At 40.6% G+C, this 144,179-nt stretch overlaps 4 protein-coding genes, 1 long non-coding RNA gene and 1 pseudogene across 8 annotated transcripts; 2 read left to right on the top strand and 4 right to left on the bottom strand.

Moving 5' to 3' along the window:
- Positions 1-5,405: 5,405 nt before the first annotated feature.
- On the bottom strand, positions 5,406-12,949 carry LOC124128977 (annotated as a pseudogene).
- An 11,730-nt stretch (positions 12,950-24,679) lies between these two features.
- Positions 24,680-39,083, top strand: LOC124145918 (protein shisa-4-like). The gene is made up of 3 exons (XM_046515890.2): positions 24,680-24,814; positions 32,465-32,728; positions 35,273-39,083. The coding sequence occupies exons 1-3, from the start codon at positions 24,769-24,771 to the stop codon at positions 35,494-35,496; spliced, it is 534 nt and encodes a 177-aa protein (XP_046371846.1). The 5' UTR covers positions 24,680-24,768; the 3' UTR covers positions 35,497-39,083.
- Positions 39,084-56,820: 17,737 nt separating this feature from the next.
- Positions 56,821-85,475, bottom strand: LOC124145919 (PX domain-containing protein kinase-like protein). 3 transcript variants are annotated; one of them, XM_048383180.1, is made up of 15 exons: positions 85,267-85,475; positions 82,714-82,902; positions 81,774-81,870; positions 81,039-81,116; positions 79,385-79,458; positions 78,365-78,439; positions 76,208-76,451; positions 74,446-74,570; positions 73,375-73,492; positions 72,738-72,816; positions 72,026-72,152; positions 69,817-69,900; positions 64,986-65,118; positions 62,423-62,469; positions 59,537-59,583 (listed from the first exon to the last, which is right to left on the bottom strand). In XM_048383180.1, exons 1-14 carry the CDS (start codon positions 85,369-85,371, stop codon positions 62,459-62,461), a joined length of 1,539 nt encoding a protein of 512 aa, XP_048239137.1. In that variant the 5' UTR covers positions 85,372-85,475; the 3' UTR covers positions 59,537-59,583; positions 62,423-62,458. The 3 variants fall into 3 exon arrangements, with proteins under 3 accessions (XP_046371847.2, XP_048239136.1, XP_048239137.1); XM_046515891.2 differs by lacking the exon at positions 62,423-62,469 and having other exon boundaries at positions 56,821-59,583; XM_048383179.1 differs by lacking the exons at positions 62,423-62,469; positions 85,267-85,475 and adding an exon at positions 85,073-85,248 and having other exon boundaries at positions 56,821-59,583.
- A 2,372-nt stretch (positions 85,476-87,847) lies between these two features.
- Positions 87,848-91,238, top strand: LOC124145855. The gene is made up of 3 exons (XR_006862611.2): positions 87,848-88,046; positions 89,411-89,566; positions 90,986-91,238. It is a non-coding gene; the product is annotated as an uncharacterized LOC124145855 (long non-coding RNA).
- A 2,910-nt stretch (positions 91,239-94,148) lies between these two features.
- On the bottom strand, positions 94,149-103,742 carry LOC124145920 (beta-1,3-galactosyltransferase 1-like). 2 transcript variants are annotated; one of them, XM_046515893.2, is made up of 2 exons: positions 103,471-103,571; positions 94,149-96,478 (listed from the first exon to the last, which is right to left on the bottom strand). In XM_046515893.2, exon 2 carries the CDS (start codon positions 96,475-96,477, stop codon positions 95,566-95,568), a length of 912 nt encoding a protein of 303 aa, XP_046371849.2. In that variant the 5' UTR covers position 96,478; positions 103,471-103,571; the 3' UTR covers positions 94,149-95,565. The 2 variants fall into 2 exon arrangements, with proteins under 2 accessions (XP_046371849.2, XP_046371848.2); XM_046515892.2 differs by lacking the exon at positions 103,471-103,571 and adding an exon at positions 103,624-103,742 and having other exon boundaries at positions 94,150-96,478.
- Positions 103,743-106,927: 3,185 nt separating this feature from the next.
- Positions 106,928-143,753, bottom strand: LOC124145921 (titin homolog). The gene is made up of 9 exons (XM_048383131.1): positions 143,314-143,753; positions 139,217-139,336; positions 129,365-129,465; positions 126,292-127,331; positions 123,902-123,939; positions 118,980-120,307; positions 116,891-117,912; positions 114,632-114,684; positions 106,928-111,166 (listed from the first exon to the last, which is right to left on the bottom strand). Exons 1-9 carry the CDS (start codon positions 143,445-143,447, stop codon positions 111,022-111,024), a joined length of 3,981 nt encoding a protein of 1,326 aa, XP_048239088.1. The 5' UTR covers positions 143,448-143,753; the 3' UTR covers positions 106,928-111,021.
- Positions 143,754-144,179: the final 426 nt, after the last annotated feature.

Genomic DNA, 144,179 nt, shown 5'->3' with positions numbered 1-144,179 from the left:
TTTCAAGTAAAATTGGATGCTGACACGACATTTTTCATTGCTTGAATACAGGACAACGAGTCTTAAAAAATAATAAATTCCTTATGTTTAGACTGGTTATTTATATAGTTTAGAGCAGTTAATATGGCTTTTGATTCTGCTGTAAAAATTGAAGAGTCATCTGGTAATCTAGTTGATATAGTTCTGGATCCAATGATGGTGGCGCTGGCAACAGCACTCCCATCCTTGGATCGTGAAGAAAACAATGGAATCGTAAAAAAACAATAGATCAAAGGGGATTTTGGAAAGGTGATACCTCGTGATAACGTCACAAAATGGCGGTCATTACCAACGTTGTGTGTTTTAGGGATTGTACCTACAGCTGTATGGTGATCGCCATTTTTCGTAGGTGGTCGTGTGACGTCATAGTATCGCGGATGTACATCGCGTGACCATTCCCTACGGATTTGTGTGACGTCATACAACACATTCTACTCGTGACGTCACCACGCGATGGTCATAACCGTGGTTTCGTCAACACTGGTGGCAGCGATGTTACCGAGAGTGTAACGAAGGTGACACGCGCTGGGAAAGAGCTTGGGGTTACGGGTGTAACATCGCGTGACCATTCCCGATGTGTGTGACGTAGTACAACGCATTCTACTCGTGACGTCACAACATGGCGATCATAACCGTGGGTGCGTTGCAAAGCGCCAATCGCTTGCAAGCGATGTACAGCGATTCGCCTTACAACAGTGCGTTAACTTTACGCCGCTTGCAAGCGAAACAATCGCTGACTGAGGTCGCTTCGTCGTCAAACCAAAATGGCGGCTGACTTTGACAGCGGAAGAAGAAATTCTTGACTGGATCAACGAGGAAATGAGCAAAGGCAGCTGACACCCTATCGTCCTCGGTCGGATCCACATCTTCAAAGTAGTCATAAATTTGATCAGCTCGTCATCGAGCCTCTTCTATTACGTTCTTCATTACGTCAAGGCAACCAAGCGGTGGTTGCGCCGCCATTTTGGAAGAGTGCGTAAGCGCTTCGAACTGTTGCAGACCCCGGGTGAGCGAGTAAGTTGCTTTCTCTAAGCGATTGGTGGCTTGCAACGCGCCCCGTGGTTTCATGTGTTTGCGACAAGCGCTTACGGTCAATTAAGAATTGACATTCCCTTAGTGTGAAGCTCCGACGTTCAAACAGTTTGGCCCTCACTAATGAAGGTTCATACTCCAATGAACTGACACAAAGTGAAAGTCAATTCTTATAATTTATTATCACAATTTCTTACCTCAAAGGGTGTAAGCCAAGATCTGTACACAATTTTATTTAGTACGTGTGACTTCATGTTTAAACAGACAGCCATACAACAACCAGCTATATCGCGGAATAAAATAGTTCCTCAAAAAGAGAGGTGACATGAGCGTATGGATGCACAATTTGCTCTTCAGAAACATCTTACGCAACACATGTATTCAAATAATATCACCATTAGATGAGAAAGGTCTGTTAGGAACTACCCCAGTAAGTCAGTCACAATGACAGCGCGTCGTAATACATTTACATCAAGTAAAAAAAAAGTTACGTCAAAATTGCCCACACGATAAACATAACGGGAGAGATTTCGGGAGTTGCTAATGAACCCATGGCGGTTACATGTTTTCGTCATCATTGATCAATTGGCCGATCATTGAAAGGGTGATTAAAGATGTGTCAAATAGACACTAAGGTAAACTCATAGATTGCTGTAGACAGTCACGGCCAGCCTAGACGAAGATCAGTCGATACTACCATAGTTGGGATGTGCATTTCTTCGTTTTGTTCACTAGGATGGGTCGTAGCGAGGATATTCATGAACGATCGTGCAGTCAAACTCTGACGCATATCAATGTATGCTAAAATGCTGAGTTCAGGATTAAAGGGTCTAAATGTTCAGAAAGAACGCTTCTGTACGTATTCGTGCTAGGGAATTCACAGGGGTTCCCCCAGGAATGTGGAAGTATTCCGTCAGTGTTTATGTCATTTCAAGAACACGGTCTCGTGAAAAACGTATGAACGTCAAATTTTGACGTTTATTTAAGAATTGAACCTCAATTTGGATGGTTTAATTGAAGTGTGAACGATTTAAAAGCGCTGGTTAAACTGTGTGAACCTCCGAGCACACGAAAGGGTTAGTGCTTTTAAATCGTTCACACTTCAATGATCCCATACAAACTGACGTTCAATTCTTATAATTTCATACTTTGTCGTTAACTGGTCTCGCCGAATAATATCGTGACAATGTTTGCTTAAATTTGAAGTCATCTGGTTTCGCCGAAGAACATTGCAACAAAGTTATTTTGTCGGTATTTGCCGGCTCTCGGTCACATACGTTTCCCCACACATACTCAGTTACGCAAAGAAAAAATAGTTCTTTGAATATATACAATATAATCTAGAAATGTGTCAACATAATTTCATTCTCTGAACACATTTACAAACAATATTTGGGATTAATCAAATCTTTAAAATAGGTTACAGGAAAGTGAACAAAAATATAAACAGGACCTCGATGCAACGATGCAACCTTCAAGCACGGATTTATATATGACGTCACATAAGTTTGTAAAGAGGTGCATTTCGAGTCGAACGGGAGCATGAGGATGAAATTTATACTTACTGCTGTTGAAAATGAAGTTTATGGAGCAGTTATAGGAAACCCTCTCATGGCACTAGCAAATGGGGAATATCACAGATTAATGAATGTGTTGCTTGTGTTTGGATAATCGCAAACCAATTCGGAAGATGTGGAATGGACTGGTGGGGATTGAACAGAGTGCTCTGTCACTTGTGTGTTTTTTGTAAATTTTCAACGTCAGGGTGTATTATATTTGGAGTTTGGGATTTGTCGTGTGTGCTGTAATACTTTGCTCAGCTGATGTTTCTTGTTACCTGAGATCATCTTCCCGAGGCAAGAGAGTTAACTGACTTTAAAAGTCCAGTTTCCACCCTTGCCGAACTAGGCTGGAATTCCTGGGCCCGATCGTAGCGCCACCAGTGGCTATTACGAATTATGTCCCTTCTTAGCCTCTCCTATGGACTAATCAGATTCCATCACTTGCATTTGTTTCAAACAAAATGGCGGCGCCCAGTCAAGGCGATCTGATCGATAATCAAGATCTAAATTGTGATAAAATTGGTCTTACATCGCGAAGTGCATCAAATCACGCGAGCACCTTGATTAAAAACTTGAAAAGGTTTGAAAATGTCTGTTGACAACGAGTTGGCGTTGCACATGCTTTGCAAATCCTGCAATCGACTGAAATCTGCACAACTGTTTACGAACCTGATTTCGATTTCGTTGCGCGATTTTGATTGGACTATGCATAGACTCGTTAGTCCAGACAAAATCTAACTCCATAATGCCAGCCTAGTTCGGCAAGGGCGGAAACTGGACTTTTATAGTCAGTTAGCTCACTTGCCTCGGGAAGATGTGCAGGTCTTAGGCGTTCACCACTTTGATGAAACTTACGAGCACTGGTTTTGTGCTGACGACAAAATCGGAGCGAACCGTAAATGTCGTACTGTCTATGTAAAGCTCTCTACAATACAAGACCGTAAGACAAGTGTATTCAGGTACTCAAAAAGAAAGAAAGAAATCACATGTCTTTCTGTCTATGTAAAGCTCTCTACAATTAAAGACTGAAAGACAGTGATATTCTACCAAACAATATCTTAAAAAAACCAAAAAAATCGCGTCGTGCTGCCTATGCAAAGCTCTCTACAATACTCCACTGAGCGAAGGCGATGTTCTAGAGTGGAGAGCTGTAGATGACATTGACTTTGAACACAAAAGGTTTACGCCCTCGTGCACTTTCCTGAAAATTACTTGCCCTAGTAGATTCGACGATGATGTTGACACGAGGACGGTAAGAATGTGCGCTACTGTGTGACAAATAGTACCTCAGGGTTTTTTGGTTGCTATAGTGTTGCGTACTCTTAGTATAGGGACTGTATTAATGTTCAATAATGTATTGTTTATTCACGTTTTATATGCAAGAGCACGATGTGATGCCCAATGTTTCGAAAGTGTTGCCGTTGTTTACCTCGTGGGGTATGTTTGGGGTGGTTCAGCCATTATTTCTAGAATATCGCCTTCGTGCAGTCTGATACTGATACTCACCAGGTACATAACAACATTAGAATTGCCCCAACTCACTGCCAGTGTTTACATTCGTGACCGCTTCCGGTGTACAGAGTTATGTCCTTTTGACCGTAAGCGCTTGTCGCAAACACACGAAACCAAGGTTATGATCGCCATGTTGTGACGTCACGAGTAGAAGGAGAGAAAGGGGAGAACGGGGAGGAGAGAAGAGGGGAGTACAAGAAGAGAGAGGCGAGAGAGAGAGAGAGAGTAAGGGGAGGAGTGAGGGGCGAGTACGAGGAGGAGGAGGAGGAGAGGGAGAGGCGAGTAGGGGGAGAGGAGGGTGGCGAATACAGGGAGAAAAGAAGCGAGGAGAGAGAGAGGCGAAAACGGGAAAGAGAGAAACGTGAATACGGGGAAGAGACAGGAGAGTACGGGGAGAGAGAGAGAGAGAGGCGAATGTGGGGAGGAGAGAGAGGAGAGCACTGGGAGGAAAGAGAGGCGAGTACGGGAAGGAAAGAGGGGCGGGCACAGGAAAGAGAGAGAGGCGAGTATGTAGAGAAGAGAGACGACTACAGGGAGGAGAGAGAGGCGAGTACGGGGAGGAGAGAGAGGCGAGTACGGGGAGGAGAAAGAGCGGCGAGTACGACGAGGTGCGAGAGGCGGGTATGTGAAGGAAAGAAGGGGTAGTATGGGGAGAAGAGAGAGTCGAGTGCAATGAGAAGAGAGAGGCGAGAGCGGGGAAGAGAGAGAGGCGAGTAGAGGGAGTGGGAGGCGAGTACAGGGTGGAGAGGGAGAGGCGAGTACGGGGAGGAGAGAAGCGAGTACGGGGAAGAGAGAGAGGCGAAAACGGGAAAGAGAGAGAGAGGCGAGTACGGGTAGGAGAGAGAGGCGAAAACGGGAAAGAGAGAGAGAGGCGAGTACGGGGAGGAGAGAGAGCGGCGAGTACGGGGAAGAGAGAGAGGCGAGTATTTGAAGTAGAGAAGGGGAGTGTGGAGAGGAGAGAGAGGCGAGTGCGATGAGTAGAGAGTGGCGAGTACGGGGAGGAGAGAGGCGAGTACAGGTAGAGAGACAGGCAGGTACGGGGAGGAGAGAGGCGAGTACGGGGAGGAGAGAGTAACGGGATCAGGGAGGAGAAAGGCGAGTACGGGGAGGAGAGAGAGCGGTGAGTACGGGGAGGAGAGGGAGACGGGAACAGGAGGAGGGGTATCCCAGCAGCTGAGAGTCTGGCCACTACTCTTTCAATTAAAACACAACAATAATACCTTCACATTCTGTTTATATGGTCACAAACGTCGGTGAAAAGAATACAAAGTCCAAAGGGTGGGAGAACACATCACCAACACCGCCATTATTTTCTTTTTTTATAATTAGAAAACGAATCAAGAACAAACTTTACTACATTTTTGCTTACTTTTACTAATAGCTATGTATGTCTTTGTTGAAAATCTATTACAAACCTCCTATTAACATCCACATACAAGATAGAAAGAGGACACGATGGATATTACCTTCTTAGAATGTTGTACAACTCTTGCCTTATAAACCCAGAGTTTGTTCAATGGTAACATGTGAATGTTCCACACATTAAGCAAGACATCATCGCCCATGTACAAGTATCCGTCAACCCGGAACTGCATTTTCATGGCTTCTATCAAACAGAGCTGACCAAGCCAACCATTGGCATGATCGACCTCGATGAAGGTCAAGGGCTTGAGAAGGAGCTTAGCGTGAGTGTCAAATTTATCTTTGTTGGCTCCACAATAGATGATGTGAGGGAAGTGCAAGCCGTACATTGTCTCCAGAAACTGGAGGTTCTCAAAGTGGGGAAAGTTGAATACTATAATTAACAAAATATTTGGATATGTAATGATATCTGTAAGTTTCGATGTTATACACGATTCGTTGCTACAATAGGAAGCTTTTTCAGCAGCATGCAACACAGCCGCAGGTGACTGCGTAGCTTGGGAATATATCTGGGGTGGGGTTTGTTCAGCTGCCCAGAATTTGACATTGACCTGTTGATCCGTCATACGAGTTTGTGTTGGCAATTTCTCCTCTGTTATGTATCGAGCACCGTCCTTTAGAGAACCAAACTGAATTCTTTTTGGTTCCTTGTAGCCAAGTGCCACAAGGTCTTTGATCCAAAGGGAAGTCAGCTTTGCATCTCTCTCCTTCCAAAAGTTCTCATGTACCATGTCAGTCGATAATTTAGTCATACAACCAAAAAATGTTCTACTTGCTTCACATCTCCTTTTGGTCAGGAAATCAACAAGGCGTTCTGTCTGGAAATAGAGATCCTTCTCTTCTTTTGCATCACTGAGATAGGAATGGGAGTTCCTCTTCTGGACAGCATTAGGCGGGAAGAACCCTACATTTCCTCCCATCTCCCACAAGAGTCTCTGAGCCCAGTAGCCTCTCCAAATATCACACACTCGGAATGTCGTGGTTGTTGGAATGAGGAGTGCCCATAATGCATCATACAAGAAAAAGGTATTCTGGGAATTAAAGGGAGCAAAAACGCCAGCTGGAACAATTGCTGGTGGAGTTCTTCCATCAAAGGTCACATTCAGTCGAGAATGGGTTTGTTTCTGGGTCAGTCTGAAAATGGCATCCATATCTGGATCTCCGTTGACCAAACCCTGCTGAATGGATGGTGTTTTCCAGTGATTTAGTAGATATTCTGTTGTTGGTCTTTCTCCTACAGAACCAAGCGGATAGCCTCTTGGCCACAATGTTGGCTGTCAAAAATGGCGGTAGGGATTAAAGAGTCTTTCCCCACTGTACAAGATTCCCCACATTGTTGGATCAAGTTTGAAAGTTTTCAGTAGATCAAGAGGACGATTGTCATCATCAGTTTCATAAATTACCTTTGCGCCATGGGCTATTGCAAACAGATATCCCATCGTCTTTCTTGCATAGCTCTCCTCAGGCAGAAGTGACTCTGTGTCAAAACCCAGCCCACGCTGATCTTCTGATAAAAACACAGTTTTTGTTCCTGAAACAATAAAAAGTGTTAACTGATCATTTAATGTTTAGACTCGGGGGCACGGGTGGCCCAGTCATCTTAGGCGTAGCGATTCGCTGTACAGAGCTGCGTCCCTTCTGCACGCCAGAAACCTATGATTGTGGGTTCGAATCCCGGTTTGCCCCGATTATGTTTCTAGGTTTGTCAGCACCATACCCGCGCTCGTGGGTTTCACCGAAATGGTAAACGTTTGAGACCTGCATCACTTCGGGCTTTCCTCCTACATTAAGCTGACACGCAGTGATAAAACTGGAATAATGTTAAAAGCAGCATTAAACATAACTCGCTCACTCTAAAGAAATCGTTAATCGTTTATGCATCATTGAGTGTTGCAACGAATATATATATAGTATACTTGTGATGCTATCCACCTTGAAAAAGTTGGGCACCCCCTTCATATATTTCAGTGACTAATGAAGCAAGTGCTGGAATGACTAATGACAAATGAGCTCGGATAAACGAAATTGAGGTGAGGTGACGTAAAATAAGGTTGAACTGTCGCGTCCAAGATTATATGTGTGTGGCTGCTTGTACTAGTGTGGACTAATGCCGATTTTTAGTGCTAGCCCACTGAGATACCATGCCGCAGTTTAACATGAATACCCCACTCAGACACAGTATACTGACTCCGTGCCGACCAGTCCTTGTTTTAGCCCCTTAATCCTGAACGCCAGACAGGGTAACAAGAAGTTAACATCTTTTAACGTCTTTGGTATGACGCGGCCGGGGATCGAACCCGGACCTTCTGCTCTCCGGGCGGACATGCTACCACTTGACCAACGAATGCGATCTGACATCTTCCCGAGGCAAGAGAGTAAACTGACTATAAAAGTCCAGTTTCCACCCTTGCCGAACTGGGCTGGTATTATAGAGTTACATTTTGTCTGGACTAACGAGTCTATGTATAGTCCAATCAAAATCGCGCAACGAAATCAAAATCCGGTACGTAAACTGTCGTGCAGATTTCGGTCGATTGCAGGATTTGCAAAGCATGTGCATCGCCAACTTGTTGTCAGCAGATATTTTCCAAATCTTTTCACGTTTTTAATCAAGGTGCTCACGTGATTTGATGCATTTCGCGATGTAAGACCCGTTTATCACAATATAGATCTTGTTTATCGATCAGATCGCTTGTGTGAAGCAAACGCAAGTGATACGAGAGGTGGAATCTGATTGGTCCATAGGAGAGGCTTAGAAGGGACATAATTGGTAATAGCCACTGGTGGCGCAACGATCGAGCCCAGTCATTCCAGCCTAGTTCGGCAAGGGTGGAAACTGGACTTTTAAAGTCAGTTAACTCCCTTGCCTCGGGAAGATGGCGATCTGAAAGAAAAATCCTCTGACAACAAGAAATAACCACCATTGTCCGTCAGCTGAGGTTATATTTAAAATATTGTAACACAACCAGAGATGTTTTCACACCTTAACAATATCCCCATGTTGCTGCAGGGTTTATAAGTCATTTTCAGGTGTCCTAAATGACACCTGAAGGTTAAAGGTTCAGTTGCTAGTAAAACATCCATGGGCCAAGACACCATGGGCAGCATCCCTGTTAGACCTCGGATCTGCTGAAGGGGAACCTGCTGGCACTCCCAATGCAAAGCTGCTTCCAATCCACACAGATTCTGTACGTGATGCCCAAGGATCCAGAGGATCCAGATCTAGTCTCATGGTATGACAAGGCAGAACCATCATAGCCTTGTTCTGGACGGAGGCTGTCACTGCCGGGATGTGGTCTGACGTCATCATTCATGTGTGTTTGTTCTTTGATGTTTAACGCCTCACTCAGCAATATTCCAGCTATACGACAGAGTTCTGAAAATAACAGTCATAATTGACATCATGAGCATCGATCCGCGCATGGGATACGATGAAATGCATCAACCAAGTCAGCAATCTTCACCACCCAATCCCGTTAGTCGCCTCTTACGACGAGCACAGTTGCTTTTTAAAGCAAGCATGGATTGCTGAAGACCTATTCTACCCCGCATCTTCAAGGGTCTCATCATTTATGTACTGAGATTTTGTGGCAAGTAAGTGGTTGTCGAGACGGGGGTTTAAGTAGTTAAAACTCGTTTGATGATATTTTAGATGTAAAATCATGTCGACCTTGAAACCACGTGAGATACACCCCTAAATTACCAAACAAACCCAAACAGTTGGCCTGATGTTCCTGGGTGTATTCGCCATATTCCTGTGCCCCCAATCCCTCAGTTGTTCATCTGTGATAAGGATCAGGAACCCGACTTCATCTGATTAATGAATTTTGCGTGTCATGTTGTACGGTGACATCCTCGGAGTGGAGCGTCATTCCTGTCATAATCAGCATTGCTATTACATGTGAAATCAATGGTGACATGTTATAATTCATGTTCTCAGGGTGAAGTAACATTTTCCCAGGTGTATATCACTGAAACACAGATAGACACTGATGTTACCTCCAGTCTGCTGGCGTCTTGGTGTCTCCGACGACAACAACCTTCCACCCGGGTATGTTTGCCAGGAACTTGATGTCTGGAGAAGGGTAGGAGATAGTTGTCACAACTATCCATCGATCTGTCTGAACTGTGCTGAACTTGTCTATTTGCCTTAAAATAGATTGTTGTAATATACATAAAATATAAAATGATGGTAATTTATTCAGAAACAAACTACGAACACTCTTATTGTTAGCAAATACTTTACCGCAAAAGAAAGATTTTCAGGACTATGTAACATGAGTTGTTCGTGTCAGGAGCGGAATGAGACCACCATCGGACGTTAGTGGGTGAACATAGGTTAGTTGTGAAGCGCAACCAAGTGACGTCGCTTCTAACATGATGCTGTGATATCTGTTCAAACTGACCTGAATGGGTTTTACAAGATGGTAACTGTCCAATCAAATAGCTACATTCTTATCCAATAACCATACTACATCAAGCATCAGCTCCACTACAGTGCCATTAGTGATGCAGGAGCTTACTCAACGACATTGCGTGAGGAGATGATAGATCACTGAGAGGAGCTCATGCACACCCTTTGTCGACAGATATTTTATAATAATAAACTTGTTCTCATCGCGATATGGCTGCAATATTGCCGATGCGATGTAAAACTCACTCACTCACTTTAATATAGGGTGGGTTCACTTATGGAGTATAAAAAATAAACTGTTAAATATTTCCTTGCCAAACATTGCATGTCTATTTATAAAGCACATACTGAACTGGTGCCATTTGATATTAAGGAGTTTTAGAAATGTTTATTTTAGAATTTCCATTGCAGCTATTTTGACATAGGCTAAGAGAAATGTTGGGTCAATTACCTGGTTTGGGACCATAACGTGTTAAAATGAGCGGGGCATATAGATGACTTCGTCGACTATACGCTTGTTTGCTTTTTGAGAGGAGTTTGTCGAGTTATCTATCATAGGTTGTTTTTGTTTTTTTTGTGTGGCGTTTGATTCCCCTAATGGCGTGAATTTTGCGCCAGACCGGTCTGACGTCTGTATGGTGGTTTATTTCCTCGCAGAATCTTTTCCAGTTTTTAGTTTTGGCTATTTTGACTATGTTTTGTACCTGGTGGTTTAGTTTGTGCGCTATGTTTAGATGATTGTAGTCACGTTTGGCTTTATTAAATGCGTTTTTTAATTTATTCAATTTCTTCGTTCCACCATGGTACCGAAGGTTTCCCTATTTTTGTTTTTGCAGTAAATTTCGGGGTCGTTATGTTCATGGTCAGCTAGGTTAGCTTGATTACAGATTTCCTGAAAATTATCCCAGTCGGCCTTGCCATAGTGAAATTTTGGCTCCTGGTTTGGGTTGGATTTAGGATGTTTATGTCTCCTATTGTTATGTTTAAGGGGAAGCGGTCACTGCCTAGAGGTTCCTCATGTACTTCCCATTGTATGCTTTGGCCTAGGTCGGGGGTGCAGATGGTTAGGTCGATAGCCGACATTTTATAGTGTACCTTGTGCATGTTCAATTTTGTAAATAGCTTTCACAGAGACTGGCCACAGCATGGAGAGTTTCTGGACAAATGGGTTTCCAGAATTAAAATGGGACGTGTTAATTATTAAATTACACTTTCATAGATACATATATCATGCATGCATATGCAATGGTAGAATCACAGCGTCCCAAACAGCCGTACATCATCACAACTCATAGCGATGCACACTTTCACATTTCACGTCTGACCGGATGCTTTTTCCCACATACCATCCAGTCGCAGTTACCACCCCTGTCAAAACCAAGCCATTCTACCACGTACGCTAATTAAACAAAAGTGACTTTCTGTCATCTACACTGACTGTTAAAGGGCTCCAACGATGTGTCTCCCCTCACCAACACGCTCCCACCACCAAATGCAGAAGACTGAAGACAAGCATTGCACGAAGTTCCATCTGTTCCATCAATGACGGTCATCAATCACTACTCTCAAGATGAAACCTGGACTCATCTCTGCTGATGACTGACCTCAACCACAAATGTTATGGTCGGATGTTATGCTTTAATCGGATATAAGTCGGGTATGCTGCATTGTGTCAAAATGACAGTTTGAAACCGATTTCGCAGTAAACTGTCAAATATTATAATCTTGTCGACATGATATCAGTGACGATAGATCAAGTTATCAGTCACTAGTGACTGATATAAAAAAGGTGCCGGAACTACTTTCTCCTGAATCAAAACATTAAAGAGTTATCCATTTAAACAGGAATGTTTAATTATGACAAACAAAAATGTCCACGGAACTTAATACTCGATATGAAATAATTAATAATATATTTCGCATAACATATATTAACAGGGCTAGTTTTATTCACGAACTATATTCTTTACGCAAACCCCCTTTATACGGCGGTGGTAAAGGGGCGACAGGGAGAACTTAGTAATTTATCAGACACTGTTTTCGAAAAAATATATAAATTGCAAGTAATAAAAATAAAACATGTATATAATAAATAGAAAATACATTGTGTTTTCTCAAATACCACTTTTATCTCGTCTCGTGAATTGGGGAGAGTCTAATATTTTCACTCGTGACTGCGTCACTCGTGAAAATATAAGACCAAGACGTTGTCAATGTGTTGGTACCGACCCCATAGAGACTATATGCTGCTTAGAGGAACTCAAAAAGCTTGAACTTAATATCTCTTGTGAAACAGTTTTCAGTTTGCCCGAGGCATTCACATCAATTTCAAATTGAAGCAAGTGTTATTCTATTGATAACAACAGATGTAACTTTATGATGAATTAAAAAAAACCATTCAGTACCAATTGAGCAATAGGGAAATGTTACGTCTGCTGACCAGGCCACGGAGGAAGTCGGTGATGTAAAAAGTAAAAAAGTTTTCCTCAAGTTAAGGTAAACAACAATATAACATTTCCTTGGCAAATTGAAGGCCGTTGTGTTCGTGTTGTCGAAATATAAACGAATGGATGTAACTCTGTAGGTCCCTGCGAGATATCGAGGTCTACAATATACCGATCAAATGCCTGGATGGAAACAAGAGTGAAATGTTCACATGTGTAAATGTCATTACTTACCTACTTTGGAGATTTAACGAGCGCTTTCCGACTGATGCGTATTTCGCACACGGTGTGTGTGTAAATGTCAGCGATATGTGCAGCTTTATATTTCAGCTCTAGGATAAAAGTTAGGATTCACTGGTTTACCTTGAGCTCCAGATCCTGTTAACGACGCTAACCCTTTGCAATCCTCTAAACCAGGCAATGTAAGCAAACAACAGACAAGCACAAGCGGCGCACAGCATCCAGAACAATGAAACATTCCGGTTCACAACTCGCATGTTGTTTGTTGATAGTTCACTTATCCACTCAGGACCTTTTCCAAACTAAACAGATTACATGGTCATCACTTACGGTTAAAGGGGCATTAGCGGTAGGAACGCCCGCAATCTGAGTGGGCGGAGCTGATGCGAGTGTTCTGACAGGGGACTCCACAGCCTCAATTGATTTTCTGTACAAGTAAACTTCAACACATATACAAACTGCAACTGTTTACTCAGCAACAAGAAGTATCATTATATAGAAAATGTTAATTTCCATATCATTCCAAGATAGATACAGCTCACATAAAGCTGTAGTTGTTATGTCACTGGACAAATTTACTTACAGACAGACAGTTTATTACAGTGTCACGAGTTAAACACACATAACTGAAACATTTCATACGACAATAAATATGTTTATCATCCAGCCATATCTTGACCTAAGTAAGTGAGTATGGTTTTACGCCGCTTTTAGCAGTTTTCCAGCAATATCACGGCGGGGGACAACAGAAATGGGCTTCACACATTGTGACCATGTCTGGAATAGAACCGGGGTCTTCGGCGTGACGAGCGAACGCTTTAACCACTAGGCCATCCGACCGCCCCCTTGACCTACGCGGCACTACTTATTTATTACATTATGTACGATAAAATACTATTCACAATGCTATTATCGTTATTCTTCCCCGCCCTGAAGGCGGGGAAGTATACGGGAAACGTTAATTTTGTAGCATGTATGTCGACATGTTGGTTTATTTGAAATTTCAAGCCACGCATTTGCGGAAACAAAACATACAAATCATGTGCGTGGAATGTTGATGCTTTTCTTTTCCAGCAATAGGAGATACTTCAAAATCGTCTTTATGTAGTTAATTGATGCATTTTACCGTTTCTGGTCATAAGCTGACATTATTAAACCATTCATGTGTAATCCGATGTCCTTTTTTCCTCAAGGACTAATTTTCTGATTTTCACGGTGTATACAAAAGAATAACTGTACTCCGGAGATCGTAAATAACAGCACACTATAAAATATGTTCTGAATATGCTTATTCATGAACAACGACGACACCTCAATTTAAATGTAATATGGCTGAATTCAACATTCTACATACCACACTTTTGATTGTTTGGATGCTCATGCAATCTCATTAAAATCTGATCCTAGTTTTCGCTACCGCTAAACAAAGATCTGGGGACATCCCGGGTCACGTCAGAACGACCTTTCGCGAATTTTGACCGACCAATGAAATGACTGACAAGAAATCGAGATTAGCCAATCAGACGGCAGCTTTCTCGAGCTTTACGACACTAGTTTCAAACTGGCGACTTCGCTTCGAAACATATTTTGACGTATTCTCGATTAAAAAAAAATGATAAGAAGAACGTTCTGGAATGGCTTATATATGGCCTAGATTGTATGGATATTATCATAAAACCCGTAACTGTCGTTCGGAATACCCCGTGTTAAATAGTTTGTGTTTGCATGATTAGAAAACACATTCCGACTGTCACTTTCATGATCTGGTAAGCGACGCTCTGATTGGTTGGATGAAAGGTCACTCTGACGTGACCCTTAATGGGATGTCCTCAGATCTTTGTTTACAATAGCGAGAACTAAGATCTGATTTTCATGAGATTGGATGCTCATGTTCACTGGAAATAGTTGGAATAGTTATATTTCGTATTTTGAATTAACCCAGTCCCCCGTGTTATTTTTAATCAGTGCACCGCACACAGCCACATGTGAAATGTTTGGTAGCAAATTCAAAGCAAAATCGGAGTAGTGTGTCGGCAAATGTTTGCATCAAGGCTGTAGTATTTTTTTCAACCGTTAAATGGAATTCAATGTACAGCCGTAGCTCTGGTCACTCATATATTTTGTGCCCCATGGCTCAAATCTAATTGCGTCTGTACCGTGTTCCACTGACCTCGATAATTTGTTGGATGAAGGCACATCTCTCTACAGTCACATAGTTAACACCGAAGGCTACGAGGGGTATCAAAGTCATACTCAGCTCCCAGCAGCCAATGCCTCAAGCGATATTGTCTACATAACATAAGTTTTATGGCTCCGTCACAGGTGCTCAAAATATTGAAGCAGGGAAAACAAATTTCATAGAATCATTTCAACAAGCAATATTGATTTCCCCGTCACTCTTGGTAACTTTTACTGATGTATCCATTGCGATTTTTACGGATTTTGATTCGTATGCAATATTTGACTCTCATCAGCGGAATGGTTTGGGTCAGATTGGTCCGAATGGACAAGCGGTTATACTTTTGTTTAGTAGTTTAATGAATTGTTATGTTACATCTTAACAGTATATCAGGCGACTATGCTTGTCGTAAGAGGCGACAAACGGGATCGGGTGGTCAGGCTTTGGTTGATGCATGGCATCGATCCCAATTGCGTGGATCGATGCTCAAGATATTATCACTGGATTGTCTGGTTCAGACTCAATTATTTACAGAACGCCGTCATATAGCTGGAATATTGCTGAGTGCGGCGTTAAACGACAAGCCAATCAATCATCATCATATGAACTCAAACCAGTCATTGTTACAAGTAAACCACACTCCACAACATTTACTGACACTGGATAAAAAACAGAACATAAAAAAAGACCAAGTAACTCAACTCATCATGATCACAATTACTATTCTTTGAAGGAAAGAAATACAAAAAAGAAACTGACCAAAAAACGTAAAACAAGAGACGAGGAATCTCCGTTATTGATTAGTCCCGGTATTGAAATTTTCTCCAACTACGTGATAATATTTTGAGTATCTGTGGTTGTGACAAAAAGACCTATCTAGTATGACTTTTTTTGCCATATGGAGCCCTTAGTATTTTCATTTACATTATCATAACCAAATGCCAAGTGTAAAAAGAATGTGATCTATTATTTTAGTGTGTGCATCTGCCAATGTTGTTAGCAGTTTTGATACTATTTCCACATGTTTACATTTGTGCCAGAAATTGCTTCCATTTCCTTCGATCTACTTTTTAAATAAAGACCCAGGTTAGAATAGGTCTTCAGCAACCCATGCTTGCCGTAAGAGGCGATGAACAGGATTGGGTAGTCAGGCTCGCCGATTTGGTCGATGCATAACATCATATTCCAATTGCGTAGTTCGATGCCCTTGGTGTCAATCACTGGATTATCTGGTCCAGACCGCCGTCATATGGCTGGAATACTGCCTGAGTGCGGCGTTAAACAAGAAACTATTTTTAAATAGGCCTACCCTATGCAAATGTATCAACTGTATTGCCCAATACTCAAAATAAATAATATTTTTTTTCCACAACAGCGTTGTTATTTGAGATAAATATAATTATGCTCCTTCACGCCTTTCAGTTACATCATAATTATGCGTTTGTGAGGCATCACATATGGCGGGGAACTTTGATGCTCTTACGACAAGCATAGTCGCTTTTTACGGGTTGCTGAAGACCTATTCTACCCCAGATCTTCACGGGTCTTACAGTAACGTCACATACATGTACATGTAGGAACATAAGGCAAACCAACCAACCAACCAACAACATAAGGCAAAGATTGATCGTTTAGTGTCTCTAAATAGCGGTGACAGCGAGAGCGGTGATGACTCTAATCGTGTCAAGGCAAACAAAAGCACGTTAATTAGCTGGATTATTTCCGAATGTTTGTTTGTTGTTTAACGCCGCACTCAGCAATATTCCAGCTATATGACGGTGGTCTGAAAATAATCGAGTCTGGACCAGACAATCCAGATATTGATATCATGAGCATCGATCCACGCAATTGGGATACTTTGACATGCATCAACCAAGTCAGCGAGCCTGACCACCCGATCCCGTTAGTCGCCTCTTACGACAAGCATAGTCGCCCTTTACGGCAAGCATTGGTTGCTGAATACCTATTCTACCCCAGATCTTCACGGGTCTCCGAATGTAATGGTGGAGCCCTGAAACACTCGGTACCCAATATCAGCTTACCAAATAGACGACGTTTAAAGTTGGAGTTTTACAAGGATGTTCATGTACATGTACAACTAGTTTTAAGTCAATCTGTGATATATTGCTAGTTATTATACTGTCCTTCGTCGACAGTTTTTATTAATATTGTCCAACTCGATCAAGTCACATTATGGCTGAAATATTGCCGACGTGACTTTAATTAAACTCACTCACTCACTCACTCACTCATGTTCATGTATGCTGTATTTTGCGTCTCTATGGGATGTTTGGTTAATTTTTATTTTTGTGCCGTTTTTCTTGTAATTTTATCAAGATGAACCGAAGACGTGAATAGATCTACATGGTCTTCGGCTGAACCATCATGAATATGATCCCCACAATAGCCACTGTTTACTGAACTTCAATTTTATTGTGGAAACTGGCCACACCTCATTAGAATAGATTTGTCAACCAGAAATAGTGTACACCAAAAGGTAATCACATATCATGACAAAAATGTACATTGAAGTCTACGGTATTTCTGTATGCTACATGATTGGTCGGTCACGAATACGTCATGATATAGCAATGAGAAATTGACATGCATGTGATGTTCCATGACTATACACTGACATAATCTCTCATGTTAGCAGTTAACAGCGACAAATAATCATCAGACATCCCTGCCAAAAGCAGAGTCGACTGCACAATTCCGACTACTTCAGGAGCATGTGTCCATGCATCAAGATCTAACATCACCAGGTAATCGCGAAAAGGCGAGCGGTGCTACGCGCCCCAAACACATGCAAAGGCAAGCCAATTCTTCACCCGAAAAGACACATGAACACACGGTACAAGACAAAATAGGCTATGGCATTGGACATCAATTTGATCAAATGCGTCAAATCTGGAAATGTTGTCCGAACGTCCACCACAAAACCTTTTGAGAGCCCCACCAAGGCCCCGAGCAAGAGTCGCATAAGTCATGATAATAACATACATTTTCCCCTGACCATAACGTGAGATGCAGTTTACCATACTAGTCTCCCTATAAGCAGAATATGCACACTTTCTGAAAGGTAATGTGTGACAAGACACGCATCAAACCTGTACTCTTGATGTAAATGGCACTCTGAAGAGCAACCTCCTCGTGGTGAGCGCTGGGTAGCACTAATAGCTCTTCCCCCGTGTGGACCCGGGGTAGAATTTGTCCACAGCACCCCATTGCTGGTCGTAAAAGGCGACCGAATTGGGCAACCCGTTTGCCGTGGGTTGCGCCCCTCTGTCGGTGGAGGACGGGATTCTGGTGGCTGAGGGCACTGGAACCAGGAACCTGTGTCCCTTTTGCCCAACACTCCACTTCGACCCTAGGTTCACCTAGACGGTTGGTAGAATTGGCCCGATTTTATCAATCGGCTGGTCACGCCATGCCCTGTGCATGGAAAACTTGTATTTAAAAACATCAAAGGAAATAAATCGGTTATCATGAAATATGGTAATGTTATTTATGCCAATTTATATTTTGCCTAGAGTCCTATGCCAGAAGGCGGTGGCTCATGGGCCAATCTGGTGATACGGACTGCTGAATTCTGTGTTTTTATAGGAAAATGCCATGGGCCGAACCAGCCTGACATTTCTCCTTTTATTAACAACAGCTATCCATGTCACTATTTCTGGAGTATAACATCCCTGTAACTCTGATGTTGCAGGCTGGCTTCCATTGCAACATCGTCCTTGTTGACACTCGATGGTGGGTGGGGAGCAGGGGTGCTGAATATTATTACTATACCATGGCTACCAATCCATCTACTGGTTCATCTAAAGCAAACCTTTCTTCATCATCTGATGATGAATTATCTCATATATTTCCTGAATCTTGGCCAAGATTCTTAGTGATTTCAACTGGTGATGAAAGTCCTTTAAAACTCAACCTGTTTGCGATCTCGAAGGGCATACCAAGTGCCTGTGGTGAAGTTAAAAATGTAACACGTCTCCATGGTGGATTCATCCTTGTGGAATGAGCACAGAGACAACAGTCTGTCAATCTGCTTGGTCTTCAGCAGTTTGTAAACACACAGGTTGTTGTCTTAGCGCACAAGACATTGTACTCATGTAGGGGCATCGTTCGTGATCGAGCTCGCTGTCTGTCAGACATGACAGAAGAAGAGATATCAACCGAACTATAAATCAAGGTGTCACCACAGTTAGGCGGTTTACCGGAAAAACTCAAGATGGAACCATTATCAATACCCAAACCTACCTTTTTACTTTTTCTGTGACAACACTTCCAAAGTTCATAAAAGCTGGTTACTTTAACATCGGAGTGGAGTGTCAAAAATTTGGTCACGGGGCCAAAACTTGCACTAACAAGGCAAGGTGCTTCCGTTGCAGTGAAACTCACGAGAGTTCAGAATGCACAAATGAGATCAGATGTCCAAACTGCAAGGGAGAGCACTTATCCTCATCAAAATCCTGTCCTGCTTTTGATCAGTAAACCAAAGTATACAAAAAAAGTTCCTGTGACATTGAATAAGATAAATGCTCCAGCAGATATGGACAGATATCCCACAGGGCTTTGTGCGACGCCTAGTCCATTCCATGAGACCAAGATGTGTTGCTTGCATCGCAACCAGAGGTGGACACACACGCTATTGATTTGTAAATTGACATGTTGGCAAGTTCATGTTTTTTTTAATGAAATCATGCATTTTCTGAAGTCAGTATGGCAAATTAAACCATTTGAACACTTACAGGAGTCTTTTATCTGTTGCAAACCGAAATTGATTCAGATTTGGTAAAAAACATAACTTTGCATTAAATCTTATTCAATGTCACAGGAACTTTTGTTGTTCAGTAGATATTGTAAATGCCACAATGACGTATCAAGGATCGCGAAGAAGATATTGACAGTAGCGCTTGGAGTTTATTCAACAGACCTATGAAAACAGCACTGCTTTATCCTTTTAACTGACTCAGTCAAAGCTCACTTTTTACCTCTCCTGGCGGCCATTATGCAACGGCCATCTTATACCCAACCTCGCGGTCTCTTCCTGCAGTACGGCAATTAGTAGAACCCTCTCCCCAGATGTATCCTACATGATATGACATACTCTCATTAAGTAAATGCTGCTCTTCCTGCAGTACGGCAACTAGTAGAACCCTCTCCCCAGATGTATCCTACATGATATAACATACTCTCATTAAGTAAATGCTGCTCTTCCTGCAGTACGGCAACTAGTAGAACCCTCTCCCCAGATGTATCCTACATGATATAACATACTCTCATTAAGTAAATGCTGCTCTTCCTGCAGTACGGCAACTAGTAGAACCCTCTCCCCAGATGTATCCTACATGATATAACATACTCTCATTAAGTAAATGCTGCTCTTCCTGCAGTACGGCAACTAGTAGAACCCTCTCCCCAGATGTATCCTACATGATATAACATACTCTCATTAAGTAAATGCTGCTCTTCCTGCAGTACGGCAACTAGTAGAACCCTCTCCCCAGATGTATCCTACATGATATAACATACTCTCATTAAGTAAATGCTGCTCTTCCTGCAGTACGGCAACTAGTAGAACCCTCTCCCCAGATGTATCCTACATGATATAACATACTCTCATTAAGTAAATGCTGCTCTTCCTGCAGTACGGCAACTAGTAGAACCCTCTCCCCAGATGTATCCTACATGATATAACATACTCTCATTAAGTAAATGCTGCTCTTCCTGCAGTACGGCAACTAGTAGAACCCTCTCCCCAGATGTATCCTACATGATATAACATACTCTCATTAAGTAAATGCTGCTCTTCCTGCAGTACGGCAACTAGTAGAACCCTCTCCCCAGATGTATCCTACATGATATAACATACTCTCATTAAGTAAATGCTGCTCTTCCTGCAGTACGGCAACTAGTAGAACCCTCTCCCCAGATGTATCCTACATGATATAACATACTCTCATTAAGTTAATGCTGCTCTTCCTGCAGAACGGCAACTAGTAGAACCCTCTCCCCAGATGTATCCTACATGATATAACATACTCTCATTAAGTAAATGCTGCTCTTCCTGCAGAACGGCAACTAGTAGAACCCTCTCCCCAGATGTATCCTACATGATACAACATACTCTCATTAAATAAATGCTGCTCTTCCTGCAGAACGGCAACTAGTAGAACCCTCTCCCCAGATGTATCCTACATGATATAACATACTCTCATTAAGTTAATGCTGCTCTTCCTGCAGAACGGCAACTAGTAGAACCCTCTCCCCAGATGTATCCTACATGATATAACATACTCTCATTAAGTAAATGCTGCTCTTCCTCAGCGTCACGGCTACTGAGCTGAGACAAAGAGACCCAACCATCATGTAATGAGGGTCCAATAAAACAATGCTCCACCAAACCTCACTGGAAGTCGTACTACAGACGTTTAATGTCAATTCACACAATTTTTTCATGACAATAACATTTTCCAGCATCATTCAGGTATTTTTTTTCATATTTTCCAACAAAATCACATCTGAAAATGAGACATCAGCAAGTACATATCATAGATCGTCAGGATATCAAAATAATCTCCTTGTTACTACTTCCAATCTCATCTTAACATGGGTCCTCCTTTGGTCAAAAGTTTGTTCCCTCTCTAATGGGTGTGTCATGCGTTGCACACGAGTGGCGAAATTGTGCACACCCGTGTTCAGCGCGTTGCAGATGGATTATCAGCCATAGTAGCCAAAGCGTATTTGTGAATGGGGAAATATCCAAACCAAGCTACATGAAGGCTGGCGTGCCACAGGGGTCCGTGCTTGGCCCTTTACTCTTTATTGTTTATGTAAATGACATTGCTGATAAATTAAACTGTATGACAAGACTGTTTGCCGACGATACATCGATTTGTATGTCATCCAATGATAACAGTGTACTGGAACGTTCCTTAAGCACAAATTTAGCAATCTTAAGTGAATGGGCGAAACTTTGGCTCATAACTTACAATCCCGAAAAGACCAAATCGGTTCTATTCTCTCGCAAAGACAACAAACTATATTTCAACGGAAAAGAAATCAGCTCTGTAAACAGTCATAAGCACTTGAGTGTTATACTTGAAGCCAGTGGCAAATGGTCTTGTCATATAGATACCATAATTAAATCAACTTTCAAGATGATTTCCTCAATGAGAAAACTCAAACATCTACTTCACAGAAATACTATTAACAATATATATAAAATGTTCATAAGACCACACTTTGAATACGCATGTGAGGTTTGGGATGGTTGCACCGAAGGACAAAGTGAGAAATTAGAACAATTACGATTAGAAGCTGCACGCATTGTAACTGGTCTACCTAAATATGCCCCGAGGCATTCATTATATTACGAAACCGGTTGGGAACCCTTAGTTGAGCGTTGAAAGAAACGCAAACTTTGTCTTTTCTTCAAAATTAATCATAACATGGCCCCTTCCTATCTAACAGATATTCTACCCAAAACCGTTGCTGCAAAAAACTCATACAGTCTCAGAAACTCTGAAAACATCAGTGTTCCTCTCACAAGACTAAGACATTCGTGTGAATCCTTTTACCTATCGTCTATCCGATTGTGGAACTCTATTCCGTTATCAGATCGAAATTCTACGATTTCTTGTTTTAAAAATTCGTTACAAAAGCACCACCCCACGTCACCTGCGTACTTCGCTTATGGAAAAAGAAAATATAATATCTTACACACAAAACTGAGATACATGTGCAGTCAATTGAATTATGATTTAGTCATCAGAGTGAAATTATGTTAAACAGCCTTAAAAATATTGTTCATAACATACCTGTTGATGTACACTTACTGTTATACGGCAATGCAGATCACGTTGTTACAGAAAATGGAGCTATATTTAAGGCAGTACAACATTATATATATGTACAACTAAACGATTTGTGTAAAGAACTGTTCATTCAACAATGTATCTCTCTCGCTCTCTCTCTCTCTCTCTCTCTCTCTCTCTCTCTCTCTCTCTCTCTCTCATCTACATGTATAGTGTTGTTTGCATATATATTGAATTTGAAATTGTGAAAATTTTGTAAATACCAGGGAGGGGGCATTCTAAGTTGGAAGGACTTGTCCCCCAATCCCGTTCACTCCTTGTGAATAAATATGTTTAAATAAAAAAAAAAATCAGACGGTTGTCACACACGTGACGGACGCGTTGCACACCCTCTAGAATCTTCTCTCTATGAAACATAATTAAAAGGTTATTTTTCCAATAAATAAAATATTTTCTTCTTCATTAACGGTACCCAAAAAAGAGAGATGCGATGATGATATCCTCAAAAATATGTGCTGTCTGGATCAATTAGAATTGAACTAAAGGGTTTGGCAATGACACTATGGTCTTATATAAATTCGTCTACCGTAAACAAACCATTTAATCGACTTAGAATTAATATCAGTATGAGAAACACTTGATCCATTTTAATCATATTAAAAAGTGCAGAACATTAAAAACATATATTATGTCAAGAAGTCGGCGTGAGAGCACACACAGACGGCACCTAGGAGCCTTCCCCTACTCCAAAACGAACTTAAACGACCATTTCCGATGTGTCCGATTACACGCAGAGGGGTACCGTATGGAGTAAACTATATTGGTCAACTCTTAAACCGTGGGACAACTCCGCACTGTCATAATAATATTGGTATTGAAAACTGGTCTGATCACTTTAAAGTTATTTACAGCTCATGATGGCACGGGGGGCACGGGTGGCCCAGTCGTCTAAGGCGCCGCGATTCGCTGTGCAGAGTTGCGTCCCTTGGGCACGCCAGAAACCTATGATTGTGGGTTCGAATCCCGGTTCGCCCCGATTATGTTTCTAGGTTTGTCAGCACCATACCCGTGCTCGTGGGTTTCACCAAAGTGGTAAACGTCTGAGACCTGCATCACTTCGGGCTTTCCTCCCACATTAAGCTGACACGCCGTGATATGACTGGAATAATGTTAAAAGCGGCGTTAAACCCAACTCGCTCACTTACTATGTGTTGAGCACATCAGTCCCTGTTCAATGCTTTTCAAAACGTCAGGGAAGCTTTAGGGAACGCCTTTTTTCTCCAGCGAAATAAAAAATGCATCTTGGCATAGACAGGTTTACTATAGTATTATGTAAGAATCATGTGTTCCGTCACTTCAGACGTGGCGTAGGAGGAAAGCCTGAAGAAACCCATGGACACGGGTATACTGCTGATAAATCACGGATACCAATCAGGACGCTCTTGGATTCGAACCCACGATAAACGAATCCTGGTACGATCAAGGAACATAACTCTGCTCAGCTATTTTCGGCGATATAAACCCCTGGATCACCCGTGACCTGCAGATGTTATGACCACAAATGAGATCGTCTTGGGTTTGGCGTACCTCTAGCGCGCCATGTTTAATATAAAGAAAATAAGGGAATAAAAATAGGAAGACACCTATAAATGTTTTCTAGATAATTAATAATTTCCACATGCACACACGTACGCATTTTAACCATTTCCGCCACGGTAAGATATATCGCCTTGATGGCAGATGAATAAATTATTAAATGAAACGTCCTGTCCTCTATAAAACCTTTATCTCATGTGTCACCTATCAGTGTGTAACACACAACCCAGCTCAATTTACCGAGTACAATACAAACCATATATTGACGCTGGTTGAAGGTATCCTCTTTAACAATAGAGAATAGTAAAGCCACGCGATGAAGCAGCCAGCACACACTGAAATGATATGGATTTCTTCTCTCTTCAGCCACGGAGACGTATAATTTTGTCATCGATTGTAAACCTTGGCGTGTTTACTTGTTGCCAAGCAACGACCTGATCGTCTATAGCCAACACAACCCTCTCCGTCACTTCCGGCACTGACGGACATTTTGAACAGGAACAAAATGGTGACATCTTGGATAATAACATTTCTTTTATTCTATATACAAGGTAAGCTCTTGAAATATTGTGATACAAAATTCTGTGTATATTCCGAGAAATATGTTGGTAATAGATTATCCAATCCTGGAGCCGAGGTAACGGGGTGGATCCATGGCGATCCCGGGTGAACGCTGGGTGGGTATCTGACGAGGAAGTCATCGATTGCGTGCCTGACTGATTTAGCTTGTGCAACAACACTAACGATAACAGGTTGGCGGCTTGGTATTTTAGTTTTGCGGCAATTTAAGGGACATTTAAAGGTTACTGGGAGATATTGGGTAGTATATTTCTGTAAAGGGTAGATATTAGAAATCCTTACGACCTAGATTACTCATGATTGCAATGGTGCTCACACCCCTTGAAGTCGCCTGTCAGTTAAACGACGTTTCGGCTTCGTCGATAAGTGTATAGGTAACAGTTCAGGTGAAATGGGGTTTAACGTCGCGTCCAAGATTATTGCACTTATATAGTGACGCGCATGTACGTGTGTGTTTGTGTGTGTGTGTGTATGTGTGGCTGCTTGGACTAGTCCGGACTGATGCCGATTTATAGTGCTAGCCCACTGAGATACCGTGCAGCAGTTTAACATGAATACCCCACTCAGAAACAGTATACTGACTCCGAGCCGACCAGTCCTTGTTTCAACCTCTTAATGCCGAGCGCCAGACAGGGTAACAACAAGTACCATCTTTAAACGTCTTTTGCTATGACGCGGCCGGGGATCGAACCCCGGACCTTCCGCTCTCCGGGCGGACGCTCTGCCACTAGACCACGGAGGCGGTCTCATGTGTTTTGACCTATTGCATAGAAAAACATCAGTCTGCACGTAAAGTAAAACGCTCAGTGTGTTGTTAGCTGTTTCGTAAAGAACAAGGTGGGCCTAGGGATCTTTACGGTCCACTAGCTCTACATAATTTCGGAAACTTAACATTTAGAACTTGTCATGATTGTTATCAGATATGTTTATATGTATGAGAACTTGACTTCATTTCGACACTTACTCGTTTTGGACATGTTTGTTTGTTTTTTGTTTAAAGCCGCACTCAGCAGTATTCCAGCTATATGACGGCGGTCTGTAAATAATCGAGTCTGGACCAGACAATCCAGTGATTGACATCATAAGCATCGATCCACGCAATTGGGATACGATGACATGCATCAACCAAGTCAGCGAGCCTGACCACCCGATCCCGTTAGTCGCCTCTTACGACAAGAACAGTCGCCTTTTACGGCAAGCATGGGTTGCTGAAGACCTATTCTACTCCGGATCTTCACGGGTCCTGTGTCAATGTTATGGCATTTAATTACTGACAACCAGTGTACGCTATGAAGCGTCCAGTAGTACACGTACATGTCCTTAACGGTGTCAGGATGTGGTGACGCTCATCCGTGTGGTATAACAGAAGTAATAGATATGTAGGAGGGCCTGATTTAATTTTACGCCGCTTTTTGCAATATTCAAGCGATATCACAGCGGGGGACACCAGAAATGGGCTTCACACATTGTACCCATATCGGGAATCAAACCCGGGTCTTCGGCGTGACGAGCGAACGCTTTTAACACTAGGCTACCCGACCGCCCCTGATCAGATATGGAACAAGATATATATATTCATGCTTGGATGTCCTCTTTGCGTGTACCTTGTTTAATTCATAAAACGATCTACCTTCAGTTGCTGGCGATCTATAGCTCTTTTTTATAATGTTTTGTCCTGTCTAGTGATGTATTTTTATGGTTCCATGCTAGTTTTAAATAATAATCTGTGATAAGTCTGGTTATTTGACTGTCCCTTGTTGACAGGTTTTTTATAGTTTACACGTATTTATTATGTATAACCTTTGAAAGTCACGATATGGCTGAAATAATGCCGATGTGACATAAAATCTTAACTCACTCACTCACTTATTCATAAAACAAGTTTAAATTGAAGCACCGTACAATGTATGTACTTTTTACTAACAAAGACATTAGGTGGCACGGTTGGCCCTGTTGTTGCCGAGTTGCGTCCCTTGGGCACGCCAGAAACCTATGATCCTGGGTTCGAATAACTGTTAAACCGATTACGTTTCTCGTGTTTTTAGGTTTTGCTCCATACTCCAGATCGTAGGTTTCACCAAAGTGGTAAACGTCTGAGACCTGCTTGGGGCTTTCCTCCCACATCAAACTGTCACGCCATGATGTAACTGGAATACTGTTCAAGGCGGCGTTAAACCCAACTCACTCACTCACTCACTACTAGCAACGGGCACGGGTGGTTCTGTCGTCTAAGGCGCCGGGCAATTCAATGTGCAGTGTTGCGTCCCTCAGTCGTTCCAGGAAACGGTTACTGTGGGTACGAATCCCAAACTCGCCCGATTATGTTACCATGATTGTCAGCACCATGCCGTGCTCGTGGGTTTTACGGGGGCACGGGTGGCCCAGTCGTCTAAGGCGCCGCGATTCACTGTGCAGAGTTGCGTCCCTTGGGCACGCCAGAAACCTATGATTGTGGGTTCGACTCCCGGTTCGCCCCGATTATGTTTCTAGGTTTGTTAGCACCATACCCGTGCTCGTGGGTTTCACCGAAGTGGTAAACGTCTGAGACCTGCATCACTTCGGGCTTTCCTCCCACATTATGCTGACACGCCGTGATATAACTGGAAAACTGTTAAAAGCGGCGTTAAACCAAACTCACTCACTCACTCACTCACTGGTAGGTTTCACCGTATGATGTCACAGTATTGTTCAATGCGGCGTTAAAGTTTAAACCCAATTCTCTCGCTTGGTACCAGATGAAAATTGATAAATCTAGAGTTATGAGTCTTTCTATTTTAGCTGTGCATTGTGGTAGTTGTCGTTCACGTAGTTGGAGAAGTATGTGTGGAGAGTGCTGTGTTGGGGTTAACTTCTAATAAACAGTATTTGATGTCAGTCTAAAGTGACCCTGACCATACGCGGCAGATCATTTCGTTAAAACCAACGTCACGGTGCTGGCATGAATCGTAATCACGGCCAGTCTTGGATCCTGACCAAAGACCAGGGGCTCCTGGTGCGGCTAAGGGACGCAACTCTGTACAGCGAGTTCCTGCGTCTTAAAGCACTGTGGTACCATTTCCCCTATTTTTTTTCAAAAATGAAGCTATACGGTTATCTCTATCGACCTGAAAGTACTGCAGTATATTGACGTATTCCATAGCATGAGAGGCTCGCTTTTAGTTTTATGTTGATCTCCAGTTGACTGAACATTGGAGAGTATTACATTATTCATGGCACGGCTACGCTGACAAAGACAAGTCTGTTTGTCAACACACACACACATCAGCATTCATTTTATACTTGATATCTAGACACAATGCGGTACAATCGGTCTCACTGACAACTGTGGATTGCCCAGCAACCTGCTTTCAACCTGTTCAGAGTCTCTGTGTTATACTGGTATACCGTATTTCACTGGAGGGTATTAATGAGTCGCAGTTCAACAATGGACAGTTGTACCATGAAACGTATTGTCAAAGGTTGTGTATAGAACCTGAGAACAAAGCTTGTCGTTGGTCGCTGAACAATGGGACGAACATCATGTCGCCGCCTGATGTAGCCCTGCGGTTAAAGCGTTCGCGAACCAAAGACCCGGGGTCGATTCCCCACTTGGGTACAATGTGTGAAGCCCATTTCTTGTGTCCCCCGTCGTGATATTGCCAGAATAATATTAAAAGCGGCGTACTCACTCACTCATCTCGCCTGGATGCGTGACATATACTTACATGCAAACGTAACTATTTATTGTCATAATGGGATTACCTAGAAACATAATACTTCTTTTTCATTTAATCTGGGATCACTTTGTGTTTTAAAAAGTCAAACATACAGCATATGAACAAATATATATCATGACTTTTTGAAAGGTTTGTTTAATCCACATTGTTCACACGACGTTATATATCTTTTGAGTGAGTGGGTCAGTTGGGTTTAACGCCGCTTTTACAGTATTCCACTTATATCCCGGCGTGTCAGCTTAATATGGGAGGAAAACCCGAAGTGATGCAGGTCTCAGACGTTTACCGCCTCGGTGAAACCCACGAGCACGGGGATGGTGCTGACAAACCTAGAAACATAATCGGGGCGAACCGGGATTCGAACCCACAATCATAGGTTTCTGGCGTGCCCAAGGCACGCAACTCTGCACAGCGAATTGCGGCGCCTTAGGCGACTGGGCCACCCGTGCCCTTATATATCTTTTGAAATAGTAACACCGGACAAATAGACATTTGTGTGGGATAACGATAGAATGTCATTTTGAACTAGACGGTACGATCTATAGCATTTCAAATGAAGACCTACAGTCCCACCTGGGGAGTACATCGGCTCTACAGCGGATAGATTGCTTACTTCCTGAGGCAACACACCTGACTGATCTCACGCATGCGCAATCAGTGACTGAATGGTCCCTGTAAATCGATCTGTACCTGACGGGGAGGCAGCTCCTGGGACGAAGCTAGTGTTCAGCCATTGTATCAGCTGCTCGACTAACGGCTACATTAATATTGCACGCCGTCTGGTTTGTGCCTGCGTGTCCGTACAATGAGCTGTTAAGGTTACAACCCGTTTTGTAATAAAGTTGCAAAGTGTAATAATTATAACAAAACGGGTTGAGAGTCTTATTACAAAGTGAAATGCACATAGCAACCCGTTTTGTAATAAAGTTGCAAAGTGTAATAAACGTGGTGAATGATGCTGAAAGTGTTCAATTGGCACCCATAACTTGCTTATAAGTTCAATTAGGAACACAAACGGTATTTAAGTTAAGATTGGTCGTCATCATATCGATGAAAGGTTGACCTAACATTGGAATCGTTTCAAAGTGTAATGATTATTACAAAAAGGGTTGAGAGTCTTTTGTAATAAAGTTGCATATATAAAAGACTCTCAACCCGTTTTGTAATAATATTACACTTTGCAACTTCATTACAAAACGGGTTGTAACCTGTCAGATATGTCGGTGTCGGTTACACGGGTGGCCCAGCTGTCTAAGACACCGAATTCGCTGTGCAGAGTTGCGCCCCTTGGTCTTGCCATGAACGTGGGTTCGAATCCCGGTTCGCCTAGTTATGTTTCTAGGTGTGTCAGCACCATACCCGTGCTCGTGGGTTTCACAAAAGTGGGAACGTCTGAGACCTGCATCACTTCGGGCTTTCCTCCCACGTTAAGCTGACACGCCGTGATATAACTGGAATAATGTTAAAAGCGGCGTTAAACCCGACTCACTCACTCACTCACTCACTCACCGTTATATAACTGAAATACCGTTTAAAGCGTTAAACCGAACTCACTCTGTCTCTGGCCTGCCAGATGGTGAATCGTCACACAGTGCGTGATATATCTGCATCAGATGTGACACCGTGTTGACATGGAAGACGTCAGGAAAACAATATACTTGTATGCAGAGCTCCAGATAAGCTGCGTATCTGCGTAAAACACGCATCAGAAATGCAGAAATATGCAGTAAAATAAAATCCAAACGTATCAAATACGCAACGAACATTACAGTTACGCTACAAAAACTTGTGCGTATCATCAAAATATTGTGAAGTAACCCTGCATATTCGATTAGCAAATCAGCAACTTATTTTGAAATTATAAACGGGCATTCCGTCAACCTTGCCAAACTCCACGATAACAGTTACATCATGATCATTTGCCATCACACTTTCTTGTGGAAGTATCGTGGTATTTTTGAGTCCTATAAAGCTCTCTAACCCACACGACACCAGTTTGCAGGGACTAGATGAATAGTGTTTTTAAATATTTAACTTAAATACCCACATGTGAAAAAACTAGTGGGTAATAGAAATTTGAATACCCAGATAGAATTACTGATACCCAATGATTTTAAAACACCAAAAGCTTATCTGGAGCTCTGCTTGTATGTCTATGTCGGTTTGTTGTTTAAGGTCCGTGTAATGAACTGACTCCACAATTATCTTAGTAGTCAGATCAGGAACATTATAATACATAATGTACACAATACGATGTAAACAGCAAAGTTATTTGAGAGTGAGTGAAAACGATTGTACGCTTCTAGCAATAATCGAGCAACGACGGGGCACAGCAGAAATTAGATCACACTTTGCACATATTCGGCGTTACAAATAAACTCTCCGTGCTTCTATTTGAGAGATTTCTTAAAATATGTAGCACAATCTACAAAATTAGATACATCATTAGAAGTCAGTAATTTATTAAATATAACTAACATTCGTACCTTTAGGTGATTTGTTCGTTTACAGATCTACATGCTGTAAGTTGATTACCAACTGGAGTTCACCTTTAATACACTTACAGTCACACATTTAACGAATTGATGGACTACGTTTTAGTTCTGATGTGCACACGTAAGGACACGTTAGGAAGTACGCAGCCATAAATATATTCTATGATCCCTTATTCTATTCTATTCATATTTGAATTACTAATTAGTATTTAACGTTTGTCAATGAATTAATAGTGTTACAATGCTTTCCATGATGTCTCATGGTTAATTAATAACATCATACTCTCACTGATGGATGCTGCTGGGTTGTTGACATACACTTTTATCTGTATCTGAATCATTCTCATCATACCGGTATTTGCGTAGTACATGTCCTTCTTCCCGAGGCAAAGGAATTAAATGACAATAAAAGTCCGGTGGAAACTGGACTTTTACAGTCAGTTAACGCCCTTGCCTCGGGAAGATGAGTGTGCGTCTAGATCTAGATCTTGTTTTACTATAGAAACATGCAAGAAATACCTGATAATATCTTAAACAATGAACAAAACCACAACGACATTGAACCACAAAGGTTTTTGCAGCTCGCTTGTATTTGTATGTGATGTTATACTTGATCAGAAAGGTCAATGACATACAATTGAAGAGGAAAGAAAAAACACATACAACAGACACCATGTTCAATTTCATACTGTTTTACGCCGCACTCGGCATCATTCCAGCTATATCATTAGATATTGTTTATAGTCCAGGCTGGACCAGACAAAGATTACCAATGGTTGATGGCGTGGGGGCGTTCCATTTGTATCATCAGTTTGAGTCGGCCCAAAAGCCTGCCAAAACATTCAATAACACGTTATATCACCCATTATGAACTTTGCTTTAACAATCAGATCAACATGTTATCATTGTAGTCAATGTGCATACAAAATGTCATCAGAGTGAGTGAGTGAGTTGGGTCTAACGCCGCTTTTAACAGTATTCCAGTTATATCGCGGCGTGTCAGCTTAATGTGGGAGGAAAGTCCCAAGTGATGCAGGTCTCAGACGTTTACCGCCTCGGTGAAACCCACAAGCACGGGTATGGTGCTGACAAACCTAGAAACATAATCGGGGCGAACCGGGATTCGAACCCACAATCATAGGTTTCTGGCGTGCCCAAGGGACGCAACTCTGCACAGCGAATCAAATGTCATCAGATGTATAAAGAGGACGGATGACCACCCCAAGAACAATTCCATCCTCCCCCCCCCTATCACCACCCCAACCCTCGGTGTCCACCACTGCTAATGTGGAGGATAATGGCACCCTGAACAATAACGCTATTAATCGCTTATAATAACATGGAATTGCTGTATCACCATACAACACAGCACTGCAGCATTATTATATACTACGTCAATCTTTCCTTCCAGACCTCGTCCTGGGTCTTGGCGAAGAGTCATGCTTCTCCAAGATAAAGGGACATTCCTACAACTGTGAGTATGGCTGCTGCGGCAGCACCAACGACCAGAAATGTTGTGACCCACTTTCCATGATAGTCGGCATCGGCATCGGGTGCGTCATCCTTGTTGCCACCATCATTGCAATCATCGTCTGCTGCATCAAACAGCAGACACGCAACAGGCGCCGTCTCCAGCCCAGACAGAACGAACAGGTCAACATTGTGTCACAAGCGAGTAAGTACCAAACATGCATATTGGTAGTGACGGTACTATACATTATTAGCATCAGTGAACTATACATAAGGATTCAAGACTAAAAGCGAACATCGGAAGCCATTTCGTGACGGCCCACACCTTGAAGTACCTGATTTCGTTTTCAATCTGGCTCTGGTTCCACAAAGCGACCTTGGCGCTAGACTTTCGTGAATCACATTCGTCACCACTCGCCCCTTTCCGTAACCTGCAAGAAGACTCGTCCCCCTATCGATGAATGTTATGTGCGAAAATACGACAAACCAATCAGAATGCGCGTATGATTTCAAGTTCTTCGTCAAAGAACCCCTCAGAAATAATTTTTGATTTTACAAGTCTTGCATTTAAAAATATACCCAAGACACAGTTAAATGTGTTCAATCATACTGTATAATTCCTCATGTCCAGATGTGCTTTAAATTGCATCTGAAATATATATAATATATGGGGAAATATATGTGAACCATTAGCAACGAGTTGACAATTGTTTTAGGTATGCCCGTTTGCGCCAAGACGGAACCCGGTCGCAAAAATGACCATGAGAAGGGCACGAGTCGCTATTCGGCTTGTCCCGGAATAACACGAGTTGGTCACGAATGTCGTGAATCATTGTTAAAGAAAGGAAGATACGATCCTCTTACCGCTAAGACCGCTTTGTGGAACGGGCCCCGATTCCGTATTCAGTGATTTCGCCGTATATCAATGTTTTTCGGCAACCTTTGTTATCTTTCATCACAATATTTTATTACAACCGAGAGTACAGTTCTGGGTCTCGATCCACAAAGCGCTCGAAGCGCAAAGACGATCGTAACTCCAATACGTTAACATAGACTTATGATAGTCGTAGCGCTACGATCGCTTTGTGGAACGGGGCCCAGGGCCTTTTGTTGCTGACATATCTCATCACGGATACGAATATCACAGGTGTTCAGGGTTTAGGAAAATCGCCAGTCTCGGCAAATTTGATTCAAGTAATTCTAACTTGTCTAGTCTGCCTGCCATCGCAAATTATATAATGCTTCTCAGTTTAACAATTCATGATTATCCGGATTACATAGAAAGAACGTGCCAATTTCACTTGTACGAAGCACATGGTCTTCACTGGAAATCGGTACCAGAACGCAGGTGTAAGCTCCCTTTAACTTGGTCCAAGACGTCTTAGATATCTAACATGTTAAAACCCGTGGGTCGGTGTTCCACCCGATTGGGATCTTTGGTTTCTCAGCAGCATATCCGCTCACGTCAGTCAGTCGTACCTCACCGCAACTGACGCCATGATATGTTGATATGTAACTCAGGTACTCAATCACATTACAGGGGATCTTCAAACACTGGAAACAACACATGCATCAATATGCCATCAATCCTGAAACACAGATATGACAAAACGTACCTGATTTGTGCAATGGCATGTCTTTATAAACCATTGACTGGATTTTTGTTTGTTTGTTGTTTTACGCCGCACTCAGCACTATTCCAGCTATATGACGGCGGTCTGTAAAATAATCGAGTCTGGACCAGACAATCCGTGATTGACATCATGAGCATCGATCCACGCAATTGGGATCGATGACATGTATCAACCAAGTCAGCGAGCCTGACCATCCGATCCCGTTAGTCGCCTTTTACGACAAGCATAGTCGCCTTTTACGGCAAGCCTGGGTTGCTGAAGACCTATTCTACCCCGGGAAGTATCCTCTCGTGGGTAACTAAAGAGAGATGGATTGATCAACCCATCACGTTGTCAATTCCCTTTCCTGTTTATGAACACGAGTAGCCCAGTCGTCTTAGACTTCACAATTCGTTGTACAGAGTTGCGTCCCTTGGAAACACCAGAAACCTATTATCTTTGGTTCGAATCCCGGTTCGCCCCGATTATGTTTCTAGGTTTGTCTGCACCATACCCGTGCTCGTGGGTTTCACCAACGTGGTAAACGTCTGAGACCTGCATCACTTCGGGCTTTCCTCCCACATTAAGCTGACACAATATGATATAACTGGAATACTGTTCTAAGCGGCGTTAAACCCAAATTACACTTTTAAGTCTTATTTCTAGTACCGTTTTACTGCTAGTGGGGGCGTCATAGTAAGATTTAGGCTATTTCTGATTGAACCAACAAAGCTAACAAGAGGCCGTTGCTATCAACCAGTTAGCGTTTAACTCTCATGGGTTAATGTGGGTTCGTTCTTTAACTGTTACGCAATCAGATTCAGAAGTTTGTTCATTGTCATGGTAACGACATGTTAGCCTGTGCAGTCAATCCGGGTCACTTAAACAAAACATAGTAAATATTACTTTCTAAAATCGATGAAGAATTATAGCAAGATCGATAATTAGGTCGGCGTATCGTGTACGGTATCATAAAAAATCAAATTCTATATGATTTTATATGTTTAAGTATACCTGGAATATAATACCAATTAATTTGTTTGTTTTTTAAATCGCAAAGCATCGACACCCCTAAGCTTGTACATCAGCCGGTGAAGCGCAAGATGTCTTAACTGATTGTATGACACTTGTTTCAGAAGGCCCACCCGCCTACCCGGGACACCCCTACGCAGATTACTACAGTGACGGCTACAAGGGACCGATTCCACGCCCACCCCCGGGGTACCAGCCTAACCCCAACTACCCCCCTCCGATGTACGTCCCCCCAGAACAACAGCTTCTCTATGGCGCCCAGGGAGGGAAGGTCCAGCCCCTTGCTGATTCGGGGGTGACCCCTCCACCTCCCTACACTTCAAACTGAAGCCCCAGATCACCATCTTCGACCAACGTAAACAACAAAACGTAAACAACAAAATGTGAACTGGATGTTTCGGATTTCAGAATTTAACGATTTGTAGGAGATGATGGATTTTTGTCACGATTTATCTTTCATGGCATTCGAGAATAAAATCTTTGAAAACTCAAAAATGTAAATAATTTAAAATGCCCATTTATCATTAGTCTGGACAATGAGTTAAATGACTTCATGTTAGAAGTTTTTTAAAACCTGACATTGAACCTACCTATATAAAAATTTTAAAAAACATCGAAAACTAAAACAAATTTAATATCCTTTCAGACAAATTGCTGATTATTTAAACTGCTGTATTGGGAAACTACTTATATTTCAGGTGTCTTTGCCTACCGGGGCCTTCAGATGTATATTTTTATGAGATTATGTACATTTTTCTTGCTTTTATATAGTATAATTATGTGTTTATCCTTTTGTATATATGATACATTGTTTGTGAACCTTTTTTTCAAATGTGACTTGAAAACTGCTGTTTTGTATGTTCTAAAACTTTCATTCAACTTTCAGTAGTATGTCGTGACTTTCAAATGTGACCATGTACAATTTCACTTAAACGTTTCCTGTAATAATGACCGTACCCCGAGACAATAGTGTGATAGGCCATCCAGATGATTTTGATCTCATTTCTGCTATGTTGAATTCTCGGCATTCGATCTAGACCGGGCGAATCGAAGCTGATCAATTATTTATATTCAAACTGACAATTGCATGTATTGATCCTTCCTTTGGAACGAAACATTTGATCTATATTTCTACCGAGAAATCTACATGCTTTGTTAAAGAGAGTGTGTATACAGCCATGCGATGATGGCCAGTATAAAAGAAACCAATAGAAAGCGTGTGTTGATATTGCGAGTTTATATCCCGGAACCCGTCTCGTGATCACGTATATCCGGAGATCAGGATTGGCTGCTTTGTGCTTCGCCGTCGGGCGGAACAAAGGATCAACGATCAATCTATACCCCAATTACCATCCGGTATATCAACTTGTGGAATATTTTAATTGGGAAGTTGAATTCAGGAATATAAAACATTGTGATACAGTAAATGGTCGACTGCTAGGTTTAGGTAGGGGTCGATATTTGAAAATATTTATTTGAAAAATATCATCTGTTTCCGAATATGATGGAACATTTTACCCCGAAAGTAAACCGGACATGTTGGATGTTCTAAATTAAAAAATTGTGTGGCTCCTAATTTCAAATACAAAAATGTATGCTAAGCAGCATTGACAGAAAATATAATCTGTCTCCAGCGAAAATCCTAGTCCCAGTGGTCTGTCTCTGAGCTTAATTGAAACTGCTTGGATCACTATGGGAATGAGGTGAGGGTGGATGAGAAGATGGCGTTGGTATTTAGCTGGTATCGGGTGATGAATTGGTAAATTCAGGAATAGAGTTTGGTTGTAAGGGCCGTTCCAGAATTATGAAAACGGGTATCAAAATTAGAATTTTAGAATGTATTTCTTAGTTTGGGTGGAAAAATATTTAATGTATTTTAATTTCATTTGAGTATTTATTGGACATGCTCCCTCGGCCTCACAAAGGCAGGGGACTGATCACCGAACACCAGCACTCGAGTAACCATCAGGGAGCCAGTATGTCGACCACAAGGCCATGAAAATGTGGACAAAGTTCTCAGATGATCGATGGGGCAACGTCCACTTGTTTCCATACATATACTCGATACAACATCCACGGGTGTATTTGAACGAAAGGCTTTATTCTTTTCCGATTAGGTCTCTAGATATTTACAAATAATACCCCCATGTTACACCACCTCGCCGACCACGACGTCTCTACTGCTGATACTGTGTATATGGTATTTACTGTCATTTTCTGTGTGCATTGGTGGATTTACAACTTGCAATGTGAACAAATATTCTGTGATATTTATAAACATTTGAATCGTGTTTACTGTCATATTATTTTTGTGATTAACTTAGAGAACTGTGTAACATGTGTGTGTGTTTAATATTTAGCAACATATGTACGTGTATTAGAGTTAATGATGCTGACATAAGTCACACAACATCGATACATATATTGAACTAAAATCTATTATATTGAACATAAATCTATGATATTTAAATAATACGCCACATTATAAAATATTAATGAAACAAATACTAAGTTAATGTTTTTTCATTTTCGATAATTCGGGATATTATATCCACATTCTATGATAATAGAGTGGAGATATACTACTCAAAAGAAGTTAAGAACCATCCTATTCTTTCATGTTATTACAGTTAATCTGTCATGGTATGACAGTGACGATGCTGCCATGCTGGCTTGACAGGTTGACTGTAGTACTATGAAAGAATCCGGTGGTTCTTAACATGTTTTAGTAGTATATATTACCCTGGATAATCGGGGAGGGTTGAAAGATAAACGAAATAAGTACTATGTTGAGACCTATTTGGAACTGCTAAACGATTGGTCCAATCAATGAAATGCAATTCAATTAGATATTAGTGTGTGTCCGACGATCGTTTACAGAACGTGTATATTGTATAGCATTTTGAATTAAATATCTTCTTCATTCAATTCTATTTCAACTGATTTTCCACATAGTAGATATAGACAACCTCCACACCCAAAGTCCCGTGTCTCTCTCGTCATCTTCATCGGCATCTTCTTTATCGTTCTTGGAGAGACACACATGTAGAACTAGCGACATTGCTGTGGTGAGTGTCACTATCTACTTGTTCTTCATCCGAAGTTTGTCAAACGAAAGTTCCCGAAAAGTATTGCTTGATTATACTGATACATATTTTACCTTTGATTTAAGTTCATTACTCCTTTTCAGGAGAACGCTGATTGGCCAGTAACTCCGAAACCTTCCATGGCGCACAGACAAATTAATAAATACAAATTACTTGAATAATTCTGAAAGTTTGTCAGTTCGACTTTTAAAAATGATATGTCCGTAACTATTCAACTGTCAGTTAAACCCAGTAACATTTTCTTATTGCGTATCAGAAGTGCCTTCCTATAATAACAGTACTTTGGGACAAAGACGGTCCAGTGCATGGTCTGGGGCGCGGCATCACGCTGTGCAGAGTTGCGTCCCTTATCCAGGCCGTGATCCGCTGATCGTGGGTTTGAATCCCAGATTTGTCCCGATTTTGATCATGTCGGAACCATGAATTTTCCTCGCACTAGACGACATGACGAAAGAACGGAATTAGCGAGACTTCTCTGTCTGCTTTGCTAAAAACCGCCCTGATGGTGCTGGAATATTGTCCAAAGCGGCGTAAAACATCACTCACTCACCCATTTGCCAGTTTACGTATGTTAGATACTGTAAGGCCCACCAATGTTTTACATCTACATGAATCTATATGTACATCTGTCCTTGTGGGATATACAGTGAAACATATCTTACCAATATCAGAAAACCATTCATCTGGTACTAAAAGAATATAAATAACAATAACATTAAGTTAATCTGCTTCTTCGGCTGTTTTCGTGTTGGACTTTAGACTCCATGGACTTGTACAGAAATCTCGTATTAAAACTTCACTTTCAACACCAATGTATTATTGTCATCAATGGTTTCCCGAACCTGTAACAAACGTGTCCTCTCCATCAATTCCGCGACCTACACAAGACCAAAGTCAGCAATGGAGTAGTGATTTTGCATGAATTCACGGAGACCGTGTAACGCCAGATCCAACCGCATATAGTTCGTATAACGCGGCGGTCGTTATCGAAGTCAGGTTAATCTGTGCTGAACAGATATAAAGTATACACTTGGATTTGAAGACAAAACAACTTGGATTGCTATATGAGGTAAACGACTGCTGCTTGGTTGTCTTCCATCATGTGACAGTCACGTGCACAAACCTATTTCCAATCTGGCTGTCACCAATGCTGGCAAACTCCTGCAGAACCCTTAAACTGTTCACTGTGTGGAATCGCTGTCCGGCAGATCTGAATTACATCCTCCATTTTGATAGGATTACACCAGAAAAGAAGCAAACACGTGCGCACGTTAAGAGAAAGTTTTATAGTTTTAGTATAAAAATGGTAGAATATACCCACTAAATTTATGGTGAGGTGAAATGGGGTTTAACGTCGCGTCCAAGATTACTGCACTTACATAGCGACGTGCATGCACGTGTGTGTGTGTGTGTGTGAGAGAGAGTGTGTGTGTGGCTGCGTGTACTAGTCCGGACACACAATGCCGCAGTGTTTAACATGACTACCCCACTCAGACACATCATACTGACTCCGAGCCGACCAGTCGAACCCCGGACCTTCCGCTCTCCGGGCGGACGCTCTACCACTAGGCCACGGCGGCGGTCTCTAACTCTATGCACACAAGATGTATATATATAAGTAACGGACCACTACACCAATATCTGTAGACATTCGACTCGTAACACCGATAATTCGCTGTGTTGTTTAATGCGATAAATTCAACAATGCTGATTTGATAATCCCAGTCTAATTACATTATTGACAAGTATTCTTCATTTAGATGTTCACTACACTGATTTAACTAATTCTTTTATCTTGATTATTCTAAACGTTGCAAGGAGGGACACCGAAAGTCAGCACCCCTGTGGTCCCGTTGAAAGGATTACGCTGAAGGCATTGAACGAATCACACATTTTTCAGATAGATAGATAGTGTATACATAGAAGAAGTTAATAATGTACTGGAGATTTATGATAGATGTTCTCATCAAGGGGAGACAATTCTTCTGGGTGATTTTAATGCAGACCTGCGGCATGGAATTATATTGAAACGCAGAGCGAAATATCTGCAAAGAGTGCTCACTGAACGGAATCTAATCTCTGTCGTACCCCTTGACGATAATGCCTTTTTTACCTTCACAAGTAAATGTAAAACTATAAGAAGTATGATAGATTATGTGTTCATTAATCTCCAACATGTTAGTAACGTTGTTGGTTATACTTTAGATACTGGTGTTCAATACTCAGTATCAGACCATTGTCCGATATTCCTATGTCTGAGTACTGATTCCCAGCCACGCCACCATGGCGGTGAACATCTAAACTGGCGTAAAGCTAATGACGTAGACTTTATGTTATACCGATATGAAACTGAAAACTATTTTAGATGTGCTCAGTTTGACGAAACTCAGTACGCATCTCCTCATGAATACATTGAAAGTTATCACGACTATATCCTACAAGCGTTACATGCTGCAGCTAAACTAAGTATACCATCTTCAAAATTCCAATCTCATTTAAAACCATACTGGAAAAAAGATAATTTAAATACGTTGCATCGTACAATGCGACAACGCCGTAGTGAATGGATCTATAATGGTAAATCTCATGATAAAGAGGATGCAAATTACATTGAGTATAAAAGAGCAAAACGTATCTTTAGGAAGCAGCATCGCCGTTCCAAACAAAAACTGAAAGACGAAAAGTTTCAGGAAATATATGAAGCAGCTGAGGTTGATATAACAGAGTACTTTAGAGTAACCAAGAAATATAAAAGAAAGAAGGAACAAACCCAGACGCTTGTGTATAATGAAGAGTCCTGTAATACACAGGAAGGAATTTGTAATCTGTTTTCCAAATATTTCAAGGATTTATCAATGCCAAATCATGATATCAATTTTGACTCAGATTTTACTGATTATGTGTATATTCGCATGGAACAGATTGAAAATAACTCGTATAATGACCAAGGGAACAGTGACGTTAGTTCCACGTTGATTTGTCCTTTCACATCTGATGAGTTATTGGCAACTATAAAACGTCTAAAAAGTGGAAAATCGCCTGGTCCCGATGGCATAGTTAATGAACATATCAAATACTCTGGTAGATCTATTATCCAACACCTTGTTATATTTTATAATAAAATTGTTTCTCATGAATATGTACCTAAAATGTTTAACGTTGGAAAGATTTTACCTATCCATAAAGGCCATGGTAAACGTAAAGACGACCCCACTAACTACAGAGGTATTACCGTCACTCCAGTATTAAGTAAACTGTTCGAAAGACTTCTGCTGAATAGAATTGAAGAGTGGGCAAACAAATCTAAAGGCTTCCCCCACCGCTTTCAATTTGGATTTAGGAGAGGGGCTGGGGCAGAAACTGCCCTGTTTACATTAATGGAAAGCATAGCTTATTATAACGAAAGACAGTCTCCAGTTTACTGCGCTTTTCTCGACAACGAGAAAGCTTTTGACAGAGTCTGGCTTAATGGTCTTTTCTTAAACTGTATAACTTTGGTATTAATGGAAAATTATGGCGACTTCTACGCACAATATATACCTCAATGCAGTCATGTGTAAGCATTGGAGGTTTTACCTCAAATGTGTTTCATGTTAAGCAAGGTGTTGGCCAAGGTCGCGTTTTATCGGCATGGTTTTTTACTCTATATATTAACGACTTGTTGTATTCACTTGATGATTTAGGGCGTGGCTTGTGTCTTCCATGGGGTAATACACCCGGCATCCTATTAGCAGACGATACTACGCTGTTGAGCAGCTCCTCTGACGGACTGCAATGTCTACTGAATAATATATACACCTATGCTAATAGATGGCATTTGAAATATAATGCCAGTAAAAGTGCATTTCTACTGTTTGGGAATATTCGCAAATCTGTCTCTCAATGTGTCTACATTGGTTCACAAGTACTTCCTAAAAAGGAAAATGTAACTTATGCTGGATTGCTTCTAAGTACATCAAAGAAAACCTTAGAACGTACCCATCTAATATGTGAAAAACTCAGAATGTTAGTCAATATAAATTATAATCATGGACTATACTTTGGTGGCTTAAATCCTATCCCAGCTGTTCGTATATGGGAAAGGGTAATTTTACCATGTGGATTATTTGCTTGTAGTGTATGGGGTAAACTGTCACCGAAGGAATACGAAATGCTTGAAATTATTCAACGTTATTTTTGTAAAAAGATTCAAGGACTGTCTAGACGCACTCCTTCCGTCGTCACCAGAGATTGTCTGGGTTTAATTTCTCTCCAGGCGTACATTGATCAACGAGCTCTCTTATTTCTGGGAAGACTATGTAATAGTGACATTAACTTTGCATTTAAAAGACTATTTCAGCACAGACTTGTTCAGTTTGAACTCGATACAATTAAAGAAAAAGATGATAAATGTAAAATGTCACCCTTGTACCACATGCTTTCACTTGTAAACAAGTATGAACTCAATAATGACATAAACACATATACCATTTATTCTCATTTCCCCTCAAAACATGCATGGGCGAGTCGAGTTAAAGAACAAATAAGCGTAGGTGACCATAACATAATTCATGCAGAGATTCATTCAAGAGAAAACCTAAAACGATACTCTCTTATACGATCACCTAAGGTACACAGACTTTGGTTACTAACAATTGAAAGGCCGGAACACTTCTATGATTTAGCATATTTATTATGCCTTAGCACCTACAGTATACAATCTGATGAATGTTTATGCGGCACATTTGCTTTTGATATTATCAAACATGTGTTTATGTATTGTAAAAAGACTCAACAACAAAGAAATATTCTTGTTGAGTCTATTATTGATTTGCTAGATGTGACAACTTTTTCTAGTATCTGGAACGATGATGACGATACCTTTCTGTCCTTTTTACTTGGCGGTTTGCCAACAGAAAGTACTATGGCAATTGAATACAATCTATGGGCAAATATCATGCTTCGTGTATGTAAAACTGTTAAAATGTGGAAAAACCTACTAAGAAACATTATTTGATAACGATGTGAAACTGTCTGTACATACAATATATCAGCTGTTATATATATATATTTATATCTCATATCAATGTATCTTCATCAACTGGAGGAAATAAAGATGATCTATCTATCTATCTATCTATCATGTCTTCTTCTCGAATATCTTTAGGGTATGGCAAATCGGTGGGGTTCCACAGCACATATACTCTCCAAAAAGTAGGGGACGATGATATATAGAGGATTCATCACGAGTGTTTTTTAATATGGGACATATCAACCGAGTCTTAGTTAATCGGTATTTGCCGAGCCTTTGGCGAGGCAAATACCGATAAACGGGACGAGGTTGATATGTCCCATATTAAAAAACACGAGTGGTGAATTCTATTTATCATTTTCACATTTTTGCTTCCAAATTAAGGAATAATTGCATTAAACATTAACATCAGCAACTTGTCGAAATCTTACGTATAGATCGTGCGTAGTGATACATGTTTTCCATAGCCATGTAAACCAAAATAAACAATTCGCTGAGAAAAAAAGTTCCTCGGATTATTTTAAACAAAATACTTGAACAGACTTTTGCAGAATAATTGAAACTTTAATAACCGTAACAACAACGATTCTGTGTAATCTGATTATATCTCTGGTGTAACTTCACTTATAATATATAGTTTCAAATCAAACCGCTCGCTCTTCCGGTTATCTAATTTGCATATCTAATTTGCATACTTATGTCATTGGGGTATGACATACATGTTTTTATGTCATGCATAAGCTTATGTCATGGATAAATGCTTAAGTTAAATGATAAATAACTGTTATGGTCTGTCGTCAGAAGAAAGACCAGCTTTGAAAAATGACTGCCGGAGATAGAACGTTTTCTGAACCAAAGCCTAGCACCCTAACACACCCGAAACATTTTTCACGTGGACCATGCAATTCCTATGTCTCTTGATATTGACATGTTTATGTAATCCGTTCAAAATGGAGGGTGTGATTCATATCTGTCATGATTCCATACCGTGATTTTTTAAACTTTCTTACTCAGTTTGAAGTGAATCGGCACCCATATACCGTCGGTGATAATCAATGGGTTTTGACAAGCATTTTCTCATGAACAATAAGTTCAAATGGTTAAGCTAATCATTGCCTTTCCAATGTACACATTACTTAGAAAATATCCTACAAGCTTGTCCGGAAATACATATTATCTGTCACAAGTGAATTAATTTTCAACGTTATTTCATGAAGGGGACCTCCTCATTGGTCTTGTTGATAGAGCGACTGTCCGGAGAGTGGAGGTCGGTGGTGTTTATACCTGGCTGCGTCATTACAAAGAGACGGTATAAGATGAACTTGTAACCATGCCTCGGCATTTTAGAGGGACGGACACGGACTGGACTGCTCGGAATCTGTGTATTGCGTCTGTGTGGGGTACCCTGTTAAACTGCGGCATGATATCACGGCGGACGACTCGTGAATAGTACAATCAGCCACACACACTCACACATGCATGCACGGCGCTATGTAAGTGCCATGGTTTTGAACGGGACGTTCAAACCCCATTTGCACAAGGGACAGACAATCACTTCAACAAATTTCTGCAAAAATGTAGAAAAATGTGACTTTCACGATTGCAAGTGAAAACGTTCGCTCAGTCAGCCTATTGTTGGAGTGAGTGAGTTGGGTTTAACGCTGCTTTTAACAGTATTCCAGTTATATCGCGGCGTGTCAGCTCAATGTGGGAGGAAAGCCCGAAGTGATGCAGGTATCAGACCTTTACCACTTCGGTGAAACCCACGAGCACGGGTATGGTGCTGACAAACCTAGAAACATAATCGGGGCTAACCGGGATTCGAACCCACAATCATAGGTTTCTGGCGTACCCAAGGGACGCAACTCTGCACAGCGAATCGCGGCGCCTTAGACGACTGGGCCACCCTATTGTTGGAACTACAATACATAAAAAAAACAACGTCTGTGACGTAATGAACAATGAATGACCTCATGTTTCATTATTTGTGGCAATGAAGACATGCTGTAGGCTGCTTGCAAACAATGAAAACAATGGCTTGAACTTGAAACTGAAATGCTCAGTGAGAATTAATGATAATAATATGCATCGTTTTCCTTCCCCCACGGATGAATCGGATAGACGCCTACGCCGACATCAACCACAAGCCCAGACGTTGCAGCAGTTGGCTTTTGCTTTGCAGGCGGATTGAGTTACCATTCCCCAGGATGTGATTCGCATTCTCGTCTCTTCCATAGGCAGGAGATGTCAGATCGTTATCGATTCCAACCGGGAACATACGCTTTATTGATGGTAGCTGAGCTTCACTTTGGACTTTTCGTATGTACCGATAACTGAGATGACTACAATCACCAAGTGTTCTCTCCACAACATTTTGGCTCAATACACAAACATTTTTCACACACCACTTGTTTGCTGCATATGTAATTTCGTAGTGATACATGCGGACATGTATGGAAGCGTACTAGTGTCACAGTCTAAAATGATACCTTCGTCAACGTAGATGTTACTATAATCTACGTAGATGATACTTTCATCTGCGTAGATGTTACTATAATCTACGTAGATGATGCTTTCTTCTACGTAGATGATACTTACGTCTACGTAGATGTTACTATAATCTACATAGATGATGCTTTCGTCTACGTAGATGATACTTTGATCTACGTAGATGTTACTATAATCTACGGAGATGATATTTTCATTTACGTAGATGATACTTTCATCTACGTAGATGTTACTATAATCTACGTAGATGATGCTTTCATCTGCGTAGATATTACTATAATCTACGTAGATGATGTTTTGGTGTACGTAGATGATACTTTCGTCTACGTAGATGTTACTATAATCTACGTAGATGATACTTTCATCTACGTAGATGTTACTATAATCTACGTAGATGATGCTTTCGTCTACGTAGATGATGCTTTCGTCTACGTAGATGATACTTTCAATGGCTGAGTAATGGGCACAAATGACATTTTCAAAATGGTAGTCATGTATAAAATTGTAATGTTTTAAATGTGATCGAAATTCTATGAGCAATCTTAATGACACAATAGCTAGGATAATTCATGCAAGGTTACCGGATGTCAAAGTGCAACGACATAAGCTCATTTGATCTTCAGTCAGGGGATCCTAAAACGTGAAACAATCTAAAATGCTTGGTTTTCAAGTTGAGACGAATAAATAGTTCTAAGGCCGACACTGAAGTGTCTGCGGCAATTTTTTTTTTTTTTTTGTGGAGTGGTATTAATCATATTGATTAGTTTAAGGTACATGAACATTTCAAGCAAACGCGCCATAATCTGGGGAAAATAACTGCCAAGAAATCGTGGCTTTCCCTGCACATGCAGAAAGGAGATTCTGACATGTGATACATACTATTGTTACTTTAGCTTTTTCGATCGTTGGAACAAGACAGAACGTGTGGAACAGGGTCATTATACCTTGCAAGAGTGTTTTGTTCATATTGTCATTCGTTTCTGCATTCAAGGTCATATATACTGTAAATATTGAAATTCATGCGCCTCCAAATTAATACGACTGCTGACCCCTAGCCAAAAATGCGACTCAAAATCAATGCGACTCACCCCACCCCATCCAGAACAGAACAATGTTTATTTCTCATAAATCACTCAGTGATGTAGAGAGCATACATTTTAAGTTAATCAAATACAAATAATATATACACGGTTGAATAAATATGGTCATCAATATATACATCGTAGCGCTGTATACTTACATACATGTGGAAGCGAATATGTATATTTTAACTGGAACACATTGAGATAACAATCAACATCATTAATACACACATTCATCATAGTAAAAAATCCCCAGTGGAATGACAGGCTAAAGTCACCTTAATCCAATCAAACACAAATCACAGCGCTTATTTAGCACTGAGTAAAGGCCTTCCTTAGTTACAATGAACAGTGTTTTCCTAAAAACAACACACAGTTTATATGTTTATTCTGTTGTCTGGCATTAAGGAAGTTCAAAGGCATTAAGATAATTGAACCAACAACAGTTCACTGATTGGCGTGGTCAATGGTGCCTAGTTTCTAGTATCTAGCCTCGTTTCATCGGAAGAGAATCACATGTATTTCTCCATCTATATCATTACAAGAAAATGCCCCATGTATTTTCATTATGAGTTTTCTATATCTTTATAAGAAATCTTTGACTTGTTCTCCAGTATTTTCATCACAAAAGAATCCTTTAAAATAAGATAAAAATGTCCAATTTCCCAGTATTTTCATTAAAAGGTTCCTATCTATTTCTATATAAGAAGAGGGATCCGGGGTAGAATAGATCTTTAGCAACCCATGCTTGCAGTAAAAGGCGACTATGCTTGTGGTAAAAGGCGACTAACGGGATCGGGTGGTCAGGCTCGCTGACTTGGTTGATGCATGCATGTCATCCATCCCAATTGCGTGGATCGATGCTCATGATATTAATCACTAGATTGTCTGGTCCAGACTCGATTATTTACAGACCGCCGTCATATAGCTGGAATATTGCTGAGTGCGGCCTTAAACAACAAAGCAACCAACTATATAAGAAGAGAATCAGTTAGATCCCCAGTATTATTTGATCATGTGAAGTTACAAGGACAAGGCTGAGACACTTGCTCTTTATCAATGTAACATGGTCAAATATAAGCAAACAACAAATGAACACAAAATACTTTTTTATTTTGTCGTTAACAATACAGATGATATTGTGTAGTCAAGTGTTTCACATCCACATATATAACAATCACTAAACAGTCTTCAACTCTGTGCCTTGTTTCAAATAAAAGATGAATGTAATACACCAATCCTCGTTAACATACAGACTTGTGTTAACTGGCGTGTCGCTGTCAACACTCTGCTTCTGGGAATAGTGTAACCAAAAGCAAGACAGTTTCAGGGCCATCTTCAATAATGAAATGGTACCCAGGAATTTATCCAGGCCTGCATAGGGCTGACTCGAGTCTGCAGCAAATGTCAGTAAATATTCCTAAATTGGAATTGCAAATGTCCCAATGCATGCTATAGAGTCAAAACTAATGTTATGGCTTTGTACAGTTGACTTGTATTTCACTGACAAAAATTTGAGTTAAATAAATCAAATATCCCAAAATTCCCTGCAAAGTGCAGTTAGCCTGGAATCCTGGATAAATCCCTGGTGTCTCATCGACAGAACTCTGTCATGAAATGATGACACTAGTCACCAATTACCTTAGAAATACATTTAATGAAGGAATGAATGAATCCTTTCATTAATTCCTACAGAGGATATAAGTACGGTTGAAAATAGTGGTTAATGGTGCCAAATATCTTAAAATCAATCAAAAACTACAAGCAAATATAATTTTCAGAGAAAATTGATTGATTTTTTAACACAAGACACATGGGCAAGTTATAAAGGACTTGTAAATCCAGACCATTGTGTTTCTATCAATCTGCATTGACGAATCCAAGTTTGGATTTATTAAACAAAATTGATCCAAATGTCTTCCAAAATCCACTTGTAAAAATATCTTAGCACTATGGCTGTTATAGGTCTGTGTTAAAGTATGGTATTCAACATTGCCATCACAGTTTTAGCAGTCAGTCAGAACTGTGCAAGCAGGCAGTGTAGGGAAGTTTATAGACTAATAATTTTCAGATACATATGTGTCCATTTAAACAAGGTGTCCATGATAACTTTGACAAGATCAACAAGGTGTTCACAATAAATGTCCATGCCAACAAGGTGTCAACAACAAATATGGTCAAATTAACAAGGTGTCCATAATAACTGTCCAGATGAACAGGGTCTTGTTGTACATGGTTCCGACTATTTCACACAACTCCGGTGTAGGTACAATCAACCTAGAGTGAGTGAGTTGGGTTTAACGACGCTTTTAACAGTATTCCAGTTATATCATGGCGTGTCAGCTTAATGTTGGAGGAAAGCCCGAAGTGATGCAGGTCTCAGAGGTTTACCACTTTGGTGAAACCCACAAGTACAGGTATGGTGCTGACACACCTAGAAACATAATCGGGGTGAACCAGGATTCGAACCCACAATCATAAGTTTCTGGCGTGCCCAAGGGATGCAACTCTGCACAGGGAATCGCGGCACCTTAGACGACTGGGCCACCTGTGCGCCCGAATCAACATAAACCATGTTATTACTTGAAAACTGTCATTGCTGATAATACAACATAATATAATGAACAGAGCTTTTGTTCATGAAATGGAATTCATACTTAGGCAACTTTTTTCATTTTTGGTTCACAGATTTGACTGACCAAAGACAAAAAACACAATCAGAAGAAAATTTATTATTACTAAACTGACAATGGTTTATTAGAAAGTAAAAAGATACGTCTAGAAAATGTTAGAAAATGTTAACTGCTAACTTTTAAAATGATACTTTTCTGATACGGAAAATACAAAAAACAAAACCAAAACCTTCTTACTATGACAGAAGTAAAAACATGTACATCTTGCTGAAAAAATATTAACACAAACAAAATTAGCACCTACTTGTTTCCCCCATTGTCTACATATTTATGTCAAATAAAAACATTATAATATCGAGCCAAACAAATTTATCATGTACATCTTGACCAACCAAAGCTGATTGGTAAGCAAGACTACAAAAACCGTAAGCAAAAAGAGTGTAGTCAAAGGGTTTAAACAAAGTCAAGCCTGAGGTGAGTTAACATGCTTCACAATGGCATTCTACATAAATCAGTATATATGCAAGTGTATATATACCAGTACATATCTGAATGTATCTTGTAAGTCCCAAATGTTAGCATTGCACATCATCATGAGTTCAAGTGGTGAGAGTGAAATCTGTATACGACAATAGTCATAAATTATTGGCCTGTGGATAAAAATGGTCCAAGATCAAGCCAGTGGTTGGTAGTAGGAGTAGGAACTATTGCCTCATGACGGCTCTCAGACAGTCATGGTGCCTTTCAACAAAGTGGTGTACCTACAATTGATCTCAAGACTTTGGGTCAACTTGGCAATTACCACAAGGAATCCTTACAACTGTTTCGCGAAGCAATCTTGTATTTTTTCATATACTTGAATGTGGTGCATAAAATCAACGCAGTGCTATGGCTGCTTAATGAAAAGGGCCCATTGCACAAAACGATCATAGCGCAAAGACTGTCGTAAGCCTATCTTAAAGTGTGGGAGTTACTATCATCTTAGAGCTATGATCACTTTGTGGAATAGGGCCTAGGTCACAGCTGTTAACAGCTGGTCTTCACGTGAATGACTCCCAGTGCCCTGCTACATTTAACCGAGCTTGGGGCACCAGAGATCACCAAGCCAGTATTTCAGTGCTATCTGCGAGTTACATACGAGGAGTGAGGCAGGTTAGAGACAACTACCGCTTTGGCCACCTACAAATGGTACAAAGACATTTATCTGGGGGAATCCTAGAATCGAACCCACAACCAGTGGATCCTGCCATTGCTAAGGGAAATAACTCCTCCAACAGTTAGAAACATAGACTCTTGGACCATTTGTGTCCCAACTGTAATACATGTACAAGTGTCTCAGTAGAAGATTTACTAAGATCCAAAACATCAGTACGCCTCTTCTAAAAATGAATCCTCTTTAGCAATCTTAGCACCAAGACTGTTTACTCCCTTACTTGTATGAGAAGATCTGGGGTAGAATAGGTCTTCAGCAACCCATGCTTGCCGTAAAAAGTGACTATGCTTGTCGTAGGAGGCGACTAACAGGATCAGGTGGTCAGCCTCGCCGACTTGGTTGATGCATGTTATCCTATCCCAATTACGTGGATTGATGCACATGATGTCAATCACTGGATTGTCTGGTCCAGACTCGATTATAGACAGACCGCCACCATATAGCTGGAATATTGCTGAGTGCGGCATTAAACAACAAACAAACAAACAAACAAACTTGTATGAGAATGGGATGCAATATTGTGTACTTAGTAAAACCCTGGTCATAGATCTACAACACCTTATGGGGAAAAAGGTGATTAAAATTCCCTCTTCTGGACAACTACTGTTTTGGAACAATTCACACAGAGGCAATTCTTGCAGACCTGTGATTTGTAATTATACCATGACATTGTTAATTTGAGCATCCTTAAAGGACTGTAAGGGACACAGGCTTTCAGTGCTGATAGAATAGCATGATGTTTTGTTTAATCACCATATTGCTACATCTAAGAGTGTGCTTGATGACAACATAAAATTCTCTTTCAAGGATAATTTCCCAACACATCGTAAATATAGATCACAGTTAAATGGTGTAAAATGAGTAAACATTTAAGTGGCAAGATACAGATAAAGCAAACGGCAAATATTAGGCCATAATTACTGACCTCCTCACTACCAAACACAGATGAGGAAAGTCACGTGCATTGTCTTGGTTCTTTACTTGATTAAATACACCAAACTCGAAGGCCGACCAACATTTATGCTTCTTTGAATCGCATCTGTCGACAGTTAATGTCCAAGATGCCTTGAAAAATTTGTTTAAAAAGAATAACATATTTTTCAAAATTGACTCCTGACAAATATTTTACAATTTGGAATATTATCAAATAATCAGTTTACTGTGGCCTTTATGGGAGTAAATATGACATCTGTTGCAGTTGTGCATAGTATTCTAGCAGCTGCAATAATCATGAGACCTGTAGCAGATGTGACATCTCCGAATGGATACAAGTCAGTAACACCAACCCTACTTCTTTGAGATGTGAAATCATCATTCAGACATTGGAAATTCAGAAATTTATAAAACCCAACACATCAACAATTTTTCAAAAGCTAAATAGCCTACATCTTCAGTTATCCAGGGTACTTTATATCCGTTCTATTTTGACACTCCCCTGGACCCACATGCAATAATAGTTTTGTTTTGAGCCTGATTTGTAAGGCAGACATTATGATGCTATTTTCAGTTAATAAAAACGTTACTTAGTCCTGGCATGGCATTATTTTCAAACAGTCAAGATGCTTCCAGACAACGAACAATCAACTTACGGGAAAACAACCTGTAGACGTGAATTCTCAAAAACACCTGAATTAGCAGTAGGCGGCAGAAAATATCCACCACTCTTCAGTACAATGCACACTTTGAACAAAACTACTGTTTAAAAGGCCTTTTATTTTTTAGTTGCTTTACGGATCCCCCCAAAATGAGTTTGGTTGGGAAAAATATACGTATATACATAAATTTCTGACATGACATTGCAAGGTACGCGGACAGGGCTGGCATGACTACCCCTGACTGTCGACACTGCATTGTCCAGCAAATCATTGCAAAGTGAGTGAGTGAGTATGGTTTTATGCCACTTTTAGCAATATTCCAGCAATATCACGGCGGGGGACACCAGAAATGGGCTTCACACATTGTACCCATGTCAGGAATCAAACCCGGGTCTTCGGCGTGACGAGCGAACGCTTTAACCACTAGGCTACCCGACTGTCCCCAAATCATTGCAGAAGCAATTCCTTCCAGTTTTGATGTCAGAGTCATCTCAATAGTGCATTACAAGACTTCAGAAATATGTTTTTTTATTCTAAATTCTGAAAGGCGGCAATGATGAAAAAGATCTTTTTCAATTTATGATTATTATTTGTTTCACATTTTTTTTCAGTATTTTGGGTCGGAGGATCCATATGCCAAAAAAAAAAGAGAAAAAAAGAGGCCTGATCACTTGTTTTTTGACAATGCAATGCAAGCTCTGCTATAACAAATATGGGTTTCTTTTGTAAAATACATTGTAACAAGAGTGCTTAGTGTTACTTAACTGGTGTCTAGGAAGGGACTGTGAGAAAAGTCATATGACATGTAAAGGTTTTCTGTGGTTTGGGTGAACCTCGAAAACCATCTCTACTGTGCCCATCAACAACATATTGATCACTTACAAATCATGACTGATTGGCACAATAAGGAAGCGAGTAATGACCGACTAATGGCCAACTATAGTGTTAGCTTTGTTGATATGTTATCATCTCAAATGATAGTCAAGATGGCAACAACAAATAAAAAAAAGAAGCTTTCAATCTCATTCATGTGAGACAAGACTTGTTATTGGCAGACAAGCATCGGAAATGGTATCTTAAACAGTGTCTATATACAATGGTAACACAATGGCCTTAGTGTCCTACACTGCAACACTGTGTCACAGAACACTTTGTTGTACAGTCCAAGGAATTATGCCCACAGTTAAAAGAAAAATTAAAAAACCTGTGCTAAAGAAACACTGACAACTTTAAGGAAGAGAATTTATGGATGTCAACTTCTAACAAAGAAGTTGACATCCATAAATTCTCTTCCTTATGTGTATCACTTCTAAATGCCTTTCAAAGACTTCATTGACAACTTTGCAACAGTTACATTCAGCATTGTGACATTGACCTGTAGTTTAAAAACAGTCTATCGCTGTAACAAAACATGTGAAATAAACAAGCAAACAAAGCAGGTTTCTATTTACTTCATATCATTACTAAACACAGAATGCTTATAAAAATAAGGTCCCAAACTAAGTAACTTATATTTCTTTCAGCTTCATCCATGTTTTGAAAAGCACAAAATCTAATGCTCCATTAGACTGTTTACCGTATGCTTGTCGTAAGAGGCGACTAACGGGTTGGGGTGGTCAGGCTCGCGGACTTGGTTGATGCATGTCATCGATCCCAATTGCGTGGATCGATGCTCATGATGTCAATCACTGGATTGTCTGGTCCAGACTCGCTTATTTACAGACCGCCGTCATATAGCTGGAATATTGCTGAGTGGGGCGTTAAACAACAAACCAACCACCGCTATTGTGGGCTTTGTTATATTATCTATGTCATTGTTTCCACCCACACGCAGTGAACCTGACACGAGAATATGCTCCAATATGTCCAGAAGAAATGTGTCACTTCATTATTGCAAGAAATGGAAACTTTTCGTATTAATTTCATGCTCACAATAATTGCATGATTTTCAGTATACAACAGTATATACGAGTAAAGTAGGTGTATTTTTCTAAGAGGAAACTTTAGTTCTTCAAAAAGACAAGTATCTGATTGAGGGGTTTGTGAAAGAATGTGTTCAGTATATGTCTAAGAAAAGTTATTATTTTAGACAGAACTGACAATGCTTAGTATTCTGCTCTTCCTGTTTTAGATTCAGATAGAGACTTTCAAAACATAAAAACTTTCCAAATTTACCATAACTTTGATAATCACCAGTATCTGAAGAAATGAAGTTCTGGTTTGTAACAATGAAGGAGAGATTATACAGCCTATTTCCAGAGCAGAACTCGATGTCATACAAAGTGCCATGAATGAAGCATCCTCTGTGTTATTAGGTAGGCATCCAAGGTGGACTATGCCCGACAATCTTTTACCCATTTTCAGCCTAACTATTGATGTTGAGGTTCACTACATGAATAAATAAATTTGATGTAATTTCCAGCATTTGGATTGACAAATGAGGCAAAAATCTTTGTGTTCATAACTCGATGGATTAAAAAGAAAAATAGGCCATGCCCACTGAACTACTTTCAGCAATCTGAACGAACATAGATACACAGATTCATACAGTTTGCACTTGGTGTTTGTTATGCATAACTCAAAGAACAAAAAAATATTTAAAGAAAATCTTTAATTGAAACTGAGACACTGTCTGTTTTGGGTGGGAAACTTGAACTGTTAGACTGAAATACATCACAAAATGGTGGTGGTTAAACAACGTAAGTCCAGTTTGTCAGTTCTAAGACTAGTACTACTTTCATTTTAGTATACACCATAAAACTTGTTGTAAGGCTTATAAAAATAGAAGAATTGGTTCTCAGGCAATGACTTTTGAAAATATAGTCCAGGTGGGCAGTGTTTTTGTTGTTGTTGCTTGTTCAAACTGGTATGTGACTAAATAAACAATGTACCATCAACCAGGGAAAGGGCCTCCCAACATAAACAAGTATACAAACTGCTATTGCCACCATGACCATAACACGAGATGTGCAGTAAAGCAGTACGCCAAGCTCCTCACAGCGATAGTACGTTCCCGGAGCTCTCTATACTATCGCTGCCACCAGTCAAAACTCCCCACTGTGAATAGGTGGCCACAACCATGCTTGGAGTTGAACTCGCAACCGAATAACCGTTATGTTTACAAACAAGTGACGACTGTCGTGACGCCGAATACACTTGTCGCTGCTAAATTACTTTCTTCGTTTGTCACTTTGAATCTCTGTTTCATTAAAACTATCGTGTTATTGACATAGTAAGAATGTAAGGGAGAAGTTGGTTGATTTTCCGTTAGTCTGCAATCTCGAACCAATCTGATTATCAAAACAACAAAGTAAATTCATCTCGAAAACATGGTCAGTCGTAAACCTTTTCAAATTGAAATATGATGGCATTCCCAAAGACATAAACAAAAGTATAAACGTTACTACATATGGGGTTGGAGGGCAAATTTCAAGATTCTTGTAATGGCCGCGCCCACACTGGTGGCAGCGATGTTACCGAGAGTGTAACGAAGGTGTCACGCGCTGGGAAGGAGCTTGGCAGTACGCATGTAAAGGGAAGTAACTGCATGCTATAATGGATTGCATTGTTTTGAGTGAGTTGGGTTTAATGCCACCTTTAACAATGTTCCAGTTATATCACGGCGTGTCAGCTTAATGTGGGAGGAAAGCCCGAAGTGATCACGACAAACCAAGAAACATAACCAGGGCGAACTAGAATTCAAAACCACAATCATAGATTTCTGGCCTGCCCAAGGGACACAACTCTGCACAGTGAATTGCTGCGCCTTAGACGACTGGGCCACCCATGCCCTCACATTGTTTTGAAGTATTAGGATTTCAAAAAAGAATTAAATTAAAAACGAAACATCCCCCCAGCAGACCTAATGATGATGCGAGCAGTGCCTGAGAAGTGAGACTATTATTTTTTGATAGCCTAACAGACACACAAAGTGGTGTATGAACAATTGAAATAAACTTCCTAAGACAGCCATTTTGTCTAACCCTAGTTCCCTTTAAGGGACATAACAGAAGGTGTTAGACAAAACAGAGAGTGTTACACAACAACATTATGGCAAATCATTCATTACTCACTGAATGACTTGTACTTCCCCACACAATGCAACTGTCACTATGGTTCCACCAATTGAAACAGTCACTAAAACAACACTTAACACATGTTATCACATTCTGAATGGATGCAGCTCATAACAACACACCATGCAACTATCCTGATGGAAACAAGGGAACAATGTGTGTGTGTGTGAGTTGGGTTTAACGCCGCTTTTAACAGTATTCCAGTTATATCACAGCTTGTCAGCTTAATGTGGGAGGAAAGCCCGAAGTGATGCAGGTCTCAGACGTTTACCACTTCGGTGAAACCCACGAGCACAGATATGGTGCTGACAAACCTAGAAACATAATCGGGGCGAACCGGGATTCGAACCCACAATCATAGGTTTCTGGCGTGCCCAAGGGACGCAACTCTGCACAGCGAATCGCGGCGCCTTAGACGACTGGGCCATCCGCACCCCCTACGGGAACAATGAAACAGTGAGTGAGTGAGTGAGTTGGGTTTAACGCTGCTTTTAACAGTATTCCAGTTATATCATATTGTGTCAGCTTAATGTTGGAGGAAAACCCGAAGACGTTTCGAACTTCGGTGAAAGAACAATGAAACAAATTTGAAAATAAGCCTTACTGACAGTAAATTTGAAATAGCGTGCATACAAATTCATCACATCACAATCAAATATTGAGATGTGTTTGTGTGCATTGTTAAACGCGTATTTGGTAGACAAGATTGGGAATCCTTGATAGCATATAATTTTACAGTGTCTAAAACTTAGTGTTCCCTTATGAATTTCCATCAGTATATTCACATGAACAACACAGTAACGCCAACACACACAGATGAGCAGACTCACATGGACACATCACAGGGTTATATCAATATTTGATCCTCCAAATCCTGGGAATGTTATCACTAGTAGACAACATCATAGTGATATGGCCATAAGAAATAAACGGTTCCTCATCTGTTAATTCTTCAATATTATAGGTCACCAGGCATTTTTCTCCTCTATTTTTCAATAGGTAGAAAACTAATTCAAACTTGTTAGCTTAGGCAATAAAAGACAACTCTTCCACTGAAGTGAGACAATATTGACATTAATGGAACCATTAAATAACACAGACATAGCCTGTTCGCTGTTATAAATAAGTGGGTTACGGATGTCATAATATATGGTACGCTATATTATCGGGTAGTTACCGGTAATTAAAAAATAGATCGTAATGGCGCACACTTACTAACCTACTAAATATGTCATAAAAAAACAACGTTTCTTCTTATTTGTTCAACTTTTATGGCACATCAATGAGGATTGATTTTGATATTGAGTTTGGTTAACAAAGTACCTGTCATTGGTGATTCAAGGGTGGGCAACTCTATTATCGTAGTATGGCTACATGTGGAATATGTGCTTTACATCACTTCCTGTTTTGGATTATGCATAATAAGTATGCATACGATCTAGGTTGGGTCAAGGGACTTCGTCCAAACAAATGGATCCTGTATTCAATAAAGCTATGAAATATCATGCTTAGGTTTGGTAAAGTAAACATTCGACAGGGTGTGTGGATTACGAGATTTACCAATACCGTGATAAAATAGAAAGCACAATAATATAGAGTCACTCTTTACATATACTATTATGTTGAAACCCATGACCACGAGTATGGTGTTGACAAACCAAGAATAATAAGCAGGCTAACATTGAATTTGAACCCACAGTCATCGGATACTGGAAGGGTGAAGGGACACAACTCTGCACATCAAATCACAGTTCCTTAGATCACTGGGTCATCCACACCCTTTCTTCAATGAAGATAAGAAACATTTTTTTCACATTTCATGGCATCACATGATAAATGGTACATTTATATAAGATTTTCCAATCTGAAGGATATCACCATTGGTAGAGTAAGGACAACACACGATTGGAGGTGTGTTTCAAATGATTGTATTTTCATGATATTTGGGAATTCATTCAGTATATTATATGTCTCCCCGACACCTCTAAACTGAGGGTTCCAATCTACATTTAAAAACAACAACCAATCAAATCTCATTTACTAAGTCTTCACCATTGTGTTCACTGAATTTCAATTTTAAATCCATCACAAAAAAAACCAACATGGCTTAACAGACTGAACAAAATTCTTGAGATGCAAAATTTTGTAGTACTGGTAATTGATTTCAGTATTTTAATCAGATTTATATTTCAGTGAAGAACAATCATAAAACTAATCATTCTTTACATCACACCAGATGACATCAATATATTTTTTAAATTCTAAAATGATTTCTGTGTTGGTGCTCATGGAATCAAATTAGACGCTATTGCAGGATGATCCATTCAATAAATGAAAAACAATTACTGAAATTAAGCGCCTCTGACCAACTTCCAGACCAATCTGTAAGTAATCTTTATACTTTCACCCTAGTCACACTGACAATTTACATATCAGTCTGTATTTTAGTGTGTATATTGCAAATATGAAAACAACAGCCTAAATTTTGCCCTGTGACTATTATCGAAATGGATCTACAGGAGGTCTAATGCAGTTTCATTACAAATTACAAATGTGTGCATTGTTTGAATATGCCCCCCCCCCCCCCCCCAATATTGTAAGCGCCTGGGACTCTTATTACAGCGAATACAGTTCACATAACTGTTTTTTTACATAGATGAATTTATGTTATCATATATGTTCTCTTCATTATAATTCTGATTAATTCATGGACATGATTTGTTCTTTGCCATCACAGATGCAACATCTTCCAAAATGTTTCGGAACTCAACAACAAAATGAAAGCACTAAAACTGTAAAACATATTCAACAATCTATACACTAATACATTCTGAAAAATGATGAGTATTGGCACAAACTGTCATATTTTATATCTTTCTTCTGATTGGCTGATCACAACCAAGCTGCCATCTCATTGGCTGATCACAACTACAGCATGACACCTGACTGGATGATCACAATTGACACTGCTGATTGGCCAATCACAATCTAGGTTTGCTTTTGTCTGAGGTTTTCGTCTTCTTCAACCCACCCTTGCTGAAGCCAGAGATGGAGCTGAGTAGCGCGCCACGCCCTCCTGATGCCGCTGGTGGCGGGGCACTGGAGGGGGGTGGGGGAGCAGGAGCTGGGGGTGGGGGAGGGGGAGGAGCACCAGAAGATGGTGGAGGGGGAGGAGGTGGAGGAGGAGGTGCTGAAAAGAGAAACAGAAATAAGTTAGCAAGCACTTGTCAAAATAGTTCCTTTTTCTTGAACAGTTTGTTTGTTTGTTTAACGCCCCACTCAGCAATATTCCAGCTATATGACGGCGGCCTGTAAAATAATCGAGTCTGGACCAGACAATCCAGTGATTGACATCATGAGCATCGATCCACGCAACTGGGATCGATGACATGTATCAACCAAGTCAGCGAGCCTGACCACCCGATCCCGTTAGTCGCCTTTTACGACAAGCATAGTCACCCTTTACTCTTGAACAGTTGTAGACTTATTAGGGAGCAGCCAAGAGATATTCGGGAGGGGGGGGGGGGGGGGGGAGGCCTGGGATTTTGTATAAAAATTAGATATTTTCTTATTTAAAACTATGAGCTTGAATATTTCTATTCAGAAAAACACCTTGCCACAATGTTATTTTGGAGGCAGGCAATTCTGTTTTTCAAATGTCTAAAGCAAAATTGTAGTTTCAATCTTCAGTTTGTAGTTTAGTTTGCAATTTAGGGACAATTTTTTGTTTTTTTCAATAAAAACCCAATACCCCTCCCCCCACTACCTCCCAAAGTATATCGGCCAATACACCAAGTAGGATTTCTTGTTTAGAAATGGGTCCAAGCAGTAAAAGTAAAAAGTAAAACGTGTTCTTTGATGCTATGAGACCGACAACAACATTGTTTATCAAGCAATCATCCTTCCCTGTAGAAGTGACATCAGAAACAAAAATCAATTAAAGTATTTTCAACTGGAGGTGATGGAAATGTGCAACTGACTGCAACATTGTTGCAGCATGGAGACTGTCAGACACAACACAATCAAATTGCTGCATATGTTCAAGAACGGGGCAAAAAAAGGGCATTCGATCATCATCTCAACAGGTATCAAGTAAACAAAAGCTAAATAATGGGTTCCACACATTGTAACTATGTGGGGAAATGAACCTGATCCTTCAGTGTGATGAGTGAAAGCTTAATCCACTCCACTACCCCACCACCCCCATTGTTTAAAGACTATGAAGTATGTGTGCACAAGTATCGTCATAATGAAACAACTCAGTAGGACACTTGAGATAATTACATAATGCCTGAAACATGTAATCATTTACAGTGAGTGAGTTGGGTTTAACGCCATTCTTAACAGTATTCCAGTTATATTGCGTCGTGTCAGCTTAATGTGGGAGGAAAACCCGAAGTGATGCAGGTCTGAGACGTTTACCACTTCGGTGAAACCCATGAGCACAGGTATGGTGCTGACAAACCTAGAAACATAATCGGGGCGAACCGGGATTCGAACCTACAATCATAGGTTTCTGGCATGCCCAAGGGATGCAACTCTGCACAGCGAATTGCGGCGCCTTAGACGACTGGGCCACCTGATCATTTACAGAACGTAGAAACCTTAATATACATTGTTTATACAGGGTGGTATAACCAGCTATATAACCACTTTTATGTAGTATACTATTGTTATATGAGGTGTTAAATATTTAAATTATGTACACCATGTATACATAATTGATTTAAATAGTTTAGTTGCATTGGGTTATTTTGATAATTTTTGCAGAAATTCTTTTGAAAGTCACATATATATATATATATATATATAATTAGTTGTTAGTAAAGTTGACCATTTGATAGGAAGATAGTATTGGAATATTGAAGAAGTTAATTGACAGTATGCAGATGGCCAGAGATTGTGAGAATCTGTACATACACATGTAAACAGGACTTTTCATTTCACATTCAAGACTAAGATCTTTGTTTGCTAATTTCTTAGATAATACACAAGACAGTTTAATTACAATTGTTAAATTATCAAGATCATACCGTCTTCACTTTCTGTTTATTGGTTTTTTTTATTAACTAATAACAAATAGCAGCAAAAGGCTGACAACTGAGGTTAGCAGCATTATTGCTATATGCCATTCTTAGCCATAGCATGTGTGGTGATTAAAATGGCTACTGCTCAAAGTTAACACCAATGAGAGCCTGACACTATATGTGAAACTCATCTCCCAACAAACGGTTTATATGCCAACAACAATGTGCTGAAACAAAACAAAAGTGAAGAGAGAAAAGATTCATCCAAAGCAGGTCTGTTGGCAACATGGTCAAATATTCTTTGACATCAAAACATTAATGTATACATGTGAAAGAATATAAATGTCTGACAATTTACACAAAAGGCCACACATTCATCAGAGCAACATACAATATATGTGAGTGAGTGAGTATGGTTTTACGCCGCTTTTAGCAATATTCCAGCAATATCATGGAGGGGGACACCAGAAATGGGCTTCACACATTGTACCCATGTCGGGAATCGAACCCGGGTCTTCGGCGTGACGAGCGAACGCTTTAACCACAAGGCTACCCGACCGCCCCTACAATATATGTACATGACCAAGACAACAAAGCATTTACATGCACAATGCAGCACAATTTTACATAATTAATATGCTTGCATGTTACAGAGAAATTAGTGTTTAATATCACTTTTATTCATTTTCTGCGTGTCTAGGTCTAAAATATTAATTGACCCACATAACCCAGTCTGAAAACATTTGCGTTACAACACAGAATCTGCAGCAGAAACACATACCTAACTAGGACTGTATACAATGATTAACAATAACACAGGCGATTATTGGTACGCATGAAACAGATGCACAACATCTACCAACAGACAGACTACGATGCAATGAAGCGTGGATTGCCATAGCCAACAGAAGTTGCAAAAGAAGCAAAAGCTGAAATAGATAGTTGTAGAGACAGTAGTACTAGACATTCAGCATGCACCCATATGAGACAGGCAGTTTATACCTAACACTGTGAATTACGATCTCTGTGAGGTCTCTGCTAGTTGTCGCCTGTAGGGGAAAGAAACAGCGGTCAAGGATTGGACACTGAATAAGAGTTATCTGCCCCATTCATATGCAAGGTTGGAGAGATGGGTGAAGGACTGAGGCTACTTTTATTAATTGCTGCTCAAACTGTCTTACAAATGTATTTGTGAAAGTCAGAGCCTGTCTTGGATTTTTTTTAAGTCTTGAAGATTATCTAATGACAGGCAAAGGAAATTGGGGACCTCAACATACTCCAAATAGTTACTAATTTAGGATATAATAGGATTAAAAGTCCCCCCTTTCTTTTTCACCACTTACAAATCTACCTAAGGCTACAAAAAGTATTAGTCTTGGTTCTCAGGGACTGCCCACATCATCATAAAGTCCGCCGCACATTTCGTTTTTTATTTCCATTTGCAAAAGAATTAAAAAATCTTTACATATTCCACGTCTCGAATACAAGACCCTGGCAGTGATATGCTACAATACGTAAGCACACTACAGCGTGTACAGAAGAGTACATTTATAATGCCTTTTACTGTATTGTGTCTGTACTGTCAGTAGAGGATTTTGAAAGCATTAATGAAGGATTGCAACACATTTTATCATCCAAATCTGGCTCCCACAGGAGATATCGCTTGGATGAGATCAAGTGATATCTACACTGTAGATATCGCTACAGTGAAATTACATCAAAATGCTTTGCAGACCATTGTGACGTCACTGGTTACCATGACAATCACAATCAAATGACATCACTAATGGCTCTGCTACTGAAGCTGTTAGCAGTACTTTGTACACTGAAGACACTGCTAATTACTGTCTACAAATTAAAAAGGTGGGAAGAATGATGTTGGATGATAAAAAAAATCTCACCCTCGTGTCTTTTTATATCAAATATATCAACACTTGTTGATAAAAATTGCAAAAATCCTCGGCAAGCCTCAGAAATTTTCCACTTTTATCAACTTGTGTTGATATAATTGATATCAAAAGACAGTCGGCCGAGATTCTCTATATAAAAGATGAAATACAGAAATTTTAGACAAGGCCTTTGTAGCAGCTGATTAATTGGATGGATAAAGATATCGGAACTCAACCCTGTCTAGTCATGGTGATGTCGGGAGAATTTATCGAAAAGGGGGCTCAAAAAGATATACCTGTGATACGATTGGTGTGTGTGTGGTGACTTGTTAGACGTGGTGATGGTGTAACTGGTGACGGTGTAACAGCAGACGATGCAGCAAGCAACTACTACAACGCCACACTACCTGTTTCGAATGCAACACTATGTCCCCCTATTTTCATGTCAACAGTCTTTTTCTACCAAGTCTTGCTACCTTACTCCTGGAGTAGCAACTCATTTGCAAACTATGTGCGCCCTGAACAAACACAAAACATTAAATGCACCTACGGTTATACCAAACTATTTATTAGATTTTCACCCCTACCCCACTACCAAACACCTTTTGTCATTTCAATGTCCACCTTTGCCAACAAAGAAAATGACAAGCGTTGTCTTACTACTTGATGAAACACACCACACTGTATTCAAACCAAACATTCATGCTTCATGTAAATCACACCTTTCCAAAGTTAACCACAGATGCCGGGATGAGTTTGTATAAACATAAGGCTAAACAAATAATAGTCTTGGTTCTCAGGCACTATCCGCATCATTATAAAGTCCGCCGCACGTTTTGTTTTTATTTCCATTTTCAAAAGAAATAAGAAATCTTTAAATATTCCATGTCTCGAACACACGACCCTGGCAGTGAAATGCAACGATACTTAAGAACAACATGATTTTGCCGAAATCATTGTCAACTAAATTTGGTTACACACTAGCTTAAACAACAAAATCTTTTAAAACGAACAACATCCACCCGCACTATATTTTCAAAAGCCAATGCCAGAGAATCAATTCTTTTATTTTTATAAACCTAACAAAATGCAACAATTAAATCTCCAAATCCTCAGTTTTTTAAATAAATGTGGATGAAAATCAACTAACTAATTTATTGTGGGCTAATTATGGGAATTTGTTTCAGGTAAATAACAACTGGAAGATATAATTTCTTCATCACGTTCATTTTCTAAATTTGTTCTGTGATAAAAACTATCCTCCAAAATAAACAGGCAAAATGTTATTCTTCAAGTGAACTTGTTCTCTTTAAAAGAAAAGAAATCTGGCACCTGTGTTGCCAAATTTTGGATATGTAATAAAAAATATTACACCTACTGCTCCAATGTTTTATTAATTTTGCCTGAGGGCTCCTCTTTTTACAGCTAATAGTCATCATGCTCACAAAGCATGACACAATTAATCAAACTCCATCTTGATAATTACGTGGAATATTATTCAATAACATTTCCTTAACCACACAAATGAAACATGTTAAGAAAGCAGTAAGAGTAAAGGCATGATACAGTTTTGCTACAAGAAAGAATTAATCCCCGGAGCCTACAGAAATCAGACAGGAACAAGAATAGAAGGCAAATCACAGAGTCAGTGTAAGGGGAGACAACTGTGTACCCACCTGCCCCTGTGGTGGACATTGGACTAGCTGCAGAAGGTGATGTGGGAGCCGGGAATGACGACGATGTTGGAGAAGTTGGTGATGTTGGTGATGTTGGAGATGTTGGTTCTGCATCACCATTCTCTAGAGCTTTCTGTTAAAATGAAAATTATCAAGAATGATAATTTGTTTTATTTGTTTGTTGTTTCACACCACACTCATCCATATTCCAGTTATTGGTGGCATGCAAATAACGGAGTCTGGGCCAGACAATCCTGTGATTCATATTGGGAGCAAGCAATCCATGCCCTTGATCCATCTGTACGTCTCTGCTAATAATGAATCCTCTTTAGCAATCTTAGCACCACGACTGTTAATTCCCTTACTTATATGAGAAGATCTGGGGTAGAATAGGTCTTCAGCAATCCGTGCTTGCTGTAAAAGGTGACTATGCTTGTCATAAGAGGCGACTAACAGGATCGGGTGGTCACGCTCGCTGACTTGGTTGAAACATGTCATCGATCCCAATTACGTGGACCGATGCTCATGATATTAATCACTGGATTGTCTGGTCCAGACTCGATTATTTACCCACTGCCGTCATATAGCTGGAATATTGCTGAGTGCGGCGTTAAACAACAAACGAACCAACCAGCCTGATCCATGTGCTTGCCTCTTACAACCAGCATACAATTGTGGGGACCTATTCAAACCTGGACTTTTGAAAGGGTTATAATTTTCTGAAACTTTTTGTTTTCAGATAATGACTTTTAAAAAAGGAATTATTATCAAATGTTGTCAGAAATAATTTTATCTTTATGGTTGGTTCACTAACAAGATTTAAAATCCATCTTTTCAAAATTGGAAATTTTAGTATAAATTGTATGTTTATATACTTATCCTATCTCACACTTTGCATTTTTCCCTTCTTCTTCGATCCTATGTGGGAACATGCTTGAATCATGTTTCCAGCTTCTGAAAATAAGAATAGCCACCCAAGCCCCCCGGCATCTCCATGGTCACGTCCAAATGCTACGTCAATTACGTGCCTCTCACATGTAATCCACCCTCCAAAAGGGACTCGATATGGGAAAAAATCGAACATAAAAAAACAACATGTAATACCACATAAATGTTCAATGATTTATTCAATATATACAATTGGATGATGGTTGAAAGGGTGCAGTTACTCTGGAGGGCCATGGAAGATGCATCCGCACAAGTCTCGTGAGGATTGGACGTTGTAGGTGGAGGCAGACTGGCGAAAGTATACGCTTGCAGAATGATGGAGCTGAGCCAGAAGGATAGTGTCGTACGAGAAATTTCCGATGTAGACTCAGTCGACAATGGGATGAAAAGTCTCTCCCGGGAACGTCTGTGGAGGCGAGACGCATCGAGATATATTTGAAGCGCCCGAACCGGGCACAAGGACAGGTCTTTGTGGTCGTTCGATCCCAAAACAGCCGAGAGCGGGAGAATCATAAATAACTGGTCCGGTTGTCCAGGAAGTTGGTTCTTCGTCTTGAAATCCCAACGAAGCCCCAGGAACACTTTGCCACTTCCTGATCTGTCAAATTGAACCCTAGTGACATCCAAAGCATGAATTTCGCTAACCCGTGCAGCGGTGGCCAAAGCCAACAAAAAAAACGGTCTTCACCGTAACTGTCTTGAAATCCTTCTCAGTCAGTGGTTCGTAATCGCCAGAAACCAGGTGTTGGAAGAATAACGTTTAGGTCCCACAAAGGAGGCCGAAAACGAGCAGCTTGGTCGGCTAATTTGTAGGAACGGATGAGTGATTGTAGCTCCGTAACCATGGAAACCTTTGCACTGGAAGTGGTTGAGATGACGGAGCTAATGGCTGCGAGGTGGACCCCCAAAGTTTCCGAGTCGAAACGCAGGTAAGTATTCGGCATTCTGTTGAGATGAAGCTGAGGTAGGAGTGGAAATATCACGAGCGTGACAATAAGTCTCAAAAGCCATCCACTTGTGGTCATAAAGGCGCTTGGTGGAAGCACGGTGGGCAGCAGAGATGGTCTTCACTACCCGCTGGGAGAAACCTTTTGCTACGAGGGACTTCTGCAGATGCGCCAAACGCAAAGATGGAGCATTGCAAGAGGTCTACTTCCGGGGCCCGATAAAGTTGGTAAATCCATTGGAACGATTGTGGATGAGGAGACCACTCGGTTGGTGATGGTCTGTCTGGTCGGGACAGGGAGTCTGCTATGACGTTGGATATCCCAGGAATGTGCCGAGCGCAGACATGTATGTTGAGGGAGTAGATGAGATGAAAGAACTTGAGAGCAAGTGAGAGTATGGACTTCGACTTCGTGGATCCCATCCTACTGGATCCTACTGGATCCCATCCCACCACCGCCGCGGACTGGGTCATGAGGGAGGAGGGAGGAGGACCAGAGGAGGTCCGACCAATGCGAAATTGCGAGAATTGCTGCCTTGAACTCAAGATTGTTGATGTGAAGGCAACGTTCTATGTTGGACCACCGCCCTGCTACTTGCCGATCTTGAAAATGTGCTCCCCAACCGACGGTTGAAGCGTCGATGAACAGATGGAGGGACGGGAAGAATGGCGTCAAGGAGACCCCGTCGCCAACGTTCGACGTGACCAGTCACCATTGAAGATGAGGGTGGAGATTGAGCGGTAGAGAGATCGGCGTGTGACAATCATTGATCCTGATAAAGGGCGCGAGAAAACATTGAAGAGGTTGCAAATGAAGTCGACCCCGTACATGAGCGCCTGCGCCGAAGTTAGGAGGCCCGGGAGTTGTTGCCATTGGCGCAGTCGAAGCGGCTGTTTGAGTGCTAATGGTACGAAACGTTGAATCTTCACCCACCAGTCGTGGGGAACGAACATCAGACCTTGCCGAGTGTCGAACAGGGCTCCTATGAATTGGAGATGTTGGGTAGGAATGTCAATGTTGGTAGCTGCCTGGCCAGATACGTTCTCTGAGGGGGATGGAATGTCGTAGATGGCGGTGGGATCATCGGTAAGCGATACCCTTGTTGAAGCAGCTCCATCATGAAGGGGTCTGGGAGCATGGTCTAATTTCTTGCAAAGATCTTGAGTCTTCCGCCTATGGATGTCGCTGTAACGGGAACGGCTGGAGGCGGAAGTTCTCAGTCGTGCCTATTTGAATAGGAGTCAAGTTCCTGCCGAAACCTCACCCTTGGGAAGGTTTGCCGGCGCCCTTTGGTCTGGTAAAGGAGACCGATTGACCCGAGGAGGGCTTCGAGCCCCGTTGACCTCTTCGACCTCTGCCACGCCTTCAAAAGGGATTAGGCCGGGAAGAAATAAGCTCTCGTAAATCGTGCTGGGCAGGAACAAATTGGGGATATTGGCGATTCTTTTTCTGTTGATCCTCCAATTGTCTTTTCTGGAGACGTAGAAGGTCCACCGTCTCTCTGTACATCCCATGAGACCTGTTGTATCGTGTCAGCAAATAAGGAGCGGGAACACCTGGGTTGCTGATACAGTTTGGCCTTAAATAGGTCATCCCAGGAAGAATGTACGTTGCAGCACACCACAGCGACGAAGAGCTGTCATGGAGCCGGTGTGGTGAGTGAGGAGGTTCAAAATCAGCGTAAGCTTGTCTTGTGTAAGGTTGATTAATCCCCGAGTAAAGGCCTCTTTTTGGGAATGAGTGGAGAGAGAGACAGAGAGTGCGTCCATGGCTGCCAAAATAGTAGACACGAGTGGGAGGGTATGGCGGACTGTGGCATATTATTTAGGATACTCGAACAACTTGGTGAAGGACAACAATTCTGTGATGAGAGAGGCATGTAATTGACCTAGCTTTTGGATGTAACCATGGAGATGCAGGGGTGGTTTGTTTTTTTATTTTCAGAAGCTGGTAACATGATTCAAGCACGTTCCCACATAGGATCGAAGAAGAAGGGAGAAATGCAAAGTGTGGGATAGGATAAGTTTTAAAAAATTCCATTTTTACCTAAACACACCCATCAGAACTGCAACCCATTTCCAAAATGCAGCACAAAAAAGAAATCAAAGAACACCCGATTCTTTCATATTACTTATCAGTTAATCTGTCCTAAATGGATGCTGCCCCTACTTCATCAGTTTGTACAAACAAGTCGTTCCTCCATCACTCATGAATACACCAGCGCATCAAGTCACAGCACTATTACTCATGCACCTTGTGTGAGTCTGTGCACAGACCTAATGTCACCACCTGAGTGAGTGAGTGAGTGAGTGAGTTGGGTTTAACGCTGCTTTTAACATTATTCCAGTTATATCATGGCGTGTCAGCTTAATGTGGGAGGAAAGCCTGAAGTGATGCAGGTCTCAGACGTTTACCACTTCGGTGAAACCCACGAGCATGGGTATGGTGCTGACAAAACTAGAAACATAATCAGGGCGAACCGGGATTCGAACCAACAATTATAGGTTTCTGGCGTGTCCAAGGGATGCAACTCTGCACAGCGAATCACAGCGCCTTAGACAACTGGGCTACCCGTGCCCCCGTCACCACCTGACTACAAACAGTCATATATCAATATTACACTTCATAGCATGCATATGTATTCATGGCTGATGGAGAGAGATACTGCTTACAAACCCATGAAGCATCGACAATGTAAATCTTGAAATCTTTGACAATTACAGAATTGTCCTTCCATTCGTCTCGGGCAGATGGCCTGGATAAATTGAATATGCAAAATCTTTAGCATGGCTACATCCCATTCATTACACAGAAATATCAATGAAGCAAGTGAGTCAAGCCCTGGTTTGGTCTTTGCAGTGTTCATGTACACACAACAGCCATTGTGGACATCTAATATCCATTCCAGACAAAACAAAATTGCATCACTGTCTCACCTTCCTTGATTTCCGCCTCTTCTTCTTCTCATCCTCTGACATGTGGAATTCTTTTGCCTTCGAGATGCGCTTCACTTTGGAAATCTGCAAGCAAAATATAAAGAAGATATCTGTACTTAACTGTATGTTAATTTATCATCCCAAACTTCCACAGGAGATATCTCTGGGGTGAAATCAAGTGATATGTTCAATGAAATTGCATCACAATGCTTTGCAGACCAGTGTGATGTCATTTGTTACATGATGTCATAATCAAATGAAATCACTAAGCTCTCTGCCAATGAAGCTGGTTAGCTGTACTCCAGACACTGCTTAGAAAGAAATAAAGTTTGCAAGGGTCTTCGCGCTTTTTAAAGACTAAACCCTGTGTTTTATAAGAGATGGGTTAAAAAAGAACTTGAAATTAGCAGTGCCTTAAATTGAGAATCCTTGATAAGAAGTGTTGTGCTAAAACCCAAGAGTAATGTCAGGTTTTAGTGACTAGTTTCAGGTGGCTGGCTCTCATCGGAACAGGGCTAACTGACAGGCTGTACCCTTACGTTAAACGACAAAGTATTTTTAAACATAACAAAACGTCGGTTAAATGGGTCGTTTATAGTTTAACAAAGCAATATTTTATTATCCTTTCAGTGTGTGATTATCCATAATCCTAACTACAAGTCATGAAGTATTGCGCTTACAAGCTGGTGGCATCTTCGTACGGACAGCGGCCTGGGGAATGACATGGGGTCATTGTGGGACGAACATGGCAGAGGAAGAGCAACATTGGTCGATTTGTTTGACTGAAGTAAGTTGTCAAACGCCACTGAGCAACAGGTGTACACGTAGGTATGAAACTCATCATGGATTGCTCATGCCTGTGTCCAGAGACAGTCATAATACCTAGAGCACCAACACCCGCCTCAGACAACTTTGTGGCTGCTGTACCATGGACATAGTTGTTGGAATCTGCTTGGGAAACCCCTACTGCATGAGGGATGGCTGACGTCATATATGCTATATTTCTCCCAGGTAATAATTTGTTTGTTTGTTTGTTTGTTTGTTTGTTTGTTTGTTGTTTAACGCAACACTCAGCAATATTCGGGTTATATGACGGCGGTGTGTAAATAATCGAGTCTGGACCCGACAATCCAGTGATTGACATCATGAGCATCGATCTACGTAATTGGGATACAATGAATGCATCAACCAAGTCAGCAAGCCTGACCACCCAATCCCATAAGTTGCCATTCACGACAAGCATAGTTGCCTCTTACGTCAAGGACAGATGCCTCATATGTCAAGCATGGGTTGCTGAAGACCTGTTCTACTCCGGATCTTCACAGGTATCGCATTCAATTATTCAACAAAGGGTTATAACATTCAATTATTCAACAAGTATAAAGAAACTATTTCGCCGATCAATAATTGATGTAGATGGTAGAGGGATCGCAATTTTTTACTTCTCAATACAAGTATTGATGACCATTGCACACTAAGTAAAAGTATCAATTTTTACATAAATGTATGCTTTAATAAATGTCACACCAAACACTAATTACTTGTGAAAATGAGCAGTGAAAACTAAATGTTTTCATCCACTGCGCCATACTTGACAGTGCCAACTGTAAATCATCAGTGTGCCAGGTATTTGGCCATCCTTTCTATGAAAAAGATGGCTTAGGGACCACAGATAAGAGCATATGCAATTATCGTGATACGTATCGGATCGTGAGCAAGGTATCGTGATGTGTATCAGATTGCACAGTTGGTGTCTCGTCCAAGCCCTAGTAGATGTGTCATCCTGCTTGACAGTTTTTAGAGAACAATTTCACCAAGGATATGATAGTTCATAGGGGAGGTAACCTGAACAGCATCATGACATCAGGCCATTACGATGTAACTCAAAAAGTGAACTTTATCGCAGGATAAACTAGTCAGTGCTTTCGATCTTTTTGCGAAGCTTCTTAGAATACTGTTTACCAACTGAACAATTTGGACAAATTATGTTGGATGATAAATAGAATCTCGTCTCAGTGTCTTTATCAACACATGTCCATAGAAGTTTAAAATTCCTCAGCAAGCCTACAAGTTTTATCGACTTTAAACTACAGTAATAACGAACTCAAAGGGACCACTAATTTTAGTTCGTTTTAACCATAGTTTGTAATAAGCATGTTCGTAAGGAACGTATTTTACTGTACACACGGTCGAGATTCTCCATCCTTACCAGCTTTTGTTCCTCTTTGAGCCTTTGTTCAAACTGGTCTCGAGCTGTACGCACAAACTCCTTCAGTTTGCTGGGAACCTTCAGCTGTGGTTTCTCCATAACACCCAGAGCTACATCAGCAAACAGCCTGAAATTACACCATCAGTTTACTGGCTGTCCTTCGTACAAGATCCACAAAAGCATGGGTGGAAGTTAAGACACTGAGTCACTTATTCTGAACTGTATCTTTGACACTAAAGCCACACTGACTCATCTTCTTCACTGACATATAATCCTGCCCGTAGGAAATATTAACATCAAAAGTTTATAGTATTATATAACCAACCCCCAAGAAGGAGACCTGCGTTTCTGTGTTAAAGGGGCTACACAGAACGCTCCCTGTGTTCCTGTGTCAAAGGGCCTACACAGAACACTCCCTGTGTTCCTGTGTTAAAGGGCCTATACAGAATGCTCCCTGTGTTCCTGTGTTAAAGGGACTACACAGAACGCTCCCTGTGTTCCTGTGTTAAAGGGCCTATACAGAATGTTCCCTATGTTTCTGTGTCAAAGGGGCTACACAGAATGCTTCCTGTGTTCCTGTGTTAAAGGGCCTACATAGAATAGTTCTTGTGTCAAAGGGGCTACACAGAATGCTCCCTGTCTTTCTGTGTCAAAGGTGCTACACAGAATGCTCCCTACACAGAATAGTTCCTGTGTCAAAGGTGCTACTCACGGATGAGACATGAGGTCAGATACACTGGGCAGCCCATTCTTGCAGGCCTCAGTCGTCAGTATTGATTCTAGCACAGATCCTGAAAGAAGGAACAAATTGTGAGGGATTCTCACTTAAGAAAAATAATTTTGCAGATAACTTTTGTATCAATGTGAAATCTCTCAAATAGTGCAACAGCAAAATGAAAGTGAGTGAGTATGGTTTTATGCAGCTTTTAGCAATATTCCAGCAATATCACGGCGGGGGACACCAGAAATGGGCTTCACACTTTGTACCCATGTCAGGAATCGAACCTGGGTCTTCGGCGTGACGAGCGAAAGCTTTAACCACTAGGCTACCCAACGAGCCCTCAAAATGAAAGTATGCACCTAAATACTTAAAGTGGGAGAAAGATGCACTGTGCAACAAAAGGGTAAGCCAGGAAAGGAGCTGCCAAAAACAGCTACCCTTGAAAACATCATGACAAATTTGTTTTCTTGTTGCTAAATAGGTGCATAGTCCACAATAGGTGCATCTTTTAATGTCTTTTGGAATGTCGTGGCCGGGGATTGAACCCTGGACCTTCCACTCTCCAGACCACTAGACCACGGAGGAGGTCAGGTTATGAGTCCATGAGAACAGGTTTGTCCAGACTCACGTATCTGTGCCGGGCAGTCTGGAGGGAAGCTGTCACAAGACGCTGTGTTGAGTTGTCTACCGAATGCCATCTCGTACAGTAGATGTCCGAAGCTGTACACATCTATTGCTTCTGTAGTCTGTAAGTACAACAAATATAGGTAAAGGCAATGGCACTACCTGAGTGCAAAACCAGCAATAACAGAAGCACTCTTCAAATCTCAAAATCTTTCCCTCCCTCCTTGCTGGAGTTTGTGATGGAGTTGATATATGAACAGTATTTCTGCCATGGCATTGTGTCCCCTTAATGTGGGCTGAATGACTAAAGCTCTTAGATATTTACCACTTTGTTGAAACCCTAGAGCAAGGTAGGTATGGTGCTGACAAACTAGGGATAATATATAATCACAATCTGTCTGAATGTAGGATTAGATCTCCTAATCATAGAATCCTGATACATCTAAGGGACACAACTCTGCACAGTAAATTGCAGTGCTATAAACAACTGGGCCACTCGTACCACCTAGGAATATTTCCACAAATGCAATGGCCATGATGCCGTCCACACAGCATTAGAATACCTGCACATAATCAGCAAATATTTCGTAGATAATTTTCTCCAATGGATTAGTTCTTTGTGCAAAGGTACATCGCTGTATTGTAAAGTACCTCTATGTTTTTTTCTCCATTTTATGTGTACAGTTTGCATCCTAGCAACAGCTAATTTTTGGACTGGTTTGTACAAGCATCCTCAGTCTGCAAGGTAGGTTGGTTAGCAATATTGCCGCTATATGTTTGTTTGTTATTGCTTGTTGTTTAATGCCGCACTCAGCAATATTCCAGCTATATGACGGCGGTCTGTAAATAATTGAATCTGGACCTGACAATCCAGTGATTAACATCATGATCATCGACCTATACCATGTACACAATTAAGATTCCATGACGTGCATTAACCAAGTCAGCAAGCCTGACCACCTGATCCCGTTAGTCGCCTCTTACAAGAAGCATAGTTGCCTTTTACGGCAAGCATGGGTTGCTGACCAAGTCTAAGCCGGGAAACTTCACGGGGAGGAACAGTTAGGTGACATACTTGGATCTTCTTGAACTGAGTGAAGAAGGGTCGATGATACGAGGGCAGACCAAGCAGCCAGTTCTCCAGCTCCAGCAGCTGGCACGTGCTGCCATTGATGATGATGTTGCCTGCATGGAGGTGGCCTGCAATACACACATCATCTCACTCTACACACACATTTGTCCCGCGCCATGAGAGTCGAATTCATATATAGAGAGATATTTGTTTTACGTAAAGCCTTGGCAAGTATCCTTGATTCTACAAACATGAAAACAGCAGAAGCGGAAGTGGTTCTTTTGAAGATAAAAAGAAAGAATTATTTTAAAGAAATGTTTTCATTGACTAAGTGTTAGTCTACACAAACATCTGAGGACATCCCATTACAGGTCACGTCAGAACAACTATTTGCGAGCTTTGACCCGACAAATGAAAGGACTAACAGGAAGTCAACATTAGCCAATTAGAAAGCAGCTTTCTTCAGCTTTATGACTCAACTTTCAAACTGGTGACTTCCATTTGAAGAATATCTATCAAAATTAGATGATTGAACAAAATAAAATTCTGGAATGTCTAACAGATGTTACTTCCTACTGGCCATGGAAAGTCTCTTATGCTTCAAATGTTTATCCCATTGAAGCGAGAGAGATAGATGATGATTTTGACGGATTCAATCGTACAGCCCGAAACTGTCATTCGGAAAACCCAGTGTAAACCTTTTTTGTTGGTTGGTTTGTTGTTTAACGGTGGACTCAGCAATATTCCAGCTATATGACAGCGGTCTGTAAATAATCGAGTCTGGGCCAGAAATCCAGTGATTGACATCATGAGCATCGATCCACACAACTGAGATTGATGACATGCATCAACCAAGTCAGTGAGCCTGATCACCCGACCCTGTTAGTCGCTTCTTACAACAAGCATAGTCAACCATTTACGGGTTGCTGAAGACCTATTCTACTTCGGATCTTCATGGGTCGTTAACCTTTTTGAGGTTACATGACTGGAAAACACATTCAGGCCGTCACTTTCCCTATCTGGTAAGCAATGCACTGTTTGGTTGGATGACAAGTTGTAACATGATCTGTAAGGGGACGTTCTCAGATCTTTATCTCGTGGAGGCGAGAACTAGAATCGGAGTTCAATGAGATTGAGTAAGGTCATAGTGTTGACAAGGATTCTGCCAGAACCATACGTTACTTTGTCTCCAGCAACACATCAAGAAAGAAGTTGAGGAGCTGAAGAGTGTTTTCATTAGGGCTGGGATGAGTCCAAATTTACTCCCCAGGTACCCATCCCCCTATTACCCGACCCTACCCGGGTACCCGCTGTAGGTTTCAAGAGATAGGTACAAAATGTCCGAATGGGAATAGTTTGACCATAGCCCTGGACAAAATGTATTTAGATACACGTATAAAACGATCTGGTCATGCATACACTGAAGTAGATTGAAGTTTTATTTTTATTCAAACATATGAAAGTCAGAAGGAATGGTTGCATAGTCAGAAAGAAATGCGAACATTTGTGGCTTGTAATGTAACCACATAGTTCTAGATCATTTTTGTCACTAAACAATTTATCACATGACTAACCACGGGTCCGGGTAGCCCTGTGGGTACCCGGGTCCTTCTCAGTACCCACATGACCAAAGTACCCGAGTTACCCGTTCCAGGGTGTTTTCAAGACAAAATCAAATGTCCTTTTGATGAGGAACGGTATGTTAACCTTGACAACATGCCAAACATTTACTCCAGAAATACAAAATATCAAGAAACCTACTTACCATAAGGAAATCCCTTGTCATGTAAAAATTTTAAAGCCTCCAATATCTGTTTTCCAAATGTTCTTATCGTCCCCATGTTAAGAGCCAATAAGTTCTTGGGATTTCCATATTTTTTTAAAAAGTGTCCTTTAGGCTTGCACTTGCAAATCATATCTCTTAGACTGCCATTTTCACTGAATTGACGAATCAGCATTCCTCCATTTTCATTGGCTGTTGCAAATATTGTCGGATGTATGTAAGGGTGCTGTAAAAGTTAAAAGGTTAAAATACAGTAAGCTACGCTTATAACAAATAACGGATAGAGCGAACTTACTACAATCTATCAATGTTTATGTTTATAATGAACTGTTAATCCCTGGGCTGCACACACCGCCTCCGTGGTCAAGTGGTAAAGTGTCTGCCTGGAATCCCTGGGCTCGAGACACTAGAGGCTATTACGAGTTATGTCCCTTCAATGCCTCTCCTGTGGACCAATCAGATTCCATCCTCTCGTAACTTGCATTTGCTTCAAACAAAATGGCAGTGCCCAGTCAAGACGATCTGATTGATAATCAAGATCTATATTTTGATAAAGTGGGTCTTACATCGCGAAGTGCATCAAATCACGTGAGCACCTTGATTAAAAACATGAAAAGATTTGGAAAATATCTGTTGACAAATAGTTGGCGGTGCACATGCTTTGCAAATCCTGCAATCAACCGAAATCTGCATGACAGTTTACAAACCGGATTTTGATTTTGGTGTGCAATTGTGATTTGACTATGCATAGACTCATTTGTCCAGCCAAAATGTAACTCCATAATAGCCTAGTTCAGCAAGGGTGGAACCTGGACTTTTATAGTCAGTTAACTCTCTTGCCTCAGGAAGATGCGGAAGACCACATTGTCAACAAAGTGAAACAAACTGAAAACACGGCCCTCCTCTCCTCACCCTTCCCCGACTCTGATGCTGAATTTGAGATTGAACTACAACATGTACAAGTGACTTGATCTCAGATCTCAGACAGTCAGAATGCTTATAACGAACTCAGGTCTTAACAAACTAATATTAGTGGTCCTTTTGAATTCATTATAACTGTAGTTTACAGTACATGCTAAATGTGTGCTTGATCAACACTATAAACTCTGACGTTAGAATCACTTAAATAAGATCAGATTAAATCAGAGTACAGCAGATCTTGAAGGACAATAATGAAATACTTTTCTAATATTTTCAAGAAAAATATTCCATGGTAAAAAAAGCTGTGACAGGGGACCGCAGTGACCTGGCTGGATGAAACCAAGGATTGCTAAAGGGCTCTACTTATAATCATTTACCAGGTTTGAAAATGTTCATCTGAAACCCACCTACATAATCAAATTTCCGTAGGTTTACAATTTCTTGTGAATGTTTTTAGGAAACTTTCCTTAATTTGATGAGTGTATTCTTTCCTTGACATTCATCTTATTTTGGCTAAAAAAAAATAATAGTCTCGGTTCTCAGGCACCGCCCACATCATCATAAAGTGCACTACACATTTCGTTTTCATTTTAATTTAAAATTACTTTAAAATCTTTAAATATTCCACTTCTTGAACACACTGCCCTGGCAGTGAAATGCTACAATACTTAAGAACAACATGACTTCACCAAAATTATTGTAAACAAAATTTGGTTATATACAGCCCGCCCTCACTATATTTTCAAAAACCATTGCCTGAGAACCAATTCTTTTATTATTTTAAGCCATACAAAATGAACAAGTCTTTTGAAGCATTTTACCTTCCAAATTTATAATTAATCACTTACTATCGAATTATTTTACCTGTAAAAGGATTTGGAAGTTGGCTGGCCAGGAACGCTTTTCTCAGCAAAATACATCCTATAATGGCCATTTTCTTGGAATCTTAAGCAAATGTTAGTTTTTTAGGGATTTTCAGGAAGTTTTGGGACCATTTGCAAATAATTAACGTTTTGTGTTGTTCAGATGAAATTATTGTCATGGAATATTGTTGGTGACGTTTGACTTGAGGGAAATCGGTCACTGTTTCAATAATATCCCAGCAGTCAACACTAACCGAGGGAAGCAAGCCATATATTCCTGATGAACACCAGGTGTCGGGGACCTCTCCTTTCCCAGGATCCAAACAATGTGATTTACATTCAATATCAGCCTCACCTGAACGGAAGTTAACACTTTCATCAATGCTGCCAGTTCCTTCTCTCCTATTGTGCTGTCTGGGCCATAGTCACTCTGCAGAGTACAGGTATAAAACAAATGTACATCCAGTAGGGCTGTAACGATTCACCGATACCTACGATATCATAGATACTGAGGCACACACCAGGCGATACTCAGCTCTCACATCCAGTAGTCAACAGATTAATACTGCAAGGACAGGCCTGCCTGGCTCAGACAAGAGCAGCATGGCACAAGTGGGTTTTGTTTCGCGATTTTCAAAATATCCCGTTGCAAAATAGTGGTGGCTTGGACATTAATGTTGCTTTGGCATAATTTCCATGATCAAATGGCCCCTTGACTTGTTGATTGGTCATCTTGGTCTGTGAAACATTTTTTTATACATTTGAATATTTTTCAGGATGACATCCCAATATATATAGACTAATTTTTAAAATAAGAATTACAATGTATTACTTTTATATAGGGATGTATCTCTCCTCACTAATAAACATGAATAAACATGAGGCCTGTAACAAATGTTATATTTGGGATAACACTTTCTTGGTAAAGTACAGATTCTCGTACTTTGGGGGGGTTGAGTCCCGTCTGGGAATCGAAGCCCCCCTCCGCCAGAGCGAGGCACCTAATCACCAGCACACAAAGTCAGCGGTCTAACCCACTCAGCCACCAAGGCTTCCACAAAAATGAAAGTCTGACAACTGGTAGTCTAGATCACGTACCAATTTTTCAGTCAGTGAATTTGCTTTGAAAACAATTTGGACTATATTCTAGTTGTTTCAACCATGTCAGCTTAATGTAGGAGAAAAGTCTAATCTAAGACAGGCAATAGGTGCTTACAACTTTTGTAAAACCAATGTTTTGAGATCTGAGGATCTGGCAGGCAAGGGAAGTAACTCTGCAATCTGTGGTTACTTAGACCACTATGACAGCCATGGCCCTATGTTGAAGTGATAGTGACCATCTTTGTACTGTAGAACTTAATGTCTCCAGACTTACCCATGTGAGCATCTGCCTCTGTTTGGGACGACTGAGTGGTTTCACCAGGATGTAGTTCTTCCGAATCCTCCACCCTGGAACAAGGTGAAGCAAATGTCAGTGTTTGTTTGTTTGTGTGTTGTTTAACGATACACTTCGCAATATTCCGGATATATGATCGCGGTCTGTAAATAATCAAGTCTGGACAAGACAATTTACTGATTGATTGATGATACAATGATATATTTCAACAAAGTCAGCTATACTGACCACCTGATCCAGTTAGTCGCCTCTTACGACAAGCACAGTCGCCTTTTACGACAAGCATGGTTGCTGAAGGCCTATTCTACCCCGCATCTTCATGGGGCCAAACATCAGTGATGTATATCTGATATCATCATGATCATAATTACCCACATGGCTACAATGTGTGAAGCCAATTTCTGGTGTCCACCACCGTGATATTGCTGAGATATTGCTAAAAGCTGTGTAAAACCAAACTGACTCACGCATGATCATGAAAAAGAGAGGGGTGGTGAAATGAGGTTTTATGTCACATTCAAGGTGATTTCACGATTGCAGTGACGAGTATGCATGTGTGTTATTTTGTGTCTGTTTGTACTTGTCAAGGCTAATGTTGGTCTTATAGTGCTAGCTAACTGAGATACCATGCCGCAGTCAAACATGGATGCCCTACTCAGACACAGTATACCAACTCTGGGGTGACCAGTCCTTGTTTCAGCCCCTTAATCTTGACCTTTAATCATACCTTCAACCGCAAATGGACATGATTGCCTTATTGTTGCCAAAGTCAGCGCCATGTCACTACACCCAGCACCATAACGACACTTTCACTGTACTTACCGTAATCGACGTAATAAGCACCCCGCTCTAATAAGCGCCCACAGCGACATTTGCTAAGATATTGGCTAGTGAACAATCCCAATTAGCACCCCTTCCGATTGATCAACGTACACAAGACATGTATTTGCGCATAATATGCACTCGTGTGTTATATGCATCCTTAATTATGGGCAATTAAATTCTGGAAAAATATATCTGTCATAAATAAATATTTCAGGCTGTCTGCATAAACCACGAAATTTATCTTTCAATTCTGTTTTTTTCCCACCAAAATAATATTCTAATCAGAGCCCCCTATTTCTAATTTTGAGAGCGCCATGGGCGCTTATTAAGTCGAATACGGTATTTGGCTTCTCTCCTGTTAATCTCATTGGTTTATATTGTTATCTTTGTACCTTAGTGAGCGAGTGATATGGTTTTACGCTGCTTTTAGCAATATTTCAGTAATATCACGACAGGGGACAGCAGAAATGGGCTTCACACATGTCGGGAATCGAACCTTTGTCTTCAGTGTGACGAGCGAACACTTTTAACCACTAGTCTACCTGACCACCTCTTTCTACATTAATCCCACCTTGTGTAACCATATCATCAAGAACATATATATTAACTGAATAGGCTTAGTATTCTTTCACCTGATGAATAAGGCAAGAAGTAGCTCTGAAACGTCATTACAAAGAATAAAAAAAGTTGTTATCCACAAAAAAGTGTCTTGTATTTATGCCTTAATGTGAAATAAGATAAATACACCATGTACACAAAATATAAGATAATGTCTTTGCTGTCTATGATGATTGTGATAATTATTTACCTGCATCAGGAAATGGTTCTACAACATCCCAGTTGGGTTCAGAGCGGAAGATCATCGAGACATGTTGAAGGGCAACCTCTGAAACAGACAGAGAAAGGTCATACACAAGATATTTAGAAGCAAATGGCTAGATCGGTCTGTGGAATTGAATCTTAAGTACAGCTCAAATGTTTCAGTGACTGAGTAAATTTTAACCCCACTTTTAGAAATATAGGTAGGCGACACAATCATGGGCCAAACACATTATACCAATGTTGGGAACTAAAACACAAATATTCATCATTTCAAACAAACGTTTTCATCATTAGACTACCCAACCAACCACTCAAATTACACAACCAGTTTGTAATTGTTCCAATTACTTTAAGTTATATTCAAAAGGCTGTGATCATGATGATTGACATCATGAATAAAGAAAAATGATCAATAAATCATTTTCATCATGATTATTTTGAGGATGTAATTATGTTTGTTTGGGTTTTTTTTAACATTGAACACCGCAATATTTCAGCTATATGACAGCAGTCTGTAAATAATCGAGTCTGGACCAGACAATCCAGTGATTGACATCATGAGCATCGATCCACACAATTGGGATATGATGACCACCCGATCCCGTTAGTCGCCTCTTACGACAAGCATTGTCATCTTTTACAGCAAACATAGGTTGCTGAAGACCTATTCTACCCCAGATCTTCACAGGCATAATGATGTAGATAATAGTGAAGATGTTACCAAGGTGATTGGCCTGGTAGTTGTTGGGGTCGAGGAATCTCTTCACCGTGATGCTGCTTGACAGGAGGTGGCTCCCCAACAATATCGCCAGTAATTGCTGCAATCAGATATAACAATTGCAAACACGGTCGAGTTGAAAGGGCTTCAATATTTCTGCTGTATAATGCCGAACAATATACATATGTGTTTGTTTCTGATTTCCCGAACAACCCTGTTCTCGAGCACCTTACTTTGTTCAAAAGCTATCATAATGTTTTCTTACCTCAGATTTACAAACCCACTCAAAACATGCCACTTCACTCAACATTTTGTACATAAATGTGCAATCTCATTCAAATCAGACAATAGTTTTCACTACCGCTAAACAAAGATCTGAAGACATCCCATTAGGGGTCACGTCAGAATGACCTTTCATCCGACCAATCAGAGCATCGCTTACCAGATTATGAAAGTGTTCAGACAAGTTGTCAAAAACCATAGCTAGCCGTGGTCTTGTCGGGGAATTTGAACTAAACCTCACTCATAATTTGGGTTTTGTGGACACACGGTGGATAAAAGAGTTCTCTGTTCCTGATCCTGCTAATATTGACTGTATGTTGTGTGTACTCAAATACTACAGTGAGGTGTGAATCACAAACAACTGCTTTTAATAAGTATAACTTAATTATCGCAGATATTAATGTCACTCAACATGCTCAGACGGTTTCTGTCAGATTGAACCAGCCAGTACAGCTTGTGGTCTTTGACCAAGGCCCTGTTCCATAAAACAATTGCAGCACTACGACTGTCGTAAGACTGTGTTAAAGTATGGGAGTTACGTTCATCTGAGCACTGCGGTTGCCTTTCGGAACTGGGCCCAGCCATATAAGAATTTTACAAGCCAGAGATTAGTGTTATCTTCTAACACTGTCTATGTCAGTAATACATCTGCTGAACACACCTCTAGCCCTCTCTGCCGGACAGCGATGAACTCCCTATCAAAGTTCCCAAACACTTTCTTTGGTGGCAGAGGAAGTTCTATGTTGGACTGACGAAGTTGAGACTCAAGATTATCAAAGTCACTGTAGCGTTTCATCACCTGCCAGGAGTTCTCCTTCAATGGCCCCCTCTGAACTCGGAGAATGTACTCCTGGAAAACAACAAAATAAGTCCAAAGCTATTTTGATCATTTGAACATTTTTTGAAAATTGACGTATGGCATGACATTTCCAATACAACAGAATTTCACATCAAAACTATGACATGCACATAAAATTGCTTCAAGATAAAACCAACTCGCGTAAAAGGAACATGAGCACACGATCTTGAAATACCCACAGTTTGATATCAATTTGTGTTTGGACTAGCTAGGGTTTACACTTTGAAATTTTTTACACTTGGTGTATGTGGACATAAACATGATAAATATTATGCTGCATTTTTCAATAAGAGGTTGCACTGGTGCATGTTTTATGTAGCTAAATCAAGTCCTCCATATGAAGCAAGATCCATCCCAAGATGGACACCTTCATTACCCTCATCATCAGAGGGTGACAGTCCGGGAGCCTAGTGGTTAAAGCGTTCGCTCGTCACACCGAAGACCCGGGTTCAATTCCCGACATTGGTACAATGTGTGAAGCCCATTTCTGGTGTCCCCCGCCGTGATATTGCTGGAATATTGCTAAAAGCGGCGTAAAACCAAACTCACTCACTCACTCACTTAGGGTTGGGAACCACTTGCCGATCACAAAACTGCTTTATGATCCTTAGGGTCAGTTGTGAGGTACAGTATGGCTTAGCTATCTCTCTTAACGAATTAATTCAATGCAATTTGAAGAAATTCCGTTCAATTGTTATCAAGTATCACAAAGAAAATGGGGAGCACCTTTAGAATACAGTACAACTTCTCGTGAGGACGATCTCTGCCGTAGGTCACATGTCTCAAAGACAAACAACCAGTTTTTGTGAGAAACTCGCGACTTTTTGATTGTTAGCCCGACAGCTAACCGACTGAGCTAACGTCCACACTGTGAACCAAAGTGCAAATATACCTAGTCAAACCTACGACGTTACGGAACTGAACGAAAAGGGTCGAATGGGTGACGGACACTTACGAAGGTTACGGGTAGGCATGGTGTCTCGTGACTTTAGTCTACGGACACTTACAAATGATCCTGATGCCATTTGACACACTCGAGTGGATTTTGTGACAGAAAAGTGTGGCAGGGAACACTGTAAGGATGATGTGGATAATAGTAAGGACGAGGGAGGCATGAGCATGGCTAGTGACGACACAACAGTGAGTTCACTTTTGAATCAGTACTGAAAAAATGTAGCCGGTGAAAGTGGCTTGTGTGAATGTTACAGGACAGTTTCCAGTAGCCAAAGTATTTGACACAAAACCATTTCATCCTTTTTACTTGACGTTTTTGTGTGAAGAAAATTAGGAACCGCTATAGACTTTATAATAGCCACTAAACGGGTAGATCTGCTTAACCCTAATGATCGTAAAGGGGATAAACTTCCCATTATTAGTTCCCATTTATAACCATTTTAGCCACTTGAATTACGAGAAAAACGAAATAAAAAATATATATAAAATAAAAGTGCTTTCGTAAACTAGCCCTTGCTGTAGAATGTGCCGCCGCAGGCTATATTTAGTAAACAGATATTCAAAACTCTCAACACTGCAAGGCGTATTCAATGACATTTCGTGTAGAGATGATAGATAACTGGGAGGAGCTTATGCACATTTGACGACCCCTGACGTCCCAGGACCATGTTTCGCTGGTGTGACTTGCAACAAAACACTACAAGTTACGCCATAGGGTATTGTCACATGTTTGAAAAGTTTGTGATACTGTATTCGGACGGTAGCCTAGATTAGCTTCAAGCTGGTAATGTGAGTTTGATCTACAACACAGTGCTAATTGAAATCTGTAAAAATGTTCGCTTCTCTCGAGTTTTGGTATGTAACCATTGTAACCCCCAAACTTCTTATAAATGACCATGATCATAACAGGGACAAGACGTGAAGTGTTTTATGTTTCTATTCTCTCATTGTTGGGTTATAATAACATAACCAGTGACACCATCATTGACATATTTTGGGATGACATGTTTTCAAACAAAATTTGATCTTATCTAGTCAATTGATAGTTCTCAATACTTAGGCAATCTATTCAAATTTTCTTATCACAGTACTTTTGTTCATGAGTAAACCAGAGAAATATTAACACTACTGTTCAGGCAAACGTGTAAATGTGTTATAGCGACTGTGTTCCAATACAATATGTTCTCTTAAATTTAACATCTCTCACCAGTCTCACGCTCAAGTGGCAATTAGAATTTCCTGAACATGCTGACGTTCATCTTTTCACCAGATTTAAAATTTAACATGTTCCCTGCAGAAAGGTGAGCCAAATCAAAACTTGGCGGGGATATGAACGGACGTCCTCCCCCTCGGTGACATCAACGTTATGCATGACCAGCTGATCTACTGTTCTTTACTCACGATATGGTCGCCATTTTTCTGAGCAGTCTCTATCACACATGTTAAAAGCTGCGTGTCATCCAAAGACACCCTCGCCGAAGTCTTCTTCTCAAATAAATCCGCCATTTTGGTCTATGGCGACATTTAAAACATTAAGTTCAACAGAATCCGGGAGCAGTCAGGAGGTCACTTCTTGTTTTCGTTTTGAAGGGGCGGTGCCATTTTGCCAGAAATCAATCTAGACAGACTGATTTACGACTACTTTTGCGACATACGCTTATGTCATCGTCAGCTGGTGTTTAATGATAATCTGCAATGGTTTAAACGGATCCATACCAAACTTATAAAGAAACATAACTCAATAGTTTAAAACCCCTGACTACTGTTTCAAACTATTACCTTTTCACGACAATGAATAGTCACGTGTCCAAACAACGCAGGATTCGCACACGTGTTTGGGTTTTTGACAGTTCATGGTTTTTGCACATGGTTTGACATAACAGCATACAATTGTTTTGAAGAATAATTATTCGAATATTTAAATGATACAAATGACAACTATTTATTGAGCTTTATTTTTATATGATTTGTTTTATAACAGTTTCATCATGAACATGGACTCGAGACGTATTAGTGTCCATGTAATGATTCAACATTGAGCAATAGTTATATAGATCTAAGTAGATATAATATATATTCAGACCCATGGGAACAAGGGGGAGGTGGGGCTACACTGTGTAAGATTACACTGCAATAAAACTGAACTGGAATATTTGAATTACATGTTATAATTAGGAGAAAGAGTGTCAAAATGTAAGTTTAGTGTTAAATTTTAAGCTGTAAAGTGACTATATGCGTTTCTAAGTTCAAATAAAAGAAATACTTTTTAATGGTTTAGAACAGCCCCCCTCCCCCGTATATATTTTATTGCATTTTGAATGTCAAGCCAATACAGCCAAGTCAATATTTGTCAAATCTAACTTATGGGTGAAAGCTGGCATTGAGTGTTGAGTGATTTATAGTGTGATGAAAATATTAGATTCAAAAGAAGATTTGTTCAGGATATTGGCACAGTATTACAAAGATAATATATCTTTATAGGTATTTTCAACATTGGGAACTTCCTATTCATACAATGTTCTTTACAAAACAAAGTTTGGAAGTCTGACTGCTTGAACTCCATCCTTGTAGCTTTTGTGTCATATATGTGTTTTGAAGTTTCTCCATATCAGATTGCAGTTTTGCTTAAGATAATCTACCAAATCTAACCAACAAGTACATAGAGATACATAGTTCATGGCTACCTAATCATGACTCAATCATGATCGAGTGTTCATTCAACTTGTCCTACCCCGACGTCGGTAACTTCTCCTATTGCTGACAGTGCACAGTGTTATCCAAACAATTTCATGGTTCAGGGCTTACAATAGCAAATCCTTTCAACGACCAACAAGGAATAATTTTATACTTATAGTTTATTGTATATATGTATGTATATATTAACATTGATAATAAACATTTGACGCATATCACCATGTAAAATCTTATGGTTGACAGTTGATCAGAATGAAATGATCAAACTTTCTCACATTGTAATGTTATTACATATTTAAATACATACTTGATAATGAAAACATTTGACAATTTTAAATCCTTACAATGAAAATATTAAATGCATTTTTAACACTAAAGAATATTTTACATTGTAAAACTCTTGAAATACTTAATTATCACTTACACTGATAAACATTAAACACTGTTTGCAGACATTGATCACAATCTAAGTCTACTTTCACTCTGTGACTCTATCAACTCAACACACTGTGGGTTAGCCATCATTAGACTACATAACCATTCATTTACATTTTCGGGGGCGGTCGGGTAGCCAAGTGGTTAAAGTGTTTGTTCATCACGCCGAGGACCCGGGTTCGATTTCCGACATGGTACAATGTGTGAAGCTCATTTCTGTCCCCCGCCATGATATTGCTGGAATATTGCTAAAAGCAGCGTAAAACCATACTCACTCACTCATTTACATTTTCAACTTTTGTTTTTGATCTACAAAGGGTTAATTACTAATTACTCACTCACTAATGAAAACATAGAGTTCCCCTTTCATCTACTGGGTGTTGAGATGAAATATATAAACAACAACATGTTTCAAAGCAACTCACAGATTTGTCAATATCCAGAGAGTAAAGTTATAAAAAAAACATGGTTTATTAATAGTCTAGTCCACAATTGATGAAAGGGGTGTATTTTTCACAGTGTAGGCAAAGTGCACTAAAAATCAGCTTTACTGTAGGCTATCAGCACAGTAGGTGAATAGAGACTGAACCCCGACGTTATCGCTTTCATGGATTCAAATAACTTTTAATAACTTCATGGAAGAATGGAAAGGTTTATCATGGTCAGTGTTGATTCATTTCAGATATGAAATATATGGCAATGAAAATTAAGAGAATGTGTCACACTTTCAAGAATAAGGGACATTTGCAAAAACAATATTTGAAATAAAAAATGATAAAAATAAAAAAAAGTCAGTAACAAATCATATGCGTCAATGGCTCAGAGCTTTAAAGTAATTGGATATAAATCTGACGGTTTTATTCATTTTGGCCAGACTTTTGAACTCTGCATTGGTAATGGGATAATGTCTTAAGTAGATTACATCTATGAGGTCATGTTATCTCTGCTGTGGCCTTGACGTAAGGTCGGGAAGGTGTAACTTGTTTATCACGGCCGGAGCATTGCGGGACTCTCTCTGCCAGTCACTAACGGTACTTGTCATCTGATCAAAGGTACAATAGGCTTACATATAGCCACATGCTTCCAATGAATTTTGACAGAGTGTTAATGTAAACTGGGGGGAAGGGTGGCCCAGTCGTGTGAGGCACCGCGATTCGCTGTGCAGAGTTGCGTCCCTTAGGCATGCCCGAAACCTATGACCATAAGTTCGAATCCCATACTCAAGGGTTTTACCAAAGTGGTAAACGTCTAAGACTTGCATGCCTTTCTTCTCACATCAAACTGACACACGTGATCTAACTGAGATAATGTTCCAAGCAGCGATAAAACTAAACTCACTCACTCAGTGTTATATTAGTCACATTCATTTGAAGAAATTCAGAGCTGTTAGATGAGATTCCGCCTTTGTTGTAATGGATACAGGGTTAAAGTGTGTGGATATTGCTTCATCATAATGATGTAATATCAGCAATGTGTCTGTCTCGTTACATACTTAGATGACATATCCATCTGTAAATGATACTGTGTTGTGTTGAAATGTTTTCTTGTTTGTGTTTGTTGTTGAACACCACACTCAGCAATATTTTATCTGTACTGAGTCTGTAAATTACCAAGCCTGGACCAACAGTTGATAGTACGCGCAACAACCCACACAGGTGGTGTACAATGACATGCAACCATCAACCAAGTCACCGAGTCTGACCACCCGATTCATTAAGTCACTGTTATGACCAGCACAGATCCAACAAGCCATGAGAGTCGTAAGAGGCGACTGTCATGCTCTCTGACATGGTTCATACATGTCATTGTATCCAAATTGATCCTCATTCTGTCCATGTCTGGAGTGTGGCATTAAACAACAGCAAAACAAATAAACAAACTGATTGGAGGTTTTGATGGGGAGAACAGACCCCGTGACATCAGTGTGACAGTGTTTAACCACAAGGTCACCCGACCCGTAAAGATCCGGGGTAGAATAGGTCTTCAGCAACCCATGCTTGCCGTAAAAGGCGACTATGCTTGTCGTAAAAGGCTGAGGCGACTAACGGGATCGGACGGTCAGGCTCACTGACTTGGTTGATGGATGGCATCGTATCCCAATTGCGTCGATCGGTGCTCATGATGTCAATCACTGTTTTTTTCTGGTCCAGACTTGATTATTTTCAGACCGCCGTCATATAGCTGAAATATTGCTGAGTGCGGCGTTAAACAACAAACAAACAAACAAATAAACACAAGGTCACCCCACAAGCCCTGCCACGAAAAAACAATAATGGATTTCTGCTACATTGATGTTTACCTGAATACATCTAAACTGTGATCTCCATGTTCTAGCTATTATGCTTAAGTGGGCCTGATGTCTTGAAAGTGGACACAGTAGTGATATTTATTCTGTCAGTGTGATGTTTCGGTACAGGTGCTAGTACCTGTATGCAGCAAGGGATAAACTAACAAGACGTTCCAACCAAAGGATTCAAGCCAGTAAGGTACTGACAAGGGCTGGGACGAGTCCAAATTTACTACCCGGGTACCCACTGCAAGTCTCAAGAGTTGGGAGCAAAATGTCTGATTGGTAATTGTTTTACTGCAGCCCCGGCTAAAGCTTTTTAGATACATGTATCAAACGATCAGATCATGCGTGCACTGAAGTGGACTGAAGCTTTATCTTTACTCAAACATATACAAGTCAAAAGGAATGTGTGCATCGTCAGAAGGAAATGCGAACATTAGGGACTTGTAGTGTAACCGCTGGGCTATATTGTGAGTTTTTGTCATTAAACAATATATCACGTGACTAACCACGGGTCCGGGGAGTCCTGTGGGGGGCCAGAGATTTTATCCAAAAAGATATATTGTCTCCGAAATTTCTTGAAAAATATAATTATGTTTCAGACTGTTTTAAAAACAGAAATTGCTTGCCACAAAATGCTACATTGTTGCAAGGTGTCTTTCTTAAAAAGGTTTCATGCTCCTAGTTATAAAATATCTGGGCCCACTTGCACAAAGCGATCTTAGCGCTAAGACTATTGTAAGCCTATGTTAAAGTATGGGAGTTGCGATCATCTTAGTGCTAAGATCGCTTTGTGCAAGTCGGCCCTGGTTTTGTAGCTGCAGCTGAAGAAATATCTGATCTCTATACAAATCCCCCTTCTACTCCTGCCTGATTATCAAAAGGTTGTAGCATTTTAAATAGCTCAATGTGTGCAGCCCATATTGCTGGCCCTGATATTGCTGAAATATTGCTTAAAGCGGTGTAAAACCATACTCACTCACTAACATACCATTCTGCCTACAGTCCCAGTTTGTCTACAGTACTGAAACATGATGCACTCTGATGATGTAATAGGAATGCATCAGTGAGCATGACTTAGTGCGTGTTTTATCGGTTCAGGGTGTACTTGCCCATACTGATCTTACAGTGTACGCACAATGGGAAATACATGCACAAGATTATTGAAAGAAAATGTAACCCATAACGATACATGTCCTTGTTTTATTTTTTAGCAGCAATAAGTTAAACATAATAATATTACCGTATTTGACGTAATAAGCGCACAGGGCGCTCTCAATATTAGAAATAGGGGGCTCTTTGTCGAAAAAAACAGAGTTGAAAGATAAATTCCGTGGTTTATGCTGACAGCCTGAAATGTTTATATACGAGAGATATATTTTTCCAGAATTTAATTGCCCATAATTAGGGGTGCCTATAACACACGAGTGCGTATTATACGCGAATAAATAAGTATTGTGTACATTGATCAATCGGAAAGGGTGCTAATTGGGATTGTTCACGAGCCAATATATTAGCAAATATCGCCAGGGGCGCTTATTAGAGTGGGGCGCTTATTACGTCGAATACGGTAATAGCAGTTTGAATATGCTACTTACGATACATGTACTTGTTTTATTATTTAGCAGCAATAAGTTAAACATTATAATATTAATAGCATTTTTAACATGACAGTACATTAATACTTATGTGAATTTTCAGACTATGTCAATTAAAGAAAAACTGCCGTCATTTCTGGTTGATATTGAGAAGGACTTGGATCATACAGTGAAATTCTGTCTGGAAAACTCTCATGATGAGGAATTTGGGTTTGTATCCGACTTATTTCTGCATCATTGTTGTGATGAAGAGTAACTGTTTAAAAATAATGTGGAATTTACCTTTAAGCCTGAAACACATAGGCACGTACATTATTACCTTGGACCAGTTAGGCTTAAAAAATACAAGAATTGGTTCTCAGGCAATGGCTTTTGAAAATATAGTGCAGGCGGGAGGTGATCTTTTTTTATTTTGATGGGGGGTTCAAACTAGTATGTAACAAAACAGCTGTGTAAGGAAGTAAACAATTGTGTACACTCAACCTGGGAAAGGCCCTCCCTACATAAATGTATTCAGTATTTGACTACCGTTAAACTTGGAATATTCAAGGATTCTCTTTGTATATGATGGAAATAAAAACGAAACATGCGGCGAACTTTATGATGATGCGGGTGAAGCCTACGAATCAAGACTATTATTTTTTTAGCCTTATAGGGCTGTTATACATATAGATGCTGTTGTATATGGTGTTGTAGCTGAAGTTGGTGATGAAGCTGATGTTTATGCTGTTGTAGGGAGATGTTGTACTGATGTATGGTTTAACGCTGCTTTGGTTTCAACTATAACGTAGCATGTGTTCTTTATGTGGGATGAAAGCCTGAATGATGTAGGTGTCCGACATTTCCACCTTGGTATAATCCATGAGCATGCTGTGCTGACAATCAAAGATCAAAATCAGAGGGATTCTGCAGTTCTAACCCATGATCATAGGATCCTGGTATGACAAGGGACACTACTCTGCACAGAAGCCTCAAATGATTCAGGGCAACCCTTGCTCTGTTACCATGGAAAATAGTCACCTGTTTCAGTAGGCCTACGTTGTTTAAGGCCATGATAATTCAATTAAAAGTAACCAACCAGACTTCCCTCAAACGTTTGGGGATGGCGGGGTAGGCTAGTGGTTAAAATGTTTGCTCATCAAACCTTAGACCCAAGTTCTGTTCCCAAAATGATGCGTGTCAAGCCTATTTCTGATGTACCCTGGCATGAGAATTCTGAAGTACTGCAAACATAAATTAGCCTTACTCAGTCACTTACCCATTTAGGCTTCCCTTGATTTTGTTCACAGTGTGACTGTGCAGCTTAAAGGTGGTTGTCCAGGTATGAGATGGTCATTTCAGGAGGACCAGGATTTCAGAAATATGATGTCACCTACCTCAAATTTTAATTAGCCTTAACTTGAAAACTAAGTTTTATTGTGTCCTTGAATTCAAACTAAGTTCTTCTTTCACAGGGTGCTTCATATTCCTTGGTCCGGATATCATATGGTCTCTGGTACAGCGGTAAACAAGAAACAAACAATAAAGATGCAGTTCTTTGTCTTGTTCTGCTTTTTGATTGAATCTGCCAGCAAAAGTCCTGTGAATCACTTTGCTTCAGAGTGAGCGAGTTGGTGTTTACCGAGTTTCTTTAGCAGTATTCCAGATATATCACAGCAGGGGCCACCAGAAATGGACTTCACACATTGTACCAATGTGGGGAATCGAAACGGGTTTTCGGCGTGATGTGTGAACACTTAAACCACCTGGCTACCCCACTGGCCCAGTCAAGCCATGAACATCTACACCGAGAAACACTGTCAAGCATATCTATTTTCACATATACATTTCTGGTGTCCCCTGCCGTGATATTGTTAAAACTGGCGTAAAACTCTACTCGCTCGCTCATGACTGACGAAACAGATGATGAAACTTGGGAATACATCAAACTGTCTTTCTGCCACTTTATATGGAATTTGAAGAAATACCTTATGTATATCTACTGGACACTTATACCATACCGCTCACAAATTGTACATGATAAATTGTGTATTCATCACACTGTATGACATAATTTCATTTTATATAGTCAAGAAATCTCAATAATGTATTATAAATAATGTATTTGTCTATGTATGAAATTCAACTCTGGAGGAATGAATGAATTCATTCATTCATTCATTCATTCATTCATAAAACGTAAACTTTATGGATAACAGCTTCGGGTTTATTGCATATAGCGATGTGTAACCTTAGGTCTCGGGTACTGTACCCTTCTTCCTTTGGTCACTTGCTCTGGTTAACCACTCTTTGGTTCTGGGGATGATGTAGCTCTCAAATCACAAGTCAACTTGGGTGCTCCAGTCCATTTATTGAAGATAGAAGTTATGGCAAATGTACACAAGGTCCTCAGTTATTATCTTGTTGACTGTATTACTTAAATACAACACATACCTAAATGTTGCATTGACAAGCCTGATAGCTTTTCTGATCCACTGTTAACTCTGCTACTTTTCTGACCCGGACTTCCAATCTACAGAGAGAACCTCTCTGTTCAGCCTGAGTTTCCGAATCCCCGCACTACGACCGGACAACTCACTAAATACTATCGATGATAATTGTAGCTCCTCCCACCGAAATCATATTTGACATCATGAGAAATGATTCCGAACGCTCACTTCCCTATGAACCCCAATTTCCATTCCGATCAGTTTTACTATCAGACTCCTCTTTACTAAGCCACTCAATTACTTTCCTAAAGTCATTGGTCAACACGGGCATACTCATAATTCAAACAACTTTATGATGAAAACCAAATACTCTGTCAGACTGGAAGGCACCAAAAAGATACTTAATCATGTTAATTAAACATTCCAATCAAGCAGTAGTACTCAGAAATATTTGGTCACCTCAAGACTGATAATTTGTTCCATCCATTCATTTGCCCTCTAACACTTATATTGCAAGACCAGATTCTGCTAATTCCATTTTACTGATGAAAAGTTATCTCTATCACTAAGAGAAGCAAAATCAATAATCATTTGCCCTGTGGGTAATGCCCTCACCCTGCGCAGTCAAGTCTCTCATATCCATCTGTATTTTAACCTAAACCCTGATTTAATAAACTATTTCTTAAGTTAATATTAAAAACCCTTCTTCCAAAATACCCTGGTTGTAGTAGATTCTTACACCGGTATCAAACTGGTGTGACAACAACCAAGTGATGAGAGAGAGAGAGAGAGAGAGAGAGAGAGAGAGAGAGAGAGAGAGAGAGAGAGAGAGAGAGAGAGAGAGAGAGAGAGAGAGAGAGAGAGAGAGAGAGAGAGAGAGAGAATATTGTTTATTAAAGTGTCACATGTTATATACACTTCGTAATACGATATATACAAAACAGTAAAATATAACATCCGGCCAAATATGACCTACGAGACACTATAAAAACATATCAATCATAAAACTATTCAGTTGAAACAGAATAAAAATACATACCTCGTGATGCAGGCGCGGAGCACGGCCGTGGGCGGTTTCAGTGAGGAGCGCACCACAATGCCAGGATACAGGGCAACTGACTTCGAAAGTCCTAAGTTAAACAGTGCGCTCCCCCTTAACTCCCCCCACCGCGTTGCGCCGCCCACACACCACGTCATACTTACATACATACATACATACATACATAAAGGTAGACATGAGAGGTATATATGCATGACATGTCGTGATAAGCAGCAGATTAACATAGACAACAACGGTAACAGATAACAAGCAGATAATTGGATAAAGCCAAATGTACAGTACGAATAACAAATAGCACACGGGTAATGAAGCACACGGGTAGAGAAGCCAGATATACAGTGAAAATAGGATAAAAGGGATATACAGTTGTGACAAGCTGATTGGGCCCTACTTAAAACAGTCTATGGCTTGATTAGATATTCATAGGCAGACGAGATGTACTACCCTTGATCTCTGTTGATCAAATGTTTGGGTCGGCGGATTTCTATACCTTTGATGTTTCTTTTGGTGAAGTCCTGATGTTTGGTTAGAGGATTTGGACTTTGTCAAAATGAATTGGATGGCTAAGGAATTTTTGCTGGTGGTCTGAGAGGGCCAAGTTGTCTGCTTTGGCTGCTGAAGTCTTGTGTTCTTTGATGCGGGTATCTACTGGGAGGGAGGTTTCACAAATGTACGCGTCACCACAGTCACAATTAATCTTATAGATAACGCCTTCGGGAGGGGGTGGGGTGTGTGTGTGTGTGTGTTGGGGGAGGGGGGGGGGGGGGGGGGGGGGGTGCCTGTTGGAGAGGAGGATGGGACCATTAGCTTGGAATATGGTTCTAAGGGAAGGGGAGCCAGTGAAGATGGTATCCATTAAGGTGTACATTGTCTTAGTTACTCACCAACTTCTAGAATGCCAATCAAACGCTCCCTTATGTTCATATCTCTCCTTGTTCTAGCACCACCATCTGTTGATTGACAGTTAATGACGGTACAATACGAACATCCCATCTGTTTCATAACGTGGTTTAGGGGCGGTCGGGTAGCCTAGTAGTTAAAGCGTTCGCTCGTCACGCCGAAGACCCGGGTTCGATGCCCGACATGGATACAATGTGTGAAGCCCATTTCTGGTGTCTGGAATATTGCTAAAAGCGGCGTAAAACCATACTCACTCACTCATTCACTCACTCATAAAGTGGTTTAGTCAACCCATTACAATCTTGTCCCTTTAGGCAATTCTATTAGTTTAGTTTCCGATGCGAGAGCTAGAATCCCGGTAGCATACGCATCATCAATCCATATTGACTGGATGTTAGCTGAGGTTCTGTATAGCTTCTTGATTACAGGAAGTGTTGTCATGTAGGCAAACCCTCCACAATATGGCGGATACTTGGGGAACGGATAATCCTTCTCAGCCACGGCCCACTTTCCGACTTTAAGTCTTTTGCTCCGCACGATAAGGAAGCATAATATATTCCCCGCAGGAATAGGGTTAAACAACAGGTACCTCAAGACGTTGTTAGAATGTAAAATGACATCATCGTCAATTTTGATGACGTACTTCACATTTTTGCAGTATGTGAGAACCCAGTGAAAGGCCATGATGTGTTTATGGGTCATATTGTGGTAAGAATCTATGAAGTTCCCTTGCACCATGTCGCGATATTTCTGTGATTCTCTTTTAACTTCTGTCTGTAATGAAGCATTGTTAGTTTTCCCCACAAAGAAAACAACAGTCAGTACTGATCCATGTTTAGCGTCCGATCCACTTGTGATTTTCCTGATTTTCTGTCGCTTCTTGAAGTTGTACATGGCAGTATGCACTATCACCACTATGGAGGCCCTGTCCTTACAGTGGTTGGAGTTCATTGAGAATTTGTACTGATGTAAATTATCCCAAACATCAACATTATTATCTGCAATTCTGAGATATCGCAGTATTGGGGACGCCGTCGTCATTCCATTAGTTGAAGAAGACAGGAGTGCAACATCGGCTCCACCAGAAGCAGTCGTAAAACCGTACCTGCTTCCCAGCACATACACAGCATACGCTAGGCACAGGGTTAGCATCAGTTGCAATGGGTTCCTCCTTAACCTCCCCAGACAGTGGATCATGCTAACCATCCTGGAACAAAAATCACATTCATAAATAGTCGATACCAACTTTGTTATAGTCGACAGTTGCATTTATTGTGAGCATTAGTCATTACTGCTTGTGGGTAAAAATTAGAAATATTAATATTTGGGGCATGAAATCGTTCATTGGAAATCCCCATAATACAGAGAGTTTCAGAAAACGCTCTAATTTTATCACAGAAGGTTGACCTACCGACAGACAAGTACATCCGTATGGGTGGACATGCGGCCAGTAGTACAATAACAATGTTTAACCACACAGTGAATAACAGTTCAGGTATGTCATGACAGCCTGTAAATAACCGAGCCTGGTTCAGTCCAGGTATGCCAGCCTGTTAATAATTGAACCTGGTTCAGTCCAGGTATGCCAGCCTGTTAATAGTTGAACCTGGTTCAGTCCGGGTCTGCCAGCCTGTTAATAATTGAACCTGGTTCAGTCAAGGTATGTCATGACAACCAGCAAATAATCAACCCTGGTTCAGTCCAGGTATTTCACGACAGCCTGTAAATGACTGGGTCTGATTCAGTCCAGGTATGTCATGACATCCAGCAAATAATCAACCCTGGTTCAGTCCAGGTATTTCAGGACAGCCTGTAAATGATCAACCCTGGTTCAGTCCAGGTATTTCATGACAGCCTGTAAATGACTGGGTCTTGTTCAGTCCAGGTATGTCATGACATCCAGCTAATAATCAAACCTGGTTCAGTCCAGGTATGTCATGACACCCAGCATATAATCAACCCTAGTTCAGTCCAGGTATTTCATGACATCCAGCAAATAATCAACCCTGGTTCAGTCCAGGTATTTCATGACAGCCTGTAAATGACTGGGTCTGGTTCAGTCCAGGTATTTCATGACATCCAGCAAATAATCAACCCTGGTTCAGTCCAGGTATGTCATGACAACCAGCAAATAATCAACCCTAGTTCAGTCCAGGTATTTCATGACATCCAGCAAACAATCAACCCTGGTTCAGTCCAGGTATTTCAGGACAGCCTGTAAATGATCAACCCTGGTTCAGTCCAGGTATTTCAGGACAGCCTGTAAATGATCAACCCTGGTTCAGTCCAGGTATGTCATGGCAACCAGCAAATAATCAACCCTGGTTCAGTCCAGGTATTTCAGGACAGCCTGTAAATGACTGAGTCTGGTTCAGTCCAGGTATGTCATGACATCCAGCAAATAATCAACCCTGGTTCAGTCCAGGTATGTCATGACAACCAGCAAATAATCAACCCTAGTTCAGTCCAGGTATTTCATGACATCCAGCAAACAATCAACCCTGGTTCAGTCCACCTATTTCATGACATCCAGCAAATAATCAACCCTGGTTCAGTCCAGGTATGTCATGATACCCAGCAAATAATCAACCCTAGTTCAGGTATGGTATTTCATGACATCCAGCAAATAATCAACCCTGGTTCAGTCCAGGTATTTCATGACAGCCTGTAAATGACTGGGTCTGGTTCAGTCCAGGTATTTCATGACATCCAGCAAATAATCAACCCTGGTTCAGTCCAGGTATGTCATGACATCCAGCAAATAATCAACCCTGGTTCAGTCCAGGTATGTCATGACAACCAGCAAATAATCAACCCTAGTTCAGTCCAGGTATTTCATGACATCCAGCAAAAAATCAACCCTGGTTCAGTCCAGGTATTTCAGGACCGCCTGTAAATGAACGAGTCTGATTCAGTCTGGGCATGTCATAACAGCCTGTAAATAATGGAGCATGGTTCAGTCCATGTATGACAGCCCTTACATAACCTAACCTGGTTCAGGACAGGCATGTCATGGAAATCTGGAAATAGTTGAACCTTATTCAATTCAGGTATGTCATGACAGCCTGTAAATGACCAAGTCTTGTAAGAGGCGACTAACGGGATAAGGTAGTCAGGCTCGCTGACTTGGTTGGTGCATGTCAACGATCCCAATCGCGTGGGTCGATGCTCATGATCTTAATCACTGGATTGTCTGGTCCAGACTCAATTACTTTCAGACCACAGTCATAAAGCTGGAATATTGCAGAGTGTGGTGTTAAACAACAAACAAACAAATCAGTCCAGGCATGTCATAACAGCCTGTAAATAATAGAGCATCGTTCAGTCCATGGATGTGATAAAAACCTGTAAGCAATCAAGCCTTGTTCACTTTAGGTGTGTCATGCAAAGCTGTAAATAGTTAAACCTTATTCAGTTCAGGTATTTCATGAAAATTTGTAAATAATTTAACCTGGTTCAGTCCAGGTATTTCATGAAAATTTGTAAATAATTGAACCTGGTTAAGTCCAGGTATGTCATGAAAATTTGTAAATAATTTAACCTGGTTAAGTCCAGGTATGTCATGAAAATTTGTAAATAATTTAACCTGGTTCAGTCCAGATATGTCATGACAACATGTGAACCGTGAAGATCCGGGGTAGAATAGCTATTCAGCAACCCATGCTTGCCGTAAGGGGCGGCTGTGTTTGTGGTAAGAGGCGACTAACGGATCGGGTGGTCAGGCTCTCCGACTTGGTTGATGCATGTCATCGATCCCAATTGCGTGGATCGATGCTCATGATGTCAATCACCGGATTGTCTGGTCCAGACTCGATTATTTACAGACCAGTCATATAGCTGGAATAATGCTGAGTGCGGCATTAGAGAATAAACAAACAAACATGACAACCTGTAAATAATCTAACCTGGTTCAGTCCAGGCATGTCATGACAACCTGTAAATAATGGGGCATGATGTTAAGTTCATGTATGACTCCAGACTCAATTACTTTCAGACAACAGTCATATAGCTGGATTATTGCAGAGTGTGGTGTTAAACAACAAACAAACAAATCAGTCCAGGCATGTCATAACAGCCTGTAAATAATGGAGCATGGTTCTGTCCATGTATGTCATGACAGCCTGTTAAAAATCGAACCAGGTTCAGTCCAGGTATGTCATGACAACCTGTAAATAATAGAGCATCGTTCAGTCCATGGATGTGATGAAAACCTGTAAGCAATCAAGCCTTGTTCACTTTAGGTGTGTCATGCAAAGCTGTAAATAGTTAAACCTTGTTCAGTTCAGGTATGTCATGAAAATTTGTAAATAATTTAACCTGGTTCAGTCCAGGTATTTCATGAAAATTTGTAAATAATTGAACCTGGTTAAGTCCAGGTATGTCATGAACATTTGTAAATAATTGAACCTGGTTCAGTCCAGGTATTTCATGAAAATTTGTAAATAATTGAACCTGGTTCAGTCCAGGTATGTCATGAAAATTTGTAAATAATTTAACCTGGTTCAGTCCAGGCATGTCATGACAACCTGTAAATAATGGGGCATGTGGTTTAGTTCATGTATTTCATGACAGCCTGTTAATAATCGAGCCAGGTTCAGTCCAGGGCCCGCTTGCACAAAGCGATCTTAGCGCTTAGATGATCGTAACTCCCATACTTTAACATAGGCTTACAATAGTCGTAGCACTAAGATCGCTTTGTGCAAGTGGGCCCAGGTATGTTATAACATCCTGTAAATAATGGAGCATACCCAAAAGAATATTTCAAAACAACAAAAATTATCTTCAGTATTGGACATATATTTGTTCATTATTATGTTATTATTTCTCTTCATCTCGTCTCAGAATTACACACTAAAAGATGCGAAGAAAGCCCTATTGGTATAGAATTATCAGGATAATCGTTTAGGTTGAACCGACGGGGTACCTGGTATGGGTTTTATACTTTTACAATTCCTGGAGAAATAAAGTAAACAGTTTAATGTCCTGTGATCACAATATTGAAAAAAGAATGAACCCATTGATTATATAATATTCAAAACGAGAGGAATAATTCGTAAATTGTTTGTGACTAACGCGCACCTGGCGAATCGTTAGATATCACTGTTCTGTGTATCAAACGACATAAAAACAATTCCAAGACCAAGACAATTCTTTTGGAAATGTGTGCATATATTTTAACGAAAAATATTATCCATTTTGTTAAAGTATTATATTCAGTTTTAGTTATAAATTATAATGAAACGGCTATTCGTGGACATTGGTTATATGAACTTATAATATTGACTTTTACACATCCCAAGAAATACGTACATGCTGCAGTTACATTTACACTTCATCTTGTAACACTTGTCCAAAGGAAAGAAATATCGTATTCGACACTATAAACCTATCAATTCTTATGTAAACAATATTCAAACAAACAGGAGATTATCAAAGGTTCATACATGTTGTGGCCTATATCTACGTGTGATATCATTTTAAACATTGACAAATATCCAAAGTAAAATTAACTGTGCGAAAAATTGTATAAAAGATTATGCAAAATCTACATCATAACTAAAACTGTAAATAGGAGGATACAATGATCACGTGCACTCTCTTTCAAGGACCTTCACCTCAAAGAAATTACCAAATATGTACAACAATGTTGACGTATGACATCACTACCTGTGACCGACTTTTACAAAATGGCGTGTTCACTGTCAACGGTACGCGGGATTTTACGAGGGGACTTTCGTTGATTCAGGGATAGTATATACATAAATGTGACATGTAAGTAATCAGAAACATTCTGACAAGCTATGTACTGTTATTTGTTGTTATAATTTTCATTGAAACAAACCGAAATAATCAGGAATTCCGATAAATACCATTGTCGTGCGTGATTTTGCGTCAGTCATGCGTATGATTTCACTTGTTCAGACACTACATATGAATTAACTAATGGATGCCACTGTGGCACCCTTGAGGGTTTTGAAAAAAAAGATTAGAAAAAATTGGCCCAATTTTCATAATCGGCTTCATTTTTGTAGTCAGCAAGAAACACTAATGAACTTTTCAGAGTATATAGATGTTAAATACACTTGATATACAACATATATGTTTAAGACTGTTGGTCAGACATGTGGTAGAAGTTCTTTTAAGTATTAAAACATAGGTAATTATGATTTTCTAAACCTTTTATCCAGACGAAATGTAATCCATACCATGTTACACTTGAATTGTGAATTATCAATGTATTACAGTAGATGAAAAACAATTATTTATTTTGAAATTTCTAATATGAATTAAGTAATAATTACTTTGATTTATATCTTGAAAATAGGATAAGTAAACCTTTGTTAGAGATTCTTTCAGATGTCTACTAATCAATTGTATGGATAAAAGAGTGCTTTGACAATATCCATAAAAGTATTTTAACTTATTGTTTCAATGAATATATAAATATAATGCACAAGTTGGAAATAACATAACCCATGACTGAATTGTTTGATTGATGGGTTGTATGTTACTTACAAAACAATCAGATGAAGAACATGCATCATACACATCCTTATCCAGGATAATCAGTCAGGTCCCATTCTTGAATCAATTTGAGTCACAATATTTATGAGTGAGAGTCATAGGCAAAGTCTGTTTGAGTCTATATTGACACATCAGATCAGTCACATCAGTCACTTTCATCTAACACTCTCTGTGCAGTTCTGGTGTGCTGGTTATAGCAATCATCACATCCTTCACATTCACAGAACACTGTACATGGAAGTCCAGGATGAACCTTCATAGAGTGGGGGGGCCAAACTGTATGAACATCGGAGTTTGGCCCCCACTCAAGGAAGGTTCATACTCCAATGATCTCACACAAAGTAAAGGTCAATTCTTAAGTGATGCTTGATCTCACCCAAGGATATCTCCCGTGGGGGCCAGGTTTGGATTATCAATTATTAGTTAAGGAATAATGGATTGGTATATAGATTTTTTAAATGTGATTTTTAGCCAATCGAAGATGTAAAAGTGCATAGCAGAGCCCACAGCATACACGAGAGCTGATGTTTCTAACGGGACGACCCCTAGCCCCCAGTAGTGACATTCAGGAAAACTTATGAGAAACAATGAACAGATGAAGGGGAACACAAAAGTGACACGTTGTCATTCTCCGGGAGGGTTAAACCTAGGATACAAGGTTCTGCGGACATGAGGTCGTAGAAAAGTGTCATTTGTGACATGAAAGTTGTGACTTATTTACATTTAAAAGTAGGATGGTACGCTATATTATTGCGGTAGTTAATTTTTAATAGATCGTAATGGCGCACGCTTACAAACCTATTAAATATGTCTTACGCAAGGTTTTTCTTGTTCTTTGTTCGACTTTTATGACATATTAATTAGGATTGATCGATGCTGATTTTCTTTACCGAGTTCGGTAAACAAAGTACCCGTCATTTGCGACTCAAGGGAGGACTTCATATTATCTCGGCGTTGCTTTTTTGTTGTGTGATACGTGTGGCTTATGTGGTTTACATAACTTCCTCTTTTGGATTATGCATTAGTAGTATGCATACGACCTACACGTAGGTTAATATTTGAAGTGAATAGCTACAACACTAAAGTACTCATGGAAATGAAAAAAACCTGTTTTGCTGGATTTAATAATCGACACAAAGCTTTACGTAGATGTAAATACGAAATAACAAAACAACTGGAAAAGTACTAGTCTGGATTTGCTAGTTTTATCTCAGTACTCAATACAAAATGTACTTTACAGGAGGTAATTTGTAGGCACTTTCAACATTCAAAAATAAAACTAAGGCCAAATTGACATGGCAGAACCAGGCTATAGGCATTATGCAAATTAGCCTGGAAAACGTTATCAAAACAACAATAAAAATAACAGCTATGTTTATGTACATAATAATAATGACATGTAAGTTGTTGTTTGAGGAGGGAATATGTTACTTTTACGTTCTGATATTTTGACGATGATTCACTATCCCACAATGCCACTCACAAATCACTAACCACTGACAAATCACATGCACGCTGGTTTCAAGCACCTGTTTTCACCTGTCGTCAAGGTGTCATAGGTCATGGACATTCACCTTGATCTACTAACACCTGGTTATGCTCAGTTTCACAAGTCTGTGTTGTTCATATTTTTACACACTTTTACGTTTTAAAAGACATAAAAACCGTGAGTACCTTTATTTTTAGGCCTACTTTTCGTTAAATACAATTCATATTGTGCCTCTCTTTGCTGCCTTGCGGGGCGAAAGTGTTCCCAGATCTCATAGAAAGTGCTCTCGTTTCGTAAAGAAGATATTCTCGATCGTATTGGTTACATAGTCAGCCTACCTGTATATTCATTCAACTGCTATGAACGTACGTATGTCCCCGAGCAGTCATCCCCTCCGACTGCTTTGTGTCTTCGCTTGGGTAGGTCTCACCAGCTCCTCCTTCTTTTCGGGTCAGCAGCTTTTTCAGCTCATTGTCGTTATTGTTAGAGCATGTACAACCCATGCTGCCGTAAAAGGAGACTATGTTTGTCGTAAGTGATAGGGATGGGAGGGGTACCTCGGGTCGGGTGGTTACTGAGTAGGACCCGACTACCCGTGATTAGTCACATGATTATATTGTTTACTGGCAAAAATTATCTAGAATTCAATGGTTACAATATTAGTGACAAATGTTCACATTTCTTTCTGATAATGCACACATTCCTTCTGACTTTTTATGTTTGCATAAAGATAAACCTTCAGTCAACTTCAGTGTATGCATGACCTGATCGGTTTATACGTGTATCTAAATTTATTTTGACAGGAGTACGGTCAAACGTTTCCCAATCGGACATTTTGAACCTACCTCGTGAGACCTACAGCGGGTACCCGGGTAGGGACGGGTAATAGGGGGACAGGTAATAGGGGGACAGGTACCCGGGTAGCAAATGTGGACTCGTCCCAGCCCTAGCCTAGGCTCGCTGACTTGGTTGATGCATGTCATCGCATCCAAATTGCGTGGATCGATGCTCATGATGACACTTCCTTGATTAGATGAAGGTAAACCAAATTGTATCCCTTGGACTAAAAATATTCATAAGTCAATATATATCGTATTTCTGACCGTCACACTGGCACATCTTTCAGAAGCAAAGGAGTAAACTGATTATAATAGTGCAGTTTCCACTAACCTTAACTTTTACGTATTGGAGAAAACACGCTTACGAGGTTTTGGTAGACAGAGCATGCCCCCGCGGTTTTTCCCGACCCCCAGGGCATGCTCTGTCTACCAAAACCGAAGGAATGTGTTTTTCCATACTTATAAACCGTCTAAATTGATTAAATGTTAACTAAATACTTACTAAAATACTTACTTTTAAATGAAAGTGAAATCTTCGGTTTCTAAATGTTTGTGTTGCAATTTTCCACTTCTTTTAAACTTTTCAAAACGAAAATTCGCAAATTTTAAAGGTGTTTTTTTGCTTTACAAGATTTCCGACTTTAAACAATCCAACTGTTACATAGAGGTAGTTGTGACGTAACGGCTAGCAGTTACTGCACGTGCAAATTGTGCAGCATTGATAAGCACGTATTTAAAAGCACGTGTTTTGAAACCTCGCTGTCCTTTCACCAGACTCTGAAGTGATGTCGCTTTTAAATTTCCACACGGAACTGTACACATAACATTCAATTTTAATTGAATAAAAATTTTGAATTGCTACTTGTTGTCATGTTTTCAGTTACTTGGTTAAACCTGGGATTTGAGGTTTTACATTCAAAGTAAAACCTCCCGAACGAAGATAAAACCTCACAATAGGTTTTACTTTGAAAGTAAAATAGGTTTTAAATGCCTATAGAAAGAACTCTCTTACTTAATAGAGATCCCAATGAATTGGTTTATAAAATTAGTTAACGGCCTTGCCTCGGGAAGATGCACTAGTGTGGCTCTTGCAAGTTATTCAGTCCCGTTTGTACCAGCACGCGAAAGCTCATGGAAACTGGCAAAAACGCTGACATGTAGAAGATGAATTATGGTTCAAACCATAATCTCAAGTCCAATACCACAAGAGGCCATAAATTAATGATATACTTTAAGCACTTTATTCATTTGGGCATTTGATCTTTTTAGGTCAGTGGTTATTAATTAATATATTCGAAAAAATAGGTCCGAAGTAGGAAAATACCATTAAGTTATGACAAGTATGCCAAATATTCATACGTTTTTCATCAATGTCTTCCGGTAGACGGGGTACTTGTAATTCATTAAATTCATTATAAAATGACCGTCCGGTTCCGGAAACTGAATTTCCGTATATACGGGTAAATTTATATAGTAATTATTTCGTTTTGAATGAAAATCGTCCGGGAACCGAGGTTTCCGGATATATGAAGTCCGTATAAGCGGGGCACGACTGTAGGTATGTGTTGGGCGATGGAATTGTTCTTGGGACTGTATCATATACTCAATAAACAAAGAAACGCAAAAGTAGTACGATCGTAAATATCTGACAGAGTGGTGACAACACCTATACACAATAAATACCAAAAGTGAATGTGTCATTTCTGCATGGATTGGGATCGATTTGTGTGGAAATAATGAGGATCTCCAGAAATTTGGTGAAAAGATGGGAATATCGGAAAAAGACAACCACGTGACAGCCTTCACCAAAACACACTAGCATCACGTGCACGTGCAACACCACTTGTTGGGCTATAAAAATGTTGGTTTTTCATTTGCATGCCATCACAATCATACAGTAAGTTACAGAAGACTGACGGAAGCCCAAGCAACAACGCCATCGGCCGATTGCAGACAGGTGAATCATCTTTGGCCGTACCAAGGCTTTTCCACGTCGCACCAAGCACCATTACAAGGCTGACCACGCTACCCCCATTTCATGTAACGTTTGTTTATGCTTCCCCAACCCCCCTCTCCCCCATAACATGTAACATTTATACACCACCCCAACACACATGGCCAGTCCAAAATTAATATTCAAACTTTTAATTTTTATATTTGAAAAAAATAGAACTTTATCGCTCTTTGATGCCTCCCCCATATACAGTGATAACTTTTGTGTTAGTCCAGACTAAAGCCGGTTTTATAGTGCTGGCCCATTGAGATACCATGCCACAGGACCCATGAAGATCCGGGGTAGAACAGGTCTTCAGCAACCCATGCTTGCCGTGAAAGGCGACTGTGCTTGTCGTAAGAGGCGACTAACGGGATTGGGTGGTCAGACTCACTGACAAGGTTGATGCATGTCATCGCATCCCAATTGTGTGGATCGATGCTCATGATGTTAATCACTGGATTGTCCTGTCCAGACTCGATTATTTACAGACCGCCGTCATATAGCTGGAGTATTTCTGAGTGCGGCCTTAAACAACTAACAAACCATGCCGTAGTGTAACTTGGATGCCCCAATCAGACACAGTATACTGTGACTCCAAGCCAACCGTCCCCTCTGCTGGCCGATGCTTTATCCACTCAACTACGGTTTGAATCAAACTTGCTTGGACTACAATTTGCTCTAGTTTTCTTTTGGCCTTTTGACAGTAGTGCAAATATTTATATTGATGGTAATAGTTTATATACTAGTATATATAGACAAATTACACAGAAACTGAACAAAATAAAATGAAAAAAAAACATTGTGACATCATGCATAACATTATTTATTGCCCTTTGTAAAAATAACATTGTTTAACAACACATTTGACTGGGCATCTTCAGTTGATTGGTCTGGATATACAGTTTTAAATACATTGTTACAGGTCACAGAAAGGCTGACAAGTTCTACTGTAGCACTTGATTCTGTAGGATAAATGAGCTGTGAAGGGCGAATGTGGAATCAACAGATTAGAATGATTTCTCTAGACTCTAAACAATTTTATGGCTGATAGATAACTTCTCTATAATTGTGCCTATTGACCAATATTTGCAGTTTTATTTGTTGAAACAACGGTTCAGAATGTCCAGTGAATTCCTGGCTCAGAATCAACTGCAACGACAATAGCCAATCTCATTAAAATCAGATCTTAGTTCTCGCTATTGCTAGCGGCAGCGAGAACTTAGATCTTATTTTAATGAGATTGCAACAATAGCATGACATCATTATGCTGGTTTAACACTTGAAAATTAATATATAGGCGCAGGAAAGAAGTTTCATTTTGACAGTTTGTTTGGGAATAAAGTGATTGATCCTACGAATAAATTAAGAACCCATTCCATCAAAAGCATCTAATTCATTTACAGAAAGCTATGAATGCATAAAATATATTTTGAGAAATATCTGTGATTAAAATAAAACAGTGCCATCAAATTGAATGTAGGAAAGCCTATAAGCGGAATCACAATAAAACATCGTTATCTGAGTGAGTGAGGGGCTCAATTAATTTTTAAAATAAAAAACCCAAATATATTTAACTGTGTTCTTAGGACACTTGTCAGCAACAAAAGGGCATATTATTATTTTTCCTACAATGTTGGGCAATTGTAAAAAAATTTCAGTAAAACTGGCTTGATTATTTTTGTAGAAAAAAATCACAGCCCTCAACCGGAAAATCAAATGGATGCTTCCATGCTTGAGACAGTGTTGAAACACCTGGTTATTTGGCATGACTTGCCAGAGATGGAGAAGTCTATGTAACACTGAGTAACTGAAAGACACTGAAACCTTATACATGTATTTTGTTGGTTTTGGCCTAAAATTCCATGTAGGTGGTCAAATTTTTTTAAAATTTTTTTTTCAAATGTAAACATCCAGGTTAGTACTTCAACTAATGAATAGAAAGAAAGTTTTAACATGGCAAGATACAGAAAGATAGTTGATTGTTTTTGTTTATTTTTTGAATAAAGATTTGTATACTGATTATTTACCATATCTTACAGAATGCGGTGATGAAATCTCATGTTCTTTTCCATTTCCCGTAATTGGAGTTGTCTAAGTTGCTTTTGGTCAAAAGTAATTTTAATTTTTTATAAAAAAACATAAGTCCAAAGGAAATTTAATACCCACTTGAAACCTATTGGCTTTGATTTCAATACCCTTCTTGCCTTGGAACTATGGATAGCTGAATGTTGTTTTGTATAGACTCAATCCTGTCCAGTTAAAGAGGTTTCATTGCAGTAAGAAAGAATCATGGCACATTACAAAGCCAAGGAACTAACACAGAACCCAAACACTAGAATACTCTCTCATCAATCTCATTAAAATCAGACCTTAGTTCTCGCTACCGCTAAACAAAGGATCTTTGTTTAGCGGCAGCGAGAACTAAGGTCTGATTTTAATGAGATTGACGCTCTCCTGCAGCACACAGAGACAGCCATAGTGAAATGAGAATCATCCCAGTTATCTGGTATCTTTTCTATCACTCATGACTTGCATTATAATCTGTGTAGTTTTGGTCTAAAATTAGTCACAGAATGCTCTGGTTTGGTAAAATAAAATAAAAATAAATCAAAAAGATAATGTACAAATTAAAAGTAAAACTTGTCGACTGTTTTCATACTTTTATACAGCAAAACATACACCATCTTAAAAACACATTTCTTTTGAAGATTTATGTATTTAAAAAATATGCATAAAACATTTTACTTTTACAAATAAAACACTCAATTCTTCTTACTTTGTGTAAGAACTTTTTGACATAAACATTCCCAACCTGAACGCTGCTTGACCCCCATTCTGTCAGTAATCAGCTTGTAATTAGGGAATGTAGAGTTTGACAGTAAACATTTTAATCTTTAGCGTGTCCATTGCCACGTGATCACAGAACGAAGCAGAAAATACAGTATTTTTGCGCTTTGATTGCAAAAGGTTTACGGGTACAAAAGATGAACTTTCAATTTTGACACCTTTTTACCAAATTAAAGATGCTAAACTTCCTAATGGTGATAAATATCCATAATTAGTATGAGTATATTTTAGTCAACAGTATCTGAAAAACAGTTTCAGCAACAAGAATAGTGATTGCATTATATATACAAGAACAAAACCAGCACCATCATTGCTTTGTCCTGAACACCTCCAGACTCGGAGAAACATTTTTACTACCCTTCATCAGTCAGGTGAGCTAATAAAATGTTTGGAAAATAAGAAAGACATAGAGGTCATAAACTAAATGGTTTTTGATTCACAAAATCGTTACATGTACTTTTCTCTTCTTGATCATCTTTGATTTTTTTTATTTGATTTGCAAAAATAATCTGAATTGTCTTTTTTGGTTTGTACTCATCTACAGAGCAGAACACAAAGGAAATAATTAATATCTGGTCTAAGGAATGGACGGACAAAGCTTCCATATCTCATATCAGTTGTGGCGTGGGATAATAAGAACCATAACATCATAGGCAGCAGTGATAATATATCCTTTTACATTCTTACAAAAATAGCACTTTTGAGAAATATTGTTAACAGTAAACACTTCTGTTCACACCGATTATGCATTTGATTGAATTACAGCAGTAAAACAGTAAGTTAGAAGAACAAAACATATTTACATTTAAAAATCCATGTTGCACCAACAATCAGGCAAAATAAATGCAAAGATAAAACACTGATAAAACAGTTGATAAAGAAGTCAGTACTTCGTAAAGACCGCACACCAGTGCATACAACACTAAGAACAGCCCTGGACACATGTGGTCAAACTTCGGAAACTTCAACATAAATTACTGTACCACAATACACATGCATCCAGCACTCCTGCAGGAGGCATGAAAAACAGGTGTCATTGGTTTGATTATGTTAGCATCAAACCTGGGTATTCTGCTGAACAGGCAAATATGCACCTACCACTGGGTCCTTACAGGTAAACATGCACACCATCCATCGGGCAATTACAGGTAAACATATGCACCACCCACTGGGTCCTTACAGGTAAACATACAAACCATCCATCGGGCAATTACAGGTAAACATATGCACCACCCACTGGGTCCTTACAGGTAGACATACAAACCATCTATCGGGCAATTACAGGTAAACATACACACCACCCACTGTGCCATTACAGGTAAAAATATGTGTACATAATTTTCTTGAAGTACTCCCTTCCTATGCACACATGCATCCTTCAAGCACACACATCCTTCAAGCACACACATCCTTCAAGCACACATCCTTCAAGCATACATCCTACAAGCACACACATCCTTCAAGCAGACATCCTTCAAGCACACACATCCTTCAAGCACACATATCCTTCAAGCACACACGTCCTTCAAGCACACACATCCTTCAAGCACACACGTCCTTCAAGCACACAAGTCCTTCAAGCACACACATCCTTCAAGCACACATCCTTCAAGCATACATCCTTCAAGCATACATTCTACAAGCACACACATCCTTCAAGCACACACATCCTTCAAGCATACACATCCTTCAAGCACACACATCCTTTAAGCATACATCCTACAAGCACACACATCCTTCAAGCACACTCAGCCCCTTTAAAAAATCTAATAATTTATCAATATCCTCTCACACGCACATACTTCATAGCCCTCTAGTCGCTAAAAGACAGATTTTGCCAGTTTTAATTTCACTTCAAGCACAAGCATTTAATTCCCTCTTCTTTGTCAAATGCAAATTGTGGTGCCAAAAACCATAACCATAAACAATAAAAACAAAATATTACAGTTTGATAATCATCCATCTGTGGTCATGATTATCAATAAGTAAGGTTGTCTGGGTAGTAGTCAGATTGTCAGTTGTCAGGGCAGCTCCATCTGGACATCTCAGCCATGCTAAAGGACCTTCAGTCTTGACCTTGGAACATGGGAGCTTAGTGCATCGATGAACTCTTGGAGTTGGTTGACGAACTTGGCACCAAGGTCTGTCAGTGTGTCCTTCGCACTGTTGCACAGCTGTTTTTCAAGACTAGGATCCTTACTGGAACAAAGGTGAGTGAGTGAGTGAGTGAGTGAATTACGGGGTTTTATGTTGTACTGCAGTTATATCACGGCATGTCAGCTCAATGAGGGAGGAAAATCTAAAGTCTGAAGTGGGTATGTCTCTGTCTGCCTCTGTGTGTGTGTGTGTGTGTGTGTGTGTGTGTGTGTGTGTGTGTGTGTGTGTGTGTGTGTGTGTGTGTGTGTGTGTGTGTGTCTGTTTGCCTGTCTGTCTGCACTAGTCAGGACTAATGCTACTTTTAGAGTGCTAGCCCGCTGAGATATCATGCCAGAGTTTAACATGACCGCACGCACGCACGCATGCACAACCAGTCCCTAAATAATATTCAAATTGATAAGCATGTACCCATGTGGGGAATCGAGCCACTAGGCTACCCTACCGCCCCAGCCACCACTGGAGATACTGATGTATTGATACTGGGAGGCTGATCAGAACCCGGCAGCTGCCTGGAGGAAGGGCTTCAGGGAACACTGGATCGGTCGTAGCTGGAGTTGACACTCTCTGTGAGTGTTTGTGCCGACGTCAGAAGACCTAGCCGCTGTTGCCATCGGCGTACTGGTAGCGGCTGTCTGAGTGTCAACAGCACTAAACCTTGTATCTTCAACCATCTGTCCGGGGAACAAACATCATGCCCTTCTTTGTGTTGAATAGAGCCCTGATGAACTGCAGACATTGAGTGGGAGACGTTTCAGACTTTGCAACATTGACGAGCCAACCTAGCTGATGAAGAAGCTGCTGTGTGAACCCTAGGTGTTCCATGAGGGTGTCTGGATCTGCATGGGCTTGAATGCAGGTGTTTATATACACCTCGAAGATGATCCCTTGAACAAGCAGGAACTTCATGATTGGCTTGGTAATACAGGTAAAAAGCCATCGGGCAGACTCTCCAGCTTCTTAGGATTCCACGGACAATTGTCAATAATTACATCGCTGTAAGTCTGAGGAAGGAACAATCCTGATATCGATGGTGATCCATGGACAACTGTTGATAGTTACATCACTGGAACGGGAATGATCCTGATGTCAATTGTGATCCGAACGGCTAGTAGAAGGAGAGCGGTTCCGTCCTGATGATCAATCCGCTGAATGGGAGTGATAATCGTCCTCAGAAGGATGGAGATCATCTTGTTGAAATTGAGTGTTCTGCGACTTATTCTTTTTGGTGTGATGTTGATCTTTAGAACGTTGATCCTGGGAACATCAATCTCTCAGGTGTTGATCCCTTGAGTGTCGATCCCGTGAATGTAAATCTGTAGACCTGGAACGTCAGTCTCTCTAACGTCAATCCTTAGATGGTCACCCTCGAACGTCAATCCCCCAAACTAGTGATTCTTTAACGAGTGACAACGAACTTCAAGGTGCGTGATCGATCCTGGTTCTTCCTTTCCGTATTCAAAGGAGAGAGCCAAGATGAATTAGCGATCCTCGGTGAAGTCAATACTGCAGGTGTCCTCTTAGGTGTGTGACAGGCAGGCTATGTGCTGATAGCCTGACTATCATGTTGAGGAGCGGGGGCTGATAGGCGACTCTCGGCTGACAGCCAGGGGCCTGGAGGGTCAACATCAGGGATAGTCGTGGCTGGTGTTATGCTGTCCCTAGTCATGACCATGCAGACGTCCGTGACTGCAGGCTGAACCATCTTAGATGTGGTCACAGGCACACTCTGGACAGGCGACGGATTCGTTTTGGCAGGAACATCGTCATGTAGGAAGCTGTCAGAAACACTGTCATTTTCTACCGATAGTGAAGACATGGTAGATGGCTTGATGGGCTGGCTTGGTTACACGCTTTGGTTTCTTGGCTGCAGACAAAGGCCAATTATCAGTGTCCTTGGATTAAGATCATCGGTCGATATTACGTTTCTTACATTTGTGTAAATACGTGTAAAAAGCTTCCTCTGTGCGTTGAGAACATTGTGAGCATCTGTAGTCCAGATTGCAAAGGCTATGGCAGTCACAACTGGTCTGCAACTTCTACAGGCTGGGTGTTCTGTGTTCTCATTATGTGTTCCCATACCCTTCTTCAAATAATGGATGTTGATATGATTGCAATCTCATTAAAATCAGATCTTAGTTCTCGCTACCGCTAAGCAAAGATCTGAAGACATCCCATTACGGGTCATGTCAGACCGACCTTGTGCGAACTTTGACCGACCAATGGAATGACCAGTCAGAAGGCAGCTTTCTTGTGCTTTACGGCACAAATTTCAAATTGGAGACTACGCTTCGAAACATATTTTGACAAATTCTCGATTACAAATTTGAAACCTGAACAAAAAACATTCTTGAATGGTCTAGATTGTAAGGATTCAGTCCTTAAACCCGTAACTATCGTTCGGAATACCCCATGTTAAAGTTTTCGAGATTGCATGATTAGAAATCACATTCCGACTGTCACTTTCATAATCTGGTAAGCGACGCACTGATTGGTTGGATGTAAGGTCGTTCTGACGTGACCCCTAATGGGATGTCTTAAGATCTTTGTTTAGCGGTAGCAAGAACTAAGGTCTCATTTTAATGAGATTGATACGATTGCAGAGGAAGTACTCTTTAAAAAAAACCAATGAATTTTCTTTTACTCAATACACGTCCCCACACAGTGGCAATAAGAAAGAGAATGATGTGGCTGGGGTAGTCAGGTGATCAAGTTGTGTAAGGTCACAGTGAGTGAGCCATTTGTTTGGGTGGGGACTATGGTGATGCTGGGATGTGTTCGGGCGAAATGTTTTTAAGAAGCTGGAAACTTTGTTTTAGCACATTTCCACACAAGGATCAAAAGAAGAAGGAAGAAATGCATAGTGTGAGATAGGATAACTTTTAAACTTGACTTTTATGACTTGGCACAGTGCACAAATATCAATTAAAGAAAGAGTGAATGAGTTTGGTTTTGGACTCTGGGCAATTGAAATGCATCAATAGTTGAATAACAGTGAAACCCTGTTTATCCAGAAAACACAGTTACCGGTTAAATCATTCACATTATCAAATGTCTGGATTAACGAATCATGGGTTTGGAGTAGAGTCCCTTTAATATTATTGTTAACTGACCACGGAACCTGCTTGTCTTCTGGCCATGTGTCAACGGGAGTTCCTCAAGGTTGTGTTATATAACATATATTTTTTTTTTTAATGCACAAATAATTGTATTACTGACTCTAAACTTTCATGGATTGCATATACAGATATTATTTACAAAAAGGGACTACAAAGACTTGATTTTTCATTGCTTTATAAATGTTTTATCGTGGTGTTTATATGTGTGTATTTAACTAAAATCATGAACCTGTTACTTGTTTCTCTATGCTTTTACGATGTAACCGAAATTTCCTTTTGGATGATCAAGTATTATCTCATCTATGTTATATAGACCTGCTAAACAAGATCATCCGGAAAGAGGGGTTTCTGGATTGACAGGGTTTACCTGTATGCAGCAGGCAGCACTCACCTCAGCAGGACCTTGGTCACGTTACAGATGGTCTCACAATCACTCTTGAAAGCCTGCATGGAGAAATGGAATTAATTAACCAGAAACAGCATGCATTATATGCAAAAACAGAAGCAGTCTCATTACATGTTTTATTGTTTAGCACTTTTATTGTCAAGAATACTTGTTATCAGACCCAGACAATCAGGATGACAAGCAAACACATTTTCAACTAGGCTAACACCCACTTAGTGAATAAAGAAACAGAAACCCACCAGTGGTTGAAGACAACAACACTTCCTACATCATTTTCATCGCTATTTGCCTCATAATTATAACCTCTTTTTACAATATGTATTTCCTTGTTTCTTCACTTGATGTTTTTGCAATTCTGTCCGGTGCAACAACAGTCAAAACTGGTACTGTTGTCCACAGCTGATGGCTACAACAAAGCTAGGACTGTTGTCCACAGCTGATGGCTACAACAAAGCTAGGACTGTTGTCCACAGCTGATGGCTACAACGAGGCTAGGACTGTTGTCCACAGCTGAAGGCTACAACGAGGCTGGGACTGTTGTCCACAGCTGAAGGCTACAACGAGGCTAGGACTGTTGTCCACAGCTGATGGCTACAACGAGGCTAGGACTGTTGTCCACAGCTGATGGCTACAACGAGGCTAGGACTGTTGTCCACAGCTGATGGCTACAACGAGGCTAGGACTGTTGTCCACAGCTGAAGGCTACGAGGCTAGGACTGTTGTCCACAGCTGAAGGCTACAACGAGGCTGGGACTGTTGTCCACAGCTGATGGCTACAACGAGGCTAGGACTGTTGTCCACAGCTGAAGGCTACAACGAGGCTGGGACTGTTGTCCACAGCTGAAGGCTACAACGAGGCTAGGACTGTTGTCCACAGCTGATGGCTACAACGAGGCTAGGACTGTTGTCCACAGCTGATGGCTACAACGAGGCTAGGACTGTTGTCCACAGCTGAAGGCTACGAGGCTAGGACTGTTGTCCACAGCTGAAGGCTACAACGAGGCTGGGACTGTTGTCCACAGCTGAAGGCTACAACGAGGCTAGGACTGTTGTCCACAGCTGATGGCTACAACGAGGCTAGGACTGTTGTCCACAGCTGATGGCTACAACGAGGCTAGGACTGTTGTCCACAGCTGAAGGCTACGAGGCTAGGACTGTTGTCCACAGCTGAAGGCTACAACGAGGCTGGGACTGTTGTCCACAGCTGAAGGCTACAACGAGGCTAGGACTGATGTCCACAGCTGAAGGCTACAACGAAGCTAGGACTGATGTCCACAGCTGAAGGCTACAACGAGGCTAGGACTGTTGTCCACAGCTGATGGCTACAACGAGGCTAGGACTGTTGTCCACAGCTGAAGGCTACAACGAGGCTAGGACTGTTGTCCACAGCTGATGGCTACAACGAGGCTAGGACTGTTGTCCACAGCTGAAGGCTACAACGAGGCTAGGACTGATATCTACAGCTGAAGGCTACAACAAAGACTAGTACTGTTGTCAACAAGGCTACAACAAAGACTAGTACTGTTGTCCACAAGGCTACAAGCCTAGTACTGTTGTCAATAAGGCTACAACAAAGACTAGTACTGTTGTCAACAAGGCTACAACAAAGACTAGTACTGTTGTCAACAAGGCTACAACAAAGACGAGTACTGTTGTCAACAAGGCTACAACAAAGACTAGTACTGTTGTCAACAAGGCTACAAAAAAACTAGTACTGTTGTCAACAAGGCAACAAAAAGACTAGTACTGTTGTTAACAGCTGAAGGCTACAACAAAGACAAGTAGTGATGTCCACTGCCACACAAATTCTGAACATGCCGTGCAGTTCATCACTGATTCATCAACTGAACCTGGGTAATAATTTCTTTATCACATAATGTCATTCTTTAAATAAGCAACATTAAGATGTAATGTTTCTGAATGAAGTAACTTTACAAACCATGTATGAAAACAATGTTTGAGCGAACCGCCAATAGCCAAAGACTCTGTTTTCACTTCTTTTTCTTCACATTTAAATTTTTTGGATTCGGTGGCTTTGTAAACAAAGTTTTAAAACAAATCTGACCTAATATTATTGAATGAACAACCAAAACCTACAATTGTTGAGTTGAGTGTTTTAGGAAACAAAATAACCTGACAACAAAATCATTTACTGCCTCATTATATATACCCCCGTTTTCACTATAATAAAAAACTATAATATAATAAAATAAATTATGAATGAATATAAAATGTGTTATATACCGCCTCTAGTTCTTGTTTCTTTTGCTGAACCCTCTGCATCTGTCCATGAGACAAGGCCTTCCTCTGCCGAGGTACAGACTTGGGTGTTGAGGTGAGAATACTTTTCCTACGGTTCAATGTCTGACTGGTTTGAGATGGGGCCTCCCCATCTTCTAGTCTTTGGCTGTTGTTAGGAGACCTCGAGTGATTGCCAGACGAGACCGATGTGTAGTCAGGGGTTTGTGATGGGTAGACAGGGGTTAGTGACCTTGACCTGGATCGTCTAGGAGACCTGCATCTTTTCCGTTTGTTCAGAGATGCAGATCTATTGCTCGGTGATGAAGACCTAGACCTGTTTGGTGGCCTACTTGGTGATCGTACCCTTTTCCTTGATGCAGCAGGAAAAGGTAGAAGGTAGGTAGGTGATGTGGATCGTGATCTCAGGGGAGATCTTTTTCCAGGTGATGAAGACCGAGATGAAGACCTTGACCTTTGAAGATTTCTTTTAATTCTTCTAGGCGACAATGATGCACTTGGTGATGGAGATCTGGAGCCTGTTCTTGGAGACATAGACCTTGACCTTGACCTTGACTTTTTTGTAGATTTTGACCTGTTGTTCGAAGAAACTGATTGTGATTCTGATGTTTCCGTCAGACTACTTCTGTTTGGAGATGAAGATAGTTTTCTCTTACTAGAATATAGATGGCGGCCCTTATGATGTTTGCCATGTCTTAGAAGTTTGGTTGGAGAATTGAAGCTTGAATCACTAGTCTCCATTGTGGTGTCTGAAGTGGTGCTTTTGTCGGTCATCCTGCTGGAAGAAGATTGGTCAGTGGAGAAACTGCTGCTGTCTCTCATCTTTGTCAACGACCTGCTCCGGCTGCCATCCCTATGAACAGTCATGTGGCCCCCAGATCCATGTCGCCTCCTGGGATCATCGTCTGGATCTAGGTTCAGATTACTACATTCTGACACACTTTGGGTATAGGAGTTGTCACCTACTGGATATGGCACAAGGGGTGTCACCTTCTTTGTCCTTGAATCTGTTGATGGTAAGAGTACTGGGATTGACTAAAAGTGGAATGTTGTTGCTTAATGCCACACTCAACAAAATTCCAGTATCCTGAGGTGAGGTGAAAAGGGGTTTAACGCCATGTTGAAGATTATTGCACTTATATAGCGACGTGTGTGTGTGTGTGTGTGTGTGTGTGGCGGGGGGGAGGTTTGCTTGTGTGTGCATGTGTTCAGTTTAATATGTATAGCCAGCCAACCAGTCCTTATCATTATCCCCATAATGTGCCGAGCGCCAGGCAGGGTAACAACAAGTACCATCTTTTAACGTCTTTATGATGCAGCCAGGGATCGACCCCAGACCTTCTGCTTTCCAGGCGGATCACAGAGGCGTTCAGTAACCCATGGACTAGTTTTATTATTGCTGGCAAACCAGTCGGAATGCAGAATCATAAACTGTCATGGTAGAATGTATGTTGCTCACATCCTCTCTCCACTATAAACACATTCTCTGACATAATTGTTTCATAATGGGTATGTACTCAAACACTAAGCTCATGGTTCAAAATATCAAAATGCCTATAATTTCAAAACCTGTCAGTAGGTCCAATATTATCATGATAGATGTCATGTAAGAAAATAAAGTAGGTCGTTTTAATAAATGAAGAAAACGGAATGGACAAACATAATTACCGATATGTTTATGTGGTCTCAAAACATAACCTGAGTCATCTAAGGTGCCGCGATTCATTGTGCGGGGTTACGTCTCTTGGGCATGCCAGAAACCTATGATTGTGGGTTCGAATCCAGGTTTGCCCCGATTATGTTTCTAGGTTTGTCAGCACCATACCTGTGCTTGTGGGTTTCACCGAAGTGGTAAATGAGACCTGCATCACTTCGGGCTTTCCTCCCACATTAAGCTAACACGCCGCGACATAACTGGAATATTGTTAAAAGTGGCGTTAAATCCAACTGACTCACACACACGCACGCACGCACGCACGCACGCACGCACGCACGCACGCACACGCACACGTACACACACGCACACACACGCTCACACACGCTCACACACACACTCACTCACTCACTCACTCACCTGAGTCTGGACATTTTTCATCATATGATTTCTCAAGCTCAGAATCAATAAAGTCAAGGTCATTTCTATCCTCCAAAGGTATTTTTGAAGAGCTCCTCTCTGCCAGTCTCTTCATCCCGGTCAGTTTGGACACAACAGCAGCTGGGATGTCTTCTGATGGCAGATACATCTTTTTCTTGCTTGGAATAGAGTCAGCAGCAATTCGGGACTCTTCCATACTGGTGAACACAGCTAGAGGAGACTGATAGCTGAGGCGATGAGGAGTGAACCTCAGGAAGAAGGGCCTTGAACCAGATGCAGAGTCCCCCTCAATACCAGCATCGACATGCTCATCCTTGGTGGGGGTGTCTTCTTCAGGGTTGATATACAATGGATTTTTTTTCGGGGTTTTCTTTGGAGATTTCAGCTTGGACTCCGTGTCAAGCTGGAGGGTCTCCTCAGCTCGATTTCTTTCCAGGCTGCGGACGGACTTCTTGTCGGACATCTGATGTGGTTTGACATTTGGAGTACCAGTTCCAGGACCCCGGGGTTCAAGGATCTCTCTGGTGAAGCCGTGTTTGGGGACAGTATGGAGGGACATAGTGCACGCCTCCTCCAGCCTCCGCATCCTTACGTCATCAGATGACTTCAGGCCAGCACATTTTTCAGAATCATTGGTCGACTTCCTGTCAGTTTTATCTACTTTCACCTTTTTATCTGGACTTGAATTTATCCCTGAATCTTGCTCTTTATCGGATATTTCACTTTTTAAACATTTTGTATGCTTGCCCATCATAAATTTACGATACTGAGGTGTCATGCTTTTGGGCCCTTTTTTGGATATTTTTCCAACTTCTATCCAGCAACCTCTGTAAGAATTATATGTGCTGGTCTTAGAGGGGGACTCCTGGGGCAGATCTTTTGGCTTGGTTAGATTTGGTTCATCTTTTGATTGTTGTTCTGATATCCCTATGTCCCCTGACTGAGGACATTTGACCCCTGTAGATTTATGTGAAGCAGACAGGTTAGAAGGAACTTTCTTTGGTGGCATTGGGCCATACCAGTCTTCAATATCATCAGGGGAACTACCACTCGCTAGCTCTCCAGGTTCAAGGTCGTTTGCTGGTTTCAGGGAAGGCTCCAGTGCCAGTTCCAACTCCGAGTCCTCAGACGTTGGCGATGGTGGTGACCATGGTGAGTCTAGGTCATCCATTGCAATGTCTTGATTGGATGCCGATGTTGATGTCTTGGTTCCATGTTTATTGACATTCTCTGATGATGGCACTTTCTTTGGTGCTTCTTCCTGTTTCTCATGCTGTGGGTGAGCTCCTGATTTTGTAAATCTTGATCTGTAAGAAATAATTACAATAAATATTTGGTGTTGAAATCTGGGAAGTAGAGAAGTTGACCAATTTTCTGTAGAATGTTGATTGAAGAATAGGTTTAGATATCACACATCGTTTTTCCGCTTAAAAATCCATATAAATGTATTAGCGAGGTTTTCACTGATTTCGTAGATCTATGAATCTGTTCTTCTGATGTAGAATGAAGGGGGCAAGAGGACCACTTTTAATTTCAAGACTCCTTAGTGAGTGAGTGAGTGAGTGAGTGAGTGAGTGAGTGAGTGAGTGAGTGAGTGAGTGAGTAGCCTGCATTCTAATGTGTAATGACCTTCTTTAATGACTTTATGATATTCCTATCATCATATATAGATTTTTTTAAAAACATTCTGACAATGAAGTCTCCCCAGGAAGCCATGATGTATAGTAAGGCCATAAGAAGCTGTATATGTCCGCAGATGAGCCGAATTTTGATGACCAGAAAAAAAGATTTGTTGTTTATGGCAACATAATGATCATTATGAGAATAAAAAGACAACAGAAACAGCTTCTCACATTAAGGGAGTGGATGACTGGTTTGTTAAATCTTTATAAGAAATTATAATGACTTTTTCCATATAATTACAACGTTTTTCATCTTATATTATTGAATATCTGCAAGTACCAGTACAGTCTTGCAGTCCGTCTTCGCGGTGTGTCGTTGCCTTTCACTTCTTGGTTTGGCTTATCTACGGGTCATATCATGTTTTTTCATATTTCAATGGTCAAGTTAATACCTCGGCTTGTACAGGTAAGGACAACCTTGGGGGGACTCACAAGTACAGGTATAAAAAACGTTGCCGGAATGCACAAGTACAGGTAAGGACAACGTTGCGGGAACGCACAAGTACAGGTAAGGACAACGTTGGGGGAACGCACAAGTACAGGTATAGACAACCTTGGGGGAACGCACAAGTACAGGTATAGACAACGTTGTGGGAACGCACAAGTACAGGTATAGACAATCTAGGGGGAATGCACAAGTACAGGTATAGACAACGTTGTGGGAACGCACAAGTACAGGTATAGACAATCTAGGGGGAATGCACAAGTACAGGTATAGACAACCTTAGGGGAACGCACAAGTACAGGTATAGACAACCTTGGGGGAACGCACAAGTACAGGTATAGACAACCTTTGGGGGGAGTCACAAGTACAGGTATAGACAACCTTGGGGGGAGTCACAAGTACAGGTATAGACAACCTTGGGGGGGGTCACAAGAACATGTATAGACAACCTTGGGGGAGTCACAAGTACAGGTATAGACAACCTTGGGGGAACGCACAAGTACAGGTATGGACAACCTTGGGGGGAGGCACAAGTACAGGTATAGACAACCTTGGGGGGGGAGTCACAAGTACAGGTATAGACAACGTTGGGGGAACGCACAAGTACAGGTATAGACAACGTTGGGGGAACGCACAAGTACAAGTATAGACAACCTTGGGGGGGAGTCACAAGTACAGGTATAGACAACCTTGGGGGGAGTCACAAGTGCAGGTATAGACAACCTTGGGGGGAGTCACAAGTACAGGTATAGACAACCTTGGGGGGAGTCACAAAAACAGGAATAGACAACCTTGGGGGAGTCACAAGTACAGGTATAGACAACCTTGGGGGGAGTCACAAGTACAGGTATAGACAACCTTGGGGGAAAGCACAAGTACAGGTAAGGAAAACCTTGGGGGAGTCACAAGTACAGGTATAGACAACCTTGGGGGAGTCACAAGTACAGGTATAGACAACCTTGGGGGAACGCACAAGTACAGGTAAGGACAACCTTGGGGGAGTCACAAGTACAGGTATAGATAACCTTGGGGGAACGCACAAGTACAGGTAAGGACAACCTTGGGGAACGCACAAGTACAGGTATAGACAACCTTGGGGAACGCACAAGTACAGGTATAGACAACCTTGGGGGAGTCACAAGTACAGGTATAGACAACCTTGGGGAACGCACAAGTACAGGTATAGACAACCTGCGGGGAACGCACAAGTACAGGTATAGACAACCTTGGGGAACGCACAAGTACAGGTATAGACAACCTGCGGGGAACGCACAAGTACAGGTATAGACAACCTTGGGGAACGCACAAGTACAGGTACAGACAACGTTGGGGGGAGTCACAAGTACAGGTATAGACAATCTAGGGGGAATGCACAAGTACAGGTATGGACAACCTTGGGGGAGTCACAAGTACAGGTATAGACAACCTTGGGGGAGTCACAAGTACAGGTATAGACAACCTTGGGGGGGAGTCACAAGTACAGGTATGGACAACCTTGGGGGGGAGTCACAAGTACAGGTATAGACAACCTTGGGGGGAGTCACAAGTACAGGTATAGACAACCTTGGGGGGGAGTCACAAGTACAGGTATGGACAACCTTGGGGGGGAGTCACAAGTACAGGTATGGACAACCTTGGGGGGGAGTCACAAGTACAGGTATGGACAACCTTGGGGGGAGGCACAAGTACAGGTACAGACAACCTTGGGGGGAGTCACAAGTACAGGTATAGACAACCTTGGGGGGAGTCACAAGTACAGGTATGGACAACCTTGGGGGGACGCACAAGTACAGGTATAGACAACCTTGGGGGGAGTCACAAGTACAGGTATGGACAACCTTGGGGGGACGCACAAGTACAGGTATGGACAACCTTGGGGGGACGCACAAGTACAGGTATGGACAACCTTGGGGGGGAGTCACAAGTACAGGTAAGGACAACCTTGGGGGAGTCACAAGTACAGGTATAGACAACCTTGGGGGGGAGTCACAAGTACAGGTAAGGACAACCTTGGGGGAGTCACAAGTACAGGTATGGACAACCTTGGGGGAGTCACAAGTACAGGTATGGGCAACCTTGGGGGGACGCACAAGTACAGGTATGGACAACCTTGGGGGGAGTCACAAGTACAGGTATGGACAACCTTGGGGGGAGTCACAAGTACAGGTATGGACAACCTTGGGGGAGTCACAAGTACAGGTATGGACAACCTTGGGGGGAGTCACAAGTACAGGTACAGACAACCTTGGGGGGAGTCACAAGTACAGGTATGGACAACCTTGGGGGGAGTCACAAGTACAGGTATGGACAACCTTGGGGGGAGTCACAAGTACAGGTATAGACAACCTTGGGGGGAGTCACAAGTACAGGTATAGACAACCTTGGGGGGAGTCACAAGTACAGGTATAGACAACCTTGGGGGAGTCACAAGTACAGGTATAGACAACCTTGGGGGAGTCACAAGTACAGGTATAGACAACCTTGGGGGAGTCACAAGTACAGGTATAGACAACCTTGGGGGAGTCACAAGTACAGGTATGGACAACCTTGGGGGAGTCACAAGTACAGGTATAGACAACCTTGGGGGAGTCACAAGTACAGGTATGGACAACCTTGGGGGAGTCACAAGTACAGGTATGGACAACCTTGGGAAGACACTCTACCACTAGACCAGTAAGGCGGTCTAACTCTGAAAACATGAACAACCAGGTGAATAGAAGACCTACACATCTCTTTCATATTGTGATGCTCACAATAAATGTACTAAATCCTACCTTTGCTCAGACTGAGTCTGTAGACCAGGGTTGAGCTCCTGTAAAGATAAAACATAGTGAGTGAACGGGTGAGTGAGATTTCCAATTAGAGCCTTCATTGTTGTTTTCACTAGTGTCACATCTGTGCCGTGGGACAGGTTCCCCAACAGCTGTGTTGGGTTGAGTAACATCTGTTACATCAAAAGATAACTCAAATAGTACATAAAACAGGAGTTCATGTCTCTAATATATTTTCATAGCCATTTTCATAAATAAAGTTATGCTTGTTAACTCGTTAACTTGTACATGCACCCAGCAAAACAACATTGAAATTATTCTGTTGTTCTGTTAATGCTAGATGTTACAATATTTGCTTATTTGCTTGCAGATAATTTTAACTTGAGCATAAAAAACACCTTCCCCCCCGATTCTGTAATGATTATATGCTATTTTATGTACAATACACAGTCAAAACCAGGCTGTGTATATTTGTATGAGTGATGACTTGGGCTGGGACGAGTCCAAATTTACTACCCAGATACCTGCTGAAGGTCTTAAGAATTGGATACAAAATGAATTGCTTGACCTGAGCCCTGGCAAAAAGTATTCAGATATATTATAAACGATCTTGTCACAAACACTGACAAACACTGAAACTGTATCTTATTCAAACATATGAAAGTCAGAAGGATTCAAGGAATGTGTGAATAGTCAGAAAGAAATGCGAACATTAGCCACTTGTAGTGTAACCATGGAGTTCTAGATAATTTTGTCATTTAACAATATATCCTGTTAGTACCCGCGTCCTACTCAGGACTCACCCAATCCCAGTACCCAAGTTGGTTTGTTGGTTGGTTTGATGTTTAACGCCGCACTCAGCAATATTCCAGCTATATGACAGCAGTCTGTAAATAATTGAGTCTGGACTAGGCAATCCAGTGATTAATATCATGAGCATCGATTCACGTAATCGGGATCGATGATATTCATCAACTAAGTCAGCTAGCCTGACCACCCAATCCTGTTAGTCCTTACCTCTTACTACAAGCATAGTCGTCTTTTACCCACAGTAACCCATCCCAGCCCTAGTGATGACACAGCCAGAGTGCTTCCAGTCCTTCAAGAGGGTCCTGATGGGTTTTAATGCTTAACGTAAAACACCCTTCAAACACTATCGTAAACGTAAAATTCATCTTTTTTTTATCGTAAATGCTTAACGGAAAATACCCAAAAATAACTGAGTAACGTTAATAAATAATTTACTGCTTATCATAAAATGATTAAAATGGTCAAAAACAGTCTGTCTTCAAGACCCAAATGCTTTGCCACAGAAAGCAGGCTGCACAACTGACGCAGGGGACCAGTCTAGAATGTATAGCGATTTGAGATTTTACCCGGTATTAAAAATATGAATTGTCAGGATGAAACGAAAGGTAAAATAACCTAGTGATAATATTATAATATTTGTTGAAAAATTCATTTGGCATTTTTGTGAAACAAATACGCAACCCCCAAAAATTTTCGCGATGATTTTATTGAAAAAAAAGAAAAATTACTGCTTAATGAAAAAGTACCCTAAATTTTACTGCTTACTGCTTATGGGATCCCCCCATCAGGACCCTCCTTCAACAAGTTTAAATATGTTGTCAAAGTGTCATTTCATCGTGCCACAAACTTAATTTGACACTGACTTCAACTTTGTGCTGCAAGGACTGCCTTGTTTCCATGTTAACACTGAATGCCAAGGTTGCCTTTGTTGGATGATACAGATGTCACCGCAAGGTCCAACAGTTCAGATCAAAATAATGTACTCATATTGTCACTATCTTACACCTGTCTCAATATATGGAGTGAAAGACAATCACAAAGGAGTATGCAGCCAATTATGATCCACTGAAAGATTGTTTGGACACGTCAAACAATGTATGAGTAAATCCGAAAAACCATTGTGCAACAGTGTGAGTGAGTTGGGTTTAACGCCTCTTTTAACAGTATTCCAGTTATATCGTGGTGTGTCAGCTTAATGTGGGAGGAAAGCCCGAAGTGATGCAGGTCTCAGACGTTTAACACTTCGGTGAAACCCACGAGCACGGGTATGGTGCTGACAAACCTAGAAACATAATCGGGGCGAACCGGGATTCGAACCCACAATCATAGGTTTCGGGCCTGCCCAAGGGACGCAACTCTGCACAGCGAATTGCAGCGCCTTAGACGACTGGGCCACCCGTGCCCCCTCATTGTGCAACAGAGTGTCTTTAATGTAGTAGCTGTAATGTCAGATATGTGAGACCATGTCACCTCATACCTCAGTAATTCATGAATTGATTTGTTTCATTGAAATACAACACAATGGACTGAGTTAGGTGAATTGGGTTTTATAATGCAATTGGATCCTGGTGTTCCATACTCACCATTGACCTTGACCTACTTCTTGTGGGGGTTTGGGGGTCACATGGTTGTGTCTTCATTGAACCTATATCGGGCCTGTCTGATGTCTTTTCTCTTGCCCCTAGTCTGTCATTGTACGTATCTTCTGATGAAGGACTTGGCCTTTCTCCCGACCTTTCTGTGGAATCAGAATGCAGCACATCCCTTTGAACATCACATGGTTTTTCCTGTGCTTTCATGAGCTTCCTATCATATGATGTGCCATGCTGATCACGAGATCCTTCTGAAAACCTTTCACGAGATCTTTCTGAAGATCTTTCTCGAGATCCATCCAGCAACTTCTCTCTGGATCCATCCTGTGACCTCTCTCTTAATCTATCCTGCGACCTTCCCCTGGATCCATAATGTGACTTCTCTCTTGATCTATCATGTGACCTCTCTTTCAATCCATCATGTGATCTCTCTCTCAATCTATCCTGCAACCTCTCCCTGGATCTATCCTGTGATCTCTCTCTTGACCTCTCACGAGACCGATCACTGGATCCATCCTGTGACCTCTCTCTCAGTCCAACCTGTGACCGCCCACTCAGTCCATCCTGTGATCTCTCCCTCAGTCCATCCTGTGATCTCTCTCTCAGTCCATCCTGTGATCTCTCTCTCAGTCCATCCTGTGATCTCTCTCTCAGTCCATCCTGTGACCGCCCACTCAGTCCATCCTGTGATCTCTCTCTCAGTCCATCCTGTGATCTCTCTCTCAGTCCATCCTGTGATCTCTCTCTTGACCTCTCACGAGACCGATCACTGGATCTGCCCTGGGATGTATCACTTGAATCATCAGATGAACTTTCTCGAGATCTCTCCCAAGATGTATTGTCAAATCTTTCCTGTGAGTTCTTGTAAGAGGTACAAGCATTAGAAGACTTGTTGTAGAATCTGTTTCTTTGCCAGTCATTTGTCCTGTTAAATGGCCGCTGTATTCTGCCTCCAGTTTTATTTGACAGGGGTCTGAACTGCCACTGCCATCGTTTGGCCCGACTGACAGCGCGAGCTCCAAACAGACTATCTGAAAAACAGACAAAATACAAAACAGTTATTAGCTTGGAAGAGTGAGTTGGGTTTAACACTTATTAGAGGAGCATCCTTGATGTTGGAGGAAAGCCTGAAGTGATGCAGGTCTTAGATAAGGTGCTGACAAACCTAGAAACATAACCAGGGTAAATCTGGCACTCAAACAGAATCAATCATGGCACACCAAATCTGTATAGTGAACAGCATTGTCCAAAACAATTGGACACCTGTGCCACTACATGTAACAACGTACCATTACACTGTAACAATGTACCACTACACTGTAACAATGTACTACAGCACTGTAACATTCACTGTCACAACGTACCACTGCACTGTAACAACGTACCATTACACTGTAACAATGTACCATTACACTGTAACAATGTACTACTGCACTGTAACATTTACTGTCACAACGGACGACTACACTGTCACAACGTAAGACTACACTGTAACAATGTACCATTACACTGTAACAACATACCACTACACTGTAACAATGTACCACTACACTGTAACAATGTACCACTACACTGTAACAACGTACCATTACACTGTAACAATGTACCATTACACTGTAACAATGTACTACTGCACTGTAACAATGTACTACTGCACTGTAACATTCACTGTCACAACGTACCACTACACTGTAACAACGTACCATTACACTGTAACAACGTACCACTACACTGTAACAACGTACCATTACACTGTAACAACGTACCACTACACTGTAACAACGTACCATTACACTGTAACAATGTACCATTACACTGTAACAATGTACTACTGCACTGTAACATTTACTGTCACAACGGACGACTACACTGTCACAACGTAAGACTACACTGTAACAACGTACCATTACACTGTAACAACATACCACTACACTGTAACAATGTACCATTACACTGTAACAATGTACCATTACACTGTAACAATGTACTACTGCACTGTAACATTTACTGTCACAACGGACGACTACACTGTCACAACGTAAGACTACACTGTAACAACGTACCATTACACTGTAACAACATACCACTACACTGTAACAATGTACCACTACACTGTAACAATGTACCACTACACTGTAACAACGTACCATTACACTGTAACAATGTACCATTGCACTGTAACAATGTACTACTGCACTGTAACATTCACTGTCACAACGTACCACTACAATGTAACAACGTACCACTACACTGTAACAATGTACCACTACACTGTAACAACATACCACAGCACTGTAACAACGTACCACTACACTGTAACAATGTACCACTACACTGTAACAATGTACCACTACACTGTAACAATGTACCATTACACTGTAACAACGTACCACTACACTGTCACAACGTACCACTACACTGTAACAACGTACCATTACACTGTAACAATGTACCATTACACTGTAACAATGTACTACTGCACTGTAGCATGCACTGTCACAACGTACCACTACACTGTAACAACGTACCATTACACTGTAACAATGTACTACTACACTGTAACAATATACCACTACACTGTAACAATGTACCACTACACTGTTACAACATACCACTACACTGTAACAATGTACCACTACACTGTAACAACATACCATTACACTGTAACAATGTACCATTACACTGTAACAATGTACCATTACACTGTAACAACGTACCACTACACTGTAACAACGTACCATTACACTGTAACAATGTACCATTGCACTGTAACAATGTACTACTGCACTGTAACATTCACTGTCACAACGTACCACTACAATGTAACAACGTACCACTACACTGTAACAATGTACCACTACACTGTAACAACATACCACAGCACTGTAACAACGTACCACTACACTGTAACAATGTACCACTACAGTGTAACAATGTACCACTACACTGTAACAAAGTACCACTACACTGTAACAACATACCACAGCACTGTAACAACATACCACTACACTATAACAATGTATCATTCACTGTAACAACATACCACTACACTGTAACAACGTACCAGGATACTGCTTCTTCTTCTGCTCCAGGTGGTACTTGAGTATATCCTTGTACCAGTCTACTCGCAAGTGATGCTGGCCCTTGTACTTGCAGCCGTCAAACCTGAGAATACAAGATACATGATACAAGTTACATGATACATGATACAAGTTACATGATACAAGATACATGATACAAGTTACATGATACAAGATATAACATACATGATACATGATAATTCTTGTACCAGTTTACTCGCCAGTGGTTCTCACCCTTGTACTCACACCCTTCAAATATGATACACGTGTAGAACAGGACTCAGAGGTCAGCAGGCAGAGTTTATTGTACGCAAACAGGCTGCTAGTCATTAAACACTAATCACAGACTGTCAGTTGTTATTTTAATTATTCACAATGTCTAGATCAAAGGTTGGCAATCCTGCTATTTTTGAAGGATTAACAGAAATAGCAGAAACTGCATGTGTTTAGCGGCAAAAATCACAAAATAGCTAAACAGGGCAAACAAGTCCACATTTTAGTCAGTCAAAACATTTGTCATGTACCAATGTGCCAGAAGCTTTAGGCCATGCACCATATAAAGTAAACTACGGTTATATCGAACTCAAAGGGACCACTAATTTTTGTTCAGTATAACCGTAGTTCATAAGAAGCATATATACAGAATGTATACAGCTTATATACAGCAAATGCCCGGGATAAAAAAACAAAACGTTATAGCCATCAGTTCGTTATAAGCACGTTCGTTTTAAAAATAGTTTACTGTAGTTTGTTTGGATGATTATGAAGCACTTTCTCTGGAATATTTAAATACTTTCTACGAACAAAATTTTTTTTCTCTCTTGGAAATTTACTAAATGTATCCAGGAAAATTGATATTCGCAATAAAATCATTTCTTTCAGTTTGTTTGCCCTTTTCATAAGTATTTCTAAGGATTCAAGCTTCTTGTCATAAATGTGGTCTCGAAACAATGTATAATTAATAAAACAGGTTCTTCCAACACTATGTAGTTTTCATAAAACACAACTCTAAGTAGGATAAAGTAGGCGGTTATGATAAATATTTTAAAAAATCAAGAAAATGTGGTTTCAGCATTCAGTATTTGAAATAACAAAATATTGATACAGATGACACTGAGAAGTTTCTGATTTTTCCAGACAGGCATTATTAAATAAAATTAAAATAAAATACAATAGAAGCTGTTGTAAGATGTGTTCTTTAAGAATGGGAATGTTTTAAGCATAATAGATAGATAGATAGATAGATAGATAGATAGATAGATAGATAGATAGATAGATGATAGATAGATAGATGATAGATAGATGATAGATAGATAGATAGATAGATGATAGATAGATAGATAGATAGATAGATAGATAGATAGATAGATAGATAGATAGATAGATAGATAGATAGATAGATAGACAAATAAATGATGAGATTACATTACAATATACATGTATATTGTTTCAAATGGATACTGCATTAATCCAGCAATACTGACTCTGACTCATTTAGCCAACACATGACACACGAAAAAACGTTTTTGTGTAACAGTTTGGTGTATATTTATTCAAAACTACATGACACGGAAACTGTAGAATATCATATTTCATTTCCAGCCAGGGTGACCTACCTTACATTGCCGTGACAAGTATTGCTCAGGCTGGAATCGCCTCCACACATGCCGTAAATCATTATCACATCTACTGGTATTCTATTCTAATATTCTAAACTACGTGCCCTTAGCTGGCAAATTCGGGGGAAAATCATTATTATGTTCAAAATTGAGATTTTTTTGGCTCTGTTTTAAGTCAGAGGTATTTGAATAATGTACTTTCATATAACATTCAAAACAATAATGTTGACTAAAGCTCATACCCTTCACTGGTCCGTTATCAGTGAGTTAGTGAGTGAGTGAGTGAGTAAGTGATTTAGTGAGTGAGTGAGTGAGTGAGTGAGTTGGGTTTAACGCCGCTTTTAACAGTATTCCAGTGAGTAAGTGAGTGAGTGAGTGAGTGAGTGAGTGAGTTGGGTTTAACGCCGCTTTTAACAGTATTCCAGTGAGTGAGTGAGTGAGTGAGTGAGTGAGTGAGTGAGTGAGTGAGTGAGTTGGGTTTAACGTCGCTTTTAACAGTATTCCAGTTATTTCACAGTGTGTGGGAGGAAAGCCCGAAGTGATGCAGGTCTCTGACGTTTACCACTTCGGTGAAACCCACGAGCACGGGAATGGTGCTGACAAACCTAGAAACATAATAGGCAAACCAGGAATCGAACCCACAATCATAGGTTTCTGACGTGCCCAAGGGACGCAACTCTGCACAGCCAATCGCGGCGCCTTAGACGACTGGGCCACCCGTGCCACCCACCCCCACCCTAACCCTTTATCAGTGACATACAAGTCACTCTACAAATGACGTGAGTTATACAGTATTGGCAGGAACTGGAAGATGGTGAAATGAAATGCTGTGACTAGAAATAAGAAATATGTTGTTTAGCATTGCTGTCAGATATTTCAACCATATCACAGTCTGGACCAGCCAATCCACTGATTGATGTCATGAGCATTGATTGTCGAGTGAGTGAGTGTGAGGGAGGGACAGAGGGAGCGAGTGAGGTGAAATGGGTTTAAATGTCGCATCCATGATTATTGCACTTATATAGGAAGGCATTTATGTGTGAGTGTCTGCTTGTACTGGTCTGGATTAATCACGAGTTCATAGTGCTAGCTCACTAAGATACCATGCTGCAATTTTACATAAATGCCCCACTCAGACACAGTATACTGACTACCAGCTGACCAGTCCTTGTTTTAGCCTCTTGATGGAGGGTAACAACAAGTACCATCAGTCAGTCAGTCAGCCAGTCAGTGAAATTGGATTTTCACCACTTTGAATAGACTTTCACTCATATCCCATTGTGTCAGCTTGACAAGCACAGGCATGATGCTGACAATCTTGAGACATCATCAGGGCGATTCTGGGATACATTTCTGGCATGTCTTGCAAACTGTGGTGCCTTAGACATTGCCTGCAGTGGTTGACAGAGTGAATGAGTGAGTGAATATTAGTCATTTACTGATTTGAGAATTCAGTTTTATACATTCCTATACTTCTATACTTTTTATCTTTGTGGTTTAACCCCACTTATAACAGTATTCCAGTTATAACGCGGCATGTCAGCTTAATGTAGGGGGAAAGCCCAAAGTGATGCAGGTCTCAGACGTATACCACATTGGTGAGACCCACAAGGTATGGTGTTGACAAAACCTAGAAACATGATTGGGGAGTGCTATATTCAAACCCACAATCAAGGTTCCTTGTGTGCCCAAAGGACACAACTCTGCACTGTGAATTGTGCGCCCGAGATGACTAGGCCACCCGAGCCCCCTGGTTAAAGCTTTAGACATTACAATGGTATATTTGAGTTGCTATGGCAACCATAGTCTCTATACTTTAATCTTAACATCAAATGTAACATGATACAGCACATAAACCCTACCTCTCTTCACAATAATAGCTTCCTCTCTGACACAGTAATAATCTGCAACTACTACACATTCATAAATCAGTTATAATATTGTTCGGACAATCATTTATAATATTGTTAGGACAGACATATATGATATTGTTTGGACCATCATATATGATATTGTTAGGACAGTCATATATGATATTGTTAGGACAGTCATATATGATATTGTTTGGACCATCATATATGATATTGTTAGGACAGTCATATATGATATCATTTATAATATTGTTAGGACAGTCATATATGATATCATTTATAATATTGTTTGGACAGTCATATATGATATCATTTATAATATTGTTAGGACAGTCATATATGATATCATTTATAATATTGTAGGACAGTCATATATGATATTGTTAGAACAGTCATATATGATATTGTTAGGACAGTCATATATGATATCATTTATAATATTGTTAGGACAGTCATATATGATATCATTTATAATATTGTTAGGACAGTCATATATGATATCATTTATAATATTGTTAGGAAAGTCATATATGATATCATTTATAATATTGTTAGGACAGTCATATATAATATTGTTAGGACAGTCATATATAATTTTGTTAGGACAGTCATATATGATATTGTTAGGACAGTCATATATGATATTGTTAGGACAGTCATATATGATATCATTTATAATATTGTTAGGAAAGTCATATATGATATCATTTATAATATTGTTAGGACAGTCATATATAATATTGTTAGGACAGTCATATATGATATTGTTAGGACAGTCATATATGATATCATTTATAATATTGTTAGGACAGTCATATATGATTTTGTTAGGACAGTCATATATGATATTGTTAGGACAGTCATATCTCTGGTAAGCCAGGATAAGTTGAGTTGTGAAAATATATCCCGTATGACTATTTATGAGGTCCGCTGGTATGATGGATATGTGTGTGTATCGGCCAAGAGATCTGGTATCAACTTGTCACACCGACCTCTCAATAGTTTTATGAGCAACACATGTGTCCATGAGAGCAGTGGTGGATCCATTCGTGACCATCTCGTGTTATTCTGGAACAAGCCAAATGGCGACTCGTGCCCCTGTCGTGGCCATCTTTGCGACCGGGTTCTGTCTAAGAGTAAAGCATGTATATTTCCCCATATATTGTATGTATTTCAGATGAAATTTAAAGCATATCGGGACATGCGGTATTATACAGTATGATTGAACACATTTAACTGTATCTTGGGTATATTTTAGATGCAAGATATGAGTAAAATAAAACAATTTCCTGAGGGATTCTTTGACAGAGCATTTTGATTGGTTTGTCGTATATTCGCACATAACATTCATCGATAGGGAGATGAGTCGTCTTGCAGGTTACGGAAAGGGGCGAGTGGTGTGAACGTGGTAGATCCAGAGGGGGATTTCTTGGGGTAGCCATCCCCCTTTTTGCCTTACATCTGATGAGGTGAGGTGAGGTGAGGTGAGGTGAAATAGGGCTTAATGTTGTGTCCAAGATTATAACACTTATATAGCGCCGTCCATGCATGTGTGTGTGTGTGGCTGACTAATGCCAATTTTATAGTGATAGCCTACCATGATACCATGCCGCAGTTTAACATGAATACCCCACTCAGACACAATATACTGACTCCAAGTCGACCGGTCCTTGTTTTTTAACCCCTTAATGCCGGTAAGAATAAGTACCATCTCTTAACGTCTTTTGGTACAACGGGGCCAGGGATCAAACCCCGAACATTCCTCTCTCTAGACAGATGCTCTACCACTAGACCACGGAGAGGGTATTACATCTGATGACACTTTGTATGCGCATTTCCTGCAATGATAACATGATAGCAGGTGCCTGGTGGTTAGAAACGACCGGGTGTACAAAATATCCCAACAATACAATTGCACAGGCTATATTATTTCAATTTGGAAATGCCCAATTATGTTCATTTTTGACAAACAGAAACAAAACAATTGGTATTCAGAATACAGAAGTCACCTGACATTTAGTAAGTAATAAATATAAATGTAAACAGTAAATCATCAGTGACATACTTGCACATCTCGTTCAGGATGGCAGACGGTCGATGTACACAAAAATGGGGATTAACAAATAGGATTAGCATCTTATAAATAACAGCAATTAAGTGTTTCAAGGCATATAGATGTCATGACTCCAGGGTAATGAGCCAGGGTAATGAGCCTTTGCAATTAAATGTTCTTCAGACAATGGGTGTCGTAACTCAGTCGCTATGACAGGGACATAAAACTAAATAGCCACTGGTGACACCAAGTAACGATCGAGCCCAGGAATTCCAGTCTAGTTCTTGCCACGAGAAGATGGGAGAAAGTAAACATTTCTTTTTTCATTATTTCATAACTTCTTTACATTTCGTATTTTGACAGTTTGACAGAGTGGACACAGTTTATGGATAACAACTTCTTAAATGTACTATTACAGCGATGTTTCAGTACTATAAGTTGTAGCAGGATCATGAGTGAGTGAGTGAGTGAGTTTGGTTTTACGCCGCTTTTAGCAATATTCCAGCAATATCACAGTGGGGGACACCAGAAATGGGCTTCACACATTGTACCCATGTCGGGATTCGAACCCGGGTCTTCGGCGTGACGAGCGAACGCTTTAACCACTAGGCTATTATACCACAAGCTGGATGGACATAAAACCACATGTACCCTGAGTGATCCTGCTACAACGAATTTATCTTACCGACATGTTTTGATGTGACATTGTAAAAGAATTACCGTATTTGACGTAATAAGCGCCCCGCTCTAATAAGCGCCTGAGGCGATACTTGTTCATATATTGGCTAGTGAACAATCCCAATTAGCACCCTTCCGATTGATCAATGTACACAAGACTTATTTATTTGTGTATAATACGCACTCGTGTGTTATATGCACCCTTAATCATGAGCAATTAAATTCTGGAAAAATATATCTTTTGTGTATAATACGCACAGACTTTTCTCTTGTATGATTTCAGGCTGTCAGCATAAACCACGAAATTTACGATCCTTCAACTCTTTCACCAAAATTACATTCTAATAAGAGCCCCCTATTTCTAATTTTGAGAGCGCCCTGGGCGCTTATGACATCGAATACGGTAACACAAATTCAAAACTGATAGAAAACAGCTGTTTGATTGAGCTGAGGTTAACTTGTGTTTTATAAAGATCACAAGGGCAGATCCTTATACCATTGTTAAAGCAGTAATTCTTGACAACATTTTAAGGATCTATACCGAATTCTGTCCACTTTGTCACGTGCCAACATAAAAAAATACCACTCAAACAATTCTATTCAGTTCAGACAAAACAAACCTTTAACGAACTAGTTTAAACATCTGGGCTTTATTGTTTGACCGATTACATTTACTAGATTCAGTTGCTTTTTACCCTTATTTACATCAAACCATCTACCGTATATCGCTGTGTATAAGGCGACCCCACGTATAAGACGACCCCCCTGTACATGCCTTCGAAATCAACCCAAAACCCTATACTCCGTGTATAAGGCGACCTGGAATGAAGCACATCACAAGTGTGCACACAAACCTTATATATGCAATAAAAATATGTTTATCTTGCGTTGTTTTATCTACGATGATTGGTTGCGCGTGTAACTCCAGCACATGTTGCCATTTTGTGTTTACACGGTACGACACCAAATTGGTGCCCGTAAAATAAAATTTATTTATGAAGTAATAACATATAAGAGTCAATGGTGAGTAATTTAATCGCCAATTAAATATGTTGTAACTAACTAGGTTTATATTTGCTTCACATTAGGCGTGTTTATTCCACAATCACTTATTCACACTGTCTCCAACAGTTGTTAATACAACTGTAAAAACAGCGGGAATTGATTTCAGCTTCACCGGTTATCACATGTAAGTTCACATGTGCATTATGCAAATGCTTACCAGTACTTCCGGCTCTCTACTCACGGATGTTGATTGTTTTACCGTGTCAGCTGGTTTGACAATCTGCATCGAGGCGAGGGTCATTTCATCTTTATTTGCAGAAATTATTAAACTTTATTCAAGGAAAAGAGATACAAATCATGTTTATGTATGGAAGTAGTTATTGGAACAGTTATTTAGGACGAAATGCAGATCCTTATACTATTGTTAAGCAGTAATTCTTGACAACAGTTTAAGGATCTATACCAAATTCTGTCCACTTTGTCACGTGCCAACATAAAAAAATACCACTCAAACAATTCTATTCAGTTCAGACAAAACAAACCTTTAACGAATTAGTTTAAACATCTGGGCTTTATTGTTTGACCGATTACATTTACTAGATTCAGTTGGTTTTTAACATCAAACCATCTACCAGGTATTTATTTCTTTGTTCCATATATGGGTAGATTACCGGTTGCCATGGCAACAACACATCCAGTACCTATATAAATACCAGCATCCTGCTCTCTGATCAACAAAACCTTGGCAACTCCATTGAACATAGTTGTGCTGTTTTTATTGATAAGGTGATCATGGTTATGTTTTAATAATTAGAGCAGTTCATTTCCGTTATATTTTGTGAAAAATCTTAAAGGAGATTATTAACTCCGAGAATATAACATATGTGGATCTTAAATACAATTTCTACAAAAGCAGAAATGATTAGCGCATTTACATTCATTTGAAGTGGTGTTTATATTTGTCTGTGTATTTTAACTTAAATCATAAACTTGTTACTTGATCAGAAAGTATTTTATAATCTTCAAAATAAAAAACCCTGCAAATCGTTCATAAAAAATATTTTTAGGGAATAATATTTCATGGGTGATTGTTTACATTGAAATACATTGAAATGATTAGCGCATTTACATTCATTTGAAGTGGTGTTTATATTTGTCTGTGTATTTTAACTTAAATCATAAACTTGTTACTTGATCAGAAAGTATTTTATAATCTTCAAAATAAAAAACCCTGCAAATCGTTCATAAAAAATATTTTTAGGGAATAATATTTCATGGGTGATTGTTTACATTGAAATACATTGAAATGTAAACAAAATATGGGCCGTTCCGTCTTATTTCTCCCTCTACAGATTTTTAAAGATACGACAAATGGCAGGAAACATTTCATACCCAGTTTTGATATTACATGTATTAGGATGTAATATTTGTTCCATGGAAGTACAAAAGTTTTTAAATAATATTATATGTATCGTAAATATCTTTCACAATTTTGAAAGCAATACAAAACACGAACCAGTAATTTAGGGTACATATATGGTACATATTATAACCAGGGTATTTTGCACTGTGGAAATCTGTTCTTAGAAAAATATGGCACTATAACCAGGGGCAGGCATTAAACCCATATACCTTACCATATACACATATACATGAAAACTAGACACTTCCCTTGTTCATTTAAGAAACTATATTCATCAATAAGTTAATTTGCTAAGTTGACAAAAACAGGTCAAACATCTACACATCCATGGACAAATACAGGTCAAACATCTACACATCCATGGACAAATACAGGTCAAACATCTACACATCCATGGACAAATACAGGTCAAACATCTACACATCCATGGACAAATACAGGTCAAACATCTACACATCCATGGACAAATACAGGTCAAACATCTACACATCCATGGACAAAAACAGGTCAAACATCTACACATCCATGGACAAATACAGGTCAAACATCTACTTGGCCGATGGTCGAACAAGGGGTCTGAGTCTGGATTGTTATTTCCCGCCCTGCAATATGAAGAACTCATGCAAAAATATCAATATTCATTTTCATTCCAAAGATTATCAATCTCATTAAAATCAGATCTTAGTTCTCGCTACTGCTAAGCAAAGATCTGAGGACATGCCATTACGGGTCATGTCAGACCGACCTTGCACGAACTATAACCGACCAATGGAATGACCAATCAGAAGGCAGCTTTCTCGCGCTTTACGGCAATAATTTCAAATTGGCAACTACACTTCGAAACATATTTTGACAAATTCTCGATTACAAATTTGAAACCTGAACAAAAAACATCCTGGAATGGCTAATAGATGGTCTAGATTGTAAGGATTCAGTCCTTAAACCCGTAACTATCGTTCGGAATACCCCATGTTAAAGTTTTCGAGATTGCATGATTAGAAATCACATTCCGACTGTCACTTTCATAATCTGGTAAGGGACGCACTGATTGGTCGGATGAAAGGTCGTTCTGACGTGACCCCTAATGGGATGTCTTCAGATCTTTGCTTAGCAGTAGCAAGAACTTAGATCTGATTTTAACGAGATTGAAAGATTATTTGCTCCTCAAGAATACACATGGCACCTACTTGTTTATTGCTTGTTCAGCCTCCTCCGTCTTTTCAAAGCGTAACACAAGGAATATGCCATTGGGACGCACTTTGTGAATCACAATCGAGCAATGCCCACACTCACCAGCAAACATATCTCTGAAAGAAATAAGCGATGTTAAGGTGTTAAGCTATAAGGGATATGCATCTGAAGTAGGTTAGTTTCCTAGTGGTCAAGTGGTCTTGTACATGGTGTGGGTTTGTTGGGTTACACCACAGTCAGCAAGAATCCACCAAGGTCATGACGATCTGTATAATGATCAAGTCTGGGCAAGTGGTCAGTCACTTGGTAAATGGCCAGACCCCATCACAGTACGATAACATACAATCATTCACTGAATCTGACCAGTTTCCTGAGGAAGTGTGGACCCATTCTGACCAGATAGTCCTGTCTTATGACAAATGTGAAGAACCTATTTTGTCCTGGAGTTATATGGGTTATATGGTCTGGTGAGTTATGGGAACAATCAACCAAATCCTGTTTCACCAGCCAATAATCCACCAAATCCATATAGTTCTATCACTTATCCATCAAACCCTGCACTGACAAGTTCATAATCCACCAAACCCTGTATCCACTCATCATAATCAACCATAATCCGCCAAACCCTGTATCCACTTAACCCTGTATCCACCCAACATTATCCACCAAACCCTGTATCCACCTAAACATAATCCACCAAACCCTGTATCCACCCATCATAATCCACCACAATCCACCAAAACCCTGTATCCACCAAACATAATCCACCAAACCCTGTATCCACCTAAAAATAATCCACCAAACCCTGTATCCACCCATCATAATCAACCATAATCCACCAAACCCTGTATCCACCCATCATAATCAACCATAAACCACCAAACCCTGTATCCACCCACCATAATCTACCTAACCCTGTATCCACCTACCATAATCCACCAAACCCTGTATTCATCCAACATTATCTACCAAACCTTGTATCCACCAAACATAATCCACCAAACCTTGTATCAACCCAATTATTATCCACTACAACCCACTAAACTTTGTATCCCTCCACCATAATCCACCAAACCTTGTATCCACCCACCATAATCCACTAAACCCTGTATCCACCCATCATAATCCACCAAACCCTGTATCCAACCATCATAATCAACCATAAACCACCAAACCCTGTATCCAACCACCATAATCTACCTAACCATGTATCCACCTACCATAATCCACCAAACCCTGTATTCACCCAACATTATCTACCAAACCTTGTATCCACCAACCATAATCCACCAAACCTTGTATCAACCCAATTATTATCCACTACAACCCTCTAAACTTTGTATCCCTCCACCATAATCCACCAAACCTTGTATCCACCCACCATAATCCACTAAACCCTGTATCCACCCATCATAATCCACCAAACCCTGTATCCAACCATCATAATCAACCATAAACCACCAAACCCTGTATCCAACCACCATAATCTACCTAACCATGTATCCACCTACCATAATCCACCAAACCCTGTATTCACCCAACATTATCTACCAAACCTTGTATCCACCAACCATAATCCACCAAACCTTGTATCAACCCAATTATTATCCACTACAACCCTCTAAACTTTGTATCCCTCCACCATAATCCACCAAACCTTGTATCCACCCACCATAATCCACCTAACCTTGTATCAACCCAATTATTATCCACTACAACCCTCTAAACTTTGTATCCCTCCACCATAATCCACCAAACCCTGTATCCACCAACCATAATCCACCAAACCCTGTATCCACCCACCATAATCCACCAAACCCTGTATCCACCCACCATAATCCACCAAAATCTGTATCCACCAACAATAATCCACCAAACCTTGTATCCACCCACCATAATCCACCAAACCTTGTATCCACCCACCATAATCCACCAAACCCTGTATCCACCCACCATAATCCACCAAACCTTGTATCCACCAACCATAATCCACCAAACCCTGTATCCGCCCACCATAATCCACCAAACCTTGTATCCACCCATCATAATCTACCTAACCCTGTATCCACCCACCATAATCCACCAAAATCTGTATCCACCAACCATAATCCACCAAACCTTGTATCCACCCACCATAATCCACCAAACCTTGTATCCACCCACCATAATCCACCAAACCCTGTATCCACCAACCATAATCCACCAAACCTTGTATCCACCAACCATAATCCACCAAACCCTGTATCCGCCCACCATAATCCACCAAACCTTGTATCCACCCATCATAATCTACCTAACCCTGTATCCACCCACCATAATCCACCAAAATCTGTATCCACCTACCATAATCCATCAAACCCTGTATCCACCCACCATAATCCACCAAACCTTGTATCCACCCACCATAACCCACCAAACCTTGTATCCACCAACCATAATCCACCAAACCCTGTATCCACCCACCATAATCCACCAAAATCTGTATCCACCCACCATAATCCACCAAACCTTGTATCCACCCACCATAATCTACCTAACCCTGTATCCACCAACCGTAATCCACCAACCATAATCCACCAAACCTTGTATCCACCCACCATAATCCACCAAACCCTGTATCCACCAATTATAATCCACCAAACCTTGTATCCACCAACCATAATCCACCAAACCCTGTATCTGCCCACCATAATCCACCAAACCTTGTATCCACCCATCATAATCTACCTAACCCTGTATCCACCCACCATAATCCACCAAACCCTGTATCCACCTACCATAACCCACCAAACCTTGTATCCACCCACCATAATCTACCTCACCCTGTATCCACCCACCATAATCCACCAAACCCTGTATCCACCCACCATTATCTACCAAACCCTGTACCCACCAACCATAATCCACCAAACCCTGTATCCACCCACCATAATATACCTCACCCTGTATCCACCCACCATAATCCACCAAACCCTGTATCCACCCACCATTATCTACCAGACTCTGTATCCACCCACCATAATCCACCATACCTTGTATCCACCCACCATAATCCACCAAACCCTGTATCCACCAACCATAATCCACCAAACCCTGTATCCACCCACCATAATCCACCAAACCCTTTATCCACCCACCATAATCCACCAAACCCTGTATCCACCCACCATAATCCACCAAACCCTGTATCCACCCACCATAATCCACCAAAATCTGTATCCACCCACCATTATCTACCAAACCCTGTATCCACCTACCATAATCTACCTAACCCTGTATCCACCCACCATAATCTACCAAACCCTGTATCCACCCACCATAATCTACCTCACCCTGTATCCACCCACCATAATCTACCAAACCCTGTATCCACCTACCATTATCTACCTAACCCTGTATCCACCCACCATAATCCACCAAATCTTGTATTCACCCACCATAATCCACCAAATCTTGTATTCACCTAAACATAATCCACCAAACCCTGTATCCACCTAAACATAATCCACCAAACCCTGTATCCCACCATAATCTACCAAACCCTGTATCCACCTACCATTATCTACCTAACCCTGTATCCACCCACCATAATCCATCAAATCTTGTATTCACCCACCATAATCCACCAAATCTTGTATTCACCTAAATATAATCCACCAAACCTGTATCCACCCATCATAATCCACCAAACCCTGTATCCACCCACCATGCAGTAATCCACTAATATCTACCTACCAAAAATCCACTGATTAAACTCACTATATTGCACACTGATTAAACTCCCTTGTGAATATACAGTAACTATGACTCAACAACCAAAAACAGTCATACGTGACAATGTGTGTTTTCATTTGTAACTATGGTGGAAACATTTCCTGTTTTCACATGCATAAGCACACAGATAGGACATGGTTGCACAGTGTATCCTCCATCACACTGGCCACCCGGCCGATAAAGCTGTATGATCCATACACATCAGAATCTCCAGAACGCTATTAACAGGCGACATGTTTACAAATCATTAGTTCATGTGGTTTTTTTTGTTCAAGCTGTTGTAAAAATCGATCAGCCATATCTGGATATTGATGTTTACCTTACATTATCTGGCGATGCGTTTCTGGGTAAACCTCTCACGAACACGCTGTGTCGGCTCGCTGGAACCAGGGCCATGTCGACGTTGAGTTTACGATACCCATGCCGCGGCAACGGTGGTGGTGGTGGAGGCATGTCTGGCTGTCTGTAGCCGACCCCAGGCCGCCTCAAGTGTACAATATGTTGGTAGTTTTCCTTCCTGTTCCTGTCCGCCCGTTGTGTCAGTTCACAGCAACTGGTATGTCACAAATAGCAATCTTCGATATCGCGGCTCTTCTCATTCATTCATTATGCAAAGCGTTTGATCGATCAATTTGAAATATACAAGCGTTGTCAGGCCACGCCCCCTTTCTGTGAAGCACGTGCATGGATATTTGGTGGGAGTTGAGACAAATCACTTATTGTTGCAGTTCTCGACATATGGACACGTGATATGGTCTTCTCAAGGACACATGCAACACGGAAATATTAATGATTTTCTTTGTTCGCGAAACAGACATGTTCGTATATAAATATGAATATATGTATGTTTCGCGAACAAAGAAAATCAGAGAGAGAGAGGGGTGTGTGTGTGTGTAGTGAGTATGTGTGCGTGTGCGCGTGTGTGTGTTTTGGAAGTCACTGTATTTCCAAAATGCACGTATGCACGACAGCAATCAATTGGTAATGGTGCTGTCATGCGTGATTTTTCAAAGCGGAGATTGACCTGTGCGGACATCAGCTGGGAAGGAAGACGTGAGTGAGTGAGGGTTGGTAAACGGCATTGTCAGCCGTGTATGAGCAAAATGTCACGATGACCCGTAAACGATCCAACCTGGGCAAGAAAAGACAATCTTTTAGTGGTATGTGGGGCGAAGTGTTTGAGAG

This window comes from Haliotis rufescens, unplaced genomic scaffold, assembly GCF_023055435.1.
Source record: "Haliotis rufescens isolate VD_foot unplaced genomic scaffold, xgHalRufe1.0.p SCAF_45, whole genome shotgun sequence".
Lineage (NCBI taxonomy): Eukaryota > Metazoa > Mollusca > Gastropoda > Lepetellida > Haliotidae > Haliotis > Haliotis rufescens.
The sequence above is the reverse complement of the archived record's forward strand: the minus strand, read 5'-3'. Positions and strand labels throughout refer to the sequence as shown.

Bases quoted from the DNA above. Each gene is read 5' to 3' on its own strand.
- LOC124145919 (XM_046515891.2), bottom strand. From the start codon at position 85,371: ATGGCGGATTTATTTGAGAAGAAGACTTCGGCGAGGGTGTCTTTGGAT. The intron at 79,459-81,038 runs GTAAATAATTAT...ACCTTGTTCCAG, and splicing joins AGAACCATTTCCTGATGCAG to GGTGGAGGATTCGGAAGAAC. The intron at 65,119-69,816 runs GTGAGACAGTGA...TCATTTTAACAG, and splicing joins AGAGGCGGAAATCAAGGAAG to AAAGCTCTAGAGAATGGTGA.
- LOC124145918 (XM_046515890.2), top strand. From the start codon at position 24,769: ATGGTGACATCTTGGATAATAACATTTCTTTTATTCTATATACAAG. The intron at 24,815-32,464 runs GTAAGCTCTTGA...CTTTCCTTCCAG, and splicing joins TCTTTTATTCTATATACAAG to ACCTCGTCCTGGGTCTTGGC. The intron at 32,729-35,272 runs GTAAGTACCAAA...CACTTGTTTCAG, and splicing joins CAACATTGTGTCACAAGCGA to AAGGCCCACCCGCCTACCCG.
- LOC124145921 (XM_048383131.1), bottom strand. From the start codon at position 143,447: ATGCCTCCACCACCACCACCGTTGCCGCGGCATGGGTATCGTAAACTC. The intron at 129,466-139,216 runs GTAGGTGCCATG...TTGTATTCTCAG, and splicing joins GCTGAACAAGCAATAAACAA to GTTTGACGGCTGCAAGTACA. The intron at 123,940-126,291 runs GTGAGTATGGAA...TTATCTTTACAG, and splicing joins GAAGTAGGTCAAGGTCAATG to GAGCTCAACCCTGGTCTACA.
- LOC124145920 (XM_046515892.2), bottom strand. From the start codon at position 96,477: ATGGTTAGCATGATCCACTGTCTGGGGAGGTTAAGGAGGAACCCATTG.